We start from the raw sequence: 144,179 nt of genomic DNA, 5'->3' as shown, positions 1-144,179 counted from the left end.
ATTGATCTGGTGTTTTAGATAGAGGAGCGAAATCTGGATTTAGGAAGATTATGCACCCTCTCCAGGAAAAAGTATACAAATCTGGGTAACATCCATGCTGGAATTAAATATTTGTCATGGAGGGAGGGGGACCAACGACATTCTATTTTCCAAAACACTCATGCACTCAATAAGTGTTTCTTACACTCACTCACCTTTTTTATTCCCCTTTCAAAGGTGAATAATTATTTACAGGAATGCTCTATTTTGTAGGGATGCTTTATTTTCTAACTTTTTTACCCCTTCCACATTTGCAGACCTGTAATGGAGATCCAGTCACCTGCTGCAGGAAGCACAATCCAGCTTCCTAACCTTAAGGAAGAGACCCTATCAATATTGCCTCTGCTTTTGTGATCAGGGTAGTAGTGCAATATTGCTTATAGGGTCTTTTCTTTGGAGGGTATTCTTCACAGGAAAGAGGAAAGCAGCGTGCTGGTCAAGTTAAGGCAAAAGTTTATGTAAATTATGAACATTGTTAGCTAGGCAATTGATTGTGCAGAGAAGCTATTGTGAACATAAATGCTCCTGTGACAAATAATTGTGCATAGATGCTAATGCGATGACTCAAGTTGTGAGTAATTGGTATATTTTTGATGTTATTAGGCGGGGTACTGAAACAGCCTGGTATTATAAGCACGAACAGTTGTACTTGAACAGTGAAACTGGAGTAACCCAACATCGCTAACATTTTAAAATAGTCTGGGACCGGAGATGTTTGAAGGGTGCAGATTTTACATAATGCTGTAAACACCAATCAAGGAATGGGAGGATATACTTAGCAACATGCACTTTTTGTATCCTGCACTTAGGTTGAAAACCGGCACAGTTCTGTGAAGCAGGAGTTTATATAGCAGTTGAAGCTATAATCCCAATAACCTTCAAAACAAATCTAACTTCGCGGATTAGCAAATTAAGTTTGATCCAGTAGCGCCTGGAGACACAGGCAGCAGTTTATGGAGCTGTGATTTAGTTTACGCTACGTGTAAATAGCTGATGGGGTGGTTCTCGTAGATGGCCCCAGCCCCTCCATCTAATTGTTGTTTGAAGGCTGGGCCCTCAGAACACGCAGGCAATAGCTCTGAACCGTTATCTGATTAATAAAGGCTCTTTCTGCGAGCTGGAGGGTAAGATATGTGGGAAAGTGGTGGGAGAGAGGGGTGTTAAATCTCTTATTCCTCTTTGTAAATTATCAGCTGAAGGAGGAGGGGTTGACAGAAGCCTGAAATGACTGAGTGGGTGGCCTGTACCAGTATTTTCAGGTGGTCCCCTCGCTCTCTTGTGGGACCTTTGAGGCCCAGGAAAAGGGCATAGAGGGAGGGGACTTCAGACCGGATTAGAAAACTGCAGAGCAGCCCTCCGCCAGGGAAGTTTCTAATCAATTCCCTCCAGCAGCAGGGCTGAAGCCGCCTTGGGAGCGCTGCGCCCCTCCTTACAACGGCAGCTCAGGGCTGAGCCTTCTCCGCAAGGTTGCAACAACAGCTTTGATCCAATGACACAGCTCTGGGGAAGCCAGGCTGGGTTTGGGAGGGGGGAGTTTTTCAGTGGGTGGGAGATCCCCATTATAAAGGGGCAGATCTAATTTCACATCTGATTCCATTTGCTGCCCTTGCTTTACCCCCCTCCTTCTGTTTTTTGTTTTGTTTTTTATTTTGGGGGGGAGGGGGAGAGACATGGAAAGCATCTTGTGTCATTACCAAAAAAAAGGAAGGAATCCCCCCACTCCTCGTTCCAAGCCTGAGCCCCGGCCTGCACTGGGAACCACCAGGCAGGCTGCCACTCTTTCCCTGTTGCACTACTGTCAAACTTGTAGCTAGCAGTGCAATAATGAAAGGGCGTCGGTCTGCCAGGGACCAGCCTTCCTCCAGTGACAGCCTGCAGGGGTGGGGAGCTGGGGCAGGAGGCCCCTCGGCTAAGAATTAGGTCGCTCACCTCCTCCACCACCTTAAAAAGGAGGCCTTTCATTCTGGAACTTTGTTTTCAGCCATAAAGCAGTGGAGATCTGGGGACTATGAATCAGTTTCTGCTCATTCGCTCTGGCGGGGAAGAGGCGAGTTGAGCAGAGCCACTCAGGCACTGAAATCAGACATGCCTGGATAGTGAACAGAACAGAAGACACCTCAGCACAGTTGGTATCAATGGGAGAGGAAGCACAGGCTTCTGAGAGAAATCCAGAATCCTAAATGCCTCTACCCGACAGGGGGAGGAGAGGGAGAGGTTAAAGCACAAGTCCAACAAAATAAAGTAATTTCACTCATTTATTTTTCTGTCTTTTATGCCTGGTTGGTTTTATTTCAGGTTGCTAGAAACTTACTAATATTCAGCAGCACTATGTGGATTTAAAAAATAATAATAAATAATAATAATAAAAAGTAAGGCTCCTCTGGTTGTTGCAGTTCAGGTTGTCATTGGGGGTGGGACTGGGGCAGGCAGAGATAGTGAAGAGTGGGTGGGGGAAGAGGTGTGAAGTGGGGAATAGACTAATGGGGTGTTTGTGGGTAGGGGAGAAAGGGGGGGGGTTGCAGGAGGCTATACAAATGAACTAGATCAGAACAGCATTCGCTGCATGTGTGAGCAGGGCTGGGCAGTCCAGGAAATAGCCCTTTGATTATGGGTGACTTTGGTGAAATGGATTTGTCTGGGGGGCAGGGAGGAGGGACTGAAAAGGGTATTTCCTTTACTAAAGGACATTTCCACGCTGGCCTATTGAACCTGCACTTCTCTCTGGCACGATTTCTGCTTCATCATGACTTTTTGCAGCGGAAGATTAGCGCAGAAGGCAGACTGGCTGTGCAGGAGGGATGCAATCTAATCCTAATGAAAACGCTTTTACAGTCCATGCTTCATTTCCTATTTCTTTGGGATACTCTCCTCTCTCTCACACACAGGCAGATCTTAAAGATGGATCCTTCCCTGTAGTCTATCTCCCAGGGAGAAGTCAGCTCTCTCCCTAGCTTCACCTTCAGGCTTTGCACGCATACAAAATGGCTGCAGCAGCATGTGGGTGGGCATGGATAGCACAGGAAGCTGCTTTTCTCTTTCCCACTCGGCCTGCCCAGGAAGCCCCCTGTGCTTTGATTTGCTGGGGCATTTTGCTCTGCATAACTGGGTGGAATCGAGGGGTCTCCCAAGTGTCAGCTATGCACAGAATGGGGGAGGGGAATGGCCAGTTTGCATGAGAAGGGGACCTGCTGGGCCCCAGTGTTTATTTTTTTGCTGACCTGGGGATATGGTCAGTGAGAGCTGTGACAGCTGCTGGAAGCGGCAGGGGCTTTGAAGATTGCAGAGGTTGTGACCTGGAGGCCCCTTTCCTCTCTCGGTCCCAGGAGCTGCTGAGTCAATCAGGGAAAAGGGGACGTGAATTGGTGGGGGTTGCTCTTTGGCCATTTTTCAATCGGTGAATGAAACAGGAAAGGACAAATGCAAGAAGAAAGAGGAGCAATTACTTCCACTGCGGTGAATTGCTGAGAAGGAGAATCGCTGTCTGGTCAAGGCTTAACAAATAGTCATGGAAAAAACGTGCTCCAAGCACCCTGGCCCATTCTGAATTAAGGGCCATTGCAAATCAATATTGATAACGGAGTCAAAAGTTGGTTCTTACAAACTGTTCTGGATCACGGAGATACAGCCGCCTGCCATTTCCACCCTGTCCGCAAGCTCTGCTCCTGGTAAGGGAACCTCTCCCACTCCTACCCCTTTCCCAAGGGGTTCACACTGAAACGTCTGCCCCTTTGCAGCACAGTGCTGCGCCGCATTGACGGTCCACGACAAAGTGTCATAAATAATGACGGCGGTGCTGCCCTTGCCAAAATAAATGAACAAAGTACATTTTGTGATGCTGGATCCTTGATTTTTTTTTTTTTTTTAATGTTTGTTCACTGGGGAATTTGCACTATTTGGCAGCCTGCCATGGGGCTCCCACACCTTACCATGACTTGGGGAGGCTCCTTTAGCCTGGTGAGCCATATTTAATTCTTTTTTTTAGTTGTGGGATGACTTGGGCCTATAGGTCTTTCCTTTTAGGCTAGTAATCAGAATAGCAAACAGGGTGACTGCCTTCAGCTGACCACCACACAACAGAGGCATGGAAAGCAAACAGCAGGCTTTCCAGTTAGTTTACACAAAGGTCGCTTCAGTCCTGTGTGTTGGTTACATAATACCATTTTGGGTTTGGGTTTTACACATTCTTCTGCTAAATATTTCTACTAGATTTGTTTTAAAATGATCAACATAAATCCAGCCCCGGCTTTAAAGGAAAACTCCAGTGATTAGGTCTAATACGCCTAGGTAGCTCACAGGCCATTTACTAACAAACATTCACAATAAGAATGTCCTTCTAGGAATACCCGTCACTGTTGTCAACTGTCTCTTACTGAGAATGGCGTTGGTGGGTCTCAATGAAGACTGCCATTTTTACTGTTACTTCCCAGCAGGAAGGTTAGTCTGCTGCCTTTCAGGGCCATATCCTGCCATTGAACCACATGCAGAACTCCCATGGATTTTACCCAGCGTGGAACCAAGGCAGGATATGGGCTAGTAATTTGTGACAAAAGAAGTGCTAATGAAGCAGATGAGTGCATGAGAAGGGCTGGAGCCCATCCCAGCTGTATGTTATATTTGATTATTTACTAGAAAACAAGATGGAGGAAATATAGAAGCATTGTTCATATTAACAAAAACCATCCTCTTCCCTTTGCATCTCGCCCCTACCCCTCCCACCTATGCCCCTTTCACTTGGAAACCCGACCCTCAGTCTCCTCCATTCTGTCTTCAGTCACATCCCTCCTTAAAAAGAAAAGGAGGACTTGTGGCACCTTAGAGACTAACCAATTTATTTGAGCATGAGCTTTCGTGAGCTACAGCTCACTTCATCGGATGCATACCGTGGAAACTGCAGCAGACTTTATATATACACAGAGAATATGAAACAATACCTCCTCCCACCCCACTGTCCTGCTGGTAATAGCTTATCTAAAGTGATCATCAGGTGCTGGAAATGGCCCACCTGATGATCACTTTAGATAAGCTATTACCAGCAGGACAGTGGGGTGGGAGGAGGTATTGTTTCATATTCTCTGTGTATATATAAAGTCTGCTGCAGTTTCCACGGTATGCATCCGATGAAGTGAGCTGTAGCTCACGAAAGCTCATGCTCAAATAAATTGGTTAGTCTCTAAGGTGCCACAAGTACTCCTTTTTGCGAATACAGACTAACACGGCTGTTACTTTGATCCCTCCTTAAAACACCACACTTCCCTTCCACTAATCCTTCCACCCGAGTCCCCCAAAGGGAGCAGCATGTGTTAGCAAAACTGCCCTGCTCTGAGATTTGAGCCCCCTCCCCCCACAATCCACCCACCCCAGGTCATCAGGAGCCTGATTCAGAAAGTGCTCTGAGAATACAGAGTCCTCCCTTGCGTGGAAAGCTTCCACATTCAGGGCTTGTCGCTATCTGCCAGATCCTTGTATCAAGCCAATCTCTAGTATCTGTGTGGGTGACCAGCTGGAGGTAAAATCTCAAAGCTAGCACACCTTTAAATAAAGGCTCCTTTCTATGATGGGCTGCCAGGGAAGGCTGCCCAGAACAAGGATTTGCCCTTTGGAACCCTAGCAGAACTGGGGCTGGGCATTTGTTGTGTCAAGAGATTTGTCTAATTTAGAATTTAAGTTCCTTGGGGCATCGTTTTCATCCATGCTCTGCGGAGCACCAAGCACGCTGCCCTCAAACTACAAACCAGATGAGTAGAATCCTACTTGCCCTCTTACCTTGGGGTGAGGGGCGAGTATTTTTTTTAATAGATGAGTAAAGTATCAGATTTTTCTCTTTAGACTCATCTGACCTAACTAGATCAAGAAGATGTAAATTGGCCTATATCACCGCTAGTGGCCGTTCTCATGCCCATTTTGTAAGGCTGTAATAAACCAATATTGAATTAAAAACTTCTATCAAATAATAGAATTTACCTTGAAATGAATGACAATCCTCAGCCTCTCTCCTATGTTCATCAGCTGATTGCCAACAGTCTGTATGCTGAGCTCTGAGTTAAAATCAATGGGGAGTTCTGCTTCATAAGAAAAGCCCACCCATCACAGATCACAGTACAGACAAGCTGATAAATACTAAAGGAACAAGAAACTATTACTTTCATTGAGCTAAGAACAACTTTAAAATACTGGTGATCAGTTCCTCTCTCCTCCTCTACACAAGCAATAGGGATAAAACTCAGAGGGGATTTTAAAATTTGGGGTTTCCTTTAAATCATCTCCCAAACTTTTAGGGGGAAAAAGAATCTAACAAAAGAGATTGTCCTTGGGAGCTTTTACTGATTGAAGGGGCTAAGAGTGGCAGAAAAAAAATGTTTCTAGATCCAAAAGAAATGGATCCCTCAGCAGCTGGGTCTAGAAACTAAACTGGAAGCCACCTTTATGTGCAACAAGTGTTTTGTAGTTATACATAAGAGTGGTTAACTAGACAAGGCTGAACTAAAACAACATTCCCTGCAGATTTTTTACTTAGAGAATCTCACCTTCAAAGCCCCAAATATACTTTGTATTTAGAGGTAGGAATAAACAATCTGACAGGGCTGGTGTCTCCATTATTTCAGGCTCTCCAGTCAAGTTTTTCTCCTGTTGTCAGAAGCCAACCAAACCACCCATGCGTGCCATTAGTGAATGGGAATGTTTAAGAAAGAAGTGGGAGAGTCACATTTTGGGCTGAAAGGGGGGAAACCTAAACAGTTTCTCACTCATGCCTAGATCAAGTTATGAGACCATCCTTAAAGTCAGGATCAGCTGAGCACCTAATCCACCAAGGCAGGTCGATGATTGGCACATGGCAAAGCGCATCTCCTTACAGATGGTTAGGCATCCCATGGCCATGATGAGACCCTGCCATGCAGTAGCAGGATTATTTAGGGTAGGGACTGCTGGGGTGGCTGCAGGTCTCCAGCCAGGGGATGGAAATCACTTCCCTGCTCCCTTTGGCAGGAAGATGGTGCTTTCTTAGGGGAAGCTTGAATGCAGAGATGCACTTTCGGGGGGGGGGGGGGTTGGGGGTAGTGAGGTCTAGGCAATGGTATTTACACAAACGTGCATGTTAGGAAAAGAGTGCAAGAAATTTCCTCTAACGTGATCTTGAGCTTTTGTATCACCAATCTACAAGTCACCTGACCTGACTGAGCAGAACATGACCCAGAGATCATGAATCTGCAAGGGATCCTTTGGCAGGAAGTGGCTTTGAGCCCAAGGGATCATTTTGAAGCGCCATTAGTGTTTGAGTCTCATCTTTGCCACTATGTGCGGGATGGGGAATTACAGCAGCCACTGATCCTGACGGTTGTTAGTAAAACTCAAGCGCTGATTTCTGAGAGTCTTCAGGGTAGTGGCCCTTGATTGAAGGGACCCCCTCTCTTGATAACTAGACTGACAGTATATTTGTGTCCATACTGTTGTTTCTACAGCTCTACCCAGTGGGAAACTGATGAAGGGGAAGGAGTGTGAATCCAAGGGAGTCAGTCTGGAAGGAACTCCCCTACACTCCCTCCAGTGAGCGCTAGGGATTCAGGAGGGAGAGGGGCGGTGGGGTGGAAATTCTGTTTCTTATGGAGATAAAGGTGTTTCAAATCAGACCCCTCCAATTTGCCAATTCCACTGAGTTTATCCCTTGTTCGTGTTTGACACAGCTTACCTCCCACAGGCAGGAGAGGAGGTTAGAAGAGGTGGAACAGTGTCACAAAAGGTGGGTTTTTTTGGATAAAGCCAATTTCTAGGCTAAGGAAATGCTATTTTGATGAGCCCAAGTGTGCAATATAAAATAGAAGGGGTACCTACCAGGAGACAACATTTTGTCCAATTAATATTGCTCAGGCTATTTTCATGCCCTCTGTTTCCCAGACTTCTGTCTAAAATTAGCCTGAAACCCTCAAATACATAAACTTTTCTTGATCTGCAGAAACAAAATTGAAATCTATTGATGCTCGGCAATCTAGAAATAACTCAGAAAATTATCCATTACAGAATCTACGGTTTCTCTGATATTCTGTCCAGGAACTCTTGCTGGTAAAGCACTGGGTGCTGGACAAATAGCTGTGAGAGGGCATCAGGTTCAGAGACTCTTTCACTGCCATTTGGGGTTTCCACAAACAAATCAATGTGCTATTGTGAGTCTCTCACGTGGAACAAAAATCTGATTGCTTTGATTCCTCTCCCAGTAGAGGGGATGGTAGTGGGGTATAGGACAATGAATAAAATACCTGGCCTAGAGTCCTGGTCCCATTAGAGTAAGTGGCGGGGGGGGGGGAGGGGAGAAAAAACCACCTGCATGAGGGCCAGGATTGACACCTTGCAAATAAACTCATTATCCGTGTGTGTATTTTCTTGATCATTTTAGCACACTGTATGTTGAGATGTGTAGGTTTATCCTCTGTTTAGAGTCAGGAGAAAAAAAACATAACTAGTGATTCTAAATCCTTAAAGTCTTGAGACCCCAGTCAGGGATCAGTGGTCACGTGTGCTAGGGGCTGAACACACACCACTCTCTGGAAACGACAGTCTTCGCCCTGGAGAGTTTAAGGCTGTGAAACCGACAGGTTGCCTATAAGTAGACATGACCCTCTCCTGGCTCTATATGCATCGTTTGACTGTCCAATCTCTCTCCAGCCATGAGAAAGGCTTCTTCCCATACAGGAACTCCCATCTGTGGCCTTGTCTACATTAGGCACCCCTCAGTTTCCTCCCACCAGTGGGAATTCCAGTATAGACTGCACATGGGTGGCTACAAACATTGTAATCACAATATCTACCTGCTCTAAGCACTCTTAGATGATATGAAGGTCAAAAAGCCAGCAGCTGATCTACACTAGAGCATCCACCCTCACTATCACCTGTGTAGCTGCCCAGGTAGGAAATAAACACTAATGTAAACAGCCTGAGAGTGTTTGAACACACATTTCCCTTTGTACCACTTTTTATTTTTATTTTTGTTAATTCCTGATAGATTGTTTCCCAGACACAGTCATATAGAGCCTAAAACTTAAACACGACTGTTAGGGTCAAGGATTTGCTGCTTCCTCAAAGACTCTCATAAGCAGCTATAGGTAAGAAACAAAAAACTAAAGCAAGCAGTTCAGAGACAAAAGCAGCACCCCCACTCCCCAGAGCCCTGTGTGCGATCCCACCGCTGTCTTTCCCAGCTATTGCTAGACCCTGAGCAATTAGTAAAAAAAAGTGTTTGACAATAGGCTCTAACTGAGACGGGGGTCCCATTGTGCTAGACGCTGCACACTCAATAATAGTCAGTCGCTGCCCCAAAGAGGTAACAGGCTAAACAGCCAAAACAGATAAAGGAAAGATTATTATTCCCATTTTCCAGATGGGAGGGAAACATGAAGTAAAGGGAGATTTTGTGATCTTGAGTAAATCAAAGAATCTGTGGCAGAGCTGGGAATCAAAGCCAACTCTCTCAATAGGACTTCCAGTAACTTAACCTCATGACCATCCTTCCTAAAGGATGTTAGATCATTCAAGGCATATATAAAGTCCCCTCGCCCCTCAAATTAAATTGTTTATTTACCAGTGAAACAATGAGTCATTTTCCTTTGGTTTCTTCCTATGTTAGACTAAGGAAAAGTCTGATGTAACACTACCAGGCACTTTCCTTGTACTGAAAATTCTAGGGTGAACAACCTGTGTGTGAATTAAGGTGAGAGGAATAATTGCATGAAGATGGCAAGAGCTTTTTTCAATTGTTTCTTCAGAAACACCTTTTAACACAGTGCCACACCCAACAATATCCTTAGTAGGGTTGCTTCATGCAGCTTTCTATCCTATGAAGGGATCATCTTCAGCACCAGCTGCTTTCTGCTCGTACAGGATCTTACACCCCAATTCAATTTTAGTGTGAATCTAAGCACAGACTAAGCATAGATCATAGGATAGTCCTGCATTTGCACAAGGGGTGTTGGAAGGAAGGATAACGCAGAATAAGAAGGGGCACAAGTGACTTGAAGGGACAAGCTGAGGATGACTCAAGGATCTTTTACCTGCACATTTCTTGCCATGTTGCCCCCACAATGCACTGTCACCCTCAACCACACTCATACCCCTCATGTGCCAATTTCCCCTTTAGTCCAATAGCCTCTTTCCCTGTAGTCCCCCCCACAACACAGTTGAAGGGGGGGTACACAGCTCGGTGTAAACCGGGGGTTCTCAACCCCCGCCCTCAGGGGGTCACGAGGTCATTACATGGGGGGTTGCAAGCTGTCAACCTCCACCCCAAACCCTGCTTGCCTCCAGCATTTATGATGGTGTTTAATATATTAAACAGTGTGCTTAACTTCTTGGGGGGGGGGGTAGCACTCAGAGGCTTGCGATGTGAAAGGGGTCGCCAGTAAAAAAGTTCGAGACTCACTGATGTAAACTCTCTTCTTCCAGAGAAGTCAGTGTACACCTGTGGTTTTTCCTGGCCAGTTTCAATCAGCACAGCTTTCAGAAACTCTGTAACCAAGGGCAGTCCTGATATTCTCTCTCTCTCACCACACACACTTGCAATATAGTGACCGATATAGTTAAGGTTGCAACGTAATTTCAGTCAGAAGCCCCTGTTTTCACACCAATAACTTTGTGGTTCATCTTTTGGTCTGATATTTTCAGTGTTTGATTTTTGCCCATAAGGTGACTTTTTTCTACAGTCTGAGCAAGAATCCTTAGATGTTTTTAAAGCTATGAGTGTCTGGGGGATGAGAGCAGGGAATACTATTTTCCCATTTAAAATCAGATCACTTCCTTTCCCCTCTGTAAATAAAAGCCTGGATAAATAACTATATGAGCTGAACTTTGAAATTTCAAGCTTGGCATCAAAGGCAGTGGTTCTCAACCTTTTCCATACAGGGACTCCACTTACCACCTTTTCCATAGGAAAAGCCCCCTTCCCATCTATCTGGATTCCCTTCTCATTTAGCAATATGGGAAGGGCGGGGCGATGGTGACCCTCCCACCCAGACTCCTTTTTGTAGGGACAATGACCCCCAGTTTGCGAATTCATAATCTAAGGATTCTTCACTGACAGGTAATAAAGTTATAAGCCATTGAGACATCACTTCTGAGCATGCGCAGTAAGACCTGCTAAGATTTTTCTTTTTTTAAGCCTACTGAAGCCATGGTCCCTGGTGATATTATAATACACCTTTTCCCTGAGTAAAGAGCCAGCGGGCACAGAGACTGCTGTCAAGTTGCTGCTGGGACCTTTTGTACAGGGAGACTGTTTCAGCAAGTTGTTAACATTAAAAATTCTGCCACAAATCAATGCGTTTGCGTCAGGAGCTAGAGAAAATAGCAAGCATTAAAATATTATGTCTCTCTTTCTCTCCTGGGATTTTAGGACCTTTGCTGTCTTTCCCTGCATTATCCAGTAGTTTAGAACTTTTTTTTTTTTTTTTTTTTTAAATGAAAGCTAAGGTACAAGGCAGCAGCACATCTGCTTTAATGGCTGTAACACAACTTTACAGAAAACTGTCTCCAGGTGAACAATAGCTTCCTTTCCATCCCCATTCCACTGGTGGCACACATGTGATAGCAAAGAGCAATATAGTAAAAAGTTACCACGTTAGCAAGACAAACAGGAAGATACATTGCTATGTACGTGCAACTTCACTGAGTTAAGCATGCTGTAGATACTGCAGTTCCAGATTTTTATTTTAGCGGGGCAATCATAATATTGCACAAACTGCCCCCCAGTTCCCCCCCCCATGTTTAAGGAATATGTGATTGTGCAGTATTTGCAGGAGTTGGGGATTTGCACATTATGCATAAGTGAAGCCACATAAGTTACATGGATCATCCCAAAACAAGCATTGATAAAGCCTTTGTGCCACATCACACCTGCATATAGTCTGTATAGAACACATTACAGGAAGAACTATTTTACAAATGTTTTAGAGGTTTAAAAAAATGGAATTGGGACTATTTCTTGTGTACTTCCCCAAGTGATGTCTGGTGCATTAATTAGCACGAGGCCAACGGTACAGGGCTATAGAGGAGTAACAAACAACAGAAAAGTTTTTTTAAAACAGCTTTTCTACACAGTCTAACTCAGGACATTCAGGGGACACCATCATAGGGCCTGATCACATCAGCCACACTATCAGAGACTGCACATCTACCAATGTGATGATCTATGCCATCATGTGCCAGCAATGCCCCTCTCCCATGCACATTGGCCAAACTGGACAGTCTCTACGTAAAAGAATAAATGGACACAAATCAGACATCAAGAATTATAACCATTCAAAAATCAGTCGGAGAACACTTCAATCTCTCTGGTCACTCGATTACAGACCTAAAACTTGCTATTCTTCAACAAAAAAAACTTCAAAAACAGACTCCAATGACAGACTGCTGAATTGGAATTAATTTGCAAACTGGACACCATTACATTAGGCTTGAATAAAGACTGGGAGTGGATGTATTATTACACAAAGTGAAACTATTTCCCCATGTTTATTCCCCCCCTCCCCCCCCCACGACTGTTCCTCACATGTTCTTGTCAACTGCTGGAAATGGCCCACCTTGATTATCACTACAAAAGGTTTTTTTTCTCTCCTGCTGGTAGTAGTTCACCTTACCTGATCACTCTCGTTACAGTGTGTATGGTAACACCAATTGTTTCATGTTCTCTGTGTATATAAAATCTCCCCACCGTATTTTCCATTGCATGCATCCGATGAAGTGAGCTGTAGCTCACGAAAGCTTATGCTCAAATAAATTTGGTAGTCTCTAAGGTGCCACAAGTCCTCCTGTTCTTTTTTAGGATACAGACTAACACGGCTGCTACTCTGAAATCAGGACATTCTGGGACCAGAAGTGAGTGAGCTCTATTGGGTGGATTTGGGACAGGTGTACATTCCTTGATGGTACAAATGTCTGTTATCTTGCAGTCCCTGAATCTGTTCACTGTAACAATCTATGACATCTCATCTTTTGCATAGATTGTAAGCTCTTTGGTGCAGGGACCAACTTTTAGCTGTAAGTTCGTGTTAGCTGCTGCACAGTGGGGCTTAGGGCTCTAGGTGCTACCATAACATTAATGATAACACAGCACCCTTTCCAGCCTTTTGCATGGTCACGAGACATCATATTTTATTATTATCTATTTGTAATACCATAGTGCCTAGAAACTCAATGAGGCCCTTTGTATAACCATTGTATAAACACAGTGCAAGACGACTGTCTCTACCACATGGAGTTTGCAATTTAAGAATAAGATAAAAGACAACAGATGGATGCAGACAAATAGATCGGGGAGTCCAAGGAAACAATGAGACAATACTGGTCAGCATGGTAGGCAGTGGGATAGCTTTAAAGCGGTCACTGGTTGAGGAGGGAGTACGTAAAGTTGGGGAACAAAATCCACATTTGAAGGAGGGGAGGAAACAGTGTGCAAATAAATGATGGTTGTTTGAAACTGCTCCGAGTTATCAGTAGCCCCAGAGTGGATGGATTAGTGGGCAGGCAAGGCGGTCAAAGTGGCTTTATCCTATGGCTATGTAAATATATCACAAGAACAATACATACAAGGTAGTGTGGCTTTTGTTGGTTATGGTATTGAATAATATTGATTATCCCTTTTAAATTCTAGTATCAGAGAAAAGTCCGATCTCCATAGCTACTCTAGTATTTAAAGCATGAAGGCTAACACCACCATGTATTCTAGCATCATTGCCGGAGACCTGGAGTATGCAAGAAACAATCTTTATGAAAAGTCTTATCACACATTAACTGGTGTTTTCCTAGAACTGTCACATAAATTGCAATGGTTAGGGGAAAAAAAACAAAAAAGCATCTAGCACCAGTATTTCCAATTCTTTCGAACTCACACCTCCATATGGAATCCTGAAGAAGAGTGCAGGTGGCCGGCTCCTGTTGAGGGTCAGGAAAGGATGACCTCCAGGAAGCGGTGACCTCCAGCCATCTGCCAAGCCCTATTTATAATAAGTTACACATATGCCCACCAAAGCTCATTAAAATGCATGAGGGTTGAACCCTTCATGTCCATCTTTGGGAGGCTCACCCTGATATTATCAGGGACTCTTCATCGGATAGGCCACTTGGATAGATTTTTTTTAAATCTATTAACATTGACATCACCATCTTATCACCATAGTAACATATGGTTAGCTTACAAGTCTCTAATATTTCACCCCAGCTACCAACACTCATCCTGTGGTGCCTATTGATCTCTCAGACATTTTCTTCCAAACTCAGCAGTTATTTTTCAAAACATGAGCATACAAACAAATATAAACTCAACAGATTTATTAATTTACTTGTGCTAGCTTATCTATATAGTATAGCTACCTTAATCTAAGTCCCAAGGCCTAATAGTGGCTAAGCGAGGTATCTTTCAGGCATAAGCCTGTAGGTTTCTTGCATTTCAGCTTCAAACATTAAGCTTTATTTAAGCCGGTTACCTACCAGGTATTAGTGTCTTATATCGTGCCCTTATAATAAATTAATTTATGTGTTACAAGCTACAGCGGAGTGGTACAAAGTTTTCATCGATAGTTGCTTGGAACACCAGGCGTAACTCACTCATGCTCCATCACTTGTGGGCCATAGGACTCCTGCAGATAAGCCCCTGATCACCATATATCCCATATAGAATACTTACACCTCTTGACTACCACCTATAATAAATAGCCTTATGTCAACACTACCTTGCATTGAGGAAGTGTCTTCACTTAAATTTGTCTCCCTCGGACATAAGTGCCTCTCTATCCGATATGGGAACACCACCTCCCCCAGCGGTGTAGAGTCAGGGTCAACGTAATCAGGTTGATGCAGAGTCAGTGTACAGACTGCATGGCTTATATCCATTGTTACTGGCTTTCAGGAGATGTCCCACAGTGCCCTGCAAGGACAAGATCATGGATACAAGAGCTCCTGGTGAGGACATGCGCCACCAGCGATTTAATAACTACAGCCACCACGGTTTAAGTCCACATAATTTTGTTGTGTAGACATGGCCTGTATTTCCTTTTCCACTATCTCCCCGTCCCAGTGAGCCCTGTGGCCAGCCTTCCCAAAGCCTTCGGGAAACCACCGGGAGGCTCAGCTGGGTGCAGAGAGGGAAGATCAGTACAGGGTCTCCCAGGAACTCAAAGCCAGGATGGGTTTCCTCCGGATAGATAACCAGCCTACCCAAAGCTGGAGCTGCTCGGCCCCCAAACCCTCCAGCGGCTGCCTCCCGGAGATGAGTCTTCTCTGCACAGCGCAGACCCCTCGGTCTCCCCACAGATCAGTGTTGGGGGCTTATGAGAAGAGGCGGGGGGCGGGGGAGGGTGTCTTTTGGTGTCTGAAGAGAAGCTGGAGTCTGTAATCGCTGCCGAGGCAGAAACGGCTCACACCCACTGCGCGTGGTGCAAGGAGGGACAGAAGCCCCTCGCAGGCGAGTCTCAAGGCTGGGCCCACACACGAGGATCGGGGCCCTGCTACTCCCCACCTCCATGCCGGTGTTTTGACATGACCGCCGGCGGAGGCTGAATAAAGAGACGTCATTTGGCAGCAGCCCGGCGTGCGCCTGAAGAGAGGATCGGGGAGGAGCGGACCGAGGAGGGGGGCGGCAGCCGAGTTGGCAGGGTGGGGGCCAGGATTACAGCAGCTTCCAGTGGACGAGGGCAGAGAGTGGGAGCAATCCTGCCGCTACCGGCCTGAGGAGGAGCCCCCAGCAGAGGAGATCTGCATGCTGCTGCCGGCTGATGCCGAGGCGATTGCAGAAGGGTCCTATGCAACCCAAACCCCTCCCCACCAAATCAAGGGCAGAGCGGGCCAAAGGGCTGGCTTGAGAGAGCCAGGAAAGCCACCCCGCGGCCTGGAGAGTTTGCAAAGAAAGGAGCTGGAGGACAGCGTCCCCGGGAGCTCCGCCTGCGCTAAGGGGCGCAAGGAGAAAGAAACACAGCCGCCTTCGCGCCCCACCGTGCGGGGCTGCGAGGCGCAGGGCAGGAGATGAAGGCTGCCCCGGGGAGCCGCCGCGCCGCGGAAACAGAACCAGCAGCTGGATTTTGCGCAGGGGCCGGATGGTTTCCCTGTAACAGATGGACGGTCTCGCACCCAGGTTGCAAGGGGAGGCGAACGTGCATGATGGATGGCGCGGGCCCGCCCTCGGGGATGGCCGGAGAGCTCTGTTGCAGGGGCTGGAAGATCTTGGACAGCCGGGCTAATTGCAGCTAGGGGAAAGGAGCCTGTATGTGAGTATTATCGTGGATCGATGTCCTGTATCCGGCGGTGGCTAGAGACATGATGATGATGATGATGATGATTTCAGCTCTTGTTTTCGGTGGGATCCCCAATGCAAACGATTTGCCAGATTATCAGGGCGCTTTCTCCTCTCATTGAGCACGGGCCTTCCAGCATATTTCTGGTAACCCCTTTGTGTATCCCCCTCCCCGCCCCCCGCCATAAAATTAGAAACCAGTTTGCATTTTAATATAGGGGTAATTGCTTCAAATACGTCTACTTTAAGCAAACAGACTCCAGTTTTGATTGAGTTTTACGGCTCCTGCGGAAAGACAGTAAACAGAGACGCCTAATGCACTGCTTTACAGGCTGCACTCATGTTTTAAACTTTCCTTTTAAATAGCTGAGTAGTAGATGGCTTGGCAGAGCCCGTCTAACAAGCAAGACGCGGCCGTGCTAGAGGTATTACAGTAGTTGATCGCCTTGGCAGGTGTAAGGCAAGGGAAGTGGATGTTATTTGTTTCCCCCCGAAGAGCATACATTTGTAGGCAATCCAAGCTACGCTGCTGGGTTGCCAAATCTGCAACATTCCCATGAAGTTCTGCACGCAGCAAGCGAGCTTTTCATTGCTCAGAGGCGTGACAGTAACAGCTCCAAACAGAAAGAAAGACAGAAAGAAGAGCAGCGCTAGCTAGTGGCCGTGATAGAAACTGCTCAACATCCCTGACTCCGGCACTCTGGGGTGCTGCGTATTTTCCCTGCTAAAAATCTGCCGCTACGGGTTAAAGCAAATAAAATAGACAGTCGCACCCGTTGGGTTGCAGATCAGGCTTAGTCTGAAGCTCGGTCCCCTCCATCTCCTTGCGAACCAAGGGGAACGTAGTAGGAGAGGCGTGTTACAGTCCAGTCCTGCCTCCCCCACTCTCCAAGGCGGCAGGATCGACTGTGAGGAGCCACCGGCGATGGGCAGGGCAGGGGTTTGGGGTGTCCATCTTATTACAAAGTAAATAGAGTAGCTGCCTGGGTGTCCAAGAGTTGGCGACAAAACCATTGTTAAGAGGTACAGAGTGGTACAGTGCATGGTTCCCACCATGAGCAGCAGAGAAACCAGCTGCCAAGGCTGTCTAATCCATCATATTTACCAGGAATTGAAGCAAATCAAACAAAACTGGAGCAGACGCTAAACCGAACACACACCTCTTAGGCTGTGATCTGGGGGAGCTGCCCAAGAAAGGAAGTTCCAAAAGGATGAGCGCTCCGCTACAGAGCTCTGCGGCCAGTCCTGGAACACACAATTCCAGGAACCAAATCTAGGGGGATCCCTGTTCATCTCCATTTACCATGGCAGGGTGTAAGATGAGAGGTGGGGGTGATCCCATGCCCAGCTGAAATGAACTGGAGGGAGGGCAGGGAGATGTTTGCTACTGGACAGAATATGGGCACAGAATGAATGGGATCGGAGCACCCATTTCAGGGTGAGCCTGAAGTGTATTGTGTTGACAATTATTCCTTATCCCTAAGCTTCCAACAATATTTTAATATCTATAAGATGCACTTATTAATCTCTAGGCAGTTTAAAGAAACCATAACTCCCCTTTGGACAAATGCACACTTATCAATCAACCCTTTCAGAAAGAGAAGGCTAGGTAAACGTATTGGCCTTACGTGTCCTGAAGGTCAGACTTGGGCTGTTAGGTAGGATTCCAGACTTGAGGACCCTCCTCCACTGCTCACGCTCTGCTCCAAGGGATACAAAACTGACACTTGTATGTTAATTTAAATACAGCAAAACTGTAGGTCAGCCATTGAGCAAACTTTAAACTGGCATATGCTTCTGATAAATTGGGAGTGTTTCATTAGCCTCAAACTGCCAGATGGCACTCCACACTTCCATAGCATTCTGCCATGCCAAGGTCTTATGTGAATGAATTTTCCCAAAGGTTTAGAAGGATCTGAAATCTTCCGAAAACAGGAGTTTGAATAAACAGTAAGCAAGCCTGGTATGAAGATGCAAAATGCTACTTTCCAAGCAAAATTCTGGAAGTTTCCCTGAGTAGCATTTAGATGGGAGGCTCTCGGGGAGAAAAAGCTCTGGAGAGTGCAGGTCTAATTAGTATTTTCCTTTCCATCTTCTGCTTTGCCATTGCCTTCTCTATTATTTCCTCATGCCATTTAGACTCATAGACTTTAAGGTCAGAAGGGATCATCATGATCATCTCATCATAGCTCTTGCATAGTGCAAGCCACAGAACCTCAACCACCCACTCCTGTAATAAGACTCCTAACCTCTGGCTGCATTACTGAAGTCCTCAAATAATGATTTAAAAAAACTTGAAGTTACAAAGAATCCACTACTGGCACTGGTTTAAACCTGCAAGTGACCTGTGGCCCATGCTGCAGAGGAAGGTGAAAAACTCCCCAGGGTCTCTGCCAATTTCTGCCATATTTGGGGTCAGTCAGTTAGGCTCTGAGCATGTGGGCAAGACCCATCAGCCAGACACCTGGGAAAGAATTGTCTGTCCTAATTCAGAGCCAGAGGTGAAAGTAAGCCGGTAGACCCTGGTACGGCATATTGGCAAGAGCCGGTGCGCCGTACCAGGGTGGATCGGCTTCCCCAGACGCAATTTAAAGGGCCTGCGGCTCCCAGCAGTGGCTGCAGCCCCCGGCCCTTTAAATTGCTGCCAGAGCCCTGCTGCCAGAGCCCTGGGGTAGTGGCGGCGGGACTGGGACAGCGATTTAAAGGGCCTGGGGTGGTAGCAGTGGCCGAGCCCTGGCCCCTTTAAATCGTCCCCAGAGCCCCGCCGCCGCTTCCCCAGGGCTCTGGGGACGATTTAAAGGGCCCGGGGCGGTAGTGGCAGCCGGAGCCCATCCCCAGAGCCCTGCTGCGGAGCCCTGGGGAAGCGGTGGTGGGGCTCTGGGGACTATTTAAAGGGCCCAGGGCGCCAGCTGCTGCTACCGCCCTGGGCCCTTTAAAACGCTGCCAGAGTCCCCGGCTGCCGCTGTTACCCCAGGGAGGGGGAAGGAGGCACTTGCCGGTACAGGGTGGGCAGGGGCTGGCTCTGACCTCCCCCAGCCCCATCCCTTCTGCCCAAGGCCCCGCCCCTTCCAGGGGCCAGAGCCTAGCCCCGTACCTGTAAGTCTAGTGTCCCATCACCAGCCATGGGAGATATTTGCAGCATGCAGTCATAGATCTGCTACATGCCACTGTAGGCAGTCTCATCATACCATCCCCTCCATAAAACTTATCAAGCTCAGTCTTGAAGCCAGTTAGCTTTTTGCCTCCAATGCTCCCTGTGAAAGGCTGCTCTAGAACTTCACTCCTTTGATTATTATAAACCTTCATCTAATTTCAAGCCTAAATTTGTTGATGGCCAGTTTATAAGCTGTCACGGGATAAGAGGGAAGGTTCTCTTATGGATTGGTAACTGGTTTAAAGATAAAATACAAAAAGTAGGAATAAATGGAGAGGGGTAAATAGTAGTGTGGCCCAAGGGTCTGTACTGGGACCAGTCAGTCCTATTCAACATATTCATAAATGATCTGGAAAAAGGGGTAAACAGTGAGGTGGCAAAATTTTCAGATGATACAAAACTACTCAAGATAGTTAAGTCCAAAGATGACTGTGAAGAGCTACAAAAGGATCTCTCAAAACTGGGTGCCTGGGCAATAAAAATGGCAGATGAAATTCAACGTTGATAAATGCAAAGTACTGCACATTGGAAAACATAATCGCAGCTATACATATAAAATGTAGGGTCTAAATTAGCTGTTGCCACTCAGGAAAGAGATCTTGGAGTCATTGTGGATAGTTCAATGTGCAGCAGCAGTCAAACAAGTGAACAGGATGTTGGGAATCATTAAGAAAGGGATAGATAATAAGACAGAAAAGATCATCTTGCCTCTCTATAAATCCATGGTACACCCACATCTTGAATACTGGGATGTGGTCACCCCCTCTCAAAAAAAAAGATATATTGGAATTGGAAAAGGTTCAGAAAAGGGCAACAAAAATGATGAGGGGTATGGAACGGCTTCTGTAGGAGGAGAGATTAATAAGACTGGGACTTTTCAGGTTGGAAAAGAGATGACTAACGGGCGATACGATTGAGGTCTATAAAATCATAACTGGTATGGAGAAAGTAAATAAGGAAGTGTTATTTATTCCTTCTCATAACACAAGAACTAGGGTTCATCCCTGAGTGCTAGCTCCACAGCTCCCATTGGCTGGGAATCACAGCCAATGGGAGCTGTGGGGGCAGCACCTGCAGCTGGAGGCAGAGCACAGAGCCACGCCTCTGCCTAGGAGCAGCTGGCACAGGTCATTGCTTGCTGGGAGCCATCCAAGGTGAGTGGCCCCCTGATCCAGCACCCTGTACCTCCTCCCTGCTGCCCCTCCCATACCCAGACTCCCTCCCTCTTAGTTAACTGGCGTTTTTCACTTACAGGCACCCCCTTGTTCCTCCAACATGCCGGATAAAACAGCTTTTACTGTAAATTCATGGAGGATAGGTCCATCAATGGTTGTTAGCCAGGATGGGCATGGATGGTGTTCCTAGCCTCTGTTTGCCAGAAGCTGGAAATGGGCGACAGGGAATGGATCACATGATGATTACCTGTTCTGTTCATTCCCTCTGGGGCACCTGGCATTGGCCACTGTCGGAAGACCGGATAACTGGGCTAGATGGACCTTTGGTCTGATGCAGTATGGGCATTCTTATATCCATTTGTTCTTGTTCATTTACAGTTTTATGCTTAGTATATATTTAAATTAGCATGTTGCTACAAAATGGTGGATGCGGTTCTGGGGAGGCATTTCCTCCTACCTGTAGGAGGAAAGGGTGTTATTAATGATAAGTTAGAAGGGTCTCACTAAAGGATTGTTACAGATACGGGCGCAATAATACGTGCTTGGGCTATGTATTAGTTTAATCAGACTTTCATTTTCCCAGATCTATGTATTCGTTATATTGATTTTTAACTGTTACTTTAAGACCCAAAGTCTGCCTTTCATAATTACATAAGAGTACCTGTGAGATATGCACACAGCAAATACTATACAACTTTAGAGATGGTCAAATTGCCCTATGCCCCCAAAGCAGCCCCAAGATTGGCATGTCTGTACCTTCCCCAGGCAGGCACCGTCCATCTCTGCTTTCTTCTCTATGGGAAAATTCAAGAGAAGCTGTGTAAAGGGAACCTCATGAGTTTCTGGCTGGTAGGTGGATATTTCCTTGTAGCAGCATGATTTCATCCTAAATTTTTACCACAGTACAGATTGTAAAAATTGAGGAAAGGACCTTATTATATAGCCCCAGGTCGTAAGAGCACTAGGATGCAAAATTTGCACATTGAATCACTTTTTATGAACAAAGACTTTTGAACAGTGCCCCAGAGATAGATTAGAGAAGGAAGTTATGCTTGAACAGAGTACATAAATTCAAAGGTAAGAAATAGAAAGTGAGATACAGAAGGGAAAAATGATCAGGCAACCCTGCATTCTTCAACCCTTGACAGGCTCGTGGCTAATTTCCCAGCTGCCAGCAGGGAACCCAACCAGAAAAACCCTCCGCAAATGTACCAGCCAAGGAATCGGACGTCCAACAAGATGCTGCTGCTGGAAAAGATATTCTACAGCTTGGCTTCTGTGCAGGACAGCTGTCAAACATGGTCCATCTGTAGCTACAGCTGTTGATTCCATTGCTGAAGGAAAGGAGCAGGCAGAAGACAAATAGGGGGTTTCCACAGGACTAACCGAGTCAGAAGTACTGTCAAGTCAGCATTGCAATTACAGGGTTGTGTCAACTTTTTTTTTTTTAATTGCACATTTTAAAATGTGCTTTGCTCGCTCACTCAGTGGATGCCCAAATGTAATGGGTGAAATAACATGATGGTTCAGGAATAATTCCTCTGCACTGACGTTCAGAATAGAGAAGCAAGAACTCATAGTTTCTTCTGACATTTTAAAGAAACCACCATGACCTTATTGGTCCCCTTTCAGTATATCAGTCACTACAGATGAGACCTCTATAGCTCCTGACGTGGCAAATGTACACATATTGATCAGTTAAATAGAGCTGTGAAGTTGAAAGGGAAAGAAAATAGCATTTTCCATACACATTTACCCCTAAAAATTAAAACAAGGGCATCAAATATTTGATACAGGATACATTTCAGACTGAGCTACAAGTGTGTGGAATTAATTCAGCATTAAGCAGATACTTTGATGGTACAGGCTGTAGTTATTTAAAACTACAGTAATTAGATTTTATAAACCAATAGTCCTCATATCACTTAAGTATTTAACAAAGTTATCCCCAATTCTGTTTTTCAAAGGTTGTTCTAGTCCACTATTTTGAATTAAAATTGGACATTTTGGAAGAGAAATTGACCCATTTCAACACTGCTGTTCTCAAGGTTCTTTGTCCACCTTTCCCAGTTATTTATATAAGTTAGTCTACTAAAGTCACAGGCCCCAATTGCTGAGTTTATGATGTAAGGTTACCTGCAGAGATTAGTTCCCTTCAGTGACAAATATTGTAAAAAACAATATTGGTGCCCTAAGAAAACAACAGGGACCAACTAAATAGTGTCCCAAATCTTACCATTTTCATCATAAGTTTCACTCGTGTTTCATAAAGCCCCAGCTCCTGAAGTAGGCAAGTACATGAGAATCTCAGCTCCCTCTCCCCCTCTGCCCATTCTCCCCATAAACTGCCAGCCTTCACTGGTGTGGAGGAAAATGTGAATGCTAAGGGCTCCACAGGTAAATAAAAAATGCCCCAAATTTAGTTATTTTTTAAAAATCTCATGATTTTTAATACTTGGCATTGGGGATACTGAAGAATAATACGGTAAACATCTATCTCCAGAGGGCTTCACACATACAGGAAAATGTGCCATCACTGTTACAAGCCATCAGTTTCTACAACCGTAGCACCTCATTTTCCATACACATTTTTTAAGGTCAGGCTTGACAAAGCCCTGGCTGGGATGATTTAACTGGGAATTGGTCCTGCTTTGAGCAGGGGGTTGGACTAGATGACCTTCTGGGGTCCCTTCCAACCCTGATATTCTATGATTCTATGATTTCCCATATGCATTCAAGGCTTTTGAAACTGGTATTTATTAAATTGATTTGGGTCCACGCTAGACCTTGACAATCCAAGCCTGGCTGTATTTTACAGCTAGGACAATCTATAACAGTGGTTCTCAACCAAAAGTGACTGTACCCCTGGTGGTACACAGAGGTCTTCCAAGGGGGACATCAACTCATCTAGTTATTTTTCTAGTTTTACAATGGCTATATAAAAAGCACTAGCAAAGTCAGTACAAAATTAAAATTTCAGAGACTTATTTATACTTCTCTATATATAATATACACTGAAATGCAAGTACAATATTTATATTCCAGTTGATTTCTTTTATAATTATATGGTAAAAATGAGGAAGCAAGCACTTTTTCAATGCTATGACACCTTTGTATTTTTATGTCTGATTTTGTAAGCAAGTAGTTTAAGTGAGGTGAAACTTGGGGGGTACTCAAGAGAAATTAGACTTCTGAAAGGGGTACAGTAGTCTGGAAAGATTAAGAGCCACTGATCTACAAGACATTCAGCAGTATGACTGCAGGTATGAGAAGAAATGAAGGATAAATCCATCGTGACACAAATATTCCTGTTTGGATAAAAGATTATTGAAGCATTTAAATTACATCATCAATTCATTTAGAATCAGAAAATAAATTAATCTCAAGTTTCCAGATGTCTTATTTCTTAATTTGTCAAGACATTTGGGGGGGGGGGAGCGGGGGGAGGATGTCTTCATTAGCGTTAAACTTGCTACACGGAGCATTGAGAAAATGTCAATATCACATCAGAGAAAGAAGTGTGCATACTACAAGAATGATGGAGAAGGGCTTTAGAATGCAACAGCAGAAATCTGTGATTTAATAGATATGAAATCAGTTTAAATTTGTATTATCTTCAAAAACAAATAATGGAATATAAAGGAGGCTAAAGACCCCTTACTTTACTAGGTTACCTGGAAATCAATTTCTCTTACATATAAGAAATAGTACTTAGCAGTATGGATTTTTGAATCTCATCCAAATGCAGAATGACTGCCGTACACACAAAACAATTGTTTGTCAAAAATGTCACAAGGATTTTTGTTAAACCCACAAACTGGAAATAAATAATTGCATGATATGCCAGTTTCACTATCAAGGAAATGATTTGTGTATTTAAGGTGTTTTAAACATGGAAACCATAAACATAGAAAAATAGATTGTCTAGTCAGTCTCCTGGTTAGTATACCTAGCAGGTGTTTTCTCACTATTGTTAATGATCTCTGAACATCCAAAGCAAACTAACATTATTGTATATGGCTCTAATCCTGCAGACACTTGCCCATGTCAGTAGTTTTACATTTCTGAATAGCCTCATTAAACTGACCACAAATTTGCTGGACTGGGGCCTGAAGTGTTTTAAAACTAATTCAAATCTTTGTTAACGTGAAAGGGAAAAATAAGTCAACAGAAGACAAAAATGACTTGTGTCCTTCCTAACCAAAATAAGCATCTCCTGTTCTTCTTGGCTCTAGAAACAGCCATCTCAAGAACAGGGAAGGATACGCTTGTTGTGGAAGTCAAGCTGTACTGCAAAATTAAAGATCAACTTGCTGAGGGATAAGTACTTCATACATTGACTCTCTGTGCTAAAGACTCAAATGTTGTAGGGAATGAGGAGTGGTAGGGTAGATCTCCCTAGGTTCTTGGGTAGGCTTTTACACCTACATACACAGAAACAAAAGTACTTGAGTACTTATAGCCCTACTCTCAGTTTTCTCTCTTTCATCTCTGCTTCCAGTCTAGCTTGACTCATTGTACCAGTAGTCATAAGGGCAAGAAAAAACGGCCAAGTCCAGCAAGCTCCTACTCAGTTATGGTAATGGGAGTGCTAAATGTCCAGGCCCTACCTGCGAAAGAGAGACTGCAGGGTTACGAACAGTTGGTCGGTCAATCCACTGGCGAACGAGCCTGCTCACGTCCACAGGCACAATGCGCTGCCCCTCTTTTCCAGCAAACTCAAAATCTTCCACAGGACAATGAGTGCAAATGTCTAACCTCCCACCCCCTTCACCAAAGCCTCTGGCTTTGTACATAAAGGTCCTTGGCTCCTGGCAACAGTACAGATAAGAAGGTGCAATGCCAACTATCTAGTACATGCTGCCACCCCTCTTGAAGTTATTTATAATGCTGGCTTCAGGGGAATGGTCTTTCATAGAAGAAGGAAGGAAAGAAGCAGCTTGTATTACAGCATTTAGAAGAAATATTTGTGTAATTATACATTTGTGTCTACCATTTATCGATCTTCATTTTAAAACTAAGTATTAGTAAAATGAGTTCAGCTGTACTATAATGGACAATACAAACACTGATCCTTCAGCCTGATCCAATTCCTACTGAACTCAGTGGAAAGACTCATTAACTTTAGTGACAGCTGGCCCCTAGTTCTTGTACATTTGCTAAAATGTTTGACTACTAGTTAACTGATTACATCTCAAATAAAAAGTCAGTGACAAAGTCTGTGCACCCAGTCTCCAACTAAAGTACTTGCAACTTCTGAATTGCAATGTTCAGCAAATTTCTACAGAAACAGAGAACAGTCTCACTCACCTCTTTTTGTAAGTAGGAAAAACAAGTAAGTGCTGCAAAAAGACTTGGCAACAGTAGAATTCTTGCACTGGCAAACTAGCTCATTGCAAACAACTCTATCTCTTGAAGGAAAAACTGAAGCCTCTCTGTGAGGCTTAACTGCATAAATGATCACATGATATTAAGCACTTGCCACCACATTTAATTGCAATGGGCTGTGTTTGAGCCAAGTAGTGGTATAGTCCCTGCATGCTTCACATTTGTAACAGTTGTGACAGTAGCAGTAAAGGGAGTAAACGCAATAGCCCAAACCAATTTCTTGCTTCAGTAATTGATTGTTTAATTACAATTGGAGTCACTGAACTAACAGTCTATTCAGGGAGACCAGTGCTCCTAATTTTGTTACCTTTTGCCCAACCTGCTGTGCTGAGCAAAATGAGGACAATTTTTGTATAAAGCAAATAGAGCAAGTAACTTCTATAGCAATTTGCATCTTAAAAATACTTTACAAACATTACTTAACCTTCCTCAGACCCCATTATGACAGGTGAGTGTTATTCCCTTTTTACAGGTGGGGAGAAAGAGGCACAGAGAAATTAAATGACTTTTTCAAGGGCACAGAGTTCCTGACCAATACTCAGAATCATAGACATGAGAGCTTGAAGGGACCTCAAGAAGTCATCAAGTCCAACCCCCTGAAGAGGCAGGGCCAAGTAAACCTAGGCCATCCCTGACAGGTCCAGCCTGTTCTTACAAAACCTCCTGTGATGGGGATTCCACCTTCCTTGGAAGCCTATTCAGAGCTTAACTACCCTTACCATTAGGAAGTTTTTCTTAATATCTAACCTAAGTCTCCCTTGCTGAAGACTAAGCCCATTACTACTTGTCCTACCTTCAGTGACCTGGAGAACAGTTGATCAGTCCTCTTTATAAGTCAACATACCTGAAGACTGTAATCAGGCCCCCCACAGTCTTCTTTTCTCAAGACTAAACGTGCCCAGTTTTTTAAACCTTTTGTCATAGGTCAAATTTTCAAAGCTTTTTATCATTTTTGTTGCTCTCCTCTGGACTCTCTCCAGTTTGTCCAAATCTTTCCTCAAGTATGGCACCCAGAATTGGACACAGTACTTCAGCTGAAGCCTCACCAGTGCCCAGCAGAGCAGAATTAGCTCCAGTCTCTTACATACAACACTCCTGTTAATAAATCAAAGAATGATATGAGCCATTTTTGTAACTTCACATTGTTGACTCATCTTCAATTTGTGATCCACTATAACCTCCAGATCTTTTTCAGCAGTACTACCACCTAGCCAGTTATTCCCCATTTCTTCATTCTGTGTGAAGTATTTAGCACTTTATCTTTACTGAATTTCATCTTTTTGATTTCAGACTAATTCTTTAATTTGTCAAAGTTGTTTTGAATTCTAATCCTGTCCTCCAAAGTGCTTGCAACCCCTTCCAGGTTGGTGTCATCCACAAATTTTCTAAGTATACTTTCCACTCCATTATCCAGGTTATCAGTGAAAATATTTAGTAGTACCAGACCCAGGACTGACTCCTGCAGGATCCCAATAGATACATCGCCCAATCTAATAGCAAATCATTGATAACTACTCTTTGTACAGTCATTCAACCAGTTGTGCACCCACCTTATAGTAATTTTATCTAGACCACGTTTCCCTAGTGTCTCTCAAAAATACATTAGCTGAGGTTTGCTCTTTTTTCTGAATCTGAACAATCATGAACACATAGCCCTATTCTTAATTCATCTGGTTTCTTCTAGTGATCTTTCAAAGTGATGTGTGAGTACAAAAACTAAATAAAATGAAAAAATTAAAGTTCAAATGCAATTGCTCCTTCAGACTATATAAAGAAATTTGTTTAATGAACAGAATTCTATAAATAGTAACTTTCTGTAACAGTTCTCAGAACAATCTTACCCACTTAAGTAGTAGCAGTACCACTACCAAAAATGCAAATTCTTAAAAACAAAAACAAAACACCACACATCCAGAGTGAAAAATAACTAACTGTCTCCTTACCCCACCATACACAATATTTACATTTTCCAGTGGGATGTCTTTAAATGCAGATACAGCACACGTTGAAACCCATTACAAACATTAGAAGCAATTTTCAAGTGAACTGCAAATTTTTTCTGGAAGATTGGATTGTTGATTCCATTACCTCTACATGATGCCATGTTTGAGAAATATTTTCCCCATTCTAGATCTATTCCATCTTGTCATTTAGTAATGTTCTTTCACTAAACAGCAGAGACGAGTTTCCAAAATTTTAATTATAACTGCAAAAGGAACATAAAATATAAATTTGCATTATATCTGGGATTGATCAGAAAGATGCTTTAGTTCAAATCTGTCACTTCCTTTTAGACTGGGTAGAAGGGAAGAAAGTAATAAGCAAAGGGAATTACAGTGAAAACTAATAGAAACACAAGCCTTTTCCACCAATTGAATTAGAAAATTCAAACAGTACTTTGCCAAACAAGTTTCAATATGTGATCCATGAAATTGCAGTTCCCCACAGAAGTGTTGCTTTCCTAGAATATCCTAATGCCCTTCTGTTGTACAGAGAGTCAGTTACACAGACAAGACAGTATTTACAAGAGACCCAGGATTGGCAGCTCCTACTCCTGGATTAACAGATACATTAAAGTCCTTTAACCATTCATAGCTCATCGTGTTTTGCAGGGTCCATGCTGGGTTTAATGAAAACTCCTTCCATTGCCATCCAGTAGTTGTGATGATTAGGAGAAGTCATGCCATGAACTTCCCGTTGGCCTCTGATTGGGTGGCCATATTGTTCTCCCGTTATTGAAAGGAATACGTCAGTTCCTATGTGCTTGAAACGCACTGCATCCTCCCGCTCCCAGTGTGTCCCACTGCACTGTACGGTCCATATATCCAAGTCATCTCCTTCACCATCATCACCAAAGGCACTTACTTCCTGAATTAGAAATAAGGGAACACCAAAGATACTTAAGACACCAATCACTCAGCCAGTAGGGGGAATTGTAAAGACAAGGGTAGGTAGGAAACAAAAAGTGATGTTGTATTGCTTTTGTGGCAATGGATCTAACCCAGATGGGATAATTTGCCCCCTCTATAGTCCAGAGGTAAAGTGCTAAAAATAAAGGCATTATGAACAAAAATAAAACAAGGGAAACGGGAGGACAATCCTTTTGAGGAAAAAACCCTTGAAAACTAAAGAACAAAATACTCCTCAGATACAGGGCTCACCTTCCTTCCTCTCAGCAAGATAGTATGGTATCCATCAGGTATTTACTGGTAAGTCATTCGTTTGAAACATTTCCTCTCAGTCATTTATTTTATTACTACTTATATCGCAGTAATGCCTAGAGACCCCATTGTGTGAGGCACTGTACAAAAAAAGGCAGACCCTTCTCAAAGAGCTTAGAAGCTAAGCAGACAAGACAAATGGTGGGAGACCATGTAACTTGCCACGATCGCACAATAGGTCTGTGACCAAGTCAGAAATAGAACCCAGGTCTCACGTATCCCAATCTAATGTCCTATCCACCATACGATGCTTCCTCTCAGGAAGGAAGACTCCAGTGAGTACTTATGGAAACCCACAACAGCTAAATAAGAAATTTACTTTAAAAAGTATTTTCAAATTTTGCAGAAGTACTTGCTAAATGAAGAGGGAGGGAGCCGGGAGGACTAAGAAGGGGAAACGTTGATCTTCAGAGAAATACAAAGATGAAGTGTATAAGTGTGACTGTGGAAGCAAAGGGTTCTTTTGATGGGGTGGGCAGAGAGCAAAATAAGGACAGAGAGAGACTTAGGGTATGTCTACACAGCAGTTGGGAGGGTGCTTCCCAGCATGATTAGACAGACACGTGGTACCTCTACTCAAGCTAGTGCACTAAAATTAGTAGCATGGCTAAAGAGCGGCGTAGGTGGTGGCTTGGGCTAGCTGCCTGAATAAAATTCTGCCTGACCCCTGGATACGTACTCAAGCAGGTAGCCCAAGCCACTGCAGCCACATTGCTATTTTTAAATTTGCTAGCTTGAGCTGAACGAGTGTGTGTCTGTCTACCTGCACTGGGATGCACCCTTCCAACTATGTGTAGATATACCCCAAGTGACTTGCCCAAGCTCATGCAAAAAGTCTGAGGTAGAGTAGGTCTCACGAGTCGCTGGCTAGCATCCAAACCCCTGGACCATGACTGCTCCAAATTAAGCCATTTTAGACACTTTTTCCATATACAAGAGAAATTTATAAAGCACAAGCTTTGAGGGCTCCACCATCTTACCTGATTATTGGACAGCGGTGACGGGAAGTGATGGGTGTGTAAGTTTTTTCCTGTGTTAACATGGGTAAGTCGTATTGCTTGCCCACACTTCACTGGTGTTCCTCGTTGGCAAGTGTCGTCATTTTTCCCTCGAATCCGCCAGTAACTGTTAGCATCATCTGAAGCTTCAACTCCAGTCACCGATTGCTGTCCACTTCCTGTTTGAAAATAATTTAAAAATGGTGGTTGACCTAACCCACCTTTCACCAGTTCAGGGAATCAAAAATACTTTACTACTAAAGAGCATCAATCCATTCAGACTAATAATTGGAGGGGAAGAGCAAAGGAGGGTTACAAGACTAATTTCCCTTCTCACCCTATTTTTACACCACTCCTGTCACTAGTACAGCTTCTAGATCAACATCCTCACCTGTGATGCAAACCCAGAAAAAAATATATATACTGAACTGTTGAGAAGCAGAAGAGACACTAATACACAAATATTACCAGGGGATGCCAGGATTTTCATAGGTGTTGTGCCCTAACAGCTCCCCTATTGACTTCAATGGGAGTTACAGGTACTCTGCACCTTAGAACAGTGGTTCTCAATCAGGGGTCCAGGCCCCCAAGGAGGTTTCAGGGGGGCTGCCAAGCATGGCCAGCATTAGACTTGCTGGGGCCCAGGGTAGAAAGCCAAAGCCCCACCGCATGGGGTTGAAGCCAAAGCTGGAGCAATATTGTTTTTTGTTTTGGTTGGTGGGGGGGAGGGGCATGGCACGAGGCCGCAGGCAATTGCTCTGCTCTCTATCCCATAACCCCAACCCTGGCTTTTATATGCAGAAAGCCAGTGGCACAGGTGGGCCGTGGAGTTTTTAATCGCATGTTGAGGGGGCCTCAGAAAGAAAAAGGCTGAGAACCCCTCCCTGCCTTAGGAGATCAGGTTCTGAAGATGTAGAAACAGAATATGGCTCATTAAATTAAGCATTTTTAAATTAAAGCCTCTGTTGCCTATGGGTCCAGACCCCCTTGTGGATGCCCCCTAACTGTTCTGCGTGGCTCAGTCCTGGATATTTGCTTACTGCTGCTGAGGAAAGAGGAACGCTCCGTGGTAAGTGTGCTGCATGTGAGCACTTAGCTGGTGATGTGCCTCTCCATGCGAAAAACGAAACCCGTGAGATACTAACAGGAGACTTTTGCATTTTCTCCCCCCGCCCCCCCCGGGGCTTAGTGCCAGAGGCATTTAACCCTGGGAGCGGCCCTTCCTTCCACCCTCTTCCTTCGCTCTTATGCGAGGCCACTGAGCAGCACTGGCCTGGCAGCAGACTTCTTCAGGCGCCAGCCTCCCTCCCCACATCTCCTGCCCCGCGAAGGGCAGCGCGCCTCCGCCCGCTCCCCGCCGCCTCGGCCAGCTCCTCCCCACGGGGCTCCACCCGCGCCCCTCGGCAGCTGCGGGGCGCGCCTGGGCCAGCCCGTCAGCCCCGCGGGCAGGGCCCCGCCAGGGCTCCCCTCTCACCCCGGGCAGCCGACTCCGGGCCGCTGGGTCGCGCCCCGTCCCAGGGCGGGGCCCTGGCCCTTAGCCCACCCCGGACACCTCGCCGGCATCCCCATCGCCCTCCTGCAGTCCCCGCCTCCGAGTTCTCCCGCGCTACCCACCCTCCGGCCCCTTCCTCAGCCCGGCGCGCCGGGCCCCTCCCCCGCCTCCCCCTCAGGCCGCCCCCGCTCTCCGGCCCCGCTCCTCACCCGATCCGTACTTGACCTCATGCGAGTGCAGCCGCACGTTGTGGCGGGTGTTGAGCAGCTTCAGCACCGACCCGCAGGTAACAGCGCCCGGCCCGGGCCCGGGCCCGCTCCCGCGGCCCGGCTCGCACAGCAGCGCCAGGAGCAGCAGGAGGCAGCGGCGCCGCATCTCTCGTCAGCCCGGCGGCCCCGACGCCCGGCGCCTCCACACACACAGCCAGCCAACCCGCTTCCGCAAGCCACCGGCACCCCGCTTCCGCATCCCGGCCAATCATACGACGCCAGCACCGCAGCCTGCCAATCCCCGCCCGCCTCTCTTCCAACGTCGCCTCCGCATTGGGCCGCCACCTGCGGACCGCGCAAAGCGTCCACGAAGGAGGAGCCTATTGGGCTACGGACGATGCCGAGACGACCAATCAGAAGAGGCGGCGTGGCACCTCGCAGGGAACGGACCCAGAGGGAAACTAAAAGTTGGAGTTGAAGGGAATTAGTCAGTGGGGCCTGGCTGCCTGGGGGAGGTGGGAGCTCGCAGGTGGGGTGGACCTTAGATACGTGGGGTTACTTTATGGACAGTCTCTGCTATAGGGATTGGCAGCAACAAGAGGCCCAATTGTCATCCCTTGTGGTGCCATGCAGCCAACACACCCTGAAACATCAGTGTGTTACCCCTGTGCCTTGCCACTTTCCCCTGGCACCCACCCATCACGCAAAGCATCAGCATGCCTCAAGGCAAGGCGGTGACACCGCCTCAGCATCACTCCCCGTTCATGGGAACATCAGCATACTGTGATGCAACACCATGAGTAGAGTTGATCTGACTTTTTTTATCCACTGAAAATCCCTACCTTTCAAAAAATAAAACAACCTCTCCCCCCAAACTGGACAATTTTCAGTTTACAGACAAAAAAACCAACACAAAACTAAAGAGGATTTTTTGAGGACAGCAGGCAGGTTCTGCTAAAATATTTGTTTAGTTGAAACCCCAATTTTCAGTTACAAAAATGTCAATGGAAAGTTTTTGACCAGCCCTAAATGATAAGGCGAAAAAGGGGCCCTCAAATGCCCTGGCAATGAGACTGGGTTATTAAATAACATGGCATCCTGGAAATAACGGTTCCAAGAAGTTCAGTGAGCCTCTCTGACACATAGCTCTCGTCGTTCACTATGCCACATTTAACAAAGGGCTGAAAAGAAAAGCCAAAATATCGTAATGGATTGGTTGGTATGCGTGTGTACCACTGCCCCTGTACTGGATAAAATCAGCTTCTCAACCATGTGGCATAGCCAACATATTGCTAACTGCTAATAATGACTTTCATTCAGCTCAAGTGATTGTGTGCCTGTGCTTTCGGAGCAGAAAGGTCACTTTTTTGTCCCAAGTGCTACTATGAAGTTATTGTAACATAAAGCAATTATTAAATTATAAAAACTGTAAGAGAAAGGTTGCCGTTTTAGCCATGGAAAATCAATCATATGTGTATAGAAAGTGACTGAGACAATGAATGGATCCTTTTTCCCTCCTAGTGCAGTTCTGCAGACTGAAGCAAATTTTCTTTCCTTACATGGTTCTGGATAGAAGAAGAATGAGTTTCTCATCACTTTATCTACAGGAGCACCTGGGTCAAGAGGTGACACTGAGGGAACTATTATGTGGGCTTTCTTAGGTATGCATCTGACAGTTGATACAGGGCCTGTACAACATACCATGTTCATTGTTGCATGGTGTGAGGATGCCAAGCTACTAATTTAATGCTCCTATGAAGGCAACATAATTTTCTTGGGACTGAGCAAAAAGTCTCCAACCCTCCAAGCCCCAAGGAGGTAAGTAGGAATGGAATTGGATGAGTGAAACAGCACAGAAGTGGAGCTCTGCTCGGAGTTATCCTGACCTGGATAGTTTGGGCAGCACATCACCGCTTTGCGCTCGTGAGAGAGTCATGAGATACTCAGGTTTCAGAGTGGCAGCCGTGTTAGTCTGTATTCGCAAAAAGAAAAGGAGTACTTGTGGCACCTTAGAGACTAACCAATTTATTTGAGCATAAGCTTTCGTGAGCTACAGCTCACTTCATTGGATGCATTCAGTGGAAAATACAGTGAGGAGATTTATATACACACAGAACATGAAAAAATGGGTGTTATCATACACACTGTAAGGAGAGTGGTCACTTAAGATGAGCTATTACCAGCAGGAGAGTGGGGGGGGGGTTCCCGCGGGGAAAGAAAACCTTTTGTAGTGATAATCAAAGTGGGCCATTTCCAGCAGTTAACAAGAACGTCTGAGGAACGGGGGAATAAACATGGGGGGGGGATAAACATGGGGAAACAGTTTTACTTTGTGTAATGACTCATCCACTCAAAGTCTCTATTCAAGCCTAAGTTAATTGTATCCAGTTTGCAAATTAATTCCAATTCAGCAGTCTCTCATTGGAGTCTGTTTTTGAAGTCTTTTTGTTGTAATATTGCCACTTTTAGGTCAGAGATCAAGTGACCAGAGAGATTGAAGTGTTCTCCGACTGGTTTATGAATGTGATCACTCTCCTTACAGTGTGTATGATAACACCCGTTTTTTCATGTTCTGTGTGTATATAAATCTCCTCACTGTATTTTCCACTGAATGCATCCGATGAAGTGAGCTATAGCTCAGGAAAGCTTATGCTCAAATAAATTGGTTAGTCTCTAAGGTGCCACAAGTCCTCCTTTTCTTTATGAGATATTCAGCTGACTCAATTTTCCACCAGTGCTGAATCTGTCAAGCCCTTTGCTCCCCACATGAGGTAACTCATTCATTTGCTCACTCAAAGGTTTGTTATTTGGCTTGTTGATATTAACCTATTACATATGTAGGGAAGTGTCTCTGACTTTTGGTTCATGTGTGTTCAAATTGCCTGTATTAAATTAAGCTTCAGTCCTAAATCTCCCTCAACCACAACTGTACCCCCACTCCCCACACCATGTCCATTTCTGTTCATCAGAAAATCATTTTCTATTGCTTGGTGTTTGTGTCTGATCCAGAAGAATGCAAATGAATATGGTGCATTGTTTGACACTTGAATACCTTATTTCTGTTTCTTCTAAGAGGCTTTCCTCTTCTTCTAAGACAACAGCTCACTTTTGTTATTGTTTTTTAAACAGGGCGAAACAGATGTCTGTGGTTGCCGTTTTAGCCATGGAAAATCAATCATATGGGGCTTTAGCTGGCACCTGTTTGTCTTTCTGGGAGGTCACTAACTCCCAGTGCATTTAGTACAGTTTACACGGTGCTCCCTACAATGCTTTTCAGTTGTACTTTAGAAACATAATTGGGTTAGAACGGTTGCCAACAAAGAACCCCATTAGTGCCAAACAACTATGGCAATTAACAGCCACATTATTGCTTTAGGAGCGGTTGTTGTTTTTAGTAGGCTGCTGTGAGATGCAGGTAAACTGTCCCCTGAAATGATATGATGGGGCTGGGATTGAGATATATGCTTCTTGGAGGGGAACATTATAATTTCTCTTTATGCATATGAAACAAAAAACTCAGTGAAACTGAACCAGTATAACAGACCAGACCAGAATTTAGCAAACAGCTAGAATGCCTTAGGCCCTTAGTCACTTAACGACACTTAAGGTTGTAGTCTTGATTTTTAGAGATACTGAGCACTCACAACTTCCTTTCCACTGTACTTGTGGCTACTGAGCACCCATGAAAATCAGGCCGTAATTGACTTTGCAGTAGAAATCAGTCATGGATTAGAAGTGCAGGACTGGGACCCATGACATACGGGGTATATCTTGAGAGGAGTATTCTGGCACAAAGCACTGTATTTTATGAGAGGATTTCCCTTTCTATTTTAATGGTCGTTGTGAAACAAAGCTTTGAGCTTTCTGTTTAGTGTGCATGACAAAAGCACTAATTAACAATGAGGCTAACATGGCAGGCAGCTCTCAGGTTTGATCTACACAGCAAATTTTACCGATTTAGCTGGACTCGTGACACTTCATATACAAGTGCTTGGGTATGAAGAATGTGATAGGACTCTTGGGTTCTAGTCCTCAGATTGCTGCTAATCTGAGGCAAGACATTCAGAGCCTGATTCTGACTTTACTTAGGGCCTGATCCAAAGCCTGTTGAGGTCAGTGGGTGTAAATTAGGAGTCATTCCACTGAAATCAGAGAAATTACAGTGGGGATAAGGAAATTACCCCCCTAACTGTTCTGTGACTCACTACACCTATTTTTATTTGCCACCTTCTTTTCCCCCCACATTGATAAACTGGTTATAATGATGCTTCTCCAGATTGAGTAATTTTATTATCTCACTTCATTTAGCACAATGGGGCCCTGATCTCAGCTGGGGCTCTAACCACTGCAGTACTACAAATAATAAATAATAAGTAATAATCATAATAGCAGTCAATCACCCAAGGAGAGCTAGATGTAGTGAAAAGAAACGGTAGATTGCAAAGAATTTTTGGAAATGTATAGCTCCCTGCCCCCAACAGACAAACTTTTTTGGAGTGAGGGCCGATAATAGGTATTCAGGTGTGTTAGCAATACATGTCAATAAATAGAAGAAATTTGACAATAAAATACAAATATATTTGTTTTATTTTAAACTGGTAGGGTTTCAAATTTTGGGGAGAACAGTTGATGATTTTCGGCTGCTGTCCCCTGTGATGCTAGTCCTTTGAGAAAATGAGGATTGCCTTAGAGATTCTACAGAATTCTGGCCTTCAGTGTCCAGTAAAATAGTCGATGATTTTCTGTTGCTCCCCTCCATGATGCTAGTCCTTCGAGAAGATGAGGCTTGCCTTAGAGGTTCTACAGAATTCTGGCCTTCAGTGTCCAGTAAAACAGTTGACGATTTTCGGCTGCTGTCCCTGGTGATGCTAGTCCTTCTAGAAGATGAGGCTTCCCATAGAGGTTCTACAGAGTTCTGGAGTTCAGTGTCTGGTAAAAGTGTTGGTGATTTTCTGTTGCTCTCACTGGTGATGCTAGTCCTTCGAGATGACAAGGATTGCCTAGAAGATTCTATAGAATTCTGGCCCTCAGTGTCCAGTAAAACAGCAGATAATTTTCTCTGGCTATCAATGGGAATGATAGACTTTCTAGAAAATGACATTTGTCTTAAGTCTTCAACAGAATCCAGACCTTGCAAATCCTCTCCACTCTGTGGTATATCATCAGAGAATTTTAGAGGAACTATTTCAGTTATTTCTGGCAGAGCAGAGATGTTTTGTTCATTGGGCTTCTCAATTACTTTTACCTTGCCAGTGATTACTTTTGGTTTGGAATGAGCGTTTTTTTTGTCACAACTCTTTGAACGAAGCTTTTGGGGTTTAGTGGGTCTTTTTGCATGTACTTGCTGATATACCTCAGCCCAATCAATCTGTGATGATAGCCTTATGCCGCTGCCCTTTAATTTTTTAAAGCCAAACATTATCTCAAGGAGTACCTTTGTTACAGGAACTGAAATAAATCCAAGTTTCTCTGACAGTGACTTTTCATAGTTATACTTGTACAATACATGTTTGGCTGCATTTTCAACAAGAAAGTCAACAATCTCCTCTTGTCTTCTGGAAAGCTTGCCTTTCAAGTGTCCACCTGATTGATCTTTATTAAAAATCTGGCTGTGAAACTGATGTCTTGAAAGAAAATGACCAGTAGACTATCCAAAATTTCAGTGGGCAAAACAGGAAAAAAGGTTATTCATTAAAAAGTCTATTTAATACCAACATTTTAAATGTAAAATTTAGTAAGTTACCAGTGTTTTAAAGCTATGGGTCCCAACTCTGCAACCACTCACTAGGATATCTCCAAGGATTTCTATGGAGCTATTCTTGATTTATACCCATTTGAGAGCAGAATCAAGCCCTTTGGGCCAAGTTCCACTCTCTGTTAGGTGTAAATTGAAATCAGTAGAGTTATCCTGGATTTACACCAGCCTAACTGCAAATAGCATTTGTTCTGTCAGCTGTGCATGTTTTGCAGCAGATCCAATGTGAAGGGAATCATCCAAATGTCGGTTTTGATTGCTGTTTTTATCTGATTTCCTTTTCGTTATTTGAAGGTGGGGGAATGCAATATTTTGGGCCAGATTTTTAAAGGTATTTAAGCCCCTAAAGATGCAGATGGACACCTAGTGAGATTTTCACAAGTGCCGAGGCACCTACCTCCCGCTGATTTCAATGGGAGTGAGGGCACCTTTAAAAATTTGGCTCGTTGTGATCTGCATGAATGTGATATGCTACATACCTTCTTAGGGCACTTTCCTTCACATATTTACATTAGAAAATGACTAAGAATTTGTTTTCAGACATTGTCATTTCATCTGCAGTTGTGAAGTAGTTTTATTGAGATGAGCCTGTCACTTGGATTCCAGATGAAACCATTACTCCTACCATTTAGTCAAAGTGTTCATATGTTTGGTCCCATTATTTTACTGTTTGTTAGGGATTACCCTCCTTCTGCCTTCCCCCTCCCAATCTCTTTTGACTTTACAAACCCTTTTATATTTTCTAATTCTTGTAAGAATGTGATATAAAAGCTGTTTGTGGTAGGGACAGACAAACTTATTTGACCTAATTTCAAAAATCATGGACTCCAAGTTCAGCTCAGATGCAAATGTTAATGGGTTTGCATTGTATGTAGGAGAGACTATGAGGAAGAGGAGGGGAATGGAGTAAAATCAGCTGTAAATGAACATTAATTAAATTAAAATATAGACAGGTTTGGACATTCTGACTTAACGGTGGTGTATGAATATTAATTCTAAATCATAGCCAAATCTTGGTCCAGTTGAACTCTAGTGCAGTGGTTCCCAAATTCTATTGGTATATGTACACTTCCTTAAAAACATTGATGTTTGAAGTACCTACCACATGTAAATGTCTCCTTTTTTTGCACTTATATTGAAGCCTTAATAGGCTTAATATAGGTATTTATAGATTCACAGTAAAATAAGTTTTGAATTTGGCTGGTGGAGATCTGTCTGGGGCAAATTAGAAGAGAAGAGAGTTTGCCTGAGGGAGTCTGGGTGGAAGAGTTAGAGGCCATCAGATTTAAAGCAGGTAGGGAATTTTCTGACAAAACCATTATTCATAAGAAAATGCCAGTTTGTCAAAATTGAAACTTTTCATGGGAGTATACCAGTTTCAACAAAACTTGCTGGGAAAGATTTAGCAAATCCAGGATAGAATTTCTGGTCAAAACCAGAGAGAGAGCAAGACCAACCCCATGATAACCTGGTGGCAGGGGCACTCACTTGAAATGTAGAAGGCCCAAGTTCAAGTCCTTGCTCTACTGCGTATTTGATTTATATCATGTTGAACAATTCCACCTGAAGATATTGAGAAAGACCCACCCCCTGAATAGTCTGTGGCCAGGGGACTCACCTTGCGTGTGGAAGATACAGGTATAAATCCCTGGTCTGGCTGATTCAGACCAGGTACTTGAACCTGGCTGATTCAGACCAGCCTACATCATAGGTGAATGCCCTGTTCACAGGCTATTGTCTAATCTGAGGGAAGGTAGGGGTTTCTCACTTTGTTGTTGTGGGACAGTTTTAAGTGAAGTATCAGAGGGGTAGCCGTGTTAGTCTGGATCTGTAAAAGCGGCAAAGAGTCCTGTGGCATCCTTATAGACTAACAGATGTATTGGAGCATAGGCTTCCGTGGTGAATACCCACTTCATCAAATGCATGTTCGATAAAGTGGGTATTCACCCATGGAAGCTTATGCTCCAATACGTCTGTTAGTTTTAAGTGAGTGTCTTTGTGTGAGACAGAAAGAGAGAATTTGAAAGATCTCAGTTTTGTCCTGAGGTGGAATAGGAAATTTTTTGAAACCACGAAAAATGTCATGAGATATGAATACCATTTCTTGGCTAGCTCTAATGAGGTTAGACTTATGTTAGTGGTTCCAGCAGGGGAGCTCTGGTGCTGTGTGTGTGCGCAGTCCCTGGATTCTGTCTGGATTGTCTTTCCTACATGTCTCCTCCTCCTGTCCTCACAATTCTTTCCTCTTGGTTAAGGGATTCCATAGCCCTCCTCCATGGGGTTGTGCTGTGATTCAAGCAGGTTTCCTAATCCCACCAGTATCCAGGTTCGAGCCCTATTCCATGAAGCCTCTCTTGGTCTCATTCATTTCTTCCCTTTGGGGCCCCCACAGTCCTCCTCTGTGAGGCTGTGGTGTGATTAAGGCAGGCTTCCCTAGCCTGCCAGTCTCCCTTCTGTTTCTAGGTCCCATCCCAGGGAATCTGTCTTCTGACTTGATGCTCCTGTGTAAAGCTCCTCTCCAAGTGGCCTGCCCTCTGTCTCCTCCTGGGAGTCATCTAACATCTAGGTTTTATCATGTTAAGGTGATAGCTACATGATTAAGGTGGGGGGAGGGATAGCTCAGTGGTTTGAGCATTGGCCTGCTAAACCCAGGGTTGTGAGTTCAATCCTTGAGGGGGCCATTTAGGGATCTGGGGCAAAAATTGGGGATTGGTCCTGCTTTGAGCAGGGGGTTGGACTAGATGACCTCCTGAGGTCCCTTGCAACCCTGATATTCTATGATTAACACCTGGTTCTGTTCCCCAGCTAGTCTGCTGCTCCCTTAAAAACCTTTTTCCTTAAAGGGGTCATGTGATTGAATAAAGGTTGTCTGGCCTGAGCCTCACCACTTTTTAGGGGGGACAGATCACACTGTTACAGTGTACCACTTCCAAAAGACCACCTACCACAGTTTGGGAATCCCTGATATAGAGTAAAACTCCAGTTGACTTCATTGGGACTAAGATTTAGCCTTAAATGCATATTTAGGCCCTGATCCTGCAAGATACTCCACCCAGGTGGACCCTGCACCTATACCGAGTCCCACCAAAGTCACCGCAAAGACTCAGGAGTCTTCCCACATGCATTTCCTTGCAGAATCAGGGCCCTAGTTTAACATTTTCATACTGGAAAATTAGCCATTGAATATTAAACCCTATGTGACAGTAAAAGTCGCCACAATCACCACCAGAGGCCAACTCCTCCCTTCATTTACACTGATGCAGCCTCTTGCCCTTCCCCTGGACCAGGTTCTGATCTCATTTACCAAAGTCCCTGATCCAGAATGGGAATTAGAAACTCACTCTCCCACATCTCAAGTGAGTGCTCTGAGCATTGGGTTATAAGGTTAAAGGGGCGGAGGCCACCACTAACACCATTTCCTCAATTTTGTGAATGGCTCCAAAGTCCACTTGAGAATCCAGTCCTTTCTTTCCACATTTCCCTTGCTTTTATTAAAAAAAAAAAAAAAAAGAAGCCTGAAATCTAAACAAAATATTTAGTTTGGGGTTGAGTTTTGTTCAATTCCAAATTAAAATGTTTTCGACTTTTTGATTTGCTGAAAATTCCAACAAGTTTTGGTTTTGGGTTGACACCAAATAATGTTTTTTTCAATTTTTCAGAACTGCCAGCAAACTGAAAAAAAATCCGTTTTTCACACAGCTCTGCTCCTGCGTGTCTGAAGTACAAGGGCTGCATAGTGACCACTGTGAGCTCTCCTAAATTGAACACAGTCCTATAATGACTGAATCTGTGTTTTGAGTCCATGCTGTTCAAGTGGGCATGAAATTAGGCAAAATGAGTTAATTCATCCCTGATTCTTAAATCGACCTCATACACTATGAAGTAGGTAGAAATAGCACCAAGCACGATGGAATGATAACAATACTCAAGTATTCCACAGATATATGATTATAAATAATTCTGGTTGAGCTAAAAAAGCAAAGGTACCTGGGAAAATGGAAGTTCGTCTTCTACCATTGCTGGTTTCTTTGGTTTAGGCTTAGGAAGTGGGGGTGGCACATATTTTGGTTTGGGTGGAGGTTTCTCAGCTGGTGGCCTAGGCTTGGATTTAGGGAGTGGGGGAGGTACATATTTTGATTTGGGTGGAGGTGCCTCATCTGCTGCCCTAGGCTTGGATTTAGGGAGTGGGGGTGGCACATATTTTGGTTTGGATGGAGGTTTCTCGGGTGGTGATTTTGGCTTGGACTTATGAAGTGACTGTGGTCCATGTTTTGATTTTTGTGTAGATTCTTTTAATGTCTTCTCTCTTGTCTTAGGTTCCTTTCCCTCTTCTGTCTTTTCTTCCTTTGTCTTTCCCTCCTCTGCATTTTCTGAAGCTGTTTGAGTCGACTCATCTATATTTCCAGGCGAAGAACTTTTTTCATAGAGGTTTGTTACATTCAAATCATCACCAGTAATGCCAGAGTCATCGGCCATGTTAAATAAAGGGGATCCATCTTTCTTTGTTGCATTCAATATTTCTAGAATGGCTTGATTTACAATATCTTGAAGAGCAGAGACTAATTTATTTTCTTCTAAGAAATCAAGTGTTTCAAATGGCTGCTGACCAGGATAGTCAGTATCAGATGGAGTGGGTTGTTTCAGGACATTTGTGATTTCTTTTTCAATGTGTTTAATATCAAAAGATGAGTCTTTTTCAGACTGAGACTTATCTTTCTTCTTAATCTTAGAGAAAAAATCTGATGTGGCTCTTTGTTTATGGAGGCCAACAGAAGAGTCTGCCAGTTGTGCCCAAATGTGAAAGTGTTCTTGACGGAAATAATAATCAGATGCTTTTTCTGTAACACTCTGTAACAGAACAAAAAGAAGGTGAAGATCTGAAAAGAGTAAATAATGTAATGGATAAAAGCAAAAGGAAGCATTAGGACATTGTAGCAAAGGAAGGAAAAGCGGTAAGTTTTCAATAGACAAATCCCATTTCGGATTTGAGAGCTGTGTCCTTGAATCTAAACCCTGTGAAATTCAGCAAAGACTGGAGTTTAATCCTTGTATCTGAACCTGTCCTTTTCAAATATTGGTTCTGGGATGGATCAAAAACCAGAGAGACCTATTTTCTGTTTGAATGCAACACAACTCTTCTGAGAACATTCCCATGAACTGGCTGCATGTAGGGGTGGAATTGTTCTTCTGAGAACAGCTGCTCTCATGAGACTTCCAGCATTTAGGTTTAAAATTGCAAGATTGCAGTACAATAAAATCCAAGCCTGTACTGCAGCTTTCATTCGGCCTCATGCTCTGTTGCCACCTTTTGCAATTTTATCACAAATCTTGCAATATTTGGTATTATGCTTGAAGCCCCAGCTTCTGGAGTCATGTGAATACAGGAGAAGCTGAGATTTCATATTTTTAAATAAGTAATTTTGTAGCATGATGATTGTAGAAAAAAAGCCTGAACATGTGACCCAAGTGCACTCTAGAGAAACCAGAAGGCAAATAAAAAGAATCCCAAATTAATTATATGTGATTTTTAGGTACATGATTCATGGTTTCTGAACTGTTGGGCTAGCAATGCTGCCCACACCTGAACCTTTAGAGTAAATCAGATCCAGACCCAAACACCACTTTCTTGGCCCATTTCCAATTTATGTCCCCATTTTCTAGTTTATAGCACCAGTTAGCTTCATTGGGACTACTCAAAGTGCATACTGTGGTGAAGGGAAAAGCAGTGGAACAACCATCCAGGGGAACTCTGCAGTTCCACAACAGGTTTGAGCAAAGGAAGGGTCCCCAAGCCAGCTCAGGAGATGAGCGGCAGCCCACATCTGTAGTGCAGATGACAGTCCCTTCCATGACTGTGCAGCACAGGCCAGGCCGAGGGAGCCTTCTGTGGTGCAATAGGCAGTACACAATGTGCTTAGTGAGGCTGGGAGCTGGAAAGCAAAGTGGGTAAGATTGCCCAACGTTTTCTGTTATAAGATCCTGTTTTCAGTGGTTTATAATTTTGCCAGACTTTCACCATTCAGGCTGAAATTTTCCATGGTTGGTGTCTGCCTCAGGATGAGTTGTTTTTAGAAGATTTCAACAAAAAAGATTCAGCCGTTTCTTAGAATGAGATAAGGAAAAAACGTGCTGTTTTGCCCATTAGAAAATTTTAGAAAATTAGAAAATTTTGCCCAATTAGAAAATTAATACAGCTGTTTCATTGACAAGTTATAGCACCTTCATGCTTTGGAGAAGGAACTTGAAGTTTGGCCAGGGAAGGGGGACTTTGGTGTCAGGGACGTGCTTTTTGCCATCTCTGTGAAAATACACCCAAATTTGGCCAAGTTATGAGCCTCTGAAAATCCCACTTTGCATAACTGAAGCAGAGACTTGTTAAGAGTCTGGCAGCTAAATTTTGCAAACAATCCATTTGCACAGGGATGCAGGAGCTGAGCAGGACTCTCCTGGCAGTTGCTCCTCGGGGGAGCCAGGGGCTGCTGTAATGTTGGGCATAGGAACTGAGAGCAGGGAGACTCTCTCTCTTGTGGTCTCAGTGGTCCCCCTGCTGTCACCCAGGCAGCAAGGAGAAGGAGGAGGAAATAGCCTGACTGGAATACAGAGGGGTGAGGAGCCAGGCCTGGGATAGTGATGGGGGGCACTGTGTTGAGGATCTGAGGGAGAGTGGGCTGGGACTGAGAGATGGCACTGTGGCATGGAGGAGGAAGACAAGCATGAAGAGTCAAGGATGTGTGTGGGAGGAACTGGGACAAGATGGGGCTGCAGGGACTAGGGTCAAAAGTGGTCAGGTTTTGGTGGGACAGGGGCAGATGGGTCTGAGGTGACTAGAATACACTCCCCTCAACACCTGGAACAGAACCCAGAATTCATCCACTCCAAACAGCTCCACCCCTTCAGCAACGACAGTAAAATATTTCTAAAGTTTCTATCACAATTCTATACCTTCATTTGTTAGATCTCTAGTCTGCAATTATTTTTGGTAGTTCCTTTGGTGGTTTCCCTGTATCTTCAATGCACAGCTTTGGTGCAGAGAATTCATGTCTCTTTTAATAGCTGGATTCTTCTACATTGTGTTTAATTCTAGAGATGGCTATGCCATTCTTAACTCACCATATTGTGCCTAGATAATGCAATGCCCTTCAGACACGGGGACACATACTCCCTGAATTCCTTTGTGGTAGACTAACATGAAGCCCAAAGGAGGAAGTTCAGGATGAAATTTTAGCTGGAACTTGGAATTGCTTGGCTTTTATGGCAAGTATTCACAACTGCATGTGTACACAAAAACATGTGTGCATTTGCCCCCATAATTTTTATGTGCAGTGAGTGCAGTTGCATGTGTGTTCACGGCACTGGTGCATGCAAAGGGCAAATTAGATACCCAGAAAGTTATGCATACATATGGATTAGGCATGTGATAGATTATGGGTCAAATCCAGTGCAGTGCTGCATGAGTAACCTAGCTTGGGGGTGGCGGAACAGGGCATAAGAAACCTCTTACCTCCTACCTCTACAAAGCAGCTAGCATGCTGCAGAGCACTAGGGTGGGGGAGTTTGTCTGCACGGGCAACCCGCAGCACAGGCCTCCTGGGACATGATCTGGTGAGTAGGTGGCATGGCCAAGTCCCCAGCTGGTGAGTGTGCATGCTCTTTGGCATGTGCTACCCCAGGTGTGTATGAAAAGGAGGAAAAGTATGTGCTTGGAAGCTGCCTGCCCTGAGCCATTTCGTCACACTCTTGCAGAATGGCTCGTGCTCTGAGTAAATAGCAGGCACAGAACCCTATCTCTTCCCCTGCCACTGAGGCACCTCCTGGCAAGGGCAGAATTTTGCTGCTTGTGTATGTCTGTGATAGTCTATAAAAGCAGTGTCAAATAAAAATTGGGAGTACTTTCTTTCCTACTTTAATCTTTCAGGAAAGAGCCCTAGTGCCCAGAGAATTAGAAGAGAGGAGTAGACATACCTTTGTGTGGAATATCCCAGCCACTTCCTCCGTCCCCCTCCTTGTCTCTTTCTTTGTGGCTTGAGCTACAAATTTATCCAGCATGCACTGATTCTGGAGTTTGGTTTCACTGCCCAGCTTATGCCCGGCTTTGCTTTTGAAACATTCTTTACAGTCTTCCTCTGAGCTGGATGTGGAGAGATAATGACTTGAGCTGAAACAATCACACTGCTTTCGACAGGAGATAGTCCAAGACTCACTTTCTGGACTAGAACTGACATCCTCTTTGAAATCATCCTCCACTATTACTTCCCTTATTTTCTGGATTGCCTCTTCCATGGTTTGCTGGAGGCTGTCCAAGGCATCCATGTCCATCAAGAAGTCCACAAAGTTGGAGAAATCCTGTGCAGCCCCCTGGATATTAGAGAAGGGATCATCCTGCTTCCCTTTTTTCTCCAGTTTATTGTCACTCTCAAATGCGCTAAAAGCCATAACATCTGGTGATACGGTTGGATTCTGGCATCCACAGGGAGAAGCCGGTCTCAGCAGGGCTTTCCAGTCATATGTTTTTCTCACTTGGGTGACAGTTGGTTTGTTTGATGATTTGTCTGTCTGTAACTAAGCAAAGCAGGGAGTGTCATTAATGAGGAGACTGGAAAGATCTGAAGCCCCATTGCCTGAGACTGTGAAAAACGAGATTGGCTTTTGCAGTCTTAACTGTGAAGTCACTATTGTAACTCAATAGTAAAGCCCGAGAAATTACACTAATTATGGAATAAGCCTGCATGTGCAGGAGGAAGGACTAGATTAGTTAGTAAGTCTTTGATTAATAAGAGAATAATCATTTAAGAATACTTTGCACTTTTCTGGTGCTTTCCATCTGTGATCTCTAGATTTTACAAGTATTAGTGAATGTAATCTCACAATAGCCCATGAAAGAGGAATGTTTTATCACCCCGATTTTACAAATGAGGAAACTGAGGCACAGAGTGGTTAAGTGACTTAGCTCATACAGTGAGTCAGTAGCAGAGCTGGGACCAGAGAACTAAGATTGCTTGTCGTGTGCTTGACACCTTGCTTTGCCAGCTCTAACTTTTGTGATTCTAATATTCACTTTGCAAGGAAAGAAGGTTAAATGTTATTTCTGGTGAACAACTGTGAATGTGACCCTGAAACTGGTTGCAGGTATAGAAAGGCCAAGTGTCGAAACTGATGCATTAATGGGGTTTGTTGAAAGTTTATATAAGTCCAGAAGAGGAAACCATCTCACTCATCTGAGGAAGCATTAATATAGACATTCTGATGAGCTGTAATAAGCAGCCTGTTCTTTACAAAAGCTACTTGTTGTCTCTCTCCTCCCACACTGCTCCCCTGTCCAAAACATATGTTTTACCTACAGCAAGCAGAACAGAAATATCATGGGCAAAATATAGGCCTGATTCTCCTCCCTTTTTCACACCACTTCACTGGAGTTACAATTGATCTACACCAGTCTCAGGGAGTTGAGAACCAGGCCCAAAGGACAAGTCAGGCTGTCTCTGGTGTGTGCAGGGTGGCAGGGGGAGGGAGCAAGGAGCATGTATGTGGTACTGGTGTGAAGTGTGAAGATGGGGTCCGCTGGGAGGTACTGAGGTACGTCTGGATGGTGTGTGAGAGGGCGGGGGCATCAGCGGTGTGTTTTTGAGGATAAGGTGTGCAAGGGTGGGCAGTGCAAGTGGTGGTGGGGATTGATGTGGGTGAGTGTGTAAACTGGCAGGAAAGGATGACGTGCACATGTGGGGTGGTGAGAATGTTGTGTATGTGAGTGTGTTGGGGTGTGGCAGGGTGCATGTGTGGGGGGAGTGGCTGGTGAGGTGTATGGGGAGCAGGGGGTGTGTATGAAGGATACTTGGGAGTATTATGGCGGTGGGGGGACAAAGATGAAATATGTGGGGTGGGAATGGATGTACAGGGTAGATGGGAGGGACCAGAAATCTTTCCCGTGGGATTGGAAATAAAAGGTTATTGGGGTGACTTCAGGTAGGCAAATGGTGCAGGCCCAGGAGGCCCAGAGTCACTGCTGTCTGCAGTGTTATTAGTTTAAATAATGAAATCCTGATTCCAGTGTGCCCCCACAACCCCCATTGTGTAGACAGATGGCAGGATGTGTCCCTAGAAATGCAAGCTAAGGGGATGTTTTCTCTTTCTCTGATTCTTACCTGGGCTCCTTGAAGATCTTCATCATCTGCCAGATAGCCTGAGTAGTAGCGGCCCACCATGGTGCTGAAAGGACAGCGACTCTCCGTCCTCTCCTGCCTGCAGCTCCCTCTTCTTCTTCCTCCTCCTGCTGCAGCTGCACAAGGCTCTGGAAAGAGTTTTCCACACAGAAGGGCTCTCGAGGGATGAGAGAGACACAGCACTGGTGAAATCCTGACCCTATTTAAGTCAGTTTGCTATTGTCTGCAGTGGGGCCAGGATTTCACACCATCTGTCAAATACCCCCTGCCATCTCCCTCTGCACACTCATCCCACCCAAAAGCCTTAGAAGTACCTCAGGAGAAAGTCTAAAAGAAAATCCAAGCACATTTCTAGATCAGATGAATTTGTCACAAGGGCAATAAAACAGTGTCAGAATAATTGGAGCCATTCTGGATTTACCCCAGTGTAACTGAGGGCAGAATTTAGCCCCTTATAGCATATTAAAAACATCAAAATGCCATCAAATATCTAATTTTTCTAGGACATTTCTTACCAGAAGATAACCAGATAAGAACATAAAAATGGCCATACTGGATCAGACCAAAGGTCCATCTAGCCCAGTATCCTGTCTTCTGACAGTGGCCTTTGCCAGGTACTTCCGAGGGAATGAACAGAACAGATAATCATCAAGAGATCCATCTCTTGTTGCCCATTCCCAGCTTCTGGCAAACAGCCTTCCAACTGTGTTTAATACTTACAGCTACTTTAATAAAGGCTGAACTATCCGGACAATTAGAGAGTGTGGAATCCAGGACTTTGGTTTCTTATGATTTCTTCCAATGCCATAAGATCTGAATATGGAAAGTGCCTAATTTTGAAGTCAGCAGAGTTTCAGTGGACGAGACCTTGCAACCATGAGGGAAAAACCTGACTTGAAAGGTTCAGATGGAAGCCAGAGAGTTAAGCACATCACAGCCCCAGCCTCTCTTCCAAGCAGTCTTCCCCAGTGATTGTTATGCAGGAGATTCTATTTGTTTGTGCAAAAGATTCCATGCATTTGCATAGAGGATTCCATTCATTTACATAGCATGACCTAGCTGGTGAAAAAGCAGTTCAAAGCTCTCATTTCACTGATCCTAACAATCATCTCTCTTTAATACTCTCCAGAAATCATAAAGAATATTCTGCATAAAATGAAAGGATGCACAGTTGTGCATTAAAAGTTTGTAAATATGCCCAAAGATAAATGATATAGGGCCTGACCCTTTTCCAGTTGAAATTAGGGGGCCCCCACCATGTGAGACGAGGAAGTGAACCTGAGGAAAGTGGATGGCTCAGGGAACATGGAGCCTTTCACCTCTCAGATGCTGTTTCAAATTAGGTTTGATTTGTTAGGGACCAAAAGTCATTACCATATAATGACCCACACAAGGACTTGAAGACATGTTTGTTATGGAGGCCTATGTGAAAGGACTTCATGGTTGCAAGCCAGTTCCTTGGAGACAACTGCCTTTATCACAAAACAGTGTGTGACAACTGGCCTCCTTTTGAGCAGTCCCACCAAAGAGAAAGGATTGGGTGGGCATAGGAGGTGAATTGGTGGCCTCTAATTACCATGCCACAATTCAACCATGAGCTGTTCCAGATTGTGACTTCCCTCTGCTGTGACAATTCTAGAAAAGGAGGAGAGAGAGAGAGAGAGAGAAACAAGGAAGAGGGGGAAGAGAAATGGAGAAGGAGAGGAACAGGGGGGAACTGCCTCTGATGTCACAATCCTATCACAAGATAGGATATTCCCAGCGTGGAAGCAGAGGGAGAGGGAAGAGAAAAGTCGGGGAAAGGAAGGGGCCAGGTGAAGGCTGAAAAGAAGATCAAGATGGGAGATGGCGGGGGGATCAGAAGAGAGGAGAGAAGGAAGAAGTCAGGGCTGTGACCTACCCCTGATGTAAGTACCCTCCCAGCCAAAGAAAGTGACACAGTGAGAAATGGAGGAACAGGCAGGGGAAACAAGAAAGCTTTTTAAGGTGTAACTTGCCTCTGGGGTTGCATTATCTCCACTTATGAGTGATCTGCAGAAAGGCTTAAGGACAGTGCTGGATTAGAGCAGCAGAGGGAGGAAAGATGAGGAAAGGCAAAGAAGAAAGGAGTGGTTGGGGGCTACTTCTCCTGTCAAAATCCCACTAACCCACCCATCCTGGGTAAGCTACCAGCTAAGCTGGCTTGTATACCACAGTTGCTTTAAGATTGTTACTTTTATGTATGGTGAGCACAAAATTATCACCCTCATCCAGTAAAACACTCGATCCTGCTTTAATGAAAGTTAATAGTAGTTTTGCCATTTACTCCAATGGTAGTGGGCCTAGGTCCAGAACCCTTTACTTTCCATGCCCTTTAAGGGGCATCTGAATGTGTAAAAGCACCCCTTTGAAAACAACCCTCATATACAGCATGGGGCACACAGGACTGTCAGCATGTGACTGTGGAGCTCAGACTGGTATATGCTAGTGCAGCAAAAGCTGGATCCATGTGGCCAGAACTCAGGCCCAGGCACCATCTCATGCAGGCTGGAGCTCTAGGGATGCCATATTTCTTTGATCTATCTGATGTGATTAATTTATGCATGCGTTTCAAGAAGCACTCCCTAGGAATGGGGAAATGTGCTCTTCTAGCTCACTAAAGCAGTGGTTTTCAACCTTTTTGTGGACCCCGAAAAAATGTCATGTGGCGATGCGGACCCCTTTGGAAATCTTAGACATAGTCTAGGGAGCCCCAGGGGTCTGGGGACCACAGGTTGAAAACCACTGTTGTAGGGTAATGACAACCTTTCACGAACCCCTTAGACATATTCAGTGGACTTCCAGGGGTCCGCAGACCACAGGTTGAAAACCGCTGCACTAAAGATTGCAATTCACCTTTCCTGTCAAATTGTATGAAACATGGTCCCAATGTACCTGGCCCTCGGTTCCCGGAGTAATTATGTTTTTTTAATAATTCTACTCTGTTCTATTTGGGTTCCATCACAGCGCTTGATAATGACAGATGATCTGACATTGCCAAAAGAGGCTTTGCATCCAAAGCTGTTGGAATTAAAAATAAGAGAGATAAAGAGGTTTAAAATCCAACATCCTTATGGAAGCCATTAAACTGTCATTAAATATATTCCGTAAACCGGTGAGACTGGGTCAGAAAAGAAAATTATATATTCTATCATTTTAAAAACAGTTCTTGTATCATCTCATTAAAATGTCTTTCATATTTTATGAAACACACTAATTTCAAGTAAATTTTATTCTAGGGAAAAGATCCTGTCTCATTTAGCAACCACTATCATCTCAAATGAACATTAACTGACAGCAGCTGAGGGAACAGAAAAACAAAATGCATTTTAATGTTAACATGTACAGACAAAGAGATTTCCCAGCTTGCTGGAAGCATTAATGGTTGGGCAAATGACCTTCCAAAATGCAGGAAACCCTTAACAGTGCTATTGTTAATCAGGAGTTTAACTGATCTCTGGGGAAAGTGAGCTAGCCCCTGAGCCAGGAAAACACTTACGCTCATGAGCAACTTTAGGCATGCAAATAATCCTATTGAGTTCAGTGACTTCAACTTAATTCCATGAGCTCAATAGGTTGCTTAAAGTTACGCACATGTTTAAAAACCTGATCGAAAGACCTTTTGAGTCAGTGGGAGTCTTTCCGTTGACTTCAGTCGTCTTTGGATCAGACCCTAAAGCCCAGATCCTTAAAGGTATCAAGGTGCCTAACTGCCATTGAAATTATCTTCTTACTCCACAGGTCTGCTGCTTCTGAGTATTTGGAGTCAAATCAACTGACTATAGTGACTAGAATAAGTTGTGACTGCTTTTTGTTTCTGTCATCCCTGCAGAGCCAGCCCAGCTCTAAGACTGTGAGCTGAATTCTCTTCTGACTCATGCATACTCAACACAAGTGTTAGCTAACATTCCAATTGTGAGGTCTTTATTAAAGATGACACACTGGGGACTTCTGGGACCTAGCAGGGAAAAATGTCTGCCTAGATTTGGAGCTCTTGCTTGGCCCCACTAACATCTGCCGTCATCCGCTATAGTAAGGCCACAGCTTTTATTTCTGGATGGTTCATCCTGCTTTTTAACATCATAGTAGCAAACAGATCCATTTTAAACCCCTCTCTCTACTTGGACTCCCCACAAAGTGTGAAGAAGCAGAGGTTCTCTGACAGCTCTGTACCAGGCAGTCTGGCAGAGCTTGAAGAGGAGGTCCCAACAGGCCTGGATCAAATCTACAAAATGCTGAAGCAGATATCCAGGGAACAGATCCTGCTAAGGAAAATATCAGAGGATCTCTCTTTTGTAATTAAAGCTACAACTGCAGCACACTAAGAAAGTTTGCAGGGGCAATCCTCCAGGACTGAAGAGGCAGAAACTAGAAGCTCCACCTTAGAAGCCAATATGGGCTCTATCAGGATCACTCCAGACTGACAACGATGTCTGATCTGAAAGCTACAAGTTAAAATCAACGACGTGGAAGGCCAGGCCAGAATAAATCATTTGAAGGTGGTTGGGTTCTCTGAGGATGTAGAGAAAGGGAGGCCAGTGGAATTTTTGTGTAAGACCCTCTTGAGATCCTTTCTTTACACATACAGAGATGAGATCCTTTCTTTACACATACATCTTGAGATCCTTTCTTTATATACATGCCTGGATACAGAGGCAGACGTAGAAAGAGCCCACTGCTCCCTAGCTCCTAAACCTACAGCTCATGCCAAGTCCAAGGCATTTATATTAAAATTCCTAAAATACCATGTGAAAGAATCCATCCTTTAAAAAGCCTGAGAAAAAGGAAACCTGGATTGGATGAGGCATAAAATAATGATAGTTTCCAGCTACAGTGGGCCGTAGTTGAAAAAAGGAGCCCTGTTCAATACCTCAAGGAAGCTGGCCAAGGAGAAGGGACTGACCTATTTTATAGCCTTCCCAGCTATTTTTAAGATCTAGTGGGATTGCCAATTCCTTAGCTCCTTCAGATTGATGGAGTTTGGTATTGTCTTGGATGCAATCTTACTTATTTACAAGGAATGTATAAAGTCTTCCTCTGAATGTTGGAGGAACCAAAAGGGGCAGTTTCTTAGCTTACAACCCCAAGCCTGTTAGCCACGACCAGACCCAAAAGCGCTCTCTCTAGCTTTTTCCAGAGTAACACTGTGCGTGCAGACTCCTGCTTGGCTCTCATGCCATTTGCTCTCTGTATTCTTGTCCATTCCCAGTTTCTGTACATTTTTCTTCCCCAGCACCAACGCAAAACAATACTAAGCCAAAAGCTGCTGGGTGGGTTTACACATATCTTTTGTTTTATGTGGGGGCTTCTGCTTCCAGTTACATTAATTGAAGGATGAGTTCACCCCAACCAATCTCAATAGGGTTTTAACTCAAATCATAACAAGGTTTCACCAAGCCCATAACACTTGGAACATAAAAGAAATTGGTAACATTTTAAAGAGGAAGAAAAATGGTCTCAGTTAAGAAAGTTGAAAGCTGATATAATACTCCTCCCAGAAATCCCCCTTCCTTGAATCAGAGACTGACAAGCTCTAAAAAAGTCTGGATTGGTGATGGCGTTTTTAGTAATTACTCAGCCAAGTCCAGTGGAGTGTCCATTCAATACAAAACTGACCACACAAATCCTATCAACTGATAAACATATGAAGGGACAATTCTTAATGATTAAAGTTTGTATCTCCAATGTTATATGCACTCTTGTAACCCTCTTGCCCCCAGCAAAGAGGAGCCTTCCTTTTTCAATCTATTGTTTTCAAGAATAATCGTCTCCTCCCTACAAAATTTGATTCGTAGCATGGGGCTTCAACAAATTATTAAACCTGCTTTTGGACGGATCAAGCAGACCTCAAAGATCCCAATCATCTGCTATGCAGACCATTATTGCCCAGATGGAGGAATTGGATTTTAAGTCTGCAGCACCATATAGGTAGATACGACACCTTTTTTCCCCTCCACGCTTTCACATGCTCATGGTTTTTTGGTAATGGGTGGCTTGGTGTGCTTTGTTATTAACAACGAAATAAAAGTGATTATGATCTCTGATCACACACCTGTGGTGTTGCAGCTCTCAGCTCCTATAAAACAAAGGGCTACCAGAAGATGGAGGTTTAATTCCTCTTTACTACTAGACACACAATTTAAGAATGTATTTTCCACTGAATGCATCCGATAAAGTGAACTGCAGCTCATGAAAGCTTATGCTCAAATAAATTGGTTAGTCTCTAAGGTGCCACAAGTACTCCTGTTCTTTATGCGAATACAGACTAACACGGCTGCTACTCTGAAACCTGTCATTATGCAAGGCACTGAATTTAGCTATATGGAGTGGAAATCTATCCACTTCATGAAAAAACTCATACAGATACAGACAGACATCATCTTCCTTTCCAAATGCAAACAGATGGACATCGTACCGAAAGGACTGAAGGTAAAAAATCCATTACAATCTACATACCACACAGACTATGCTGACAGCTTGTGCCACACACTCTCAAAGAAACTGCGGAACCATCTGATCAACATCCTCTACAGCAAACAGGGAAAGATTAAGAATGAGCTCTCAAAACTGGATACTCTCATAAAAAACCAACCTTCCACACAAACTTCCTCGTGGCTGGACTTTACAAAAACTAGACAAGCCACTTACAACACACACTTTGCTTCTCTACAAAAGAAAAAGGACACTAAACTATCTAAACTACTACATGCCACAAGGGGCCACAACAGTGGTTCCCTTAACCCACCCAGCAATATTGTTAATCTATCCAACTACACTCTTAGCCCCAGCAGAAGAATCTGTCCTATCTCGGAGCCTCTCCTTCTGTCCCTCCACCCCCACGAACATGATACGGTTCTGTGGTGACCTAGAATCCTATTTTCAACGCCTCCGACTCAAGGACTATTTCCAACACGCCTCTGAACAACATACTAACCCACAGAGAGCTTCCTACCAAGACTACAAAAAGAAGGATTCTGGGTGGACTCCTCCTGAAGGTCGAAACAACAGACTGGACTTCTACATAGAGTGCTTCCGCCGACGTGCACGGGCTGAAATTGTGGAAAAGCAGCATTACTTGCCCCATAACCTCAGCCATGCAGAACACAATGCCATCCACAGCCTCAGAAACAACTCTGACATCATAATCAAAAAGGCTGACAAAGAAGGTGCTGTCGTCATCATGAATAGGTCGGAATATGAACAACAGGCTGCTAGACAGCTCTCCAACACCACTTTCTACAAGCCATTACCCTCTGATCCCACTGAGGGTTACCAAAAGAAACTACACCGTTTGCTCAAGAAACTCCCTGAAAAAGCAGAACAAATCTGCACAGACACACCCTTGGAACCCTGACCTGGGCTATTCTGTCTGCTACCCAAGATCCGTAAACCTGGAAACCCTGGACACCCCATCATCTCAGGCATTGGCACCCTGACAGCAGGATTGTCTGGCTATGTAGACTCCCTCCTCAGGCCCTACGCTACCAGAACTCCCAGCTATCTTCGAGACACCACTGACTTCCTGAGGAAACTACAATCCATCCGTGATCTTCCTGAAAACACCATCCTGGCCACTATGGATGTAGAAGCCCTCTACACCAACATTCCACACAAAGATGGACTACAAGCCATCAGGAACAGTATCCCCAATAATGTCACGGCTAACCTGGTGGCTGAACTTTGTGACTTTGTCCTCACACATAACTATTTCACATTTGGAGACAATGTATACCTTCAAATCAGCGGCACTGCTATGGGTACCCGCATGGCCCCACAATATGCCAACATTTTTATGGCTGACTTAGAACAATGCTTCCTCAGCTCTCGTCCCCTAATGCCCCTACTCTACTTGTGCTATATTGATGACATCTTCATCATCTGGACCCATGAAAAAGAAGCCCTTGAGGAATTCCACCATGATTTCAACAATTTCCATCCCACCATCAACCTCAGCCTGGACCAGTCCACACAAGAGATCCACTTCCTGGACATTACGGTGCTAATAAGCGATGGTCACATAAACACCACCCTATACCGGAAACCTACTGACCACTATACTTACCTACATGCCTCCAGCTTTCATCCAGACCACACCACACAATCCATTGTCTACAGCCAAGCTCTACGATACAACCGCATTTGCTCCAACCCCTCAGACAGAGACAAACACCTACAAGATCTCTATCAAGCATTCTTACAACTACAGTACCCACCTGCTGAAGTGAAGAAACAGATTGACAGAGCCAGAAGAGTACCCAGAAGTCACCTAATACAGGACAGGCCCAACAAAGAAAATAACAGAACGCCACTAGCCCCCATCACCATCAGCCCCCAACTAAAACCTCTCCAATGCATCATCAAGGATCTACAACCTATCCTGAAGGACGACCCATCACTCTCACAGATCTTGGGAGACAGGCCAGTCCTTGCTTACAGACAGCCCCCCAACCTGCAGTAAATACTCACCAGCAACCACACACCACACAACAGAACCACTAACCCAGGAACCTATCCTCGCAACAAAGCCCATTGCCAACTGTGCCCACATATCTGTTCAGGGGACACCATCACAGGGCCTAATCACATCGGCCACACTGTCAGAGGCTCGTTCACCTGCACGTCCACCAATGTGATATATGCCATCATGTGCCAGCAATGCCCCTCTGCCATGTACATTGGCCAAACCGGACAGTCTCTACGTAAAAGAATAAATAGACACAAATCAGATGTCAAGAATTATAACATTCAAAAACCAGTTTGAGAACACTTCAATCTCTCTGGTCACTCGATTACAGACCTAAAAGTGGCAATACTTCAACAAAAAAACTTCAAAAACATACTCCAAGGAGAGACTGCTGAATTGGAATTAATTTGCAAACTGGATACAATTAACTTAGGCTTGAATAGAGACTGGTAGTGGATGGGTCATTACACAAAGTAAAACTATTTCCCCATGTTTATCCCCCCCCCCATTGTTCCTCAGATGTTCTTGTCAACTGCTGGAAATGGCCCACCTTGATTATCACTACAAAAGGTCCCCCCCCCTCCCCTCCCGCTCTCCTGCTGGTAATAGCTCACCTAAGTGATCACTCTGGTTACAGTGTGTACGGTAACACCCATTGTTTCATGTTCTCTATGTATATAAATCTCCCCACTGTATTTTCCACTGAATGCATCCGATGAAGTGAGCTGTAGCTCATGAAAGCTCATGCTCAAATAAATTGGTTAGTCTCTAAGGTGCCACAAGTACTTCTTTTCTTTTTACAATTTAAGAAGTTTGTGGAGGAAGAAATAAATTTTTTCTTTGACACCAATAACAACCCCACAGTCTCCCAAGCAATCTTATGGGACACTAAGGGTATGTCTACACAGGAAAGAAAAACCCAAGGCTGGCCCCTGCCACTCAACTCCAGCTCGTGGAGCTCGGGCTGTGGAGCTGATCATTGCTGTGTAGAGTTCCTGACACGGGCTGGAGACCAAGCTCTGGGACCCTGCCTGTGTGTGTGGGAGGAAATTGTAGCCCCACCACTATTAGAATCAGTTCTAAACTCAGACTTCTATTATTTCCCTAGGGAGAAATTGGTCACAATTGTGGCTATAGGTAAGCCTAGTATCTGGTTGCGTTAAATTTAAAAGCCATCCCTTATTATATTCAGAGTCTTCAGTCTGGGGTCACTACAACATTTCAATTGCCCATAGACCCATTCTGTGGCCCCATTGGATTAAAAAAAGGGATTTTGAACGTTCACTCCATAATTGAAAATGATTCCTTCATGTTCTTGCCTCGCTTTAGAGAGGTTCCACCTGGCCCCAAGCCCCCAAAGAAGGAATAACAATACCTTCAACTTAAACATGCTCTACAACACTAGTGTGGGCTGGATGCCTTTGAAGCACCAGAAGCCTTTGACCCCTGAGGCTTTCTGAAAAAGTTATACTACCTACTTAGGCCATTGGCCAGTCTGTAGCCATACCTATCAGGCAAATTGGCAATCAGCAGTGACAATGTTATTAAGAAATGGGAACGTGAGCTGTCAGTTTCCCTTACCAACATTGTTGCATTCCTCATCAGTCTCAGAGCTTCTTATCTGTGACCGTGCAAACCTGAAAGTCCTGCCTATGCAGCTCTCCTCAGTTATATGTAAAACAAAACTATGGAAAGAATGTGCCTCAACCACATACTTGACAGGTTTCAGAGTAGCAGCCCTGTTAGTCTGTATTCGCAAAAAGAGAAGGAGGACTTGTGGCACCTTAGAGACTAACCAATTTATTTGAGCATAAGCTTTCATGAGCTACAGCTCACTTAATCGGATGCATTCAGTAGAAAATACAGTGGGGAGATTTATATACATAGAGAACATGAAACAATGGGTGTTACCATACACACCGTAAGGACAAAAAGAAAAGGAGTACTTGTGGCACCTTAGAGACTAACCAATTTATATGAGCATGAGCTTTTGTGAGCTACAGCTCACTTCATCAGATGCATACTGTGGAAACTGCAGCAGACTTTATATACACACAGAGAATATGTGTGTATGTATAAAGTCTGCTGCAGTTTCCATGGTATGCATCCGATGAAGTGAACTGTAGCTCACGAAAGCTCATGCTCAAATAAATTGGTTAGTCTCTAAGGTGCCACAAGTCCTCCTTTTCTTTTTGCGAATACAGACTAACATGGCTGTTACTCTGAAACTGTAAGGACAGTGATCACTTAAGGTGAGCTATTACCAGCAGGAGGGGGTGTAGTGATAATCAAGGTGGGCCATTTCCGGCAGTTGACAAGAACGTTGACATGGCCCACCTTGATTATCACTACAAAAGGTTCCCTCCCACCCCCGCTCTCCTGCTGGTAATAGCTCACCTTAAGTGATCACTCTCCTTACAGTGTGTATGGTAACACCCATTGTTTCATGTTCTCTATGTATATAAATCTCCCCACTGTATTTTCCACTGAATGCATCCGATGAAGTGAGCTGTAGCTCACGAAAGCTTATGCTCAAATAAATTTGTCAGTCTCTAAGATGCCACAAGCACTGCTTTTCTTTTTATGAACCACATACTTGTTACGAATAGTGCTATTTATTAACAATAAAACAACTTCCCTATTGCATTTTGACTGTGTTACAAAAATGTTCCAACCTAAGTCTACAGAAACACTATCTTTGTATAATGGTAATTTAATAATAATTTAAAAAAATTAATCGCAATTAATCGCACTGTTAAACAACAATAGAATGCCATTTATTTAAATATTTTTGGATGTTTTCTACATTTTCAAATATATTGATTTCAACTATAACACAGAATACAAAGTGTACAGTGCTCACTTTATATTTATTTTTATTACAAATATTTGCACTGTAAAAACCACAAGAAATAGTATTTTTCAATTCACTTAATACAAGGGGGAGGGATAGCTCAGTGGTTTGAGCATTGGCCTGCTAAACCCAGTGTTGTGAGTTCAATCCTTGAGAGGGCTGTTTAGGGATCTGGAACAAAAATGGGAGATTGGTCCTGCTTTAAGCAGGGGGTTGGACTAGATGACCTCCTGAGGTCCCTTCCAATCCTGATATTCTATGATTCTAAGTACTGTAGTGCAATCTCTTTATCATGAAAGTTAGACTTACAAATGTAGAATTATGTACAAAAAAACCCTGCATTCAAAAACAAAACAATGTAAAACTTTAGAGCCTACAAGTCCACTCAGTCCTATTTCTTGTTCAGCCAATCGCTCAGACAAACAAGTTTGTTTACATTTTCAGGAGATAATGCTGCCCACTTCTTGTTCACAATGTCATCAGAAAGTGAGAACAGGTGTTCTCATGGCACTGTTGTAGCCGGCGACGCAAGATATTTATGTGCCAGGTGCGCTAATGTTTCATATGTCCCTTCATGCTTCAACCACCATTCCAGAGGACATGTGTCCATGCTGATGTTGGGTTCTGCTCGATAACAATCCAAAGAAGTGTAGACCGACGCATGTTCATATTCATCATCTGAGTCAGATGCCCACCAGCAGAAAGTTGGTTTTCTTTTTTGGTGGTTTGGGTTCAGTAGTTTCTGCATTAGAGTGTTGCTCTTTTAAGACTTCTGAAAGCATGCTCCACACCTCATCCCTCTCAGATTTTGGAAGGCTAATCAGATTCTTAAACCTTGGGTCAAGTGCTATAGCTATCTTTAGAAATCTCTCATTCGTACCTTCTTTGTGTTTTGTCAAGTCGGCAGCAAAAGTGTTCTTAAAATGAACAACATGTGCAGAGTCATCATCTGAGACTACTGTAACATGAAATATATGGCAGAATATGGGTAAAATAGAGCCAGAGACATACAATTTCCCCGCAAGGAGTTCAGTCACAAATTTAATTAACGCATTATTTTTTTAATGAGTGTCATCAGCCTGGAAGCATGCCCTCTTGAATGGTGGCCGAAGCATGAAGGGGCATACAAATGTTTAGCATATCTGGCACGTAAATACCTTGCAATGCCAGCTATAAAAGTCCCATGTGAACACCTGTTCTCACTTTCTGGTGACATTGTAAATAAGAAGTGGGCAGCATTATCTCCCATAAATATAAACAAACTTGTTTATCTTAGTGATTGGCTGAACAAGAAATTGGACTGAATGGACTAGTAAGCTCTAAAGTTTTATATTGTTTTGTTTTTGAGTGTAGTTATGTAACAACAACAAAAATCTACATTTGTAAATTGCACTCTCACGATAAAGAGATTGCACTACAGTACTTGTATGAGGTGAATTGAAAAATACTGTTTCTTTTGTTTATAATTTTTTCAGTGCAAATATTTGTAATAAAAAATCATAATATAGAGTGAGCAGTTGTATTCTGTATTGTAATTGAAATCAATATATTAGAAAATATAGAAAAACATCCAAAAATACTTAATAAATTTGAATTGGTTTTCTATGGTTTAACAATGCGATTAAAACTGTGATTAATCGTGATTAATTTTTTTAACCGCGATTAATTTTTTTGAATTAATCATGTGAGTTAACTGCGATTAATTCACAGCCCTAAATAATAGGCATACTAAGCTTTGATAAAAGTTTGGTTAAAGAAATGAACTGAAAGCCCAGGAACTTTATTCATTGCTATGTTTATGATTGATCTGTGATCACACCAAAACATCTGGATTTCCACAAGTCTCATAATATCATAGGAGAATTAGTTGAATTCTTGAGTAAGTGCCCTTGAAGTATTTCTAGAAAAAAGAAAAGGAGTACTTGTGGCACCTTAGAGACTAACCAGTTAAGGTGCCACAAGTACTCCTTTTCTTTTTGTGAATACAGACTAACAGGGCTGTTACTCTGAAACCTATTTCTAGAAAAATAGTCCTGTGCTGAACTGACTAGTATTTATGTGCACTACTGCCATCTACTGGAAGAAATTAAAACTGCTCGGCTGCATGTTAGGTAGAAAGAGGCAAATAATTCACATAGAATTATTTATGCAATGAATTTCACCTTTCTCCCCCCCCCCCCGCTTGTGAATCATCCAAACACATCACAAAATTCTTGAGCATATTTGTTGTTCACATTCAGTCACAAATTTCTTCTTCAAATTAATGCTAGCTTGCAGATTGCTTGCAATTTGTTACAATATTGTGATGCAGACAATTCACAGTTATTGGAGGGTAAGCTAGCAACAGCCAGACCTCACAGCAATAACGCACAAATAAACAAGAAAACTGGACATGAATGTTTTTGAGAGTTCCCCAAAACAAAGTTGGGAGGACGCGTGTAATTAGATTTTCTTGGACAGATTTGGACTCCAATTGGAAATCAAACTATATATAGCTCTTCTGCCTATCTAGTTCATGTACTTATAGCTCTTATTACTATAGCATGTGAGTATCTCACAATCATTTAGCATCACAGTACCCATGTGCAATAGGGCAGTGCTATTGATCCCCATTTTACAGACAGGAAATGAGGCACAGAGAAGCTAAGTAACTTGCCCAAGGTCACACAGGAAGTCTGTCGCACTGCAGGGACTTGACCCAGAACTCCCAAGTCCTAGGCTAGTGCCCTAACTACTGGACCATCCATCCTGTCTTGTGAGCTACTGATTGTCCCCTGTACCTTTATGCTTCTGAGACCCCTGTTTGTCCTGACCACAAACCAGACAGATCACTTGCTTTTATTCTCCCTCTCCTGAACTATTTGAGTGCAGATCTGTGCACCCATATGCAAAATGTTAGCTCACAGGAAATACAGTTTTTCTCACAGAGATTTCTCAGCTTGGTTGGAGAGAGCAGAGAGGTTTCCAGCCCTCCATCAGCAGATGTTTGCACAGAGGGTCAAATTCAGAAAAAGTGTGTAAGATGGTGTAAGTTAGGCTACACTTCCCCTAGCTCTACTTACTCCCACTCTACCAATGTTTGAGGACACTCGTAATTTACATGCTGAGAAGCTGGAAGAAGCCAGAAGAAGCTACTGTTATTTAAAGTACAGTGGAAGGTTCTAAAATTTACACTTTCTTCTACCTCCTCAGCATGTAAGTTCACCAAGTTTGCTCCTTCCCACCTCAGCAGAGTGTGTGTAAGTTGAGCTAAGGCAGTCTGAGGGAATGAAAGGGGGTCTGTACGTTACACCACATTATGCAGCACTGCTGCATTTGGGCCAAAGGCTTTGTAGCTGGTCCACATAAATGAGTTTATTAGTCAAAGACGAACTTGAGGCCTCTGTATTCAATAGACGTGATAGTCCTGGCTGCATGTAAGATTAGGTCCTTACAACCCGTGTGGGACAGAGAGCTTGTATATTCCCACCACCACCAGTCCTGTCCTTGGCTAGGGGAGCCCTTTCAGTGTAAATGCAATGTGGAATATTATGTTTTTGAGAGGATCAGCTGTGTGGGGAAGGGAAGAACAGCCAAGCCAGGTGGTTGTGGGGAGGGGAGAAGTGTGCAAGGGGCAGGTGTGGGCAGAGACAGAGGGCTGGTTATGAGGGGAGGAGGAAGGAGAGACAGGCCTCTACTACGCACTTAAAGGAGAACTGGAGAGAACTCATTTATACTTCCGAAATGATTCACCCATCAAACATCAAGAGAGAAAACAACCAGGCACTTGTCGCTTCTGCCATAATCTTCCCAGCCAAGAAACTCTGCCTGCCAGGAAACGCTTGAGGGAGTTAACTCACAAAACCAGACTCACTACTATTTGATCCACCCTGGAAAATGAAGATTGGGTATTTTTCCAAAACTTGCTATTTTGGAAACTCACATGGAGACAGCAAATAGATGGTCTGGGTATTAGGATACGGACTATGGCAATCATGTTGCCATATAGAGACAGGTCACAGACAAAGGCCAAAAACATTGGAATTCGAGAAGCTTGGTAATGAAGATATCTCAGACATGGTCACTTTGATGGACAGCCTGGTGCTCCAAGTTCTAAAACTTAACATTCACAAAGACCTGAGTTAAAGTCCCTAGAAATACCTGTTCTGAGTGTGTCTAAAATGAGGAGACCAATTTTTAAACTTGGGCTTTGTTAGGGGACTCAGTTCTCCATCTGGGCACTCACACTGGCATCTGAAAGAACAACATGTCTATAGTTCCTTCCATCTGAGGCTCTCAAAACACTTCACAAATATTAAGGAATAAGCCTCCCAGCTGTCCTGTGAGGGAGGTGATTATTACTATCCCCATGCAACAGATTGAGAAACTGAGCAACAAGAAGTTTAAGTGACTTCTCCAGTGTCTCTCAGTAAATCTGTGACAGCTGCGATTGGAACTCAGATTTCCTGATTCCCAATCCTGTGCTTTAACCAATGACTATTTGAGTGCAGATCTGTGCACCCATATGCAAAACTGGGTGTCCTAACTTACGTGTCCGAGTTTGAAAATTGGGCCCCATGTCACTGTTCGCTCACAAATACCTAGTCCCCCTACTTGCTGCAGCTTGTTTTACTCTGATTGCTTGTAATTAAAAGCCTCAGAGTACTTGGGAGTAATATATTCCTGTTTATCTTTTGACAAACCAATAGATACTAGAGCCAGCAGCATGATTAAAGACTTAAAAGACTAATTTTTCACAATAATAAAAACATATTAAACATTTCATTACTTATTGATGGCAAATTGCCATCTTGTTGATCATTAGTCAGCACACAATTAAATAGTGATAGGAATAATACACCAAGCGTAATGGATAGTCTACTAACTTACACTATACAAAGAATGCTCTCTGAGAGCAGCTTGGAGTAAAAGTGCTTTTAAAAAATATATTTCTAGCTGTATCACATGCTTGGCTTATAGTCACTCCAGTTCTTTATGCATTTTAAAATGTAGGTCTCTCTGTCTAATCTTAAGGTTTTAATCTACTGCCTAGCAATGTTGTGCCTGAGCACCTTCCAAGTAAAACTGATAGCAATCAATTTCCTATCATCACTCACAATTTCTCTGTCACTAAAGCTGAACAGGTTATTTATTATTTGACAGTGCTCAGGTATGTACCAGGTGCCTCCCAATACAGATAAAAGAACAAAGGAGCTTACAAGCCATGTCACAGATTCAACACATGCTTAACTTTAAGCATGTGAGTAGTCCCATTGACTTCAGTGCAACAACTCACAAGGGGTTCATGATAGGTACGTGTATAAGTCTTTGAAGGATCCGGACTTTCAGACATGACACTATGCAGGGAGGGAGGATAAGAAGGACCTGATCCAAAGCCACTGAAGTCAATAGGAATCTTTCCAATAACTTTGATGGAATCTGGATCAGATCCCAAGACAGCAAGAAGAGCATGGGGCAAGAAGGGCAGGGGTAACATTAATATGCAGTTGCTCAGGCCAGATCTACACTAGGAAAGTTTTGCCAGTATAGCTACAATCGGCAAACTCTCCTAAGCTTTGTCTACACTAGCTTTTGTCTGTAAAACTTTTGTCAGGGGTGTGAAGAAACAACCCCCCTGACCGACATAAGTTTCACTGACAAAAACACCAGTGGACAGCGCTATGTTGGTGGGAGATGCTCTTCTGCCGACATAGCTTCCACCGCTCAGTAGGGGTGGTTTAATTATGCTGGCGGGAGAGCTCTCTCCCACCAGCATAGAGCAGCTACATGGGAAACCTTATAGTAGCAATTTTCTTCCTCAATCAGTGCCACTGTATGGTCTGTAGTGTAGACAAAGCCCTAGTGTAGACAGTTTATATTGGGGAAAATGCTTTTGCTGGTATACCTTATACCAGTTCCTTGACTGAAATAAACTATAGTAGCACAAACAATTCTATGCCAGTATAACTCAGTCTACTCTAGGGCTTTTGCTGCTATAGGACTGCCCTAAAATAAATCAGACCCCTAACTGACATCGCTATACTGGCAAAAGTTTCTAGAGTAGAACTGGCCTCTTTGAGGCTAGTGCCCAGCACAATGGAGTAAAGAACTTGTGCTTGGTTAAATACATGCAATATATAAAAGTCCTTGCTAGTGTAGTAGCCTTGGGATCAGCTCAGGAAGTGATTTTGGGGTGGGGTGTGGCAGCATGGAAGGGATTCAGAAATGTCCTCAATTTGCTGAGAGAGAGAGAAAAAAAAGATGCCAAAAGGGGGCAAAATGGCAAACTGTAAATGTCTCTTAAGGTGTAGCTCTGCCTCCTGCAGCCCTGATTCTGCAAAGGTGTGACATGTGCTTAGCTTTAAGCATGTGAGTTATTCCAGTTAAGCCTGCCTGTAAGTCTTTGCAGGATTGGGGCCTAATTTAGTAAAAGAATAAAACCTGTGTTAGTACAACATGCCTAGTAACCTTCTTTGCTCTTCTTTGTCCATAATGGCTCCTGCTAGCCCTTCTGTGGCACTGACTGAGGAAGAAAACTTCTGTCTAAAACCTTTTTCCCGAGCTGTTACCTAATCCTAGCTTTGCCTCCACTGTGATCAGAGCTCAGTTCCCCTCCGCAAGGTGCCCATATATAACAGCTAGCAGTTACTTGTTTCAGGTCATCTGATAGAATCATAGAAATGTAGGGCTGGAAGGGACCTCAAGGGATTATCAAGTCCAACCCTTTGTGCTGAGGCTGGACCAAGTAAACCTAGACCATCCCTGACAGGTGTTTGTTCAACCTGTTCTTAAAAACCTCCAATGCAGCGATTCCACAGCCTGCCTTGGAAGCCTGTTCCAGTGCTTAACTACCCTTAGAGTTAGAAAGATTTTCCTAATACCTAACCTAAATCTCCCTTGCAGCAGATTAAGCCCATTACTTCTTGTCCTACGTCCTGTGGATATGGAGAACAATTGATCACCTTCCTCTTTATAACAGCCCTTACATATTTGAAGACTGCATTAAATAGTCCCTCCCCCTCCCGCAGTCTTCTTTTCTCAAGATTAAACATGCCCAGTTTTTAAAAACTTTCCTCATAAGACTCCATGGGTGCTCCGGGTCTGGACAAGATGGTCATTTCCTTTGTGGGAAGCTCGCTCAGACAATACATTCCTTTTGGAAACCATTTTCCAGTGACTAATGTTTAACTTTTGCCCTCTCCCAAAAATGAATGACTGTTTTCTGGGGGTGTCCATGTCTCATCTCTTTCTCTCTGAGAGTTGTGTACATATTCAGTCTCCTTTGTCGGGCTAATGACTCTAAACAACATCAGCATCTGCAAGGAACTCCCTGAGATTTGGATTTCTTATCCTAGGATTTCACAGAATCAAGAAAAGGCTTTTGGTTCCTGGAGAAACCTACCAAAAGGGATTTGTCTAAATACAGGCAATTTTAACAGGATCCCACACAAAACAATGGAGTACTTCAGTTAGCCTCTCTCTAGTCCAGTGGTTCTCACGCTTTTGTACTGGTGACCCCTTTCACATAGCAACCCTCTGAGTGTGACCCCCCCTTATAAATTAAAAACACTTTTAAAATATATTTAACACCATTCTAAATGCTGGAGGCAAAGCAGGGTTTGGGGTGGAGGCTGACAGCTCGCAATCACCCATGTAATAACCTCCCGACCCCCTAAGGGGTCCTGACCTCCAGTTTGAGAATCCCTGCCCTAGTCCAACACCAGCTACTCTACTTAACCATGCTACTTCTTCTTCTGGCCTATGCAAGAAGAGTACAGCCGTAGTCTGAACATTTAGGGACAATCCTAACAACTGAGATGAGGCTCACTGAACATTGATGAAACTTGGTCCTCTACCTTCATAGTTGAGAACATTGATAATACATTTTTGGGACTATTCACACAATCTATTAAACCTTTTTTCTCTCTGTATTAAGGAAAAGAAGCAGTTAAAAGCCCAGAGAAACAGGATTTTACATGCAACATAAGAGATAGGCCTGAATCCAATACTAAATGGTAGCTTGTGATCTAAACTATGTCCTCCCAGACGACTTATCTATTCCACCCAATGCCCCTCCTCATCCCAGGATAAGAATCTTAGGCACTTCCTGGTCAAGGTCAATTGGATTGGATTTCAGCTCTAGATCAACACCTAAACTCAGAGCTGCAAACAGACAAAGGTAAGTAAAAAACAGGACTGAGCAGCTACCCTGGCAATTCATGAACCAAATGGTGCCAGTGAAAAAAGATTTTGATTAATTTTACACTGGGGAAACAAAAGAAAACATCTTGTGTGATTGCACTAGTCATGCCATTTACAGCTGCAGGTACAAATCTAACCTCACCAGTAGGTCTGAGAAAGGGAATCATCTCTTTGTATGGTGAGTGTTGTGGGCATTTTGTCTGGGAGAGAAGGATATTCTACCTATCTGTCTATGTCAGGGTTTTCTATACCACTCATTACTGTAGTATCTAAGTGCTTCCCAGGCATGGTAAGGCTGTGTTTGGGAATAGTTTTGTATTTGAATCCATCGGGGCATGTTGGGGTGCAACAGGGGGAAATATACACCAAGGTCATACAGAAAATATTAAATACAGTAGAACCTCAGTTTTATGAATGTCTCACAGGACACCTAAGACCTTTGTAAATGTGAGGATTCAGATAACTCCGGTTTTCTTGGTAATTGGTTGGTTGATTTAGCTCACAAGAGCTTCAGTTTCATGGATCTTAGTGGACCTGTAGAGTTTAGCAGATGGCGAGGAGTGAGGCCTCAATCAGCACAGCATTTGGGGACCTACCTGCTTTATTGTTGAACAGTTTGGACAGTTGGATTTTCTCTAGGAAGCCCAGAGTAGTTGATCCAATGGGATTTTCTTTCATTCTGAATAACATGCATTTTCTACTGATGGGATTCAGGTTCTCATTAACCTGAGAATGCAACACAAAACTCAGCTGAAACCAGAGCATTTCAACTAGTTTTGTGACAAAGTGTACAACGATGCAAACTGATGTGAAACCATAAATCAGCCCTAGGTTCAGCTGTGGAAAAAAAAATTAGACCAAGGTCCGTGGAAACATCCAGCATTTTAGTGCATCTTTGCATAAATGTAAACTGAGTTTTGCATTTATAACAAAGCAGGAAAGCAGGAGAGGTGCCTGTGTTTTCTAGTTTCAGGAGTAAAGTTTGGTAATAATACCATCCCATCTTCTTGCCCTCTCGTACCATGGTGCTGGGTTAGGAACACCCCGCCCTTTTGGTATAAATAAGGACACCTGGCATTCTCAGGTACTATGGCAATGAGCTCTATGGAAATGCCCCCCAACAGTCACAAGGTAAATAAAATATCTTTTATTGGACCAACTTCCAATGGTGAGAGAGAGAGACAAGCTTTCCAGCCATGAAGAGCTCTACTTCAGGTGTGGGAAAGGAACTCCCCAGGTCAAAACAAAATCCAAGGTGGAACAGATTGTTAAGGAAAAGCAGTTCACACATATTGTAAGAGACCATTCAAGGTAGAGTGGCCTGTTAATACCTTTGCTGTCACAGGACAAAAAGAGGGGGTTAGTGGGTTATATGTTGTTGTAGTCGACATCCTGAGAGTGAAGGGCTATGAGGTACAGATGGACGCCCTGATCGTTGGAGCCCTGGGCGCCTGGGACCCCTGCAACAAGCGTGTGCTGCGTACCTGCAGGATCAGTCAACTCTATGCACGGCTCATGCGGCACCTCATGGTCTCGGACATGATCCGATGGTCCAGGGACATCTACATCAAACACGTCACCGGCCACCGACAGTACCAGGAGGTGTGAGCCGGAGCGACATTGTGCTGCGACTACGAGAAAGGGACTGAGAGACTTTGTACATTGGACCATATGAACTGAAACCATAAACTCACTGAACATTAAATCTCATCAAATGAGGGGGTAAATCCATCCTCATCACTGTATCCACTCATTATATGCCACACCTGAACATAGCCATTATATGAACAACATACCCTCATATCTCAATGTCTGTAGTTTGACCCATCAACCTTTTACCCCCAATCAGGAATATTACAGTGTTATACCAATAAAATAAAAACCAGCAGGATCTTATTAAAGGGGAAAAGGCAAAATGCCACATTTATTGTGAATACAGAAAGAATCATAGTAAGCAGTTAGTTATAGCTATAACATTCCATTCAATCTCATATTTATTCACACATTCATTCATACACACACACACACAGGTACTTCAAGGTTGTTATCATAGTTACCAGCCTTAGAGTTGCTCATGCCAAGCCACTGGCCAGGTGGCCTGGACATGAGGAGGGAGCAGGGCCTTGTCAGATGCTCATCTGACGCTCCTGGAAGTTGGTTTGCAGAATCAGACCCCAAAGTTCTCACTTTCTAGAGTCCATTTTTATAGGAATTTCTTCCTATGCCAGTCTATGGGAATTGCTTCATCATGCTGTTGCTGAATCAATCAGCAGATGGCACATTCCTGACGGCTCCGTGCTGCCAGATGTTATCTTGTTCTTTGGTTCTCCCATTCTTGAGGCTGTTGGGTGGATTCCAGTCTGCCCTCCGGGGGTCCTCTGGTTATTTCCACTTGACGCCTTCTTCAGCTGATGGACACTGTATTCTTAGGCTGGCACCAAACTGATCATTCAGTTATTATCCACACCAAGCATCCATCCACATACATCCTCTATCTCTATTTTAATCACAATTGTTAACAAAGCGAGATGAATACAACAAAAGGTCGGGGAGTCTCTGGGTGCTGTTTCTGTTGTTACAGAGTATTGCTTTGAGTCTCTCTCCGTGTGAGTAGTTGTTGTTACAAAGAATTGCTTTGAGAACAGCCTCTGTCTTAGAATGTACTAACACAATTAGCAGCTTGCAAGTTTCACACATAGAGGGAGAGAAACAGTACCAAAAACCAAGAGACCTCTTAATTAGTAATACCCTGGAATTTACACTATGGGGAATCAAACTCATTTGTGATTTTAATACAGAACTTCTTTAATATGATCCAACAACAGATTATGTATTCCTTACGCCATCCGATCCTAAACTGAACTTCGCACCCCTTGATAATCTGTACGTTATTTCCTGATAACAAGAAACTTTTATGCTTCAACTTTGTACTATTCACTTTTTTTAAACATCATCTTAATAAAATCCAGTGTCTCTGTTCAGTCCATGATTTTTGATGTCTGGCACAGTCATGAAATTAAGCTCCCAGGCTCATCTTTTGAAAGTGTTGTGCCAGTTTCCTCTGAGGATGAGGACTGACAGGTCAGATATACAGAGATCGCTTTGTGAAAAATGTTCATGCACAGGTGATATGGTGTTTTTGTGTTTTATCATTTTCCTGTGTGTGTTCATTCAAGAGCATAGTGATTGTCTGGTTTCACCCACATAGTTGTTATTGGGGCATTTAGTGCACTGGAAGAGGTATACCACATGTTGTGATAGGCATGTTTAGGACCCATGGATCTTGAAAGGTGTTTTGTTTGGGGGTGTGGATCATTGTAGGAGTGGCAATATGTCTGCAGGTTTTGCATCTGTTGTTCTGCCAGGGTCTGGTGCTGCTCTGAGTTGTGTCCTGATCTGTCGGGAGCTTGCTTCTGATGATGAGCTTGGAGAAATTGGGGGGTTGTCTCAAGGACAGAAACAGGGGTTCAGCAAAGATTTCTTTCAGGATGGGGTCCCCATCAAGTAAGGGTTGTAGGTGTTTGATGATATCCTGTAGGGGTTCCAGTGTGAGGTGGTAGGCAACAACTAGGGGTATGTAGGCAGAGGGGGTTTTATTTCTGTATTGAAGCAGGTTTTCTTAGGGTATTTGGGTGGCCTATTCCATGATGCAATCTACTTCTCTGGTGGAGTGTCCTTATATGGTGAAAGTGGTTTTAAGTGTGTTAAGGTATATCTTGGACTTTCTCCTCAGAGCATATTTTGTGATATGGCTGTGGATAACAGATTTCTTGGTGTGTTCGGGGCAGTTAGTGCATCTATGAAGGTAGGTGTGGTGATCTGTGGGTTTCTTGTATATAGTTGTCTGTAGGGTTCCATTGTTGAAGCTGATTGTGGTGTCCAGGAAGTTGATGTTAGTGTGGGAGTGCTCCAGAGAGAGTTTAATGGATGTGAGTTGGTTGTTGAAGTGGAAATCTATGAGGGAGTTTAAGTTGTCTGTCCAGAGGATGAAAATATCATTGATGTATCTCAGATATATCACTGGTTATATGGTGCATTTGTTTAGAAATTCTTCTTCAAGGTGGCCCGGGAAGAGGCTGGCATATTGGGAAGCCATCTTAGTTCCTATGTCTATGGCCATGGTTTGGATAAAGTGTTTGCTGTTGATTGTAAAACTGTTACGGGTGAGGATGAAATGGATGGAGGTATTAACTGGCCCCTCTACCTGGAATGGTCCCTAATAATCTCTGCTAACTACTGATGCGAAACAATCCCTTCACCTGTGCTGTGAGTTCTGCCTGTGGCTTGACAGCTTGTCTCCCTCACCAACAGAAGTTGGTCCACAAAAAGGTATGACCTCACCCACCTTGTCACTCTAATATCCTGGCACACACTGGGCTACAACGACTGCGCATACAACAGTGGCTCCATATCAGACCCCCCGCCCCGCAAGCATCCAAAGCTTAATTTGCAAGGAAAGATGCGATGGGGCTCGAACATTTTCCCCCCCCCCCCCATTCAGCAAGCCCAGAGGTGCGGGGGCTATGACCTGCCAAGCCCTAGAGGTGCCGGGGCTCGGCCCTGGCACAAATTAAGCGCCGCCTGCCAATCACTCCAGTGCACCGGGTCCATCCCTCTTTTTACGGCCTGCTGAGCCGTGGGTGCCCCAGCTGCAGCAGGCCCCTCGACATCCGAGCCGCCGCCCGCCTTCACCACGCGAGCCCCAGCGGCTCTGTGCGGCGCGGCCGGGGCGCCTGGCTCGGGAGCGTGTGGTGGAGGCCGCAGCAGCAGCTGCTGCCGCCAGGGGCTGGGCGGGCGCTTCATGATGGGTGAGTCCGGGGGCCCCCCCCGCGCCCGGGGGGCGAGCGGGAGGGAGCAGCCGCCGGCCTCCGGCGTTCAAGGGGAGGGAGGCGGCCGCAGCTCGGGGCTGGCCCCTGTGGACGCCGCAGCGTGTTGGACTCTAGCTGAAGGGCCCGGCCCTGGCTGTCGGGGCCGGGGCCGGGGGCGGCGCTCCGGGGAGCGGGAGCCCCCCTGCAGGGTGGGGGCCCCCCTTTGCTTAGTGCGGGGCATCCCTGGGGCAGCTGGCAGAGAGCCCGGCTCCCGGGGCAGGGGTTGTGCCGTGGAGTCGCGGGGCTGGGGAGCCTTCTGGCAACAGGCAGCTTAAGTCAGGGACGAGCCAGGAAATCATGAGGGCCACACCTTCACCCCAGGACCTTAGGGGGTCTAACAGCAGCTTGCAGGGGTCAGAAGCCCTCCCATCACTGATTGAGCAGGGGCTTTTTGGTGCCTGTCTGTCTTCTTCAGGGCGTCCCATCCTTGCCCCAGGAGGCGACCTCCCCTGCTCCTGGTTGTTTCAGGGGGATCAGGGCAGTTGCTGTCACTCCACAAATGGGATCGCAACGTCCCTGCCTTTAGGAATCCTTGTCATGAAATATTGTAGCAGACAGAGTTAAGTGCTCCACTTAGGGTGAGCAGATGTCCCGATTTTATAGGGACAGTCCCAATATTTGAGGCTTTTTCTTATATAGGCACCTATTACTCCCCACTCCCATCCCGATTTTTAACACTTGCTCTCTGGTCATCTTAGCTCCAATTGGGGGTGGTTTGTGGCTATATTTTTATATGATCTACGAGCAAAGGCAGCATGGCCCTGTGAATAAAGCAGATGGATTATACTGAAAAATCACTTGGAAAACGAGACAAGCACGCTCTTGCTTCAGCCAGTTGCTTTCTGCCCTATTGATTTTGGGCTGCTGTTATGAATTCTAGGTCTCTTACCCTCTCCATAAGCAAACACTGTGTGGAGTATATAAATAGCTCACTTCTCTCTGTTGGAGGCACTGTGCCACACTTCCTGCTTGTTCTCAGCGCATGCACAGCAGCTTCCTTACTGCTGCTGGAGTCCCAGCTCAGAAGAAGAAGGACAGAGACGATGAACCGCTTCTAACTGGAAAGACGAAAGGAAGAACAATAGCCAGGGTGCAAAAAAAAAGAGGGTCTGATTGACTTCCCAAGGGGCGCTGTGCTCTCAGAGCTTTTTCTGGTGAAGCAGGAAAGCTCCAGCTTCCTGGGTGTCCAATGCCGAACAAACACCGTATGCTCAACAGTTAAATGAGCCTCAGATCTGTGTGACAGGAACGTGCAAATACCGATGTGAAGGAATCTTGCTTATTCTTCAAAAGAGGAGGCGTGCAAATTGGAAAGGGAGAGGCAGTGTGAGGAAATTAAGACTCTAACCTCTTTCCCTTGTCCACTGTTTTACTTGAAAAAATACCAAATGTGATGCCTTTTTGAAACCCTGATGTGGGAGAATGTAAGCTGCTTCTGTGGAATAGCTGCAGAATTCAGACAGCCTATGCAGAACCAGGAACCAGCATGTACCTTCTTCGTACTGGACTTTTATTGAGATTTGGCTATTGGAAGAAGTCCATCTTTTAACATAGACTAATGGTTTAGTTTCTTCTAGGATTGTCTGAGCTCTGCATTCCTGATGTTTCTTCTCTTCAGATACTGTAAGCTAGCTGCTCAATATGATGGAGTCCAGAAACCAGAGGGTTCTGAACCTTGATGTACCATCAGTCATTTAAATCATTAGGTAAATCAGTGACCTGTTAAACTGGAAAAAACTACTCTTAAGCCAGCTGGGTAATATAGCATGACATTCCTTCCTTCCCTGAATAGAAAAGTGAAGGAGGCTGATCTTGGCACTGAGGGAGGGGCAGAGTACTGTGAGTGAGAGCCACAATTACAGTGAAATGAAACTAGCCCTGCCAGTATATTCGTCATTACCATTGTAAACAGCTAAGGTGGAGCAGCAGATCTGGCAGGAGGCGGAGTCACTTTTTGATTCATTTCTCTATTCTCTCTCTCTCTCTCTCTTTCTCATTCATATATACTGATCCTGCCTTTTCCTGTAGCCTTTTAATGTGCTGCAGCGTTCATTGCTTTGATTTTGTCTCCTTTGATTTCCTGTCAGGGCTGACCCCTAAGGATGCTTCAGGCCAGAGTGAAGTTAATTGTAACCGGAGATGACTTTGGCTACTGCCCAAAGAGGAACCAAGGAATCGTGGAGTGTTTCCTGGCCGGAGCAGTATCCAATGTTTCCCTTCTGGTCAATGGCAGCGCTGCACCAGATGCAGCACAACTGGCGAGAAGGTAAGCTACTTACTTTGGTCCCCTTCACGAGCAGCCTCTGCAGGCCGTACGAGCAGAGCCCAGACTGTGACGTTCAGTGAATTCATAACATTTATAGCCAAATGGAAAAACTCCACTTTCCCAGACTTGGGCAGGAAAACTAGAGCTAGAGCATAGAGAGACAAGGTGGGTGAGGTAATATAAATTGTTAGTCCAACTTCTGTTGGTGAAGAGAAGTTTTCAAGCTTACACAGAGCTGTTCTTCAGGTCTGGGAAGGTACTCAGAGTGTCACACCTTCTATTTAGTTGTAACATCTTGTTACATAAGAAGTTAACACGTTGCAAGAGTCCATTCAAGGTCAAGTGGGCAGTAATTTGACTGCAGTTGTAGGACAAGGGAGGGTTAGTGGATTACAGATGGTTGTAATGAGCCATACATTCAGTGTCTATCCAGTCCATGATTTTTAGTGTCTAGCACAGTTATGAATTTAAGCTCTCAGGCTCATCTTTTGAAGGTGTTATGCACATTCACCAACAGAAGTTGATCTAATAAGAGATATTACCAACCTGACCCACCTTGTCTCTAATATACTGGGACTGACTCAGCTGCAACACTGCTTTATTAACATAGTCAAACAAAGTATACTCATCTGCAAACGTTACTCTAAGGGTACGTCCACACTGCAGTTCAACACCTGCGGCTGCCCCGGGTCAGCTGACTCAGGCTCATGCTAAGGGACTGTTGAATTGCAGTGTAGATGTTTGGGCTCAGGCTGGAGCTTGAACTCCATGACCTCCCTCTCCTGGGATCCCAGAGCCTGGGCTTCAGCCAGAACTTGAACAGCTGCACTGCAATTAAACAGCCCCGTAGCCCGAGCCCCACAAGCCTGAGTGGTTTTTAATTGCAGTGTAGATGTATCCTAAATGGTTCTGATTTCTCTTAGCCACTACTTTGCACATTTTTCCCCCCTCACATGTATGGGGGGTGGAATGGAGATTATACTGATAGTTATTTCTTTCATTGGCACAGTCTGGGTTTGTTGGTCTCTTGCTTTCCAGAGCACTTCAAGGGACACCACCACGCTTTAAAAAGCAAATGTCCTTACTGAACTGCTTACACCCTAGATTATTAGAACTGAATGAATTTTAAACATCTCACTTATTTTTACTATTTATGCTGTTTGTTTACTTTTTGCATTTCACTCAGCTTGGCCACTGAAAATAAACTAGCGGGTTTCACTCTCTCTGGTTCTCAGACACTAGTACAATTTTGCAATGTTTGGGTTGCAAACCTGTGCAATTCCAACCAAAAAACCATAGTTTTTAATAGTCATGATAGCATTTTACTCATATTAGGTTTTGTAAAACCATTAATAAAAAACACACACACAAAAAGAAGTTTGGGGTGTCAGGTACCTAACTTATTTTATATATTCCTGATTACTGCAGGGGCTCTTTAAGAGATGCTGTCACACTTGGCTCTGTATCACATCACACGGTATGTTCAGGGCTCCTGGACTAACCCAGCAAATCCTTTAATATGAAATATTACTTGTAACTCATTTAGAAGGTAAAAGCCAGCTTATACCGCAGCTCCAGACTGGGTTAGCACTTGGAAAGAGAAGTACTTCCTGAAACAGTGAGCAACTCGGTGAGCTGGACCTTGAAAGCACTGTGTAGACTAAAAAGCGGGCTCTGCTGGGACTCTGAAACCTTGTGTCCCATTTCCCAACTCCAGTTGTTCACGGGTGACAACTTTATATTGGGAACTTCATGCTAGTTCTCAGTGCACATCCAAAGCCGCCTTTGGAAGAGGTTTGGATATGCTTGGAGTGTGGCATGTGTGTTTTGCATGGTGTGTATAACTGTAGTCATATTTTAAAGACAAGAATGTCTTCAGTGAATTTGGCCATCAGAGAAGGGGTCCAATTGGCAGCCCTACAGACTGATCTTCTAGCAACAGATCATAGGTGGCACCAGGGCAGGTTTCCCACTATCATACATCAACCCTGAGCTAGGGACTTTCTCTAAGGGAAAGGCCTCCAGGCCCCTTCAGTCCATCGCCTCTCTGCCTACAAGAGACCAATTATTAGTGGTAGGTTTGTCTGTTGTTAGAAATTATATGCTACTGCTGACAGGAGAGCAGATCAGGCAGAAGGAAGTGTCAGGGGGAAATGTAACCTAGAGGCCTGCTTATTAGTAAATCAAAAAAATCATGTAAAACAGTGAGGTTAAGTGAACACTTTCCCAAGATACAGCTATATCATGAAAAGCTTTAAACCCTGGCACTCTGGTAATAGTCTACTATATATAACTGTACTTTCCAGCCCTACTCTCCGGCAGGTTTTTAAATATAGACTCCACCTGGCCTAGTTTCTGATTACTTATACTTCTGTATTCAGAAAGTAGACCATGTGAGTGCAGTTTTAAAAGGCATGACTAAATCCAGGTCACAGCATTTATACTGTCAGCTGACTAAGTGTTCTAGAGCAGGGTTGGAGGGCCATTTGCCAGTACAAACTACAGCCCTCCTTTCCCCTCCCTTATTTTATTAGCACAAACAGGGATTGTTTTGGATTCTAAACGTGTGAAATTGATTTAAATCACTTCTGGGAAAACAAGCTGGGTGGCCTGGGAAACATTTTAATACGGAATAACTGTAGCCCAGGTCTTGCAAACACTTACACATATGAGTAACTTTAAGCAGCTTTGGTAGTCCCATCTAATGCAATAAGAAAAGGAGGATTTGTGGCACCTTAGAGACTAACAAATTTATTTGAGCATAAGCTTTCATGAGCTACAGCTCACTTCATCGGATGCCTGTAGCTCACAAAAGCTTATGCTCAAATAAATTTGTTAGTCTCTAAGGTGCCACAAGTCCTCCTTTTCTTTTTGCGAATACAGACTAACACGGCTGCTACTCTGAAACCTGTCATTATGCAAGGCACTGCATTTAGCCGTATGGAGTGGAAATCTATCAGGAATGCATAAGATAAAGTGAGCTGTAGCTCACAAAAGCTTATGCTCAAATAAATTGGTTAGTCTCTAAGGTGCCACAAGTACTCCTTTTCTTTTTGTGGATACAGACTAACACAGCTGCTACTCTGAAACCTATCTAATGCAATGTTATTCATATGCATAGATGTTTGTAGGATCTTATTGTTTATAAGGCTCCAAAGTGTTAACTCGCAGAGGAGAGCCAAATTCAGGTAGCGTTTTTGCTTGTTGCCACAATAAATGTAGCATCTGATTATGTAAATGAACCCTTTTATCTGTCTCTGCCGATTGAGATACTAGCAGCTCTAATATAAAGGCTCAAGCCAGCTTTCTGTCAGAAATCTGATTTTAAACAACCTTGAGGCTGTGACCTTCTTAAAGTCCTTAGTAAATCCTGCACCAAAATTTTGACATCCCACAATGCCAGGTGCAGGAAATCCCTATTGTCTGAGTGACTCTCTCGTGTTTGGAGATTTTGAAGTTTAAGCTTTACTATGAATTTTGTGGCTTTTCAATGCTCTGGCTTTTGGGGAGAAAACTACAACATTCTTTCCTGGGTTCCATCCCAGCCCATGAAGTAACTGGCAAATATTTGCAACCTGAATTCCATAGTGAGGTTTTCAGCCTGAGAATGGGCAACAATATTGGTGAGGCACTTATCCATTTTGAAATTAGCTTTGGATTTAGAGGAGCCTTAAAGTAACTGGCCTCAAATTTATCAGATGCAGGCAAAGCTTAACTATGAATACAAATAAATGAGGGCTCTTCTCTCTCTCAGATATCTCCTTTCAGAATGACGCCACTTCTTAAGCATCCCATCCTGCACTGAAATGGTAGGAGTAAAAACCCTTCTGATGGGAATTAGTTTCTTTTTGTGCCACACTATGGATTTGTCTAAATGAATACTTAGGTCATGGCTAGCTGAGGTGTGAATGTATCCTGCTGCAGACTGTGTGTCCGCAGCCATGCAATAAGAGCTCCGTAGTGCACTTTGATCTATTGTGGTTTGACACAGGAGTAGATCAAAGTACACTAGGGAACTATTAGTGAGCGTCAGCAGGGTTCACATGAAACTTCACGCACAGCAGATTCACACCCCAGCTTGCTGCAAACTAAGTATTTGTTCAGACAAGCCCGGTGATGGTGAAGTGTGTGTCATCCTAGACTTCACTTCACCACCACTTTGCTAGGCCTCCTTTGGAACACCATAGGTTGCCTTATGCTGTGGTTGGGCCCCTCAGCAGAAATTAGCTACTATAAAGCAAAACAAGAGACTGTAGAGTGTGGCAAACAGCAGCAAAAAAATAAAAATACCAACTCCCCCGCCAGCTTTCAACATCCGGATGTAGATCTTTGCCTTCCCACAGTGTCCCCTGTCTGGCTGTTCTCCAGCCACTCATATAGTCCCTGAGCCCCCATGCAAGGAATACCAGCATTCAGCCTTATTTGCTGCGGAGCTGTACTGCATGGCCTCCTGCCTCAGAAAACTTTGGGGGAAGTCTCTGTGCAGGTATTCAGCATCTGCAAAAGTCTGTAGTGAAGTGTTGCTCTTAGATGCGCATGGATCTGCACACATTCCTTAGTGTTGTAAGGATCAGTGAGCATGGGTGAAACCCCGCTGCAGAGAAGTGGGAGCTGTCAGTGGCGTCTCCGGGAAACTGCTATACCCTGCACTTTGACAAGAGGAGCTGCTTCAGCCATCGGTAGTTCTGAGTATGGAAGTATTTAGACAGTCTCTGTCCCAGGCCATCCACAATGGGGACAGATGACTTGTGTTTTCCCCCAAGCACCTGCAGCCTTTGTGAGCCAAACAGCCAGCACATAATTAGTCCCATGCACAAGGCAGGGCTGCCCTGGGTAATGTTAACTTGCAGCGCCTTTGCAGTCAGAATTGTGCAGTGTTGAGATGGACAACTTGGCAAATATCAGGTTTCCCATCCCTCACAGCATTGCTTTGCAGATCCTACCCTCACTTTCACTGAATCTCTGGCTGGGATTATCCATTCCAAGGCCACAAGGGACTGTTGTGATCATCTAGTCTGACCTCCTGTCTAACACAGGCCATGGAACTGCCCCAAAATAATTCCTATAGGATATCTTTTAGAAAAACATCCAATCTTGATTTAAAAATTGTCAGTGATGGAGAGTCCACCACAACCCTTGGTAAAGTGTTCCAATGATTAATTATTGTCTGTGTTAAATATGTACACCTTATTTCCAGTCTGAATTTCTCTAGCTTCAACTTTCAGCCATCAGATCATGTTCTGTCTTTCTCTGCTAGACTGAAGAGCCCATTATTAAATATTTATTCCCCATGTAGGTACTTATACACTGTAATCACATCACCTCTTCGCCTTCTCTTTGTTAAACTAAATCAATGGAGCTCCTTGAGTCTGTCACTATAAGGCATTTTTTCTAATCCCTTAATCAGTCTCGTGGCTTTACTCTGAACCCTCTTCAATTTTTCAACATTGTTCTTGAACTGGGGACACCAGAACTGGACACAGTATTCCAACAGCGGTCACCCAGTGCCAAATACAGAGGTAAAATAACCTCCCTAGTCCTATGTGAGATTCCCCTGTTTGTGCATCCAAGGACTGCATTAGCCGTTTTGGCCACAATGTTGCCTTGGGAACCGATGGTCAGTTGATTATCTACGCCATCCCCCAAATCTTTTTCAGATTCACTGCTTGAGTCCCTCATCATGTATATAAGGCCTACATTCTTTGTTCCAAGATGTATACATTTACATTTAGATGTAATTAAACACAGACTGTTAGCTTGTGCACATTTTAGTAACTGATCCAGATCACTCTCTATCCGTGACCTGGCCTCTTCATTATTTACCACGTTCCCAATTTTTGTGTCATCTGCAAACTTTATCAGTGATGATTTGATGTTTTCTTCCAAATCATTAATAAAAATGTTAACTAGTGTAGGTACAAGAACCATGATCCTTGCAGGACCCCACTAGAAATACACCTGTTTAATGATGATGATTTCCTATTTACAATTACATTTTGAGACCCACTAATTAGCCAGCTTTTAATGCATTTAATGTGTGCCATGTTAAATGTATATCTTTCTAGTTTTTTAATCAGAATGTCATATGGTATCAAAGTCAAATACCTTATATTAGTCTGTAAGTCTGTTACATCAACACTATTACCTTTCTCAACAAAACTTGTAGTCTTACAAAAAAGAAAAAGATCATGTTAGTTAGACGGGATCTGTTTTCTATAAACCCATGTTGATCAGCATTAATTATATTACCCTCCTTTATTTATTAATTGAGTCCCATGTCAGCTGCTCCATAATTTTGCCTGGGATTGAGGTCAGACTGACAGGCCTACAATTATTCTGGTCATCCCATTTACCCTTTTAAAGTACTGCACAACATTAGCTTTCCTCCAGTTTTCTGGAACTTCTCTGGTGTTCCAAGACTTATTGAATATCAGCCCGGACAGTCCAGTGAGCTCCTGAGCGAGCTCTTTAAAACTCTTGGATGCAAGTTTATTTCAACTCGTTGATTTAAAAATGTCTAACTTTAGTAGCTGCTGTTTAACATCCTTTGACATACTAGTAGAATGGAAATAATGTTATCATATGATATGACTACGTCATCTGTTTTTCCCCTAAATACAGAACAAATATTTATTGAACACTTCCGCATTTTCAGCATTATTAATGATAATTCTATCATTTCTATCTAGTAATGGACCAATACCATTGTTAGGATTCTTTTTGTTCCTCATATGCTTAAAAAAAAACTGCTTATTGTCCTTAACTCTGCTGGCCATACATCTCTCCTTGTGTCCCTTTGCTTCCCTTATCAGTTTTCTAAAATTCCTAGTTTCTGATTTATATTAATTACTGTCAACTTCCCCTTTCTTCCAGTTGTTGCATTTTTATAGCTGCTTTCACATCTCCTCTAAACCGGGTTGTTTTTTTTAATCAGTATAGCCTTCTTCCTCAATTGTGGGATTGTGGCTTTGGGGCATCTAGTAAAGTGTTCTTAAACAATTCCCAATTTTCATTTGTATTTTTCTGATTAAAGTCTTGGTTTGCACATGGGAAATTCCTTTGCATATGTGGGGTTTTATACCACTGTTGGGGTTGTGTTCAGGTTTTGTCTCAACACTTAGCTTGTCAGTTTTCAGTGCTGCTTGGCTTACATTGTACTGCTCTTCTTTGTTCCATAGCTCACAAGACACTAGTCTGCAGCCATGTTTGCAGGTTTTAAAAAGCTGAATAAATACAACCTCAAAGAAATAAGATGCTGGTCTAGTAGTCTGAAAAGAAATATATAACCTGAATGCCCCTGGGAGTCAACACATACAAAGTTTGAAACATCTTTTCCCCTTGTTAGGCCCCTCATTATATCCTGCTCTGAATCTTGGCTCCCAGTCTAATGTGGCACCTTCCATCATGCCCCAGCTGAAGACACCTTCACAGCCACAGTAGGTTATTGGGTGTTCTTGCAAAGTTATATTAAAAAAAGCACAAAGAAGCCTGGCTTAAGACAGCCACCCAATGGGCCAACAAAACTTGGTTGCCTGATGTACACAGGACTTTCACTGAAGGTCAACTTAGTTCACGCTGGAAAGCTTGGGGATGTTTTAAAGATACCTCTGAAGACAAGGCTTGCTTATTGGAAACGGCCCTGAGTGCAGGTTTCAGTGTATCAATCACCCAGTGAGACATAAAAATATCTAAGGAACTGAGGTACACTTAAGGGGAATTCCCTGCCCCCTCTGCTGATTCAGTAGGACCAGCTGTGTGTTGCAGCAGGTTTGTGGGTGATCAGAACAAGGCCAGGATGTTGCAAGACTTGAAAAAACAACTTTAATATCTTCTTTCCCTTAGCTCGTTGTGGGACACTTGTAAAAAGATTTATTGATCACCCTGAATTGCAACTGCACCAGTATCACCAGCATTTCGTAGGAATGGAGACTTAGACCTGCTACGGTTATTTTATTGCCCTTCATAGATAGATTCCAACATCTTATCTTTGCTGGAGATAGAAGGGCCTTTTAAATGCTTTCCACAGTATTTTCTTCATTCTTTTGTTAGTTCAGTGGTGACTGAACATCAGTGTCCCTTATCTCTTATGTGCTGCTTAAACCAAAACATTTGATGAAAAAAATGAAACATTGTGAAATGGAAGTTGATAGTCTTCCCTACTCTCATTTGTTTTTATAGCTCAGATGTAGAATGTTGGTTGCACAAACTCTACCGCATCTGGGTACATTTAGAAGAAAAATTCGAACCAAACCACATGTAATTGCCCTCCATTTTCACTTCCTTTCCCATCAGTGCTAATTGCAAAACGTGTGTGTAAACAGTGACTTCATTCTGATCCTCCTGCTTGACATTCACCTAATCTGGAAGTATTTCTGCTGCTCCCTCCACACTCTCATCTGACTGCTAAACTGCATCGCCCTCACTTCCTCAGTGAGTTGTGATGACCCAACCATTGAATGAAGGGGGGGCTGCACAGTATAAGGCCTTGTCTGCCTGCGAGTTAGTGTACTCAGCCTCTGGAGCACCCTCTTGCATCAGGGTGCAATGCTGGAAGGGGCCCTTGTCTCCAGTGCCTCCTGGAAGCTGTCTGCCTCTCACCAGGTCTCTTGTGGCTCAGCCCTCTGGCCAAGTCATAAAGTTCAGTCCCCTTCTCGGGTAGCACAAGGTCCAACTGATAGTCCAAGCTAAATATCCAAATAATAATTCTTCTGCCCTCAGGCTCCATTGCAGTGTTTCTATGGGCCCTTCCTCAGGTCTCCCTCCCAGGAGCCTGACCTGCTCCTGCGGAGTCCTTCCTTCGTTACTTCTGGTCTGAGCAGGGTTTTCCCTCACTGCCTGCCTGGCAGGTTCCCCTAGACATCTCCCTACTCTTGTCAGACCTAGCTCAGGACTTCCCACACAGGAGCCTAACCTACCCCCTGGGGCCCTTCTACCTATCTTTGTCCCTGGTTAAGCCCTAGCTCAGAGCTTCTACCCCCACAGGTGCTGGACCCTGCTCTGCAATCCACCCTCTCCCCACTGAACTCCTAGCTCTGTGTAAGTAGCAGTTCATGATTCCCTGCAGCTGGGATCACTAATGGTCATTAAATGGCCACATCACTATCAGCCAGGGGCTAGCTACCATGTGACAGAGAAGGCTGAGCCTGGCTTGCCTTGAGGGCCCGCCAGTGACCTTCCCCTAGATAGGGTTTATTGGGATAGCTATTCCAGCAAACCCTCCTACTGTAAGCGCAGCTTATACCAGCAAAAGTGTACTTTTACTGCTGTAGTTTATTTCATTCAGGTAATTGGTATCCGATTACTCCAACAAAAGAGTGCTTTTACCAGCATAGCTTATACAAGCCCCCCACATAGAATCATAGAATATCAGGGTTGGAAGGGACCCCAGAAGGTCATCTAGTCCAACCCCCTGCTCAAAGCAGGACCAATTCCCAGTTAAATCATCCCAGCCAGGGCTTTGTCAAGCCTGACCTTAAAAACCTCTAAGGAAGGAGATTCTACCACCTCCCTAGGTAATGCATTCCAGTGTTTCACCACCCTCTTAGTGAAAAAGTTTTTCCTAATATCCAATCTAAACCTCCCCCTAACATGAAGTTACCTATACGGCAAAAGGACTTCTTTTGCATCTGCTTGAGGGCTTTTGCCAATATAAAAGTGTCCTAATAAAACTATACCCCTAACCAACATTACTATACCAACAAAAGTTTTTAATGTAGATCAGACCTAAGAAGCCTTGTCTCTGTATATAAGGCCTTGGAATCAGAAATAATGGGAAGAAAAACAAGAACAAGATTCATGACAATTAGATGTGTTCTTTGACCAGCTCTTGAAGTTTGTCAGAGGGAGTGTTTGTCAGAGTGACTAACTCTTATGCAACAAACTTTTTTGTGTAAATGTGTTAGATGGGGTGGGATCTGAGTTACTACAGAAAATTCTTTCCTGGGTATCTGGCTGGTGAATCTTGCCCATATGCTCAGGGTTTAGCTGATGGCCATATTTGGGGTTGGGAAGGAATTTTCCTCCAGGGCAGATTGGAAGAAGCCCTGGAGGTTTTTCACCTTCCTCTGTAGCATGGGGCACGGGTCACTTGCTGGAGGATTCTCTGCTCCTTGAAGTCTTTAAACCACGATTTGAAGGCTTCAATAGCTCAGACATAGGTGAGAGGTTTTTTGCAGGAGTGGGTTGGTGAGAGAGATTCTGTGGCCTGCGTTGTGCAGGAGGTCGGACTAGATGATCATAATGGTCCCTTCTGACCTTAATATCTATGAATCTATTTGGCAAGCTGAAATCCAGAGGTGCTCTGCTGGCACAAGTTCTTGTAAGCATTGCATGGCATAGCATTGCTTTCCCTGGTGTCAGACACTGATATTTATGAACGTGACATCTGTATGCAGATATTTCTATCTTCATCATGTCACCACTTGTAATACAAGCTGACAAGCCCAGCCAGCTGGTGGTTTCCAAGGTAGGGATATAAACAGGATGCAAACAGAGATCCATTTACTTATAAAGGAAAAGAATAGAATTCACCCAGCAGCACTGCTATTCGATGACATACAGCTTAAAGCAAGAGCTCTGTGTAAGGGCCTAGGAAGATCCCTTCAAGATTCCCAGCTAGGAGTTCAAAACAACTGAAGATACTGGTCTCAAAGAATGAATCCCAAGTTTTGCACTGGGCCCAGCATATGGCTGGTCAGGACTGTTCAGGAAGCTGATGGATCTGTTAACAACAAGTTTAATGCAGTTATGCATGAAGCTCCCAGTAACCAGAGATACTCAACTATATTCTGAACTCAGCATTTACTGTGATTGCGGTAGGTCAATTGTTTCAGCAGGAACATTTGCTTAGAGTACTCACACTGAGAAACAACAGATCCTTGAAAAGGAAACTATTCCAATGATTCATTTACCTGGTTTATTCCCCTCCCTTGTTTGCATTTCCCACAAGAGTGCATTCTCCTCTCTCTACTCCTGATTTGGATTGTGGTTTTTGAGAACACAGCCAGTGGGCTGGCTTTGACAGTTACCCTTCACTCAGGAGAAGCTGGATGCTGTCCCATTATTGAGTGCTGACAATATGCTCAGTGTGGTACAGAACACAAAACAGATTAGAAATCTGCCCCAAGCAGATTACAATCAAACTACTAAATCCTCCTTGCCTGATTCCTGTGGATAGCCCCATTGGTTATTTGTCATGGTGTGTGTCTGAGTTCACAGAAATTGTGTTTTTTTGGCTTTATCACAATTTAGTTAAACCCTGATGCTGCACAGCTGTTGCTTCTCTCTCTATTACTCAGAGATTATCAAGACAATCTTGTAAACATACAGTTGCAGGTCTCAGTCAACTGATCATAGAATTGTGATTGTTGCTTAACACCTTGGGTAAAATCGATTTAGAGACCAAGCCCTGGTCTACACGGGGGGTGGGTGGGTTAGGGTTAGTTGGACAAGTTATTGTCTCTGTGTGTCAATCAGTGCAGTGAGGATAACAATCCCTCCCCTCCTTTGTAAAGAGCCGTGCAAGAGTACAGTATTGCTACTTTGTAGGTGTGAGACGTTATCTGCCTCAGGCTGGAAGCTTTCTTCTAAGGAAGGGTCAGGGTTCATAGAATCCTAGAGTATCAGGGTTGGAAGGGACCTCAGGAGGTCATCTAGTCCAACCCCCTGCTCAAAGCAGGACCAATCCCCAGTTTTTGCCCCGATCCCTGAATGGCCCCCTCAAGGATTGAACTCACAACCCTGGGTTTAGCAGGCCAATGCTCAAACCGGTTGTCCCTCCCTGTTCCTAATGGACGTGAGTCTTGGGGATCCTCCCCACATATCTTAGCTTTCACCATCCTTTTCCGTTTGTATAGCTCATCAGTGGCTGGAGAGGTTCCTGTTCAGTGCTGAGAAGCACTGCAGCCTGTAGAAGTAATGCCCATTGGAGGCCGCTCCTATAGACTTCAGTGCCCACTGGGTCAGTGTTCCCTCCCTGGTGTTGTTCCCTCCATACACCTGTACCCCACTGACCTGGATGAAGCGTGCCTGGGGTCAGGAACAGAACCCTGTCTCCCTCGCGGCAGTGCAGATCACTGCCAAAATGCTACTTTTGCTTGTGTTTTGCATCCAGTTTAATAAATGTGGGAGAGTATCTGTCCCCAGCGTTGGAATTGTTAGGAACACCATCCACTGCAGAGCATCTGTTGCTGAATACATGCAGGGACTCAGCATTAAATGGCTTATGGTATCCCAAAGAAAACACACACAGGTAGGACAGGAAGAGGACAGGTTATCCATACCCCTCAGAGGACTATAGAGTTAGAGATCTACAAGAGCAGAGGGTCAATCCCTTTGCCAGAGCAGAATTTAGCTCCTCAATAGAGGACTTACCAGATGTTCAACTGATCTTAGCCAAAGTTTTGGAACATGCTCTGAAGTTACCTCAAAGCCTCCTTTTACCATGAAAACAAGCCCAGCTCTCTTAACCTTGTGACTTCAGCATATCTGCTGAGGGGAAGGGAAGCCAAGAAGCAACAGAGTTGGGAGCAGGATGTGCTCATGGATTCCCCACGATCCAGGGGACTGTCCTTTGTATTCCCTATGGATCCAGTGGCCTCTAGAGCAGTGGTTCTCAAAGCTGGTCCACCTCTTGTTTAGGGAAAGCCCCTGGCACGCCAGACCGGTTTGTTTACCTGCCGCGTCCGCAGGTTCAGCCCATCATGGCTCCCACTGGCCGCGGTTCGCTGCTCCAGGCCAATGGGGGCTGCGGGGAAGGGCGGCCAGCATGTCCCTTGGCCCGCACCACTTCCCACAGCCCCCATTGGCCTGGAGCAGTGAACCATGGCCAGTGGGAGCCGCTATCGGCCGAACCTGTGGATGCGGCAGGTAAACAAACCAGTCTGATGCACCAGGGGCTTTCCCTGAATAAGCGGCAGACCAGCTTTGAGGACCACTGCTCTAGAGCCTTTCTTCAGGCTTTCCCTCCCCGACAACTAGAAAACTCCCACATGGCAAACCATACAGAATATCCACTGTAAGTATTCCAGCCCCATCGAGTGCCCTGTCACGGGGAAAGATCAAACCCCATACGCATCGCTACACCAGGGAATGGTAACGAAGTTCCCAGGTAGGTTCAGCTGCATTGGTATTAACTGAATTGGGGCCCTTGTGGAGAAGGTTCTCTGGCTCCAGCAGCTGTTTTTAGCACCATGTCAGGTAAATGTGCTCAGAGCATGTGGCTGGAAACAGCTGCTGGAGCCGGAGCCCTGTCCACACTAGGGCACCCAATGTAGCTGACACCAGTACTGCTGCCCCAAGTAGTTTAAAAGTGGGGCTTATGGAAGGCAGGACACACTGGGGAACCCAGGAGTGGGGCTGGCTGGCATGTGGAGTTTTGAAATAATAAGTTAACTTTTGCCAGCTTTGTTCTGGAATCCATCATGCCCGAGAGTTCCTACTGCCCTTTGCAGCACCTACGTGTAAAGGTCACATGAAAGGTGGGATTTAAATGGTTGCAAACCCGACCGTTTTAAAGTATGAAGGTGCAATGGCAAAGTCCCTCAAAGCGGCCACTCAGAGGCTGGTAGTGCTCGAACACGGCAGCCGTGTTGCAGCAGAGCTAGTGAGAAAGGCGCTATATTAGTCCTCCACCCCTTCGTGGGTCTACAGGAGACCCAGGAATAGCTCTGGGAGGCGTTTCAAAGCAGAATTAGGCCAACACAGAAGCATTTCCAGAGGCAACAGAGAAACAAACAACATATTTGAGCACTTGTGGTTCCTATATTCATTGTAGGGGAAACCATAATAAACACTGAGCAAGAAAGTGTAATTGCTATGCAAAGCATTTCAGTAAATTACATTTTAAGAGATCTGCTGGCTTTTGTTAATTTTTAATCCAGTTATTAAGACAGACCCTTGCTGTTATTTAAGTGTAGGCCTTGCATTTATCCTCTGCCAACTCTCTGCTGTTACCATCCTTCTCTAATAGAGAGAAGTGCTAATTCGTACAACACCATCCATGTTGTTCAGTCAGCAATTGTCTTTGTACATAAACAGAAGACCTGGGCACTGTCTGTGATCATAAATTCAGCCTGTTGAACTGAGTTGCCCTTAAACGCTGGGGTTTCTTACCATACATTCGTAGCTTGCACTGTTACCATAATATCTACTGTATAGGTCTTATGTGCTGTCTATAACTGGATTTTATCAAAGGGCATCTTAAAAATAAGCTGTCAGGCAAACCTGGAATATCCCGTAAACAACATATTTTTAATGTAATAAACTCCATCTCTAGATGCATTGTCTATGAAAATACCAATGAACTGCTGTCAGAAGCAGGGTGATGAGGGCCAAATTCACTACAATGGAGTTACAGCAGGGCAGAGTTTGGCCCATGATGTTTCATTGCTTCTGTTCCTGCCATTGTGTCGCACAGAATCAAAGACATTTGAGGTGGAAGGGACCTATTAGATTGTCTCCCAGCAGACAACACAGGAGTGATCCCTGGAGAGGATCTACTCTTGTTCAGCATCTTGCTCTGCCTCGCTTTCCAGAGGAGAAGCAACTCTAAATTTCATGATGAAAAGAGACTCTGAAACCCCTCCACATAAATCCAGTTCCTTAACTAGGATTTTGCCCACTGGCTACAGGAAGGTGAAACTTAACCAGCCTTTTGTTCATATTCTAGGCATAACATTCCAATAGGTCTGCACGCCAACCTGTCCGAGGGCTCTCCTGTCAGCAAGGCACTCAAGAAGAACTCCTCCCTGCTGAACAAAGACGGATTCTTCCACGGAAAGATGGGATTCAGGACAGTTCTAGCAAAAGGTCTCCTGAAAATGTCAGAGGTGGGAGAAAAAGCAGCTGACGCTACCCAAACACTTTCTATTGACATAACTTTCCCTAGAATCATTTTGCTTTATTACTCATCCATAGATCATGTGGAAAGCTTCTCGAGGTCAGAGCTCAGGGTGAGCTCCAGAATTAACATGGCCTGTGTTGGAGACTATTGTCTTGTAGTTGGAGCAGGAGCCTGGCAGGCAGGCGCTCTGGGTTCTACTCCTAGATCTGCCTTGTGACTATAGGCAAGTCACAGTGCTTTTCTGTGCCTCGGTTTCCCCACATGCGGCTATGTTATAACCGCTTACCTAAGTGGATGGGGTTTTACAGGAATTATTGTTTATAAGGTGTCCTGAAATCATTGCATGGGAAATGCAATAGAAGCACTTATTAGGATTAATTTGCCTGAAGAAAAACCGTTTGCTTCTGATAGTTATCAACTTGAAGATTCAGAGTATGTTAAACCCATTGGGTTGGTGCAAGAGGTTTTCATCTGTGTTCCAACAGGATTTTGGTAGCAAGTCAGAGAAGTTTTGTGGCTTCAATCTTGTCCCCAGTGACTCTTCTAGAACACAAAGCCACCACACAATTTAACATCTCTGGGTGGATCTTCAGGAGAGGCCCAGGAGCATAGTAACGTGTGCTAAGGTGTATAGGTGGGTCAGGGTAGGAATCACCCACACAAGGGCTGGCGAAAGCCAAGAGCCTTCACTTCCCTGTTGTTTGTGAAGAGCTGCGCATTCAGCCACGGATAACCACATTCAAGGAGAGGCTTCCCTGCGAACCTGGCAGTGGTGCCTGAAGGCCCTGGCCAGGACAGCCCCGTTGCACAGACTGAAAAGTCGGCAGTGCCTGCTTCAAAGAGCATACAGGGATGTTGGGCTCAGATTGTCAGAGCTGAATGCCTATTTCCCATTCACTTTAATGGGAACTGGAAATCCAGCTCCCTTAGGTGGCTTTGACAATCTCACTCTCCATGTATAGCCCCGCGCACACAGACCATGCTCTAGGGGCCTGATCCTAGAAAGCTAATGGGAACCCAGGGCCTTTGGCAATTACAGAGTAGAGTCCAGGGTTGGCTTTGCTGACAGTTGAGGGTGCTCAGCACCTCCGAGGAGCAGGCCCTACAAGAGTAATAATGGACGGTGTCGTGGATGGGGCGGGGTGTACTCCAGTGAATACCTTGTACCAGACATCTCCTATTCTCTGCACTAGTGACAACTCTCCCTCTCCCCCCCCCCCCCTCCCACCGCCTGCTGTCTTCATTATTTAGGTGAAACAGGAGCTAACGGCACAAGTTGACCTCTTTCGTGAATTGACAGGTCATGTCCCTCATCACATGGACGGACACCAGCATGTTCATGTTCTCCCAGGTAGGGCGGTGGTGATATTCCTCCCAGCCCCCCAGAATTAAGGATAATTCTGCTTTGAGGGAACACCCCCCACGCCACCCCCACTCTCGATTTGCTGAATGATCCTTCACACAAAGGTATTTGGTCAGGAACTATAGCATGAAATGTCACCAGCCAGCACGAGAGGAAATTATCCTTCCTGTGCCTGAATCAGCTGCCATTTAACTTCCCTTTCACTGCCTCTAACATTGAGGATCTTCACGGTCCTAGAATGGCAGCTTCCCTTCCAGGGCTGACAGTTCAGAGCAGGGTTTTCCTCTACTAATTCCCTGCCCCTGTCACAGTTGGAGTCAAGCGGGGGACGGGCAGCTGACTGGCCATTCTGAAAGTCAGAGTGTTAAAATGCTGTTGGGGGAGGTTTTTGTTCTTAAAATTGTTTTAATTTTGTCAATAACTGGGTGTTTCTTTCCCCCGCATTTTATTAGCGTCAGACATTTGAGATGATTGTGCTTAAAGGCATCATGACATGAGAAGAAGAGACCCTTTAATCCTTTGGGGGGAGGGATGGGGCAGGATGTACAGAAATACAAATGGCAGTTAGGTGACTGACTACATTTTGTGCCTTTGAACATGTTCCCTTCTCCCCCCGGATATCTGTGCTGGGCTCTCCTTAAATGGCAAGGCTCTCTGGCCTCTGCTATGCAGGAGATCTGACTAGCTGATCATGAGGGTCCCTTCTGGCCTTAAATGCTCTGAATCTATGAATCATTCTGACTCCCTGCCCAAACCAGCAGTTGTTTTGCTGCCATTCACTGCAGCTTTCTGATCTCCGCAGCACATTTCTTATAATTAAGTAGCAGGAATTGCACACAATACATTTAGGGCTCCTACGTTTCTCCCTCTCTGCTGGGCACAGAGGGGAGCAAGCGGGTGGAGAAGGATCAGGGAGAGATTTGTGGGTGGGAGGAAGGAAGCTGTGCTATACCATCCTATGCCCCTTCCTGTCACATACATGCAGTGCAGAGGTCTGTGTTCAAAGAGGCAGGTGGTCAGTCCAGTCAGAGAGGAGTCGGGAAGACATTTTATGCTGCATGTTTCCCAGACACGTCTGGATAATAGATGCTGAAAACACCCAGGGAAATTCAAGCTTCTGAGCGGAGGGTGGAGATTTCCCTGGCTTCCCTTCCAACAGAACAACTCAAATGCTCCCTTTTAATACTTAATTATAATAACAAAGAGCAATAAAGATAAGATTTAATTATAATAGGAAGAACTGATCAAATTACGCTTCCAAGCGGCCCAGGCCTGGTGAGAGAAGTGGTTGTACTGATCACACTAGATTTTGTGCAGCAGTAGGAGGTGCCAAAGCTCCTGAAGTGCTAACACCCGAGCTTCGCATGCAAACACCCAGAAGTATATCATGCACTTTGGGAGGTTTCAGCCAAGCTGTTTATCCACCATAGCTGTGGTGCTGGCTTCAGAGAGCAGTAAATGGAGTATAGCTGCTGACAAGACTGGAGAGGTTTCCGCTTCTGCCAGTCTCCCAGGACAACAGTAATTGATCAGCTGAGCCTCACTTTAAGGTGTACATTGGGAGATCTGGCAGTGGGCCACAGAGCTGCTATTTCTAGGATGAGGAATTTGAAGCCCCAGCTTCAGAGCAGTTCAGGCCCCACTCTTCCAGCAAGTCTCTGAGAATCACAGGGCCTGACTGGAGTCACCTTTCACCCGTCAGCAGAGATTCAGATAGAGACAGAGCCTCAGATAGAGACAGAGCCTCATTCTAGGTCAATCAGCTCATTGCAGCAAAAGAAAACTTCACTGGAAGCTGGTGATTTTAGAGCAACTCGGTGAAATTGACGCATAAAGGTGCACTCAGAGCCAGCTTCTATTACCAGGGTCAGGATGTATGTGAGTCACAGTAGCTCAGGATGTATCCATCCTGAAGAGCCTCCACTGCAAAATCCCATGTTAGCAGATCATATTAAAGCTGATGATGTCTTCAAGTACAAACAGCCCCTAATGCCAATAATGCTTTGTATTTGTGGAGCACTTTCCATCCAGAGATCTCAGTGCGCTTTATGAAGGTGGGGGAGTATCTTTGTTTCCATTTTACAAATGGGATCAGTGGGGCACAGCCAGTGCACTGGAACCCTTTTAATAGTGGGGATGCTGAAAGCCAGTCCCTTTACCCCTGTCCGGGCCTCCCTCTGCCCTGCAGCTAGGACCGGGAGCAGTGCCATGTCTCTGGGAGTGGGAGACCCAGACAGGGGTAAAAGTCTGGGAGTGGGCATGGGGCCAGGAGCAGAGCCCTTGGCACAGGGCCTACAGCTGGCATCCCGTGTGCAGGGCCAGTAGCAGAGCTCCGGCTGTGGAGTAATTTTACCAGGTGCTGATGGGATTCTTTGGACCCTGTGCTTTGTGGGTGGGAGGGAGGTAAAGGGAGAAGGTCTTGGGACGCCCCACAGGTGAAGACCCTTTAAAGGGGAGAAAGGCTATGTGGAATTATATTTTTCAATTGAAAGGAAAAGGGGAGCCGATTTCCTAGTTACCTAATTTCTACCTGTAAATTCTCTCTGGCTTTTCTTGTAGAGGTTAGACGTGTGTTTGCCCAGGTGTTAGAAGAGTATGGGATCAAGTATACACGTGTGCCAATAGAACCAGGCCTTCACAGCTGTGCGTGGATAGAGCCACCTCTAATGGACTTTTATCTGGGAGTGGAAAAAGATTCCCTTGACACAGTAGATGTGTTTACAAGACATGGAATAAGGTAAGACAGACACACCCATCACATATATACATTAAAGAACTCAGATTTTACCTGGTCTTGATGTTCTTCATCTTCCCACGCAGAACATTACAGAAAGAGAGAGCAGGCATTCTCCTACCTCAAAGGGACAGTTTCTGTCATGGTTTGTGTGTCCTTTGGACTCAAGGGCACAGAGATAAACACTAGGTTAACTTATAGGAAATACCATCTTGAATCAGGTAATTGGCCTGCAGCTGCTGCTGATTTATAGCCTCCCACAGCACCAAGTGGTGGTAGACATGCGGCACTGCAGTCTCCTACTGAGACATGAGGGAAAGTGTAAATACCAACTTCTGTTTGCAGTGCTATAGCCATGTCAGTCCTAGGATAGGAGAGAGACAAGGTGGGTGAGGTCATATCTTTCATTGGACTAGCCCCCTGTTGATGAGAGAAACACGCTTTCAGCTTCAGGACCTGAAGAAGAGCTCTGTGTGACCTCTCTCTCACCAACAGAGGTTGATCCAATAAAAGATATGACCTCACCCCCCTTGTCTCTCTGACTTCTGTTTGTTCATGTCTGTTTTACTTCCACTTCTCCATCTAGGCTCCTGTTGGCCAAAGGGACAAACTGTGATACAACAAACACATGCAAAAAAAACTATAGCAGAGAGGTGGAGGGAGACAAAATGGCTGAAGCCAAAGGGAAGCAGAGCGAGACCCATGAAACTGATCTCTAGCATCTGTGCAGGCCGTTCAAACCAGACTTCTTAAAGTGCTCCAGCCATGACTTTGTATAATTGGTATGACCCTATGTTTATTGTGTAGTAATGGTGGTTTTGTCAAATTTCATCAGTTTACAATTAAAAAGACTGAGTTGCTGTCAGTCCCGCAAACTCAGCCTGAAATCTGAAAGTCACATTGGGGTCTTGCCTGCTTATGCACCATTCGCAGTAATACAGATTAAAGCAGCCACTCACACGACATTCTGGTGCTTCCGGGAGCAGCGTGGGCCCACCCCTGCTGGCATGACCTCATGTGTCCAGTGCGTGAGGTCACACCACACAGAGGAGGCTCCATCTTTAAGAGCTTGCTGCCCTGGCCCCATCAGCATAATCTTGTACAAATGGTGCATTCAAGGTCATGCCACACAGGGGTGCTATTTTTAAGAGCTGGAGGGGGCGGAGCAGAATCCCTCAGCCAATACCGAACAAAACCACATCCAGTTTTGTCCCAGTACCAGACAGGGGACAAACCTTTGAAAAAGAGGACTGTCCAGTTTAACACCAGACAAGTGGCCTTCCTAGGCCAAGTTCTGTCCTCAGTTATACCTGGGAACTTCATTGTGTTCTAATTCTGCACTCCCTTACACACATCGAACCCATTGGGGATTGCACAAGTGAAACAAGAGTTTGGCCCTGCAGCTGGAACATAGTCAACAATTCTGTTGCGAATGCATAAGAATGCATTGCCTCTGGCTCCCTGCCTCTTGGGTTTGTTGGCTCTTCAGTACTAACTGTAGTAAAACCCTGTAATTTTGTCCCTAAAGTAAGCAAGCATGTCTCTGCTATGCACAGGGGGGCAGATCTGTTAGCAAGGTTTCCCATTTTAGAGTCAAATTTAAGCTATTAGAGGTAACTATAACCTGAAACTGTGATTTACTCATTTTAAAAAAATGAAACTTTCAATAAAAACACACTATTTTCATGTCTAGTAGTAAACAATATCCTGCACGGTCACCACCCTTCCTCCCCACATTCTAAGGTGGGTCTACAGCCACAGGGCCCCAGCAAGAGCCGTACCATGACATATTTAAACATTCTCCAACTAAAACAGTGGGACTAGGGTTGACTTCATCGGGGCTGTCTGTGGGAGCAGGGTCCTCCCACACCGAACAGCCTGCAGGAATGGAGCCTTTGTTCAAAAACTGATGTGTAAAATGCCGGTGCTCTGTGTTGGCGTATGCTAATAATGAAAGGAGGAGTTATCCTGTTCAGTGGTAGTTGTATTTGATTTTATTTTGTGTTAAATATTTACACTAACAAAAGATCATGTGAAAGTAACTTTTTTTTTGAGAGTCTAAGGCTACAGCTAAGTTTCATGCCTTTTGTTCATATTAATTTTTGTATCCTCCCCCCAACAGGTGGGCTGACATTTATATCGGTTTGAGCACCATGGGCAAAAGCATGTCTGTCAGCAACATTCAGAGCGCCATTGATACTGCCGTGGCGGCTTCTGCCACCAAGGAAAACTCTCTGATGACTCAATTTTCACCTCAACATCAGCAAAGCAGAACAGTCACAATTGAACTGATGGTACATCCAGGGTACCCCACTATTCCACCTGTTGGCGGCTGTGGAGAAGGACCGGATGATTTTTCACAGTCATGGGAACGCTTGCATGAACTCCAAACATTAATGAATCCAGAGTTGCAAAGCTATTACAAAACAAGGAACATTCAACTTTGTGCATTTAAAGATCTTTAAGCAAGAGAAGCTAAATATAGCTTGTGGCGGGGGGGTGGGGTGGGGTGGGGGATCTGTCGCTGATCGTATACCTCTCGTTAACGCAGAAGGGAACTGTGAATGGACTGGCAGCAGCCTATATTTACAGTAATTTGAAATACCTGGACTCTCCAAAGCACCTAGTGGCAATATCCCAGCCTGTATCTCTCTCATTGTCATCAGAGTTGTAAAACACCCCAGCTGATTGGAAAGCGATGGATTTCCTGTGTGTAACATATTCACGCTCCACCCCAAAATTTAACTTGAAAGCCAAGGCCCAACTGACAGACTAACAATTAGTCAGTTCCTGCAGATGCTGCAATAGCAGATCCACACACGGCTGACAATCACACATCAACTTTTGGAAGATTTTGTGTGTATGAGGTGGCAGCGATTAGTTGCAAAAAGATACATAGCCCAGACTTAGCTGGCCCGGGGAGGCTGATTTTTTGTCAGCCTAGTAGCTTTGAGCATTCCCCTTTTTAAAGTAGTTAAATAGTCAGAAATTACTGTATTTTTCTTTCATTTTTTTACTGTTGCAGCTTTACTCATGCCTACAGAAAAGGAATGGTCACTGCAGGCCTTTTATTTTTTTTTCACTAAAAGTAATCAACTCATGCTATTAGCCTTCTGCTGCCTTCAATCATACTCCACACAAGTAGCTGGATGCAGAGTTACTGTTCTATTTAAGTAGGCTCTAGGCATTACGCAGTCGAAAGAAAGTCATTTTAATGACAGCACTTCCAGACAGGCTTTTTAGATGACTTTACAAGAACAGCAACCATTGATAGTTCATGAAGAATGTTACCTGTAAAGATCCTACCATCGCCTGTCAATACAGCATACTCTTCCCTTTCATGAGCTAGTTCCTGTGATGGCCACTTACTGTAAACATGAAGATAGTCTAAGGTCTAGAGGGAGTAATGACAATGAGAAGGGCAAAACAAAACTCTGATTATCATCAGTGCTTTCTAATTTCTCCAGTTCCTGGCACCATTTGCTACAGTCTACTACAGGTCAGTTTTCATTCATCTAGTACTTTCTGAAAAATCCTCCTTGAGGTATGTTTCAGAGTAACAGCCGTGTTAGTCTGTATTCACAAAAAGAAAAGGAGGACTTGTGGCACCTTAGAGTCTAACAAATTTATTTGAGCATAAGCTTTCGTGAGCTACATGCATCCGACGAAGTGAGCAGTAGCTCACGAAAGCTTATGCTCAAATAAATTGGTTAGTCTCTGGTGCCACAAGTCCTCCTTTTCTCCTTGAGGTATGAGATTTTTCTAAGCTTAGTGAATCCAAAGTGTAGTTTAATGTGTCAGTGTTGTTCCGCCATCTTGGATTTATAAAGAGATGGAAAAATGCACTTCATCCCAGCCTGACCAGAATTTTTCCCCTTTTAGACAACGCAAACCTCATTTTAGCACAATGTGTTTATTTTTATAAAGTCTTAACTGTTTGAAGCATAAACTGTAGAAAAATCAAAGTCTACAACTGCCCAGTCATACCAGGGCTGTGTGCTCAGAGGCCATAATTTTTTCCCATGATTAACAGGACCTAGTTGGCCTCGGGTTCCTAACCAACTAGGAACTTTCTTTGTGTAAGGGGAAAAAACCCAAACAAAACTAACATTAATGCACTATTAAGATTGCTATATCAAGCACCTTTCAGGGCAATTCCATAAATTTAGATTATACCACAATATTAATTCCCGATTTACAATCTGTATTGTAATATGTACATGGTGTACAATGTGGGTGAGGCAAAATTACAAAAGAAACCAATTTCTGGAAGTGCTTGATATGTCAAACAACTTTACATTAATACCAGTCTTTACATTTAGTGGTAAAGTTTCCAGGTTACTGATTGTGATAAAGTAGAATAAAAGAACAAGGAATGGAAGCGTTGCACTCAGCCATGAAAGAATGAGATTGTAAAAGTGCTGTTAGAAGTATAAGTGCCATCTAGTGTTTGATTATATGTTTTTCATGTGCAGTAATATGCCTGGAGGCACTGTGGATTATCTAATACTGGATCGCAGATTTTTACACATTACCTTGTTTTATTACATAATTTTTAACCTTTGATTTATTCTCATGAGTACTTACTATGAATTTTCTTTGATCACACAATCATCAGAACATCTTCTCTTTTCTACTGTTTGTGCTCATTTTCTGCTGCCTTCACCTGCACTGAACACTGTGAAATCAGCATGAGTGGCCTTAACCGATTCAGTTCTGTACTGTGAATATTAGATAATTTTGTAAATGTCCATCTTTTTAAATACATAGGACAAAAACAGGATTTTAACAGTCAAATGAATTGAAAGCACTTTCAGGTGGAAGTGTGAGTAAAGAACTCCTCATTTTAAGTACATGGACTTTTAGCTGAACTATTTTTATGTAAATAGGGAAATGATAAAGTGCTCTGAGAAAGTCTTGAGAGATATGAAGTTCACAAGAAGAATACTCAACAAACCAACGATAAGCTTTCCCTGTATACAGATATTTTCAAAATTCAGTCCCTCTAAAAATAAATCATGCCACAAAGCCTTTGAGAGCCTTTTTATTACAGATAGCAGAATGGAATTGCAGAAAGCCTACACCAATACTCTTGGGTGTATCGTTTCACCAGGATGCTGTAGTTTGGGGTTTTAAACTGGATGTTTAGAACTGAGCATGGCTTAGAGAACCAGATAGGACAAGAGCTTGAATTCCTGAGTTAACACAGGACTGGCTTAGTACTCTTCATTTGTCTACTCCCACTTCAACCATACAGTACACATACTTATTTGGTCTGTATCTTTTGCAAAGAGAGTCACCTATAAGTAAAAGCTACTACTTGTGTTTCACATCTTGTGGTTTGGGTACTGGACTATAAAGAAAGCAAGAAGAGAACTGAGATTAATATTTTTTTCCACCTAACCCCTACACATAAAATTAGATAATAGGCACGACCTTGCTATAGGCTGATGTGAATTTGAACTGCAGTTCCTGGAATTATCCAACCTCTTCAGTTCCCTTTCAGTGGTATCTAATGGCACCAATTCACATGTATGCAGCATTTATCCTGAGAGGTTTACAATCAGAAGGTATATTCACTTTTATATAGAAACAAGAGTGACAAACAGGTGCTACAGTTTTTATAAATATGAAAGGATAATTTGGGCAATGGCAAATTTCCATGCTAACAGACGTGATCAAGAGGAGAGAAAAAACAGTGGGACATTTAGGTATCTGTTGCAGAAGTTACACACACTTCAGTTTGACAGATAATTTGGTTTTTTTTTTTTTTTTTTATTATGAATCAGTGAGCGTGAATGAAACAAAATCAGTACGAACTTTCTGCAAATGAAGACACAAAGATGAGAAAATTTGGTAATAGACAGTGCTCTCACCAAGCCTGAAAACACTTAGGAAATGCAAGTTTCCTTAAATAAGGTGACCACGGTTTAACTTTATTTACCTGCCAAAGAATCTGTCTAAGAATACTTAAACATGAAAGTTCTTAAGGTCCCTCACTTTTAAAATGTTTTACTTTTCAACAAAGGTACTGGGCTGTCATTCTTTATGCTAAATTCTGAATCAAAGCTGGATCTAGATAAAAAGGGCTGGGCAGAAAAGACCGGAAACATACAAGACATTAAAACCTAAAGGGTCTCTACTGCTCCCTACACACACAAAAGTCCTGAAACATTGCAAAGACAGAGGCTGTACTAATGCTGATCGTAGGAGTACAAATAACCATCTGGGTGTGAAGAATTTACTAATACAGCTTCCTGCACATCAAAATGATATGCACTCCTAATTTCTGGAAATCAACCTGCTTGTTCAATAAGATATCAAAATTCTAATGATTGGGAAGAGAAGGCGGTTTGTGTGGCTATGACCTCACTTTAGATTTAGGGGGAAAAAACAGGCAGTTAAAAAATATGAAAAACAGATTATAAAGGGTACTGAGTCCTGAACAGTCCTTTTTTCTGAGCAGGCATGCCTTGGATTGAAGGGAAAATAACTTATTCAGGTAAAAATAAGATAGGAAGGAGTGTTACTTTAAATACTCATTGAATCATCTAACTCAAGCATAGTATATTATTTCTTACAGATATTTATGAACAGTACTAGTGAAATGTATTCTAGTTATTAGTTTATTGCTTAATGCTATTCTCATACCATTTTCAAAAAAAGAATCATACAATAATTGGGGGGGGAGGGGTTTGCCATCCCAAAAAATACAGATGGTTTCATAATACATTTTGATGGAAAGATGTACTCAAATGATTAGCCGTGGTGTCAGATTTAGCTTTTAATTTCAAAATTAACATTTCCAAAAAGTATTGATTTTTAATTCAAACACAGTTTGTTACTTTGGTACCTATTGGTCCCCAATTTCTGAAACTCTTCTAAAGTGGTTGAAATGCTGTTCTGTGCAATTTTTTCCTAGCTAGTCTGCATAGATATTAAGAATTAAAGTGAAAGAACTTCATAATCACATTCCACTATTCATTTGCTACAGAATTTTTTTTTTCAGTTTTCCAAAACCAGCACATAAGTCATATTTTAATTCAATCACGCACACAAAACTTGGGTTTCCCCATTTAATAAACATTATTGTGGTAACATCAGCCAGATTTACATAAGACCTAGGCTTTGTTTCTGATTGTTTTTGTGGGGGGGTTGTTTTTGTTTATTATGTTACAAACTGAAGTTAAGGGGAACTTGCAACCTAAGTTCCACAAAGAACAGTGCAACATCTAAAGAGAAAAGTAAACAGAACTACCAAACATTCAACCATTTTCTGTGAGGACAGGAATATATGTTTTCTAAGACATCAGTTTGGGGGAAGAAAATTAAATGAAAAATTAAATGAACGCAAGATAGTGGGAACTGCAAGGGAAAATAAGAAATAGCCACAACCTTTTGAATTTTAAGGGCAGAATATAAGTCTAAGATATTTTTGATAAATTCTGACAAGAAAAAGAAACAGCATCCTTTAAAGTATACTGAAGCAGTGATTTTTAAACAAAGAAAGCAGAACTAGAACATCTTAAATGTTTAATCCTTTCTTTACAGGTTACCTAGACCACTTTTGATTAAGAAAACTGTAGAAAGTTAGTAACAGCCACAAGTTAACACCAAAAGGTGGCACTTGTCAATTTTCCATAGAGTCCTGCTTTGTGGTGTGTCTGAAATGCACTGCTCCGGATCTTCTAACACACGTTGCTGACATCAATTGTGTCAGATTTTAGTCCACTGGTCGCTTTTCACCATATTTCTTTGTAAACTCTTCAGCGTTCTTACAGAATTTTTTACGGTCCTTAGAGTATTCTTCAGCTAGGTCAGCCCGAAGGGGGTGCTCGGGCTGTGGGTCATTCACCAGTGCTATGAGGGACTGGATTACTGTCAAAAGAAGCACAAGTACTGTCAGTGACTTGAACATTTAATTTTTAAATAGCCAAAATGTAAGAGTGATGCACTAAAAATAAGAGTTTAAATGGTGTTAAAGAATGTCCCTATAAATCTGTATGCTTTCCAAAGACAGACCAATACATTGTACGAACAAGTACATAGCAACCGCACGCAGTTCAAAATTTTAGGTTGGTAGTGATTCTGAATTCATAATTCATCTCAAGAAGGGAAAAACTGGAAGTTGACACTAGAAAACTAATAGACAAATCCCATACAGCTCAAACTGCATTCCAGATTTTCTGGCAAGTAACTGGCGTGACTGATGAAACATATTTTATCTAGCTGTATATGGAAGAAACTACCATTGTTACAAACAACCTGGTCTAAAATGAATACAATAAATTGGATATTCTCTCATTTCCTGAAACAATTTCTACCATTACTCCAACATGAATTGCCAAATATACCTGCTGGTGAAGATATACTGGATGAACAAACTGGTAATACTTCAGAGTGATTCTCACCCCAATATTCATGACCATGCTCTAAAAACGTCAATGTTCTTCATGAGAAATGTCTGTCTTAACCACATTAACCTAAACTAGACTCAGCACTCAAATTATGGACTTGGCAAACTGCTGTGAAATCTAAAGCTACTTTGTTTTTTATGTTCCTTTGGCCATTAGGAACTAATTAGCTAAATTGACAGGCTGCAGCAATCACAAATTCTCATACTGTACTACACGGTGTGCAGTCATTGAAAGGAATATGCACAAATGGAAGCTAGGTTATCTGCGATAAGTATCTTAGATCTACAGAAAATAGGTGTGTAGAAAAAAACAGGAGTTCACTGTCTGACGTTCATTCATCATACCCCAATCCAGTCAGATTTCAGGGTCTCAAACAATATACAGCATTGCTCCCCTGCTTTTCAGGCAACTATGCCAAAACTTTATTAACTTAATATTTTCCACACTGGTAACCAGCTGTCATATGGAATGGAAAGCAGCTCTCTGGAATGTTCGGGTATAAAAATCATTTGAAGGAAGTTTCCCTCCCTCAACACCACAGTTGCTTGATAAATATAGTACTTGTAGAAGAGGGAAGTCTCTACTATAGTCTCTACTACAGCACTGAAATGCGCTACAGACTTTTGTAACATGTTGCAAAGTCTGTAGCAAAATTCAAGGGGCATGGTTAACACACAGTTCAGTCTCATTAATGCTATAAAGATGAACCATATTATAATCTTGTGGGAGGATAACTGTTTGGACATGTTTTTGAGAGTTTGGAATGGCCTCAAATCAGGCTACAAATTACTGTTCTCCTGCAGGCATATCATCTTCCTTCTCCATACTTCCCAACTTTAAATGCACTCATATTTCCCCATGCTCAACTCCACAACAGTGTCTCAGCAGATGAGGATTTGGACTCTGTTCATCACTTGGGCATTTATCACATCATTTCAGAGTTCACCAAAATGGTAACTAGAATACTACATTCAGGTGCTTCTGCCAGAGGGTCTAATGTATTGCATTCACATTACTCACCCATCTGGGAGCGAGGAACATAGCTCGAGACCAAAACTTGGATCCCAGTAGGATAACCTATTCCTCTACTTCTAAGGTAGGGGCTGGCTTACATGTGCTTATCTTAAACTAGAGTTGTTTAAATAAAGTAGTGAAATCAGCCAATATCAACACAATTGACTTATGAGACAGCTGCATCTGAGAGCTGCCACCATACTAAGCCAAATATCAACACTAGAGTATGCCACAGCTCCTCTTTCACAGACATTACATAATTAAATGAAAAAAATATTACAGCAATATTTAACACACACAAGTCAGGCCCTAAAATAGTATTAAGATGAGTTAACAGTAATGCAATCACAATGCACATGTATCTTTTTAATATTAAGTGGCTGTAACCTTAAAATGTAGTATAGCCTTAAGAGGTGCATTTGGTATATGAAAGGTGTGATGAGTTGAGACCCCTAAACTTTCCTTTTTCCTGACATTTGTGTGTTTAAAGCTATCATGATACTGCATTGAGTGACGCTGCATTTTTCCCTTTGGTTCCTGCAGACTTTAAAAGTCATATAGAACGGGGAATCTGTTCTCCATCTCCGTTGAAGGTAGAACAAGAAGTAATGGGCTTAATTTGCAGCAAGGGAGATTTAGGTTAGATATTAGGGAAAACTTTCTAACTCTTAAATGTAGTTAAGGCTTCCAAGAGAACTGGAGTCCCCCTCATGGGCGGTTTTTAAGAACAGGTTGGACAAAGTCCTGTCAGGAATGGTCTAGGTTTACCTGCTACTGCCTCAGTGCAGGGGGCTGGACTTGATGACCTCTCGAGGTCCCTTCTAGCCTGACATTTCTATGATTCTATATCTTGCAGCACAGCATGGGGATGAGGAAGAGTGCAGGGGACTGGACTAGATGATCGAGGTCCCTTCTAGTCTTACGGTAAGAGGAATGTGCATGTCAGCCAGACTGGCAATATTTGGTTGCAGACAGTTTTATGCAAGGCTGGGGCAACAAGCAGTGAATTCACATTGTGAAGACTCTGCCATTGCAAGAGAGAAACTGAATTTTTAAACACAGCATAAACTTGCAAAATGCAGCAAAAATCAGCAATGTTTTTTCACCCAGGATTTTTCCAGATTCCTGATTTTAAGGCAGTTTTATTTTTCCCCTTGTTTATTTTAAAAAGAGGATTTTGCTATTTTCAATTATTAGTATCAGCTGAAGCTGCTAAGCAAAGCCCAGGTGTTAGGCCAAGTAGAGAGACTATATAGTTCTCCTTTTACTCTTCTGTACCAGACACACTCTGAAGCACCATTTTAAGTTTTTAGCAGATGCACAGTCCCAACTTAAATTTTCCCCCAAATTTGGCTAAAGGGCTATTCCTCCTGGAGGACTCACCATGTGATAGATTTGGTGGTTTTTATTTGGCTATTTAAGTTACTGGTGGGCAAAAATACTTCAATTAGTTTCCTAAATCCTTCTCTGGGCTGAGATCAGACATAGTATTAGGAAGTTATGAGTATATGGAAGTGAAAAGGGGAGGTCAGAGATGTAAGGGTTTTCATGGACATCCATATTAACTATAGTATTTGTTTATTGTCAACACATAGTTCACGGCAAGAAACTGACAGATGGGGACTAGGAGAAGGGAAATTTTTGGTCAAGGATACCTGCACAGACTCTGCCTCCTACATAAAAAAAAGCTCTTCGTGGTCACTAAAGCTCTGATGAAATATAGAATCTCTCTATTATTAATTTGGGTTTATAACACTAAAAAAAGCCCATACAAAAAAGGAGCTCCCTAACAATAGTTATACTTACAATAGTCACCCAGCAGCATTCAATACCAATATATAAACCAATTAGCTCAGCCAGCCAGCATCAAACGGAGACAAATTCTCAGCCTGACAATAAATGGAAATAGAAAAGTCCCTCAAACCCAACCGTACCCTAAAATGTTTAAGGTCTTATCCAAGAGACCTCCACCTAAGTCTCAGAGTACTCAATTTATCATCTTTTAAGAACTAAGAGAGGAGCCATCTTTGTTAGGATTTGAATCTGTCGTTCTATGGTTTCCAGGTATTTCAAACCTGACGCTCTGATCATCAGTGATGGAGCTCCACAGCAACACATGCTAAGTCATGGCATTATCCTAACGTATCACTGAAGATCAACCACCACTGATTCACTACATTCCCAGAGGTGGTACTCCATTGCACAAACCTACAGACAACAGATACCTTGGGATAATACCAAGCATCCCTTGGCTTTAACCAACACAGTTACTTGAGATTAAGTTCACCATACACAGTGTCTTACCTTGGTCAGTTTTGGTTGCTGGCTTCCAGTTTTCAGCACTAATTACTGGCAGACAAACCTGCCCCTTTTCATCGATGTTAGGGTGATAGATCTTTGTTTTAAATGTAATCTTAGGAGGTTTGAATGGATACTCTGCTGGAAAGTTGATTTCGATTCTGAAGGCTCCCTTATCATATGGAGGATTGTCCTGCAAATGAAAAGACAGAACATTACGGGATTTAAGACATCAGAAGAGATACACGGGAAGGGACTGTGTGCTCAGTCTTTTGAATGGTCCATGTTTAAGATACACCTGTTGTCTGTATAGGCCTTCAAGTCCATTTACATGTCTAGATTTAGGTTTATGTGCCAGAAAATATCAAAAGCATAATATTCTTTTGCAAAGGGGTAATAGTGTTTTGTCAGTATTTGTATTTACCTTGAAAGGAGAAAAAAAGCCATGCATGTTATGGCAGCACTGAGGGGTGGCTGACATTTCTACTTGGTGAAAGCAGAACTTTGTGACATTGATAAAGAGGCCTCCAATCTCACAACTGTTAGTTATTCCCAATTTCACAAAGGTTTTCGAGTCCTTTCTTAGATACCCATTTTCTTCCTCAAGTTTTCAGTTTCTGTCTCTAAACCTAGTTATTTCATTTCTCCCAACATGGTGGTACAAACAGAGCAATCTGACTTGTCAGGTTTCCCTCTATGTTCTGAGAGAACCTTTTTGCTTTAGCTGACTGCATAAAATCTGCTGATCATTCATTTTTTTACTGCATCTGCTGATGAGAACACTGAATTCATGTGCAGTTTCAGGTGCTTTTCATCAGATCATATTGGGAGGAGTACAATAAGAGGACTATGAAAGTAGGGAGAGTGAAACTGAACAAGACAATGCTCAGAAACTGACAGCAACTGCAGCTAGACACAGTAGTCCTAGTTTCAAAAATTATTTTGAGAAACCCAGAAGAAAAATCAACTATTGATATTTTTAGAGTTTATCAAAATATAACATTTTATACTGCAAACAATAATTCCAGCATGAAAAACTACTCAGGATATTGGGGAAAGGGAGATTCAGAATAGCTGGAAGTGAGTTTTTACTTAGTGTACGGTTTAACTTCCCCCACCTAGCAGCCAGTCAGTCCAATCCCTTTAATCAAAACCATTTTAGAAATTAAAAATGAGCTCTCCAGTATTAGCATCTTTCGGGAAAGAGCAACACTCTACAGGGAAAGGAAAATAGTATTAAACCTATGGGGAGAGATTCTGTGTTGTCCTCGAAGACAGAAAAGAACTCAAAAGCTAGGATGTGGGGTGGTGAAGATGCCTTTAAACCACTTTACATCCATCCAGTTTTCTCAAGTGACCCTGGCATAATTTAGTCAGCCTTGGAAGCCTGTTTAACTTACAACAGCGTGCCCTATGAGCCGTACTGCTGCCTGGAATCTCTGCAACACTTCATACTGAGGCTTCACCCTGGCCCAGATACACTGTCGAGTCAGGGCTTACAAATCTTTCACAGATCCTGTGCTGGCCAGATCCTGGGCTTTTACAGCTACTTTATACAGCTATAACCCTTATTCCCAGCACAAGAGGTCAGAGCAGAGGTAAGGATCTGACTCAAGAAGCTGAATTACAAGATTACATGCAAAGGGTTGTTCATCACTTATACTTGAACATGAATGACTGTAATGCTCACTTTGAATGTTTGCGCTACACCTTTCACTCCCCAAAAGGCCATCCATTGTGACCAGTATTTAAAAGGAAGATTCAGTTTATGATAAATCAATAAATGTATTTTACAAGGGCACAAGGAGTCTGATGTTCTTTTATATTTCATATTTTGAAACTGAAACAAATATAGTATAGAAATTCAATGACATGCATAACTTTGTTTCAATGTATAGAATACGAAACCACCTTATCCTGCAAGGTTTTTTTTTAAATTAATGACCTGTTATAAATCATGTAAAATAAGCAATATACAAAAAATCTGACACAAATCTGTAGAGGAAAAACCCAAGATAACAAGCTGTCTTTGACTTGTTTCATAACCGGGTGACTGCTTATTCCTTTAAACAATGTTTTAGAGACAAATATAGCAGGCTGAGCTACTTCTAGAACTGTATCCTCCACAACAACCTTAACTGAGCACTACACAAAATATCACTCAATAAGCCTGCCTACCGCATATGCCAGATAATTTCTCAATTGTACATCAAGCATCACTTTTACAAAAGCTGTGGAGAGGGGTTGGCCAGAAGGGAGATTAAAAATATAGAACTGGACAATCAATAACTAGCCAAAGCTAGTTGAAATACTGATAATTTGTTGTTTTTAAAAAATCCTTGTCAGCACTTTTAAAAAATACATATACCTGGTACTTCAAAAGCAAATTTAACATCAAAAAGCTTTCATCTGTACCCAGATTACGTCTGCTGATTTAAAAAAAAAAGTTTACTCAATGTGACAGCTGAATATCAGACAATTCTAGACCAGTGAAGCAAAGAAAGGAGAGGATTATTATTTGTATTATGTCCTCCCTTTAAATAATGACCCAAGGTGCTTTTTAAATATGTACAAAAACATAAGATCCTTAATACATGTAGATTCAGCGACAAAACGTTATTTTAAAATAATTTCCTCATAATAATGCCAAAACAGGAGCTCAAAGTTCCGTTTCTCCTGCAAAAGCACATAACAAAAACCTAAAGCGGTCCTTGGGATGCAGCTCCCAATGCTGTTTTTGGTGTTTGTGATGTCATGAATTTGGAATACTTTTCTCGGCAAAGTTCAAGTGTTGATGAGCAGAAATCTTTGTTTTAAACAAACACCTCATTTTTAAAGCTACATATTTTCTGTTAATTTTTTTAAGATCAAACATTTTGAGGGTTTTGGGTTTTTTTTTTTTGATTTATTTTTTAAGAAATAGATCACCATAAAATGTTTTTCTTTAAAAAGAAAAGTACACTCTCAGCTTTTGGAAGAATGCCAAAGCAGTAAAATGCTGTACAAGAACCATAAACAGTGTTTTATTAAAAATATATTACTTAATAGAAATCTCCTCTAACGGTCAAATCCTGCTCACTTTATTCACAAAAGAGGCACTAAAGACTCAAAAGGATTATTTGCATCAGTCGTTCTACAGTGTTTCAAATCCAAAGGATCAGCAAGAATCTTGATGTAGCACGCATGATCCACGTTCAGGAGTGGCTTTCAACTAACAAAGCCAGAAGCGCTGCAGAGCTGATGTTGAAAGTCTTTAAGATCACATGCAGATTATATTTCTCTCCAGCTTTCTACTGCATCCAACCAAAAGGCAGTATTGATGTCCAAGTAGCCCAACTCTCCTTTCCACAGACTAGATGCAGCTGTTCATTCAGGAAAGTGAGCACGGAACTTGGTAGTGGAAAATGCCCAAAATAAAGAAGGTGAAAATCCATATGACTTCAACCAGACAATCCAATACATTGGATTCCTCCCTTCCCCTTTCCAACAAATCCCTCTCTATTTGACTAGTATAGTAGTAATTTACTTTTAGGGTTTGTCTAAACAGTGGGGTAATACAGTCTACAGAGGTGTGATTTCTAAAGCGCTCTAACGTATCAATATACCCCGTGGATCCTGCTGGTGCATACTACAGGTTCCCTAGTGAGTTTTCACATAATATAAACAGCATGCTGTTAAAGCACACCAGCAGGTTCTACACAGACCAATTAGTGCACAGCACCTTAGTGCATTTTAGAAATCATACGCCCATATAATACATTTCCCCACCATGTAGACAAGCCCCAAAGTTGCCTATTAACACTCCTCTTTCAAAAATACAAAACCACGGGCAAGGTTTTTAAAAATGGATGCCTAAAGTTAGGCAAGGATTTAGGTACTTAAGTGCATACATAAGTGACCTGTTTTCCAAGGGGTGCTTAGATTTTAAAAACCTAGCAATTTGAGCCTAACTTAAATACCCAATCCTGAAAATCCAGGCCAAATTCTTTCGCACTGAGCATTTTCAAGTAGTGAGACTAAATTTTTTTGGAAAGGCTATCAAATGGAATTAATTGCACATGTTTTCCTATGTATTTCCATCCTTTTCTCCATTATCTTGAGTCAACAGTTTTAAACCATGTGGATAGTCAGCTATGATACCACAGCACACCTTGGACTCCAGTTATTTTTGTACTGCCTGCACCAGTTTAAGACCTGTTGGTTTAGGCCCACCTTCTCTGGCATAAACAAAGTATTCTAGCAGAGCTGTTTTAAAACAATTTCAAAATTATTCCTGCTAAAATGAGGGTAAATACGGTTTGCCTGGCTACTATGATACAACCATAACTGTTTTAATACTCTTATCACCAAGTCTTAATGGCCAGGCAAACTATGTTTACACCAAATTAGCAGGAACCATTTAAAAATAGTAAAAATGGATTCACTAACATGATCTAAGTGCCAACATACACAAAGCTTTTGTATTTGCTTAGTCTAGCTGTTTCAAAGCACAAGATTCTTTACATGTTACTGCGTGAGCTGTGAATTATGGGCTACCTCCACATAAACAGATACCCGGAAAATAGTAGCGTGCCTACATCTCTCTCTCTCCCCACCCGCAACTAAGTTGACAATAAGTGATTGTTAAGCAACTTAAATGCTCAAATCACCTTACAACAGTGTTTGTTTTATAGTCTACGCAGCTTTATCTCAAAAGCTCCATCCTTCCTACAGACTTCTAAAAATTTCATTATGTATCACGTACAAACCTAGGTTACATTTAGTGCAGTCAGAATTCAATTTTTTCTAATTTTTACTGTTGAAAACCTTTTTTAAAAAAAAAATTGTTTTTTTCCTATTTTGAACTATTGTGATTTTTGCTGTTGGGGGTGGGGTGGGGGTAGGGCTGGGGTTAGGGCAGCGCTAACAGCAGGGTTGCAGGGGGTTTCCTGTGCAGCTGAGGGGCCCAAGACACCAGGTACAGGGGATGCTGCAGTCATCCTGGCCCAGTAGAGATCTCCTTCAGACCTGGCCAGGGGTAAGGATTAGCCCTGGGTCATGAAGCTGGCCACCCCACTGCTGAACTGCTCCTGCTTGGGGATGGCTCCCATGTTCTGGGCTGGTGAATGAACAAGTGGGGCTGTAACCATGGAGCTGCAGGGCCGGTGACACTGGATCCCTGCAAGCACAAGGTGCAGGGAAGGCTGGGGTCCTGGCGGGGCACAGGAGAGATCCCCATCCAGGACTGTGAGGAGGAAGAGGAGGAGGACGACAAAGATGAGTCCCTGGCTGTGGGGGAGGCCACCCCACTGCTAAATGGCTCTTGCCCAATGATGGAGCCATTCAGCAGTGGAGTAGCCTCCTCCACGGCTGGGGACAATACTGACTTCTCCTCACAGTCCTGGCCAAGGGTCTCGAGTCTGCCGGGCCAGGACCACAGCTTTCCCTGCATCTCGTGCCTGCAGTGATTAGGCGTCTCCAGCCAGGAATGTGTGAGCCATCCCCAGACAGGAACTCTTCAACTACAGGGTGGTGTCTGGCACAGCCAGAGACTTGTGGTCCTTCTTTGCAGTCCTGGCCAGGGATCTCTGCTCCAATGGGCCAGGATAATCGCAGCCTCCCCCGCACCCTAATGCCTGCAAGGATTGGGTTTCACTGGTGCTGCAGCTGTCTAGAGAGCCCTCCGCAACTCTGCTGACACACAAGTAAGGGAGTGGGGCTGTGACAGCAAAGTTTCAGTGGGCTCCCTACATGGCTACAGCACTGGTGGTACCTAATCCCTACAGGTGCAAGGTGCAGGGAAGGTTGCAGTCTCCTGGTATTCTCAGCTGGTGAGAGAGAATGCAGGTCCGTGCTAGTGAGGATGCAGAGAGCTCCCTGAACTGTTGCAGGAGCCATTCAGCAGTGGGTTGGCCTCCCCCACAGCTGGAGGCTCATCGTCCTTCCCCTTGCAGTCCCAGCCAGGGGCCTCGACTCCATCCCCACTGTGGTATCAGGTGAAGCGCAGGGAGCCCTCTGCAGCTGGATCCACTCACTCCCCTGACAACAGGACTCCAGAGTACTCCCTGAATTGCCGGAGGGCCAGTGACACTTGATTGCTGCAGGCAAAGTGACTGTTACCAATTTATTTTCTTTTTTGTCAATTTCAGTGTGTCATCTGAAATCAGCATTTACCAAGTTATAAATTAAAACTGAATCCTGCAAAGCCTAGTTATTTTTATAACCAGTAAATAACAGGTATATTTTCATTCAACCATTCACTGGATCTTTTCTTCTTCAAACATAACCAGAATAACCAAAGTAATGTTTTATAATAGCAAATAATCACTCATTTGTCAGGGTGCAACAATTATGTAATGGCCACCTACAGTACTAATAAACTATCGATTTGCGAGAGTTTTTTCCCCCCTCAGCACAAGTCATCACCAGGTACAAATGGTCTGTGGATTGCTTTTAAGCACAATATAAGTGTTCTATACTCACAGGAACAATAAGCCCTTGCCAAGTCAATAAATTAGCTTCATCAACCTGGATATTACGGAAGTTTTTCATTCCACATTTGCGGATTTCTTCAAGCTCCTGAAAAGCAAGCAGAGTGTAAGTATACATTAATAACAGTAATAAGCAGCATGTTCATTTATTTTTTTTCAAGAAACTTAGAAATGAAAATGGGTTCCTTTGTTTTATATTAAATGAGTTTGTGGTTTCAGAAGTGACAAGCCACATAATTAATAAAACAAATGGAATTCCTACACCTATAAAGAATCGGGGTTATCTAAGGCAGGGAATCAAAATCTTTATTTGCTGAATTAAGGGATATGCCATGGAGCTACAACAAAAGCATGGTTAATAATATTGCATCATAGCTATATATTTTATTTACACTTTTGTTACACTCACCTGTATATCCGATTCATTTGTTTAAAAAGCTTATTCTCAAAGAATTTGTGGATTGAGAATATTGTATCAACTTGTGAGCTACAAATACAAGTAACAGATGTGTTAGGACTTGTCTATGGGAGAAAGCTACGCTCGTTTAAAGGTATTATTTTAAACCAAACTAATTAAACTTATACAAACTACCGTGTGGACACTTATTTCGGTTTAAGATTTAAACTAAACTGAAATATGCCCACTTTAAACCAAAATAAGTATCCACACAGAGGTATGTACCAGTCTAATTAGATTGGTTTTAAAACCAATCCAGTGCACCTCCATCATGCAGACAAAGATCCAAGTTAAGGCTGAAAAACAAAAAGTTAACAGCAATATTACAGCCATTTGGGTACTTACTTACCTACCTTCAGGAATTGCAATATAGTTAACTAACTGCATGAGCTAAGAAACTATATTATCCCTTCCTTCAGAAATTATTTCTGAGGGAATGACAAGCCTTGTGAGCCAAAATGTTATTAACTAGTTTTCAGTGAAAAAAAAAAAGCCAATTACATACAAGTGTACACAATATTTTGAGAGAGTTTAGGTCAAGGAGAACAAACACTACGTCTATTTCCTTTATTAATAAATACATCAGTAGTTTGCAAAGGGCACTCGCAGTGAAACAAAAAAACTACTCTCTTATTCTTTTAGAACTAGACTGTTACTATGGCATGATTAAATGTAAGTTCAACCGGAAGACCAAAGTCCAAACTCACATACTTAAAGGTTCATTTTCTATTGTGTATGTTGTATGTCAGAATAGACATAAGCACAGCTAAGGAGCATGTCCAGAACATAAGGTTCAGACTTGTTTTCGAGACACTAGAAATGACTAATTAGTCTGGTCCCCTGGCTCCAGTGCCATTAAATATGCCCCAACTTGTTCAATATTACAGAAATAGGGGTTTTTGTGATTAGATTATGCTTTAGAGCATGAAGACACACACATCAAGAGTCCCATGGATTGCCATTCATAGGGATATGCTAAACCTAAACCATGCTGTTCAGTGGAAGATAACCTTTATTAGCAGCAGCAATAAGGAGGCATCATATGTCCATTTTAACTATGAATCTAGTACTATGCTAGGTATTTGGTTTTGGACACTGAAAGTACAAAAGGTCTCAGTTCAAAAGCACAGAAGATTGTGGTGTTTTTCTGAGAAACTCAGGAAGGTACGTAACTAATTCAGTTGCGTTTTCAGCTGGTTCATTTCTTTTTTTTGCATATAGCACTGTTGTGCAGTCACATTGAACTACCCTTTTTCATAACCCACAATTTTAAACAATGAAGCCCATTCTAAACCAAAAATAACTTATGGGATATCATGAAACGGGCAAGTTACAGATACAGATCAACCATCACACATTAAAACAGAACATATGCATGACTGATGCCTTCTCCCACAAAACACAGATGGATAGAAAAATTGGTTATTTTAGACATTATCTAACACTTGATAGATGTTTATATAATATGTATAATTTATATTAGTTTCTCTCAAATGGCCCCCCATTTAAGATCACGGTCACACTGTACTAGGTGTTATACAAAAAAAACAGGAAGATATGGTCCCTGACCAGAGAGCTTACAATCTAATACATATAAAAGCAGATGAAGGATGAAGTAGTTATATAAAGACAAGTTAACTATCAATTGATCAGTGTCTGTCTCCCTCTAAATAATTAACGCATTTAAATGTGGTAAGCTTTGAAAAAATGAAAAAAAAAAAGATGTTAATTTAAAGAGGTAAACTCTCACGTTTGTTTTAAAAACTTGACATGTCTGTAATGTGGTTGATTTAAGAAATACAATAAATACAGTGCAGAAGTTAACTGTGATCACCACAAAATTATTAAGGTTTGTATGTAACCAAAGAAAGTTTCAAATGAACCAGCAAGCCTCTCTCTGGTTCCCTTAAAATCCTTCATTCAAAGTTGACAGAATTAAGTTTTTCTCCAGTAACCCTACTGGCTCTGCAACGCTTCCATTTGAAATGACATATAATAGTGAAACCCATTCAAGAGACTCCCAGCCCATCAAGTATCTCCAAATATCTGAGCCTGATTCTCCACCACCTTTCACCTACTGTAGCAATTTCTACTTATGCAAAGGAAGTACAAAGTAGGTATAAAAAGTTGCCATCTCAGACTAGAATATAATACATATATTTTAAACAGGCATGACTACACAAGGTGCAAGACTGTGGAGAATCAAGTCCTTGAGTACAATCCTACTCTGCCTTTACTAGATCATCATCTCCATTAGACAAACATTTTTTGTTAGTCCCTTGTGTGGCTGCTTCAAGTTTCACTTTATACTCAAAAATGACTGTCTGAAAGTAGCACTGTGAGGTTCCATATTTATTGCAAATCAGTAACTTCCATATTAAACTTATTCAGTTTAGAAGTGGCTTTTTGCTTACTGCCCCCCCTGCAAATTCAACCAGGAAGCTGCAAATCAAATTGTGTTCTTTCTGGATGATGCAATGCCAGGAATAAAGATTTTGTAACAGAAATTTAGTTACTTTTGTTGGGGATACACAATTCATAATAAAATATTAGCACAGCAAAGGCAACATAGCTAATGAATAAAAACATACTTTTGTCAAAGAAAGAAAGAAAATATGATTCTGCTGAATGTCCACAGGCAACAGGCTGGTAAAAGGTAGTAGTACCATGTTCAGAGACAGAAAAATGACTAATTTCACCTTAAGATCACACTGACTCTGACAGGACAAAAAGGTCTTTTGGAAGTGAGAGACTGAGACCAAACATGCATTTTTTTCAAAAAGAAACCTTAAGGTTAGAAATGTAGCGAATAGCTCAATTCCCATTCTCTCCCACCCCCTTTAATGTTGTTTTAAATAATGTAAATTATTGCCTCTGAGAGAGTGTACTAATAGCTAGAACACAGAAGTGGGAGTGCACACTCCTAATTCCAGTTCTGCCACTGACCCTGCGTGTGACATTGCTGAACTAGGTTTCCCTTTTATAACATGGAGACATCTACTTATTTTAAAGGGATGTGTTGGGACTTCAAGTAAGTAAAGTGTTTCGACAAGTTCAGATAAAAAACACAGTACAGTATATAACATGGAGAATATACTGTTTGATAGGTAATATTTAATCTTCAGGTACAGCACTGAAGGGACCAGATCACAAAAAGCATTTAGTATTTTTCCTTACGTATGTTACAGTACTGAAAATGAAAAAAGTACTTTTCACCATTTATGCTGTTTGAAAGCATAAATTAAAAATTAAAAATCAAGCAAAAAGTAAAAGAAAAGAAAAATAACTTGAAATCTAGTCAGTTAAAAAAGAGTTAAAAGTAATTTCAAGTACTGCACTTGCACCCGAGTCCCTCTGCCAGTTTGTGATTTTATAAACAGGCTAAAAAAATGTTCCTGCTGCTTTCTGAAAAAGCCACACAAACAAGGAAAACCAACTTTGGTCCCAATCCTGCAAACTCTTGCGCATATGAACCATCCCAAGACTGGGGCCTGCCTCAATGATTGTCTACACAGGGAAAACAGGGAAACTGACTATACGCAAAGGGTTTAAACCCAAAGCCCATTGAAATCGGTGGAAAGACTCTCATTGACTCCAATAAGCTTTGCATCAGGCACAAAGTAAATAAACCAAATAGAGAAAAAATATTCTGTAATCTTTTATTTATGAACAAGAGTAGGTAAACAATTTCTAAACATAAGTGTTTTTATGATGAATATGTCTCTTAGCCAGTGGTAAGAAGTTGATCTATTTCAATTTCTGGTTCTCTGGTACTGCAGGGCAGTGTTTGTTTTTTTTAAAAAAACTTTTAAATTTAAATAAAAAAAATCATGAGAATATTTAGTTTTCATAAAAGCTGTAGTTAAGGTTCCATTGAAACATTACAATTTTGTGTTTTCACATATTCTTTATTTTCTGAATAATTCTTCTTTCCAGCAGAAAGTTTCTACGTTTGATCTCTGCTCAAAAGTGAATTTTGAGTAAAATATCGTCACCCATTTTTGAGTTATAAAACCGTACTGTTCTCACTCCTGCTGTAAAATGTGTACGCTTTTTTTAAAAAACACCAACACGAAAACAGATAAAGTTTATGTTTCTCCTGACTAGTTGTTACTGAGGAGTAAAGGCCAGAACAATTAAAAACCTACACATACAAAGTATGAAAGCTATAAACTGAAAAAAATCTGATTAAAAATACAAAATTCTCAATAAATTTGGCGTTATTATACTGTTTACAACACTAAGGCATAATGTAAATACATGCCATCAACATTAATTACATGGGTGTGGTTCTGAGATTTATTTCACCGTGGAGTTCATTGCTTCATAAATGTTTGCTATGCAAATATGGGAGTACACAAAGAAAAGATTAAAATAATCTTCCTTTGCCATTCCTCACTTCCTTAAAACATAAAAACAAAAGCTTACATTAACAGACTATTAATTATACTTTTTTAAAAACTAAAAACCCCCAGAAGTGGAAATATTATAGACCTAATAGAAACCTTTACTTGGTCATATTATAGTTGGGACTTCAACAGGAGCTTTACCTGAGGAAGGAGTGTCAGATACTGTTCAAGAGTGTCTTCTGGACTACTAATTATGTTTTTAAATATATATATCTATATACAGTAGTCCCAACCCAATTTAATAAAAGTACAAGTTCCATACATGGTATTTTATATTAACATGATGTATACCTACAAAGACAAGTAACTTCACCACCTTTCTCATATAAGCCTCTCTCTCATCTTTAACTGTACCACCAGCTAGTGTCATCTCTCCATCCACCTACCGTAGGATTTTATACTGTTGCCTATCACTGTGGTATCCAAGTGACTTCCGCATAAAATCAATAGCATCAACAAAATCCTTTATTATGGACACCATGGAGTCTCTGGCACTCCTCCCTTTCTGGGATCAAAACTCTGCTTGGGGTAGGGTTTTTGTGGTGTTGGTGAATAAGGGTTAGTAACAGTTTGGAAATAAACAGGGTCTTTGAATTGTGAGTGTCAGCTACGGTGTAAAAGCTCTCTCAGAAGGGAAGTCCTTACAGGGTTTCCTAAGACAGACTCCAGATTCACCACTTCCCTTCTGAAAGACTGTTCCATAGCTGGATCCTTTCGACAGAGAATGCTTTGTCACCAGCTCTCACATGCTTTGAGATCTGCACTGTCCTAGAAGAGCTCAGCTGTCACAGTGGCTTATAGATTAAAACTGGGTCTTTGATGTACTCGGGGCTTAATCCACTAACTGCGTTTGTTATGATAAACTTGGGGCCTGATCCTGTAAAATGCTCATGCAAGTAGCCCCCAATGACTTCAATTAGACTATTCAGATGAATGAGAGTTTGTGACGAAACGCCACTATTTGCTGTTTGTACAGGGCCTAGCACAACGGGGCTCAGGCCCCTAGACACCACCACAACGCCCCCTCCCTGTTTTGAATGTTTATGATTGTAACCATACAATTGCATTTGTGTAAATTTTAGTATGTCATATTAAGATTCGAAAGTTATTAAATATAATTTTAGAAATATTTGATTTTTATTGGTAAATATCAATTTCACTGTCACAAAACAAAACATACTTCAATCAATAATAACTAAAATGTATAGCCAGGCAAAGAAAGAAAAATGCTACTTGAGAACAGAGTCAAAACCCAGGGATTTAGATTTTTGAATTAGACTTGTTACGAATGGACTAACGAGAGGACTAGTAAAAACAGCTATGATTTGTTGACTTAAGGATATTTACTTTGTATATTTTGACATATTGACAATTTGTATTTTAAGTTATAAAGCTTGAATTTTTTGAATCTCAGTGTCTACTGTCATTAAATAATCTTCTGATTCCCCATAGCTTCCTGCAACTGAACATTTAAAATGATAGAGAAAAGTGCTTATGACCCATAATTTCACAAAAACGTAAAAAAATTAATTGATAAAAATCTAAAAAATGCTCAAAAATAAACATCAATATTATCCATTGAAATTACAAAAAATAAAAATTGAATTCTGCCAAGACTAAATATAAAGAATGGCTCTCTCAATTTAAAGAGAGAGATCAGTTTTCACCCGTAAAGTGGGGATGATACTACGATCTCCCACACTTTGTCTTGTCTCTCTTCACAGCAAGCACTATCACCTACCACAACAGGACTCTGATCTCAAGTGCAGCCTCTTGTTGTTGGTGTAATATAAATAAATAACCATGATCCATGTCAATGGTTCCAAACAACTCCATACTTCAGAAATTGTTTTATTTTAATTCATTTACATCCCTGTTCACATGAATGTTATATTTTGAACAATCTGCAGGAGGTTCCAAATTTATTTTCAGTTATAAAACAAACTATATTTAGTTCAAAGATCTGTAAGAAAGTTAAGAGATTTTAAAATTATTATTAATTATTATTATTATTAACAAGTGTGAAAATACAGAGCTAAAATTGGATTTCCTTTGAGGTTTTGAGCATTCATTACATTTTATGACCCTAAGCTTTTTAAAAAAGTATAATTTAAATAACTGAGAAAACATCCAATTATCATCACTATTTAAAAAGAAAAAACAAAAAACAGAATCTGTTCAGCAATGGAACACTTACGGATGCAGTTTGTGGTACTGTGGAACTGTACTACAGTCCAAAATCCTGAAACTGGGGGTGGGGTGATGGGAGTGGGTAATAATATCTACTAATTGTGGTGTATAAGAAGGAAATTTCTGAACTGTTAAGGGCATTTTGCAGCTGCTGAACTCATGGGGAAAAGTTTCTGATTACCACGATTCATGAACACGAAACAAAAATGAAAGTAAAATCAAGTAATAGATTCTCCACGCTCTCAAAATCAATCAAGGTCTGGCCACAAATTTTTTCTAGAAGAGATATGTCTAAGTGCAGACAGAAGAATCAAATGCTTCAAAAAACTATCACCTATATACTGTCTCTGTAAACATACTGCAGCAATAACACCATAAAACGTAGCAGAATGATAACTAGCTTTGGTAGATACTTAGCAATATTAACTATTGCCTCTGCAGCCCTCCAGACTTTTAAGATTATATTATTTTTGCTCCTGTTTAGAAATGTACTAGGAGTATTTATGTACATTTTTTACTTTTCACAAATTTTAAGAAGGTATATATGACTGAATATGAAATTCAATTTCAAATAAAACAGAAGAGCTAAGGTTATTAAAACATAAAATAACTACTCTTGTTCACCATGTGAAATGGAGGGAGTTCTTATTCTGACATATTTGCAACAACAGCTTCATATGTGGTAGCAGTTAAGATATATTATTAAAAATAAAATATATTAAAAAATAAACAAAAACCTAAGTTAGTTCAGCCTCATCAAGCTCCTCAGGAGCAGTTTATGTTCCTCGCTGACATGGATGTTATCTTGTGTGCATGACTCTGCATCGAAGGTGTTCTACTGTTTAAATTACAATCTACACTCAGAACAAATTTAAAATAGCAACGCTAATCTTAAATGAAATCAATATTAAACTATCACAATTCTCTTTGTCCTTATAATCCGTGGGCATTTTTGAATGTATAACTCAAGTTTCACACCCCAATCCAGCATCCGGCTCGACAAGGATAGAACCCTATGTCCGGGTGGAACCCCATTGACCTCAGTGAGGCTCTGGGCAGGGCTCCACCGGCCTGAAGCCAGTTTCAGGATCCAGACTTAAAAGAACAAAACTAATGGAAGTGGAACCAAACTTCTCTTCCATCAAGTACAAGATATGGGAAAAATGAAGAACATTGAACAACATTCAGTTTAGTCCTTGCATCTATGTATCATGTGGTTAAACTATATCATCTATCTAACTCAGGTTATGAACACCTAAGTGCAAAGATCAAGGTGTGTTTGTATTAATACCACGTACAGAGATAATTATAGTTGTTGCAGTCCCACTAGGTGCTAAACAGAAAGTGTGGCAGATCCCTGCCCTGAGTAGTATGCAATCTGAATTGATGATAACGATGTCATCCACGACATAAGACTGTAAACTTCTGGGGGCAGTGACTGTCTTCCTAGGCATCGGAAAAGCATCTTACACATTGTGAGAGCTATTGCAAGAGAACAAATAATAAAGATACAAAACTGAACAACTGAATAGAATAAAACTACTAAATAAAACCAGTCTTAAGTAAAAACCAGCCACCACAGGCGGCGGCCGCGCTTTACACTATTATACATACGTCAGAAGGAACAGAGGTTTGGAAACGCAAATGCGTTTGTGTTTAAGGCAAACTGAGCGAAGTGACTTCTGAACCCAGGCCTATAATGTCAACGGGATAAACCAGCCACGTCTCCCTCACGCGCGGGGCAGATTAACGTTAAAAGCACACAAATGCCGGACAAAACTCAACTTAAAATAAGCCTGGGAGGGGGGGAACCCTCCGTCCGTCCCACCCCGTCCTATCCTCGTGGTCCCGGCAGGCCGGGGCTCCTGCCCGCCGGGGGCTGCGGGGCGCTCGGGCAGCACTGCAGCCAACTCGGGCGAATCGCCGCCATCCCGGCGAGCCCGGGGGGAGAAGCCCCCGCCCTTCCTCTTTGCTTAGTCACGGCAGGAGCCCCCTCAGGGAGGGGCCCGGCCCGGGCCCCTCGAGCACCCTTCGCTGGCTCCCCACACGGGGCCAGGCAGCCGCGGGGGCTGTGGGGCGCCCTGGAGCCCGGCCCCGGGCAGAGCGGGTGGAGCGAGGCCCCGCCGAGGCGCGGCCTAGATGCCGGCTGTTCCCGTTCCGGTCTCCTCGTCCCGCGGGCTGCCGCGGGGGGGAGGGGAGGGGAGAGTTCCCCGCGCGCCCCGAGTTGGGGGGGGGTCGCTGCCTGCCCCCCCCGGCACGGAAGGGGCCCGGGGCGGAAGCGCACCTTCCCCAAGCCGCCCCCCACTCGGTCCTTCCCCGGCGCGGGGCTGGATGTTACCTTCATCAGCCTCCTGCTGGCCGCCATCTTGGATCTGCTTCTGCTGCCCCACAATGCATAGCGGCTGCGGGCTGGGCGGCTAAAGCCCGGCGCTTCCTGGAACGGGGGGGGGAGCGAGAGAGCGGCCCCTGTCTCCGCGCCGGGGCGGCCCCCTCCCTCACTCCCCCCACCTCGGGGGGCAGGAGACCAGACCCCGCCCAGGGGCAAGGGGATGCTCGAGGCTCCCCGCGCCTCTCCCGTGGAGAGCCTGCAGCTCTGGGCAAGGGGGGGGAACACACCCCGTCCCCTCCTAGGGGGCCTGTACCCCGGGGGCAGGAGCGAGGGGTCCCCCCTCCCCGGAGGCCCGCAGGGAAATGTGAACCCCCCCCCAGGCACACGCTACGAGTGCGAGCTGCACACTCTTGGGAGGGGGGGCACAGGGACTGCACAGGCCACCCTTCTGAGAGAGGGACCCCTGGACCCCTTTGGGGGGCTCCCTCTCAATGCTCCTGGGGGCCCCTGTGTGCGTGTGTGTACGAGCAGAGATCTGCACACACAGCGCTCTTGGGGCACAGGGCGAAAGAGGGGAGGGGACCCTTCGTCCAGCCCTCTTGGAAAGCCCTGAGGTGGGGCAGAGGAAGAGCCCAGCATTCACACTTCTGGCCTGAAGGGAGGGAAAACTGGGGAGGGCGCTGTACACACCTTTCTTTGGCACTAGCTTTAAGACAGTTTTAAAAGCCCCTTCCCTTTATGTTGTTTGGGTTGGGCGGTTTAGTATTATCCGTTTTTTACAATTACTACTGCTGCTGGGTTGTATTTTATTTACTGTGCACCATCTTCCATGGAAGCATCTGTGGAAAGAGGAAATGTTACTGAATAAATCCACCTGATTCTCTGAGCCACTAATACTCCCTCTTTGGAGGAACCCTTACAGGAGTGGGGGGGGCTGCAGTTCCAGCATAGACCAGGAAGTCATTTGAAACTATCATATGCCCCACTGATATCAGACAAGATGCGCTGAGTAGCCCCACCACAAAATACACTAGTACAGCTAGTTCAGGTGCCATCATCCCGCTGGCTTCCCCGCTGAAGCTGTGCATTCCTACTTTCTCCAGAAAGAATGAAATCTGTGGAATAGTATAGCTAATACTAACCAACACAACAATGTGATGTGCTTTATAGCCTTTTCCCAGGTCTCCAAACATGGTTGCTCCCCAACTTCATCTCTCCCTGGCTGGCTTCTCAATTTTCAGTAGACTTTCTAATGCACATTGTTGGCACAATCGTCTCTGGGAGTACTACCCAACTCCATTCTGTTTGTATTTGTGCCCCTTAGTTCCTCTCTGCATTGGACATGTCCCCAAGTGACTGAGACTTGGCAAATCTGACTCTTTAGGAAATGCTGTTCCTCTTTCCTGAAAAGCTTTAAGTCTTACAACAAACTTGTAGAGTCCTGTCAAACTCAGGTAATTTGAAAGGGTGAAATTTCAAACTGTTATGAGAGATTTTTAAAGTCTCATTAAAACATACATAATAAATTCCTTTGAGTGGCATAGAATGAATCCATCAAATAATAATTATTATTTAATCAAATATTTTGCCTTTCTGTGGTGCTTTTTGTTCCAAGAACTCAAAGAACTTTACTAACATTAGGTAATGAGTTAAATCATGCTACAACCCCTGGCAACTAATTTAATACCTACCTCATCGGGGTGTTGTGAGAAATAATTAGTTTGTAAAATGCTTTGACGGTTAAAATGCTATATAAATGTTAAGTGTTATGATTACTTTATTCTAATATTAGGCATTTAGGGATTATTATATCCATTTTGCTGATGGGGAAAATGAAGCACACAGAGAGGTTAAGCAAAAGGAGCAGGGTGACTCAGAGAGGTAACTGTATGCATAGAGCAGTTGCAGCTGTGCCTAGCAGGTACACAGTGGGAGAAAGCTGACTATTGCTCAGGAAAGAAAGGAGAAAAGGCAGATGAGATGGAAAAGCTGCAGAGTCTCTCTGATAAAAGATCCTGGTGTACTACTGAAGTTGGATGTTTGTACTAAAGGTTTAAGAACATTGATATTTGATTAACAAGGACTAGTTGAAGTCTTACTGTACTGAAACCTGAAATATCCAAATCTGATACCATACTGACTGGGGAGAATAGCACTTATGTGTCTTCCAGTCCTGTAAATATGTGACACATGAACTGTTTCAAACATTATCTTCATTTCTTCTCTGCCAAAACTCTTAATCACACCAGAGCTATAGTCCTTCAAAGACACCATAAATCCCTATTCTTTAAACTTCAGTTTTTCCAACATATAGATGCTCAGGTCCCCACCTGTTGCTGGAAAAAGAAATCCACCATCTTCTTCTTCAACATGAAGTCCTAAAAGCACTACATGAAAACTAAGCCATCATCTGCAATTCTGATCCATGCCCTCCATGGCTGGTAAAATAGAGTCCAAACAGTATCTGTGACCCTTACTAATGGAGATAGTCAACACTTCTTTTGTAGAGGAAAAGCTATAGTCCATCCATTCTTAAGAAACCATTGTTCATTGCAGTTGACTTCCCAAATAACCACCTGAATCCCTAAATCCCTTTTCTAGCCAGATGATTGAGAAGCTTGCAAAGAACTGTGTACATTCCACCTACCAACTACCAATATCCTGCATACCCCTCAAATCAGGTTTCAGACTGAACACAACAGATACAGTGGTGATCACACTGGTGGATGATCTCTTGTCCATGGACAAGGGCTATGTAACAGTGACCATGCTGCTGCATCTCTCTATGACATTTGTTATTGTCAGTCATGAAATGCTGCTGTATCATCTCAACGATGTGGCAGGGGTTTCGTCCACCAGGGAACTGCTCCTTTACCTCCAGAGCCTGTACCACCATTCTTCCACATGGAGTGAGACTGTTATACCAATAAAATAAAAACCAGCAGGATCTTATTAAAGGGAAAAAGGCAAAATACCACATTTATTGTGAATACAGAAAGAATCATAGTAAGCAGTTAGTTATAGCTATAACATTCCATTCAATCTCATATTTATTCACACATTTTCATACAAACACACACACACACACCCACACACACCCACACACGCAGGTTCTGCAAGGTTGTTATCATAGTTACCAGCCTTAGAGTTGCTCATGCCAAGCCACTGGCCAGGTGGCCTGGACATGAGGAGGGAGCAGGGCCTTGTCAGATGCTCATCTGATGCTCCTGGAAGTTGGTTTGCAGAATCAGACCCCAAAGTTCTCACTTTTTAGAGTCTATTTTTATAGGAATTTCTTCCTATGCCAGTCTATGGGAATTGCTTCATCATGCTGTTGCTGAATCAATCAGCAGATAGCACATTCCTGACGGCTCCAAGATGTTATCTTGTTCTTTGGTTCTCCCATCCTTGAGGCTGTTGGGTGGATTCCAGTCTGCCCTCCGGGGGGGTCCTCTGGTTATTTCCAATTGACGCCTTCTTCAGCCGATGGACACTGGATTCTTAGGCTGGCACCTCCCTGATCATTCAGTTATTATCCACACCAAGCATCCATCCACATGCATCCTCTATCTCTATTTTAATCACAATTGTTAATACAACAAAAGGGCGGGGAGTCTCTGGGTGCTGTTTCTGTTGTTAGAGTATTGCTTTGAGTCTCTCTCTCTGTGAATTGCTTTGAGAACAGACTCTGTCTTAGAATGTACTAACACAATTAGCAGCTTGCAAGTTTCACACATAGAGGGAGAGAAACAGCACCAAAAACCAAGAGACCTCTTAATTAGTAATACCCTGGAATTGAAACTCTGGGGAATCAAACTCATTTGTGATTTTAATACAGAACTTCTTTAATATGATCCAACAAGACCAGGACCCCCAACTGTACTGAATTCGCAGCATGTTCTGCATTTGGCTAATGTGATCCCTGCTTTTGTGACCTTCAGGCTTGACTACTGCAATACGCTATACCCAAGAATGAAACTTATGACTTAAACAAAAACAAGAGAAAACACCTCCAAGAAATTCAAATGTATGATTGAGTTTACTTGACAATGAATACTGTCCAGAGCACAGGTTTCAATCCTTATCTTCCAAATCCTCAAAGGGCCTGCCCAAAACTACCTTAACGGCCTCTTTGCGCTCAAAAATCATGGGGAGATGATAGGATAGATAACTCATCCTTGAGAGGAAATAAAGTTTTCTCAGCCACTAGCCCACAATAGCAACTCAGTCCCAGAGGATATGATATTAGACATATCTCACAGACTCATTAGACAAATGTAAAACCCATATCTTTGATTAAGCTTTCTCATAATAACAAAAAAACCCACAAAAACCCATGCTGACCCAGGGTGAGGGTAGGCAGGTGGAGCAGAGAGAAAGAAATCCTTTATTATGTTTACTTGTAGAATTTGTATATGCTTAGATAGAAATTCAGTTAAAGGGTCTATCTCTAATCTAGTACTGTGACATTCACTTCCAATAACGACTAATAATAGGATAAAACATTTACAAAAATCCATTTTCCATGTCCCAAACCATTTTATATGCCTCTCAATTGCAACTGTTAAAAGAATAAAATGGATAAAAGAATGAAGACAAACTTTAACTTTTTTCATTTGAAATTCTTCACCCTACATTCCCATAAATTTGCTGACAAATGCTGTTTTTATATGTGTTGCCTTATCTCTTGAGTTGTTTTCTAATAGTAAGCATTTTTAAGCAATGAATTATGTATTGAGGTGGTTATTGTGACTCTTACTCTCTCATTTGAGGATTTAATACAAATTTATAAACTTGTTTTTTCTCCCTCTGTCTTGCCTTCTGTGATTTGGGTAATGTACATTGTCATATTAATTCTGTTTTAGGCAGATGCTTTCTACATTATGGAACATTTCTTAAAACATTCATGAAAAAAGTAAATACAGCCTCCCAGCCCCACTCCCTCCAGAAAAAAAAGTTCACAAAGCTCTCCATCCTGAGAAAAAAGCTGGATGTGTTGACTTAATTGGTATTATTGTGTGCATAACACTAACATGAACAGATGCACAAAACCCCTAATACAGAGGTTTCTCACGCTTTTAGATAATATGGGCCATGTCTTAATGGAGAGATTGACTCACGGACCACTATTCCTCCCATTCACAGCAGTCGCCTCCCCTTCCATTCATGGTCACATAACACCCGTGTCACAACTGCAGTCATTGCTTCCATGGAAAAACAATATTTGAAAATATGAAATATATTTTTAGCTTCCTTTTAATGTGATTTACCAGCTGGAAACAAGGAAAGCCAGCACCAGGTGACCAGCCTGTTCTTCACAGACCAGCAGTCGAAGATTGAGTACTGTTGCTCTAAGAGCTAGCAAGATTTCAGCTAATACATTACTTGGGATCCACATATACAGAGTTTCCCCAAAGCTAGGAAACAAGTTAAAACACCATTTCTTCAAATACTGTTATGTTGGATAAGGTGAATGAAGCGTAACTTTGTTGAAAACATTTTTGAAAAATGTCCTCAAAACCTAGTCTTGTGAATTGTTTTGTGTATATATATATACATATATGTACAATTCACAAGACTAGGTTTTGAGGACATTTTCAAATATATATATAGAGAGAAAGTGAGAGAGATTTAACAAAGATATACTCAATTTACACTGGCTGACATGACATTTTTTGCAGAAACCATGTTTAAAAATTGTTGGCTGACACAGAAAACTAGTGTACAGAATACAAAGCTTTGGTGATGCAAACTTGTACAAAGTATTAAAATCAATGTGCTATGAAGCTTTACTTTATATAGATATAGATATATATAAAAATAAATTTTTAAATTTGTATTGCATCAGTGTCTAGTTGCCCCAATCAGGGATTGGGGTCTATTGTGGTAGGCACGATACGTAGATATAATGAAACAACAGGATCTACTGAACTGAACAGAGGCCAAGAGTACATCCATATCTGAATAAGCTATGGGGTTTGATGGTTCTAAAAAGTAGCATGACATTTCTTGCAAGCTATTTAATTATATCTTAAAATAGATAACTTTATGGCTAACAGACAGCCCCCCAACCTGAAGCAAATACTCACCAGCAACTACACAGCACACCACAGAAACACTAACCCAGGAACCAATCCCTGTAGCAAACCTTGTTGCCTACTCTGTCCCCATATCTACTCTAGTGACACCATCAGAGGACCCAACCACATCAGCCACACCATCAGAGGCCCATTCACCTGCATGTCTACTAATGTCATATATGCCATCATGTGCCAGCAATGCCCCTCTGCCGTGTACACTGGCCAAACTGGACAGTCCCTACATAAAAGAATAAATAGACACAAATCGGACATCAGGAATGGTAATACAAAAAGCCAGTGGGAGAACACTTCAGTCTTCCTGGACCTTCTATAACAGATTTGAAAGTAACTGTACTTGAACAAAAAAACTTCAGAAACAGACTTCAAAGAGAAACATCAGAACTAAAATTCATTTGCAAATTTAACACCATTAATTTGGGCTTGAATAGGGACTGGGAGTGGCTGGCTCATTACAGAAGCAGCTTTGCCTCTCCTGGAATTGACACCTCCTCATCTGTTGTTGGGAGTGAACTACATCCACCCTGATCAAATTGGCCCTGTCAACACTGGTTCTCCACTTGTGAGGTAACTCCCCTCTCTTCATGTGTCAGTATATTTATGTCTGCATCTGTAACTTTCACTCCATGCATCTGAAGAAGTGAGGTTTTTACCCACGAAAGCCTATGCTCAAATAAGTCTGTTAGTCTTTAAGGTGCCACCGGACTCCTTGTTGTTTTTGTGGATACAGGCTAACACAGCTACCCCCGATACTTGACATTTATAGCTAATGTTATTCTCTACATATTGTGCATGTTCTTTAGTTCCTGTTCCTCTCTGATGGAAGTTTGATTATACTTTAGTTCTAATCATATGAATGCAGTATGCCATAGCAGGTGTATACATAATCTCAATTCTAGCAATTGCTTTATATTCTGGAGATGAGGCCTAATTTGAGCATATGCTACAGGTGCCATCTATTTTGTGAGCAACTAGTTTGTGACTATGTGTACCAGTGCCCTCTATTGGAGGTTTTATGTTTGTCTTTTGCTATTTAATATTTATTTTTCTTTCCAAAACTAAGATTTATACACAACAGAACCTATTCCAAAAGCAGCATGTTGTGCCAAATCTGAATTTGGTCCACCATCAATCATAAGATAAGAATATAAACAATAAATCAAAAGAAACTCTTACACGTAAGATAATAAAATTACAAAGTAGATGAACAAGAAATATTAATAATAAACTACAAAAAATGGGAAACAGAAAGAAAACCCAATCAACAAATGTCCCATAATTTTTTCATTTTTATCAGTCAATTGAAAGGAATCCCACTGGCTAGACCCATGTCAACCTCCATCAGTTCCTTCTACTCTCTTTTCTCTGACTCTAACTCACATGAAGTTGACATCATCATTTGGCCCCATCTACAGTGGGATTTTACATTTGATAGAAATCATATTTAAACTTTATTTAAAGTAAATTAAGCAAAATATTTTAACATGGTTTAGCCAACCAGACTATTTGAAAACATGATCTAGCATAGCACAGACTGTATTCTAGAGAGCTAGGCTCAGATCTTCAGGCCCACATTCTCCCAATTTCAGGCTGCTTCAGGAGAATCAGCTGAATGGTGGCACAGAGCTGGTAGAAGCATTTCTTCACTCTCCCTGTAGCTGGGGCATTTCTGCGCTAGCTGCTGTGGTGACTATTTGGAGCCATCTGCAGGCAGCATAAACTTATGACAGGAGATTGGACTGATGCACAGACATCCCAAGAATGAGAGTGTGGCTTAATGTCACCTTAGCACTCTTCTTCCCTGAGCTGTGCTGTGCATTTCTCAGTTGTAGCCAAGGATCTATTTTTAAAAATGTCTTTGCCAACTCCATCCACAGTAGCTTAGACAAACTGTATTTCAACTGAGTTTGTCTGAATCAGGCCAAACCGTTCAAGCAATATGGTTCCCCACCCAGATGGACCCTAAAGGGTAGCTACAGATCTGAAACATGGATCCCCACTGTTCCCTTCCTTGTGTTCTGCTGGGAATGAGAAGGGTCACTCATCTTACTGTCTCTCTTCTATTGCTACACCTTACTTTAAAAGTTTATTTGCACTACGAAAGCAACCCATTACCAACCATCTAAGGCCCTGATCAGTCACAGATTTACCCATATGCTTAACTTTACACTTGTGAGTATTCTCATTGAGCTCATTGGACCACTCGTACGCTTAAACCCATCCATAAGTCTTGGCAAGATCAGGGTCACTGTCAATAATGAGTCCTCCTGAACCAATGTTACAAATGGTTTGACTGTTTTCAGCATCATTACAAAAACTGACAGAGACTTTCAGAACCAAGTGTCCCTACTATATGAGCGCTTAAACCATTTTCAGTACTAGTTCAGTGACCTATTGATAAACATTGTCAGCCACGATCACTTTGCTAATGCAGAGGAAGTTCTCGTAGCTGCTGCCATTACCTTGTTTTGAACAATGATGGCGTGTGTGAATGACTTTCTCAAAAGCAATACATCCTGATTAATGAGGGGACAAAGAATTGGGCATTTTTAAACAGCAGTTCCCAAATGTGGTCCTCTGAGCACTGTTGCTCTGAGGAGTTTTCACTGGCTGGTGACATAGTTGCTCTTGTCCTTGTTTCCAACTGCCTGTACATGAATTCAGATCCTTCAGTGCAAAAGAGTGGAAATCTGTAATACTTCCAGATGCCTGGCATAAAGACAGCAAAAAAAGTACACAAATATTTTCCGAACAAAATTGCTGCATTTGCAACAGGGAATTTAAGGCCATGTCTACACTACCAATTTGTGTCGACAAAAGTGACGTCCACACCTGTAAGTCGACATAATAAAAATCTCAATTTTGTGTTCACACTTATTCCCTCTGTCGGCAGACCGCATCCACAGTGGGGGCACCATCATCGAAGGTGTGAGCAATGCCCTGTGGGTATCTATCCCACAGTCCTTCTGTCGCTAGATATTGTGGGATGACAGAGTGGAACGTGGTGCTTCTGGGGACAGTGCTAAATGTCCCATGATGCACTGCTTTCTGACCCAGTACTCCATGGGCTTCCGGCTTTCTTTTGCAGCATTTTTTCAACAGCCCTTCTTTGCTGTGCACCCTGGCATCTTTGTGAGAAGGGATGGATCTCACACTGCTGTCCTATGCTCTGTTAACTGTCATGAAGACATCGCAGATGGCAGTGCAGTTAATCATGAAGTTCCTACCTGAAGAAGACTTGCAGGTGCCCGACATGTTGCGTGATATGGATAGGAGCAACTTTAGATTGCTTTTGGCATTCACAGAGCAGGTGCATAGGGTAAGCCGTCGCTTTGGGGCTTGTAAAACAAGCACTGAATGGTAGGATCGTATCATCATGTAGATGTGAGATAGCGAGCAGTGGCTACAGGACTTTCGGATGCAGAAAGCCACCTTCCTGGAACTGTGTGCGGAGCTCGCCCTGGACCTGCAGCGCAAGGACACCAGATTGAGAACTGCCCTCTCGGCAGAGAAGCTAGCAACTGTGTGGAAGCTAGCAACTCCAGACTGCTACCAATCAATTTAGAGTGGGGAAGTTGACCGCAAGTGTGCAGGGCAATAAATCGCATCCTGCTACGAAGGACTGTGACTCTGGGAAATGTGCGTGAAATAGTGGACGGCTTTGCAGAAATGGGTTTCCCTAACCGTGGAACGGCAATAGATGGCACACATATTCCAATTTTGGCACCAGATCACCTTGCGATGGAGTACATCAGTAGGAAGGGGTACTTCTCCATGATGTTGCAGGCACTTGTGGATCACCGTGGGCATTTCACTGACATCAACGCGGGGTGGTCTGGGAAGGTGCATGACACACACATGTTCAGGAACAACAGCCTGTACAGAAAGCTGCAAGTGGGGATTTTCTTTCCTAACTGGAAGATTACAGTGTGTGGGGGGGTGTTGAAATGCTCATAGTGATCCTGGGGGACCCTGCATACCCCTTACAGCTGTGGCTCATGAAACCTTATATGGGACACCTGGACAGCAGTAAGGAGCAGTTCAACAACAGGCTCAGTAGGTGCCAGATGGCAGTTGAATGTGCCTTTGGCAGATTAAAGGCACGCTGGCGATGCCTTTATGGCAGGTTGGACCTCACTGAGGATAATATTTCTATGATCATATCTGCATGCTGTACGTTGCATAATCTCTGTGAAGCTAAGGGTGAAAGGTTTGCTCAGACGTGGAGTGCTGAGACAAACCGCTTGACTGCTGATTTTGAGCAGCCAGAAACCAGGGCTGTCAGAGGAGCCCAGAGGAGAGCTATTCAAATCAGGGAGGCTTTGAGGCAATGACCACCAGTAACATATTTCTGTCTGAGTTGCTTCAATGTTACCTTACATGCAGTTTTTCTATGGGGCAATGGTGACATTTGGGGCCTTATATTCCTGTAATAAAGTGATTTAAATGCCTGTGCATGTATTGGCAGTGCCTGCAATCTCACCTTGAAGAAAAAAAATAAAGATGATTTACCATTATAAAAGTTTGCTTTTATTGCACAAGAAGCTAACTTTGTCCTCGGGGTTAGGTCCTCTTTCCGCCACCTCTGTGCCCTCTGAAGTATCCATGGGACTCTTGGTGATGGAGGTGGGGTCATCACCAAGGATGGCATCCAGCTCCTTATAGAACCAGCGGGTCTTAAGTGAAGCACCTGAGGGAAGGTTTGCCTCCGTTGTGTTATGGTACGCCTGCTTCAGCTCCTTTATCTTCATGCTTCACTGCAGCGTGTCCCGATCATAGCCTTTTCACACAAGCCTCGTGAAATCTGCCCATAGGTATCCCAATTCCTATGGCTCAAGCGCAGCTGGGACTGCATAGCCTCCTCTCCCCATATACTGAGCAGATCCAACAGCTCTGCAGTGGTACAAGCGGGAGAGCGTTTGCTGCGATATCCTGCCATGGTCATCTGGGAAGCTGCAATGAGACCTCTCCACCCCGAGCAAACAAGAAATGGAATTTCAAAAATTCCCAGGGCTTCTAAAGGGGAGGTGCGGATGGTTGTTTACCTGACTACAAGACAGTGGAGTTCAAACAGCTGACCAGAGTGGTCAGGATGGGCATTGTGGGACACCTCCTGGAGACCAATTAAAGTGATGAAATGAAGCGTGGGGTCTACACTTGCACTTTGTTGACAAAAAAAATAGAGGAAAAAGATGTAAATCTCTCATGAGGGTGGATGTATTTTGTCTCCAAAACCAGGCATTTTCCCCAATAAAAGTTGCCTCGCAGTGTGTACACACTCACTGTTTGGATCAACAAATGGCAGTTTTGGTGACAAAACATGGCCGTGATGGTAAATGGGAGAAAAGGTGATTCCTATAAGGAACAGGAAGGCTGCCAAGGAGATACTTCTTGTGTTACCAAGTGGGCCATGCCATTAAAACTTTTGACAACCCCTGCTCTGAATGCAACGCAACAACTCCTCTGGAGTTTTAGCAGATGGCACCTTTGACTTGCTCTGTTTTGGCAGTGTGTGTGCGGGGGGGGGGTTGTTGCATAAGTGGGAAGAGGAGCAGCCTCTCACGTTTGGAAGATAATCTTGATTTGGTGAAGAATGCTTTATGCTTCTTTGTGCATGCAGTCCGGGTTAATCCGACACAGGAGAAATCCAGGCACGGGCTGGGGATATGGGGAGCGGGCTTACCCAGCGCACACCCAGGCGACCTCTGAGGACTGCCAAGACGCTGACTGTTCACACCGGCTCCAGGGGCTGGGGCAAGGCCGGGTCAGCGGGAGGGAGGCAAGGTGGGGGGGGCGGAGGGGGCCGCGAGGAGGCGGCTGCCCCGCTAGGGAAGCGGGGAGTTAGGGCCTTGCCCGAGGGGCCCGAGCCCAGCGCTGAAGGGGCCGCGCGCGCGCGCGCGTGCCGGCGGCGGTTGGCGGCCGTTCCCCGCCAGCCCGCGCTCCTCGCTTCGCCGCCGCGCCTCCCCTGGGCCATGACCCGAGACAGCCCGGGCGGGGGCCCGCCCCCGGGGGGCCGGCTGTCTCCCCGCAAGGCCCCGGCGCCGCCCGCCGGCAGCCAGGCCCAGCACGACGAGCACAAGCGGGAGCTGGAGGCGCTGCGGGCCGAGCTGGACGGGGAGCGGCTGCGCTCGCAGGAGAGCCGGCGCCGCTTCGCCGCCGAGGCCCGCGAGCTGCGGGAGGCGGCCGAGCGCGACCGGCAGCTGCTGGCCGACCAGCTCCGCTCCAAGTGGGAGCAGCAGCGGGCCCGAGAGCTGCACCAGCTGCGGGAGCTGAGCCTGCGGGAGCGGGAGGCCGAGATCCGCCAGCTCCTCCGCTGGAAGGACGCCGAGCTGCGCCAGGCCCAGGAGCTGCTCCAGCGGGAGCGGGACGCCGCCGTGCGGCAGGCCCGGGACCTGCAGCGGCAGCTGGCCGAGGAGCTGGTGAGCCGGGGCTACGGCAGCACCCGGGGCGGCCCCGCGGGGCTGAGCAGCGAATGCCGCGGCAAACTGCAGGAGGTGCTGGGCAAGCTGCGCTGGGAGACCGATGGCGACCAGGCCGCCCGCATCCGCCACCTCAGGGCCGAGCTGGAGCTGGAGCGGAGCCTCTTCCTCAAGTACATTCTGGAGCGCTTCGAGGGCGAGCAGCAGCCCGCCGGCTCCCCGCACAGGCCCAGGCACGGCCCGCAGCCCCGCCTCAGCAGGAGCCTCCTGGAAGGGCCGAGGCCCCGCTCCTTGGAAAGCCTCATCGCCGCCGTCTCCCCGGATGGGGGAGCCTCCAGGTCGCGCTCGCTGGACAGCAGCCTAGCCAAACCCGAGTCTTCGCACGCAGCGCACCAGGCCCCGCTGGAGGGGAGCCCCCCGCAGAGCCCCTGTCGGGGGCAGCAGCCGGCCCAAAAGGCCTTAGAACAAGCTGCCAACCCCCAGGAAGGAGCTGCCAAGGAGCTCCCTCTGAAGCCCACCAGCCAGGAGCGGCCCCTGGAGTGCTTGGACTCGCCTCCTGAAGGGAAGATGGGCAGCTGGGGGTCTGCAGGAGAGGGTGGCACCCTGGCAGTGGGGCAGCAGCAGGAGTGGCTGTCTGGCAACAATTACAGCCAGCTGGTGAAGCAGAACACCGACCTGCTAAGTGCCCTGGAGGATCTAGAGCGGCGATGCACGGCCCTTAAGGAAGAGAACGGCCTTCTGAGGAGGAGCAGTTTCCCCGAGATGCAGGAGAAGGTGAAGCGGCTCAAGAAGAAAAATGCAGATCTGGCCATCATTGCCAAGCGATTGGAAGAGAGAGCCAGGAAACTCCAGGAGTCCAACCTCAAGGTGGTCAATGCCCCAATACCACTTTCCCTCAAAGGCTCCAATGTGGAACTGTGCAAGAAAGCATTTGCCCGGCAGCGGGCTAAAGACCTGAGTGAACAAGCTAGCATCCTTCTAGCCAAAGATAAACAAATAGAAGCCTTGCAGAGAGAGTGTTGGGAGCTGCAGGCCAAACTGGCCACAGGCAAGGAGGGCTCATGCTGGCTCAATTTAAGTGACTTTGATCGTTTGTTGCGGGAGTCTCAGAAAGAAGTGTTACGATTACAGAGACAGATCACGTTGAAGAACTTGAAAGAGTCTCTACAGTCCTCCAAAATGGGTCCAGACAGTTCTTCTCCAGCTGTTACCATGTGCCTAATACAGGAAACACTTGCACCAAACATTGATGCAAGCTTAGATGGTTCATCTTTGCCAAAACAGACACCACCAGGATCAATCACTTTGGCAAAGGATATTAAGCCAGTAGTATTACCTTCGGGAAATGTGTCTGAGGAATATGAAAACATCCCTTTGAAAACAGACCCAGACAGCAAAAATCAAATACAGCATTTGGAAGTAGAGCTTAGTAAGAAAAGTAAGCAGTGTGAAAACCTTGAACAAGAAATGGAGAAAAAGCAGAAAAAATGTGAAGAGTTGGAAATGCAGCTTCAGGAGGTGCTGACTGAAAATGCCAAAGTGGCTGAGGAAAACGCTCAACTCAGTGGGAAAACTAAATGGACAGAAAAGGTTGAATCTGAAAATGCTGACCTGAAGGTGAAACTAATGGGAGTGACAGAGGAGCGGAATTCTGCTGTCCAGTTGACCAAAGGACTTCAAACCAAGGTGGAGGATCTAGAGCATGTACTGAAGGACATGAAAGAAATGGCAGAGAGAAGGCAACAGCTGGAGGTTGACCATGAGGAAACACTGTTAGCACTGCAGAAGAAAGAAGAGGAGGTCAAATATTTGCAGCAGGCCCAGGTAGAAGCAAAAAGGGAACATGAAGAGGTAGTACAGCTATTAGAAGACCAGGTGAGGGAATTGGAGAATCAGTATCACAGTCAAACTGAACATTTTAATCTTCTGACTCAGGAACTCGAACAATTACAAATAAAAAATTCTGACCTTGTGACTTCAAACTTGCCACATGCTACGTGCTGTTCCTCAGAAGATTGCCATGCTCTTCAGTGCAGTAAAAATATTAGTGACATAGACTTTGTATCCACTCCTGCTGCTTCTAAGAAGCAAACCAAGAAACTGGAGTTCCAGTCAAACTCCTCAAAATCAGAATCCACACAGTACAGTCCTAAGTCGTGCCCCACTCCAGAGGGGGATAGTGCAAGTGAGGTGGATGAATTGGAGACAGACAAATTTTCCCTAATCTTGGAGTCTGAGAGACAAGGTCCCGCAAAACTTCAAGTGTTTTTAGCTCGATACAGCTATGACCCTTTTGATGGTCCTAATAAGAACCCTGAGGCAGAGCTTCCACTGACAGCTGGAGAATACATTTACATCTATGGAGAGATGGATGAGGATGGCTTCTTTGAAGGAGAGCTGATGGATGGCAGAAGAGGGCTGGTTCCCTCTAATTTGATAGAAGAAGTTTCAGATGATGACCTCATGACCTTTGTGCCTCCAAAGACAAGTGACCTCTCCCATACTTCAGATCATGAAATGAGTTTCCTCAGCAGAAGTGCTAGTAGTGGAGAAAAGAGTGATTGCCATGATGAAGAAATCAGTGTCAATCTATTGCCCAGTAGACTAGAAGGAGACATGGAAATGCCTGATCATACAGCGGTGCCTTATCCAAGAAATTTGACTCTAATCAAACAGTTTGCAAGAAGTGTTGTTATAGGCTGGGAGTCACCACTCATGCCAGCTGGCTGGGGAGATGTGCAGAGCTATAACATTTATGTAGATACAGAACTTTGCCAAAATGTGAGGTCTGGTTGTCAGACTCAAACAGCAATTGAGAATCTGGATTTAAAGATTAAGGCTTTTCGGATCTCAGTACAAAGTGTGACAGAGAAGGGAAACTCAGATAAGATGCAATGTACCTTCCTTGTAGGGCAAGGTTTCCATATAGCACCAGCACTTCTGAAACTTAGGAGCATCACTGCCACTTCAGCGGAGGTCACCTGGTTACCAAGCAGTAGCAACTACACTCATGCAGTGTACCTTAATGAGAAGGAGTGTGATGTGACAAAGGCAGGGATCTACTGGTACACTTTCCATAACCTGCAACCCAGCACTCAATACAATGCAAAAGTGGAAACACAGCTTCAGAGGACAGTATGGGATTTGCCTCAAGAGAAATGGGAACAGAAATCAGCAATGATTAAGTTCATAACTCCATCAGCAGGACCACCTGATGCTCCACTTGATGTCCAAGTACAGCCTGATCCCTCAGCGGACATTCTAGTTATCAGCTGGCTACCAGTGACAATTGATGCAGCAGGATCATCCAATGGGGTACGTGTTACTGGTTATGCTGTGTATGTCAATGGACAAAGAGTAACAGAAGTTATATCTCCAACAGCTGGCAGTGCCATAGTAGAACTGTCCCAGTTAGACATGCTACAAGGGTCTCAGAAGGTTTCTGTGAGAACTGTCTCCCCCAGTGGAGAGTCAGTTGATTCTGTGCCAGCTCTGATTCCCTCAGCCATGTTAAATGTTCCCAGTTGTTCTTCATCATCAAAGTCTATGTCTACCAGCCTGACCTCTGGACTACCCTATGGGGAATTCATAGACTCTCAACATGTGAAAATCCCTTTGACACATTGCATATCTTCACCCTCTTCAGAGATGTTCATGGCCAGTCAAGATAACAAATTCACCATTCACTTCACCTCCAACTGCAGAGACTCAGTAGCTTCTCTGCCAGCAAGCATCCCTCCACCCCAGTTGTTCTCCTCTCAGAGTTCTTCCTTGATACATGAGCTTGCAATGTGCAACATTGGTGATAATGTAGCAAGAGATAAAGACGATAAATGTTCAAAGTCTTATCAGCAGACAGCAGTCAGTGTGCAACATTCAGGCCTTGTCTTTCCAACTAGATGGTGTGAAGAATCAGTCAATTCCAGGATGTCACCGTTAAAAGAACTTGCTGAAGACAGCCAGAGAAAGAGGATAAAAAAGCTCTTTGTTACTAAAAAAGCTGTGCTTGAAAATCAAACAGACACTAGCGACATGAAAATGTCTATGATCACCCACTATGTGCACTCTGACGACAACTCTGTGAAAGATTCAACCACTGGAGATATTGAGGGATATGATGAGAGCTGCTTGAGTTCTGTGCCTGAGCTGTGTTCTAGTCAGCTTGAATTGGAGGAGGACAGTTACAGAGACATAGGTATACATGATATCTGTGTTCAGGAAGTCCCAGATATTTCCACTGAGAAGAAACAGATGAAAGGATTATTCAAAGAAGTCCCCAGCCTAGCGATGTCTAGAGGTGAAATACAGGAAGACCAAATATCAAGAACAGAAAACTGGCAATTGAATCCTGTTGGTGACCACAGCCACAGTTCTGATCTTTCAGATATTTTGGAAGAGGAAGAAGAGGACCTGGATTTAGACACGCAGGAAGAGAATAGAATAAAGGTGGTTGGTAATGATTCCAGGCTACCGGAGCTTCCAGAGTTTCCCATGCAGTGGGCTCAAAACAGAAAAATGAGCAAGGCTTTAAGAATAGGCCAAGCAGGGACATCTTCATTTTCCAAAACAGGCCCTCTGAGAAGCTTCGTCTCAGAGGAAATAGTTAATGATGATTCAGTAAGGATATTTGTGGCCCTTTTTGACTATGATCCCATATTGATGTCACCTAATCTTGATGCAGCTGAAGAGGAGCTCCCATTTAAAAAGGGGCAGATTCTAAAGGTGGTTGGTGATAAAGATGCTGATGGCTTTTACAGAGGTGAATATGCAGGAAGGGTAGGGTATATTCCCTATAATATGGTGTCTGAAGTGCAGGTGGAGAGTAATGAAACGAAACAGCACCTGTTAAAACAAGGTTCCATTACTGATGAAAAATCTGTGATTAACTTAGTTGAGGTGGATACACAGAATAACAATAAGTCTCGCACAGAACATAGCTGGCAGGATAGCAAGGCTGAACAGCTTACTTCTAAGACAATGGTGGCTGTCTTTGACTATAATCCAAGGGAGAACTCATTAAATGTAGATGTGGAAAGTGAGCTGACATTTAGTGCTGGAGACATCATCACAGTATTTGGGTCTGTGGATGATGATGGACTCTACTATGGGGAGTTAAACGGACAGAGAGGACTTATCCCTTCTGACTTTCTAAAAACTGTCTCTTGGGATGAAGAGTAAAAGAGGATTCATTTAAAAGACACCTCTGCAGAGAGTTATAGAAGAAGGAAAAGAAAAATCTGATATATCAACAACAAAAAAGCACAAAATGTAGATGAAAAATTAAATCTTTAGCGAAGTCTAGCATTAAAAACTATCCATGCAAATGCCTCCTACAAAATGTATATTTTTAAGAATTGAACAACTAGACAATTTCATATGTACTTGAATCTTCGCTCATATGAGATTAATAGTTTGAACTATTTGCAGGAGACTCCAAATAGATTTTTAGTTGTGAAACAAACTGGGTACCTTTAAATTTGTTTCAAAGACCTGTAAGAAAGTTAGAAGTAACCTTTAAATATTTTCCTGTAGGGATTATGAAAAGACTGCATCGCAGAGATAAAAATGAATTTCACATGCAGTTTAAAACATTGTATGACCTTAATCTTTTTTTTCTTTTTCTTTTTAAATAAGGAGGAGATGTACATAGAGAAAATATGTTAGTACTTAATGGATCAACTTTTCCCACTTTTTGGAGTACAGACAGTATTGGTGTGAAATGGCTGTTAAAAGCATGCCAGATAATCTTTTTCTTAAGGGGTAGATGAACTTTGACTACTTTTTAGCATGTCTTTCTCTACAAAAATAACTGATTCATTAGCCCACTTCTCTTCTTCATTGCGAGTTGCAGTTCAAAGAGAGGAAGATGTTCCAAATGTGTAGAATGCTACAGTGACTGTGGGCAGAATGTTCCAATAGCTGACATAGAGCAAAACAAAAATATTTAACGGTAGACACCTACCTATTACAGTGTCCAAATGATTTCCAGCTCTGAACTGAATCTAAACCCTTTTTCATTTGAGATTTTGATTTTAAGGAAGACACTGGTTTCCCTCTAGCCAGTTGCTCCCATTAAAGCTCGTATTATCTAGGAGAAACTTAACAGCTACATATGCTTTAATACTGTGGTTTCTTTGTGTGATTTACACTGAAATTTGTCTTTCCTGTTTCAGAGTGGGAGGTCTGTAATACCTCAACACTTGTTGAAAAGAATATGCCCTCTCCTGCTGTCATTGAAATCTGTAGGAGTTTTTCAGTCGACTTCAAGGAGAGCTGGATTGCGTCCACTGGTTGCACTTCATTGTCTCACATCTCAAGGGTTACTAACATAGGCATTTGTCCTAAAAATATGCATTTGTGCTTAGGATCATATAAGGCATGCTCCACATAGGAGTTAGTACCAAAAGTGTTCTTGCACTAAGGGCTGTGTTAAATAGCTTTGCACACTGTAAGGCTTACATTTGCAGCAGAGAATAATCCTCCCAATGACAGGCTTTCATAGGAAGGATTCTGTTGGGTTAACGTTAGGCTCCCAATCTGGAGATGACTCCATTCAGGCACAGCAGTCCACTTGCACAAACTTACTCTCAGGAACAGGGCATCCATTTGTGCCGTTAGTATTGAAAATGGAGGGGTCAGTTTCTGTCCTTTAACTTATTTAAATATTTTACTTGTTCACTTATTTATGGAGATATTAAACTGTTTTACTTGTTTATTTAAATATTTTACTTGTTTACATATCTAAATACTTGTTTTACTATTGTATGATTCAGACTATGACTACAGAAGCTGTGAAGAGTGACTCAAAGCTCTTGAAGTAGGATCAAAGCTGTATATGTAGACGAGTTTGAAAACAGGAGAGTTTGCAGATGTTTCCTTATGAGATGTATTCTTTGTGTTACGATGTTACTTTTTAGACCTATGGGAAGTTTACTGTCTTTTATACCAATGTTAATTTCCTTGCATATTTCACTTTAATTGTCTTAAGAAAGCAATTTGTTTCATTTTGAAATTTGAATTTTAAAAGTGATATCCATCGGTGCTGGTGATACATTTTTATTTAAAAAAAATTATTTTAATAAAACTTATTTCTTATTTTCTGAGAATTTGCCCCTGTTCTTCATTGACACTTAAAGTGGTGTTATGAACTTGCAAAATTTTGATTAAAAGTTTTTTGACTTCTTTTGTTTGGTTTTCCCATTTCATCCTGTGTCTAAACAATACACCAATCACTTTGAAGCCTAATAAATTTTCAGATTTAAGGCCCTGATTTTGGGTTGTGGCAGAATTGACCTTGGTTTATCCCTAAGGGTAGAGATGGTATTTTTATGCCACCTTTGAACCTCCTGGATTCTGGGTAGCTGGGGGCCGGTTTTGTCCCAGAGGCAAGTAATTGCCCAGTAGCCTAGAATAAACAGAGCACAGATTGTTCCAGCCATGCCTCCTTCTGTTGTGCACCCTTCTGTGGTTTCAGATAGTATTTCTTTCTAACATTCATTTATTTTCTAGATTTAAATGAGCATGTAAGGTGGCAACAAATACTTGTCATGAGAAAATTGTCACCCATGCAGAAAACAGAAGTATATGCTAATTATTCATTTATATAAATAATTATATGGTACCACTAGATGGCAGCAGAGCCCATGGTATCAGACTACAGTGTATGGCCGTGTTAGCTAAGGACATGGTCAGGTTAAACATCACTTTGTTTTTTTCTAAGCTGTTGGTGGTGACACCGTTAGATTATTTTTAAAAAGAACTGTTAACACTGAATTTACTTTTAACTGTTTATGCTGTTTATTTTTTGCATTTCTCTTTTTTGTACAACATCCCAAAGTGCAGAAAGAATAGCAAATATGGCAGGCGACCAGCTTGGCTTAACAGTGAAATCTTCGGTGAGCTTAAGCTCAAAAACGAAGCTTACAAGAAGTGGAAATTTGGACAGAAGACTAGGGAGGAGTATAAAAATATTGCTAGAGCATTCAGGGGTGTAATCAGGAAGGCCAAGGCACAATTGGGGTTGCAGCTAGCAAGGGATGTGAAGAGTAACAAGAAGGGTTTCTACAGGTATGTTAGCAACGAGAAGAAGGTCATGGCAAGTGTGGGACCCTTACTGAATGGGGGAGGCAACATAGTGACTGATGATGTGGAAAAAGCTGAAGTACTCAATGTTTTTTTGCCTTGGTCTTCACAGACAAGGTCAGTTCCCAGACTGCTGCACTGGGCAACACAGTGTGGGGAGGAGGTGAGCAGCCCTAGGTGATGAAAGAACAAGTTAAGGACTATTTAGAAAAGCTGGATGTGCACAAGTCCATGGGTCCCGATCTAATGCATCTAAGGGTGCTGAGGGTGTTGGCTGATGTGATTGCAGAGCCATTGGCCATTATCTTTGAAAATTCGTGGCGAGCGGGGGCAGTCCCGGACGATTGGAAAAAGGCAAATATAGTGCCCATATTTAAAAAAGGGAAGAAAGAGAACCCGGGGAACTACAGACCGGTCAGCCTCACTTCAGTCCTCAGCAAAATCATGGAGCAGGTCTTCAATGAATCCATTTTGAAGCACTTGGAGGAGAAGAAAGTGACCAGAAACAGTCAACATAGATTCACCAAGGGCAAATCATGCCTGAGCAACCTGATTGCCTTCTATGATGAGATAATTGGCTCTGTGGATATGGGGAAAGCAGTGGATGCGATATATCTTGACTTTAGCAAAGCTTTTGATACGGTCTCCCACAGTATTCTTGCCAGCAAGTTAAAAAAGTATGGATTGGATGAATGGACTATAAGGTGGATAGAAAGCTGGCTAGATTGTCAGGCTCAACAGGTAGTGATCAACGGCTCGATGTCTAGTTGGCATCCAGTATCAAGTGGAGTGCCCCAGGGGTCAGTCCTGGGGCTGGTTTTGTTCAACATCTTTCTCAATCTGAATGATGGAATTAATTGCACCCTCAGCATGTTCACAGATGACACTAAACTGGGAGGAGAGGTAGATACGCTGGAGGGTAAGGATAGGGTCCAGAGAGACCTAGACAAATTGGAGGATTGGGCCAAAAGAAATCTGATGAGGTTCAACAAGGACAAGTGCAGAGTCCTGCACTTAGGAAGGAAGAATCCCATGCACCGCAACAGACTAGGGACTGACTGGCTAAGCAGCAGTTCTGTAGAAAAGGATTTGGGGATTACAGTGGACGAGAAGCTGGATGAGTCAGCAATGTGCCCTCATTGCCAAGAAGGCCAACGGCATATTGGGCTGTATTAGTAGGAGCATTGTCAGCAGATCGAGGGACGTGATTATTCCCCTCTGTTTGGCACTGGTGAGGCCACACCTGAAGTATTGCATCCAGTTTTGGTCCCCCCCACTACAGAAGGGATGTGGACAAATTGGAGAGAGCCCAGCAGAGGGCAACGAAAATGATTAGGGGGCTGGGTCACATGACTTACAAGGAGAGGCTGAGGGAACTGCGGTTATTTTGTCTGCAGAAGAAAAGAGTGAGGGGGGATTTGATAGCAGCCTTCAACTACCTGAAGGGGGGTTCCAAAGAGGATGGAGCTCAGCTGTTCTCAGTGGTGGCAGATGACAGAACAAGGAGCAATGGTCTCAAGTTGCAGTGGGGGAGGTCTAGGTTGGATATTAGGAAACACTATTTCACTAGGAGGGTGGTGAAGCACTGGAATGGGTTACCTAGGGAGGTGGTGGAATCTCCATCCTTAGAGGTTTTTAAGGTTCGGGTTGACAAAGCCTTGGCTGGGATGATTTAGTTGGTGCTGGTCCTGCTTTGAGCAGGGGGTTGGACTAGATAACCTCCTGAGGTCTCTTCCAACCCTAATATTCTATGGTTCTTTGATTCTTGGCTCAGACAAGGAAAATAGAGTAGTCAGATTTGCTTTGGTTATGAATACTGCAAGTGAAGGTTTGGTATTTTTTAGTTTTTTACATTAATGGAAGCATTTTCCTGTCAGTCTTAAGTTTGGAAAAGCTTGTTTAAAAAAATCTAAATTTGGGACCAAACTTGACCTGACAGCACCCCTTCAAACTGTGAATGGCTGAGGCCCCAATCCTACAAACACACATGAATTTGCTCTTAACTCTGAGCACAAGTTGTCCCACGGAAGTAAATGGTATTACTCGGATACTTTATGTTAAGCTTGTGAATAAGCATTTGCAGGACTGACACATGTTTTAATTGCTTGACAAAAGGATGCTATGAGAACCTTTAGGAAACCCTACGTTCAGATAGTTGTCAACATTGAACCTGCATTATTTAGGTTTCAGAGTAGCAGCCGTGTTAGTCTGTATTTGCAAAAAGGAGTACTTGTGGCACCTTAGAGACTAACAAATTTATTTGAGCATAAGCTTTCGTGAGCTACAGCTCACTTCATCAGATGCTTTACCTGATCACTCTCGTTACAGTGTGTATGTTAACACCCATTGTTTCATGTTCTCTGTGTATTTAAAATTTCCCCACTATTTTCTACAGCATGCTTCCGATGAAGTGAGCTGTAGCTCATGAAAGCTTATGCTCAAATAAATTTGTTAGTCTCTAAGGTGCCACAAGTACTCCTTTTCTTTCTGCATTATTTAGATATTCTGCATTACAGAGCATCTGCAAAGCAGGAAGAGGAGTTGGAAGGTTTGA

At 43.3% G+C, this 144,179-nt stretch overlaps 4 protein-coding genes across 5 annotated transcripts; 2 read left to right on the top strand and 2 right to left on the bottom strand.

The window, feature by feature from the left end:
* Nucleotides 1-28,199: 28,199 nt before the first annotated feature.
* SDF2L1 (stromal cell derived factor 2 like 1) lies at nucleotides 28,200-32,180 on the bottom strand. The gene is made up of 3 exons (XM_084648825.1): nucleotides 31,941-32,180; nucleotides 30,222-30,418; nucleotides 28,200-28,888 (listed from the first exon to the last, which is right to left on the bottom strand). Exons 1-3 carry the CDS (start codon nucleotides 32,104-32,106, stop codon nucleotides 28,610-28,612), a joined length of 642 nt encoding a protein of 213 aa, XP_084504951.1. The 5' UTR covers nucleotides 32,107-32,180; the 3' UTR covers nucleotides 28,200-28,609.
* Nucleotides 32,181-71,993: 39,813 nt separating this feature from the next.
* YDJC (YdjC chitooligosaccharide deacetylase homolog) lies at nucleotides 71,994-95,952 on the top strand. Of its 2 annotated transcripts, none has more exons than XM_084648822.1 (6): nucleotides 71,994-72,177; nucleotides 74,325-74,503; nucleotides 89,172-89,331; nucleotides 90,597-90,696; nucleotides 93,268-93,445; nucleotides 95,565-95,952. In XM_084648822.1, exons 2-6 carry the CDS (start codon nucleotides 74,340-74,342, stop codon nucleotides 95,905-95,907), a joined length of 945 nt encoding a protein of 314 aa, XP_084504948.1. In that variant the 5' UTR covers nucleotides 71,994-72,177; nucleotides 74,325-74,339; the 3' UTR covers nucleotides 95,908-95,952. The 2 variants fall into 2 exon arrangements, with proteins under 2 accessions (XP_084504948.1, XP_084504949.1); XM_084648823.1 differs by lacking the exon at nucleotides 71,994-72,177 and adding an exon at nucleotides 73,155-73,943.
* A 2,518-nt stretch (nucleotides 95,953-98,470) lies between these two features.
* On the bottom strand, nucleotides 98,471-121,132 carry UBE2L3 (ubiquitin conjugating enzyme E2 L3). The gene is made up of 4 exons (XM_084648824.1): nucleotides 121,036-121,132; nucleotides 111,634-111,729; nucleotides 105,178-105,364; nucleotides 98,471-101,320 (listed from the first exon to the last, which is right to left on the bottom strand). Exons 1-4 carry the CDS (start codon nucleotides 121,060-121,062, stop codon nucleotides 101,166-101,168), a joined length of 465 nt encoding a protein of 154 aa, XP_084504950.1. The 5' UTR covers nucleotides 121,063-121,132; the 3' UTR covers nucleotides 98,471-101,165.
* Nucleotides 121,133-133,096: 11,964 nt separating this feature from the next.
* Nucleotides 133,097-138,800, top strand: LOC311531369 (peripheral-type benzodiazepine receptor-associated protein 1-like; the record flags this gene model as incomplete). The annotated part of the gene is made up of 1 exon (XM_084648675.1): nucleotides 133,097-138,800. The coding sequence occupies one exon, from the start codon at nucleotides 133,097-133,099 to the stop codon at nucleotides 138,719-138,721; it is 5,625 nt and encodes a 1,874-aa protein (XP_084504801.1). The 3' UTR covers nucleotides 138,722-138,800.
* Nucleotides 138,801-144,179: the final 5,379 nt, after the last annotated feature.

Source organism: Lepidochelys olivacea, assembly GCF_965140295.1.
Source record: "Lepidochelys olivacea isolate rLepOli2 genome assembly, chromosome: 15".
In the NCBI taxonomy this organism is placed as follows: domain Eukaryota; kingdom Metazoa; phylum Chordata; order Testudines; family Cheloniidae; genus Lepidochelys; species Lepidochelys olivacea.
This window is presented reverse-complemented; position numbering and strand designations above follow the sequence as displayed.

Excerpts from the sequence above, each read along its gene's own strand:
- YDJC (XM_084648822.1), top strand. The coding sequence starts at position 74,340 with ATGCTTCAGGCCAGAGTGAAGTTAATTGTAACCGGAGATGACTTTGGC. Across the intron at positions 74,504-89,171 it reads GCAGCACAACTGGCGAGAAG|GCATAACATTCCAATAGGTC; the intron begins GTAAGCTACTTA and ends TTCATATTCTAG. Across the intron at positions 90,697-93,267 it reads GCATGTTCATGTTCTCCCAG|AGGTTAGACGTGTGTTTGCC; the intron begins GTAGGGCGGTGG and ends CTTTTCTTGTAG.
- UBE2L3 (XM_084648824.1), bottom strand. The coding sequence starts at position 121,062 with ATGGCGGCCAGCAGGAGGCTGATGAAG. Across the intron at positions 111,730-121,035 it reads CCAGCAGGAGGCTGATGAAG|GAGCTTGAAGAAATCCGCAA; the intron begins GTAACATCCAGC and ends CTTGCTTTTCAG. Across the intron at positions 101,321-105,177 it reads AGCAACCAAAACTGACCAAG|TAATCCAGTCCCTCATAGCA; the intron begins GTAAGACACTGT and ends TTCTTTTGACAG.
- SDF2L1 (XM_084648825.1), bottom strand. The coding sequence starts at position 32,106 with ATGCGGCGCCGCTGCCTCCTGCTGCTCCTGGCGCTGCTGTGCGAGCCG. Across the intron at positions 30,419-31,940 it reads TGAGGTCAAGTACGGATCGG|GAAGTGGACAGCAATCGGTG; the intron begins GTGAGGAGCGGG and ends ATTTTCAAACAG. Across the intron at positions 28,889-30,221 it reads CACCGCTGTCCAATAATCAG|GAAGTAAGTGCCTTTGGTGA; the intron begins GTAAGATGGTGG and ends TTTCTAATTCAG.